At 41.2% G+C, this 121,896-nt stretch overlaps 3 protein-coding genes, 1 long non-coding RNA gene and 1 other non-coding gene across 8 annotated transcripts; 1 reads left to right on the plus strand and 4 right to left on the minus strand.

Annotated features, from left to right (window-relative positions):
• Positions 1-14,044: 14,044 nt before the first annotated feature.
• LOC112129027 (non-histone chromosomal protein HMG-17) lies at positions 14,045-14,317 on the minus strand. The gene is given in 1 exon segment (XM_054532978.1): positions 14,045-14,317. A coding segment is annotated over 1 exon segment (273 nt).
• Positions 14,318-47,567: 33,250 nt separating this feature from the next.
• LOC112129314 (U6 spliceosomal RNA) lies at positions 47,568-47,674 on the minus strand. The gene has a single exon (XR_002911716.2). It is a non-coding gene; the product is annotated as a U6 spliceosomal RNA (small nuclear RNA).
• Positions 47,675-53,914: 6,240 nt separating this feature from the next.
• On the minus strand, positions 53,915-71,355 carry GATM (glycine amidinotransferase). Of its 2 annotated transcripts, none has more exon segments than NM_001131196.2 (9): positions 53,915-55,013; positions 56,693-56,809; positions 57,594-57,657; positions 58,848-59,012; positions 59,173-59,310; positions 60,880-61,070; positions 62,173-62,368; positions 69,418-69,636; positions 71,197-71,355. In NM_001131196.2, coding segments are annotated over 9 exon segments (1,272 nt in total). In that variant the 5' UTR covers positions 71,266-71,355; the 3' UTR covers positions 53,915-54,900.
• An 818-nt stretch (positions 71,356-72,173) lies between these two features.
• Positions 72,174-93,025, minus strand: LOC112129049 (uncharacterized). The gene is made up of 3 exons (XR_002911458.3): positions 92,352-93,025; positions 89,707-89,867; positions 72,174-72,402 (listed from the first exon to the last, which is right to left on the minus strand). It is a non-coding gene; the product is annotated as an uncharacterized LOC112129049 (long non-coding RNA).
• On the plus strand, positions 93,025-121,560 carry AFG2B (AFG2 AAA ATPase homolog B). Of its 3 annotated transcripts, XM_054531408.2 has the most exons (9): positions 93,025-96,326; positions 98,196-98,381; positions 103,669-103,827; positions 107,853-108,062; positions 108,879-109,071; positions 110,852-110,982; positions 112,140-112,265; positions 114,612-114,771; positions 116,318-121,560. In XM_054531408.2, the coding sequence occupies exons 1-9, from the start codon at positions 95,136-95,138 to the stop codon at positions 116,374-116,376; spliced, it is 2,415 nt and encodes an 804-aa protein (XP_054387383.1). In that variant the 5' UTR covers positions 93,025-95,135; the 3' UTR covers positions 116,377-121,560. The 3 variants fall into 3 exon arrangements, with proteins under 3 accessions (XP_054387383.1, XP_002825454.3, XP_054387384.1); XM_002825408.5 differs by lacking the exon at positions 116,318-121,560 and having other exon boundaries at positions 114,612-114,982; XM_054531409.2 differs by lacking the exons at positions 112,140-112,265; positions 114,612-114,771; positions 116,318-121,560 and having other exon boundaries at positions 108,879-109,101; positions 110,852-110,938.
• Positions 121,561-121,896: the final 336 nt, after the last annotated feature.

Raw genomic sequence — 121,896 nt, forward strand, 5'->3', positions numbered from 1 at the left:
TTTTCTTTCTCTCTCTCTTTTTTTTTTTTTTTTTTGAGACAGGGTCTCGTTCTATTGCCCAGGCTGGAGTGCAGTTGCATGATCATAGTTCACTGCAGCCTCCAACTCCTTGATTCAAGTGATCCTCCCTCCTTAGTCTCCCGAGTAGCTGGGACTGCAGGCATGCATCACCACACTCAGCTAATTTTTTTATTTTTTGGTAGAGACGGGGGTCTCACTATGTAACCCAGGCTGGTCTCAAACTCCCGGGCTCAAGTGATCCTCCCTCAGCAGCCTCTCAAAGTGCTGGGATTACAGGCATGAACCACCAAGACTGGCACCAACACTCTTTGAATCTGTCACCTCAAAATCCTTGCTGTGTCCACCAACTCTAAAGTATTATCCTTATCCAATTCTGATCAAGCACTAGCATTGAAAGACCTGCCTTAAACCAGACTTCAAAACTTCATAAATATGTCAACTTTTCCCTGCCCCTTCTGAGAGGCTACTAAGACTCTGTCAAGTTAGTGTTTTTCCTTACTGCCATAGGAATAAAGTTGTCTTTGTTTAATCAATGGGCTGTTTTAGTGATATTTTGGTGGAGCCAAAATTATACCGTTCAAAAATTAGTAGAAAAAGACATAATGGGAGATAGAAGAAAAAAGAAAAGCAAGTTAAAAGATCAGAGATCTAACATCTGAATAATATAATAGAAATTTCAACAAGAGAAAGAAAAAATATTGGGAAGAAAAATACTAAAAGAAATAATTTGAGAAAATTTCCCAGAACTGAAGCCCATAAATTTCTAGAATACAGGGCATGATGAAATCAAAGGAGACCCACACCAAGGTTAAAATCATTGTACTATTTCAGAAATGTTGAGACATTATAGAAAGCTGAGGAAAAGTGCTTGGTTGCCTGCAGATTAATATTATTGCCACCAGATGGCAAGAATTCCTCAAAGGCTCTAAGTCTAAGATTTTTGTTTCATTTTCTTCTTCAGATCTTTCCAACGCATTAGAAAGAGAATTCTCTTTTGGCTTCTCTCCATCTAGTCTGGCTCCATCAGAGATTTGACTCTTTTCTTCCTAAATGGCTCTGCTAGAAGGTCACTGTATAATCAGCCTGGAGGAGTAAGTACATTCTCTTTGAGGAATTGACTCATGTGGCTTTGAGGTTAAAAGGAAGACTTTTAAGAGAATGGACTCTGGACTACAGTTGTCTATTGTGAACAGAAAGACTTCTGTCATGCAGGGATTCCACCAAGCATTCATTCATTCATTCATTCATTCATTCATTCTTCCAACAAGTTTTATTGATGCTGACTATATGCTGGGTACTGTGTTAGGCACTAGGAATAATACTTCAGTAAAAGAAAATCAGACATGGACTTTGTCTTCATGGAGGTTAAATTCTGAGGAGAGAAACATTCCATAAATGTATATACACACACGTATAAACAAATATATGTAACTATATACATACATATATATTTAAATAAATTGTGATGAGTGCTATGATGAGCTAGGTATGTGGAGAAAAACAGACCTATTAGGTCTCTGAGGAATCTGATGGATTCCTGTAAGAGTGGAAGTAAGCAGATCAGCTAGGAAGCCATTGCAGTTTTCTAAGAGGGAGATAAAGATGACTTGGATCAGGGTGATGCCAGAGGAAAGAGAAGTAGATGAATTCAAGAGAAATTGGAGGTAGAATTGACAGGATGTGGTCACTAGATCTGGGAAGTTAGAAAGTAGATGCATTAAAGATGACTCCCAAGTCTCTGGATGAAGCAAGTGGCTGGATGATGGGGTTGCCATTTTCTGAGATGGAGAAGGCTTGCGGGGGAAGAGGTTTTGGAGGAGGGGATGGTGGATAGAATCAAGAGTTCAGGGGCCTGGCGCTATGGCTCACACCTGTAATCCCAGCACTTTGGGAGGCTGAAGCGGGCAGATCACCTCAGGTCAGGAGTTCAAGACCCAGCCTGGCCAGCATGGTGAAACCCTGTCTCTACTAAATATACAAAAAAGTAGCCGGGCATGGTGGCACGCACCTGTAGCCCCAGCTACTCAGGAGGCTGAGGTAGGAGAATTGCTCAAACCCAGGAGGCAGAGGTTGCAGTGAGCTGAGGTCACACCACTATACTCCATCCTGGGTGATACAGTGAGACTCCGTCTCAAAAAAAGAAAAAAAAATGAGTTCAGGGTGGAATGTTAATTAAATTGGCCTTTCTCCCCAGGCATTTAGGTTATCGTTTGGATGCCACTGGTCCAGGCTAGAATGGGTTTTGCTCTGATCTACTGTGTAATAGAATGACTTGGCCTGGTTTATTTGGTTTAAATTGGCTCACAGTTGGCATTCATTAAGTTAAAAACTGTTGTTAACACAGTGCCTCTACAGAGAAATAGGAAAGTCAGCTTACATTTGTACTGTCTTTTCTGATGTGGACATTTGAGAGTTAAAGAGAACTGTCCAGGCTTATGCCTGTAATCTTACCACTTTGGGAGGCCGAGGTGGAGGGATTGCTTGAGGCCAGGAGTTTGAGACCAGCCTAAGCATCACAGGGAGACCCCATCTCTACAAAAAATTATAAAATTAGCCAGGCATGGTGGCACATACCTGTGGTCTCAGCTACTCAGGAGGCTGGGAGGTGGGAGGGTTGCTTGAGCCCTAGAGGTCCAGGCTGCAGTGAGCCATGTTTGCACCACTACACTCCAGCCTGGGCTACAGTGATGCACTGTCTCTAGAAAATAATAATAATAATAATAATGGGCTGAGCATCTTCTACATTTTTTGTTGCATTTGTTTGCACTCTATTCATAAGGGGCACACAGTCTCGAGGATAAGAAGCTTCTGGAAAATGCAAGCCCAGTTGTTTTGGTGGATGCTTCTGAATGATTACGCATAGTTAAGATCCTGAGTGTGATTGTGAGGTGGCAGAGAGGAAAACTTCTTCCATTGCAAACAGTATCTCTGAAGATAGAGAACATATTTGTCCTATTTTATCCCCAATATAGCGCTTAATAACATATTTACACAGTAAGTGCTGAATGAAGCTGCTCCACCTGGGTTGTTTCCAGTCTCCAGACCTATGTTGAACTCTCTGGAGGATTTGAAACCCCTCTTCCCAAAGAGCTGCTACATAATTAGCTGTGTGCTGGGACGAGGTGCCTCTCTGGACTCAACAGGGCTTAGGACGTCGTTTCCGGGGGTGCTAGGAAAAAGACACTTCTCCTTCCTTCTTCCTACATCCCCTTCTATGGAGGTCTTTTGCCACCATTAACACAGTGTTAAGTCAGAATTTAAAACCAACTTAGCCCTCAACATTGATGTTTTCATTTGTAACCTCAAGGTGGAACAGTTGGTTATGTACTGTGCCCATAATCAGCAGTTACCTCAGTCTTTTTCTTTGATTCATGCTTTGCCTTCTCTTTGTGCCCTACCCTTTTGTTTAGACTATATGCTATTTTGAGGGCAAGAATTGTATCTTTTTAAACTTTATATTTCCATACGATTTATTTTTGTCTCTTTTTTTGTAATAAAAAGTGTATATTTTCAGTAGTATATACATAAACACAGTGAAACGATTACTACAGTCAAGAAAATTAACATATCCATCTCCTCACATTACCTTTGTGTGTGTGTGTGTGTGTTTGCATGTGTGTATTGTGATAGCACTTGAAATCTTCTCTCCATCAATTTAGAACAGTTCTTTATAGCACTGGCAAGGGGAAGGAATGGTCTGGGAGAGCCTTAGCTCCCCCCCGCCACCAATTTTCATAAACCCCACAACCCCCCTCCAGAATCATAATTAATACATAAACAAAAGTTTATAATTATAGACAAAAGCATATTTTTGGTCGGGCGCAGTGGCTCACGCCTGTAATCTCAGCACTTTGGGAGGCAGAGGTGGGCGGATGACTTGAGGCCAGGAGTTTGAGACCAGCCTGGTCAACATGGCAAAACCCTGTCTCTACTAAAAATACAACAAACAAACAAACAAAAAACCCCACGGGTGTGGTGGCATGCATCTGTGGGCCCAGCTACTCTGGAGGCTGAGGCAGAAAAATCGCTTGAACCTGGGAGGGAGGAGGCTGCAGTGAGCTAAGAACGCACCACTGCACTCCAGCCTGGGCAACAGAGTGAGACTCTATCTCAAAAAAAAAAAAAAGCATATTTAGAACACACATTATTTACTACGCAGAAGTAGCCTTGAGACAAGTCCTCTAGCTTCCCCTTCCCTCCAGATTGCTACTCCAGTTTCCCTTGTGAAAAACCTGCCACTCCCACTGCTCAAGAAAGTGTTAACAAACTGTTGTTAAAGGACAGGAGCCAATGCCTGGCGAAGGCTGCAGCATTCCTCTGAAAGCTGGGGTAATGTTGTTTTTGTGCTGGTGGCCTGTCCTCTAGATTCGCAGAAGACTCACCCTTATATAACTTGGGGTTCTTGTTTTCCTGATCCAAAGCTCTTTATTCAATAAATTCTTTGGGATAATGATATGTCTGAAGCCCTCTGAAAAGTTCTCTTTGAACTTTTATCTGAAACGATAAGAAAAAAGTCAGGCTGCACCTGGAATTCAGATTTTGTTTCAAGTTCTTTCAAAGCAATGCAGATACGGAATATTTAAATAAACTACAATTCTGGAAAGCTTTTTAAGTGGAAAGTTTTGGTTCTTAGCTTTTGGAGGGGTAGTTTGGAAATATCATACCACATTTAAGCCTCAATCTAAATAATAAAATGTGTAAAATAGTTTTCCTATATACTATTTTCCCCGGTTCAAAAGATTTTGTCTTAGTCAAAGTTTTTTCATAAAAATTATAATTGTTTGATAGTATAGTCAGTTAAAAAACCAAAATATGAGGTTTAAACATTGAAAAGGAGGGGGTAAAATTGTCATTATTTGCAAATGACATTATCATTTATACCTGGGAAGCCTAAGGGCATCAACTTAAAAGTTATTAGAAATAGGCCGGGTGCAGTGGCTCACGCCTGCAATCACAGCCCTTTGGGAGGCCGAGGTGGGTGGATCACAAGGTCAGGAGATTGAGACCATCCTAGCTAACACGGTGAAACCCTGTCTCTACTAAAAATACAAAAAAAAAAAAAAAAAAAGAGCCGGGCGTGGTGGCAGGCACCTGTAATCCCAGCTACTCGAGAGGCTGATGCAGGAGAATCGCTAGAACCCAGGAGGCGGAGGTTACAGTGAGCCGAGATCACACCACTGCACTCCAGCCTGGGTGACAGAGCAAGACTCCAACTCTATTAAAAAAAAAAAAGGAAGTAATAGGAGCATTCACTAAGGCAATCATTGCAAACAATACATAAAAATTAATAGTATTCTTATATTCCAACCAAAACCAGGTCAAAAATATCACAAGTAAAATTTTTTTGATCACAAATCAAAGCAACAACAACAAACCCTAACAGGAAGTAAGCAGGACCTAGATGAATAAAAATATAAAACTTAATAGAGGACATAAAAGGATTGATCTCATGTCAAATTGTAATCCCCAGTGTTGGAGAAGGGACCTGGTGGGAGGTGACTGGATCATGGGGATGGGCATCACCCTTGCTCTTCTTGTGATAGTGAGTGAGTTCTCATGAGATCTGGTTATTTAAAAGTGTGTAGCACCAAAATCAATTGCAACAAAAGCCAAAATTGACAAACGAGGTCTAATTAAGCTAAAGCACTTCTGCACAGCAAAAGGAACTATCATCAGAGTGAACAGGCAACCTATAGAATGGGAGAAAATTTTTGCAATCTACTCATCTGACAAAGGTCTAATATCCAGAATCTGCACAAGAAAAAAACAACCCATCAAAAAGTAGGCAAAGGATATGAACAGACACTTCTCAAAAGAAGACATTTATGCAGCCAACAAATATATGAAAAAAAGCTCATCATCACTAGTCATTAGAGAACTACAAATCAAAATCACAATGAGATACCATCTCACACCAGTTAGAATGGTGATCACTAGAAAGTCAGGAAACAACAGATGCTGGAGAGGGATGTGGAGAAATGGAACACTTTTACAGTGTTGGTGGGAGTATAAATTAGTTCAACCATTGTGGAAGACAGTGTGGCGATTCCTCAAGGATCTAGAACCAGAAATACCATTTGACCCAGCAATCCCATTACTGGGTATATACCCAAAGGATTATAAATCATTCTACTATAAAGACACATGCACACATATGTTTACTGCAGCACTATTTACAATAGCAAAATCTTGGAACCAACCCAAATGCCCACCAATAATAGACTGCCTACAGAAAATATGGCACATATACACCATGGAATACTATGCAACCATAAAAAAGAATGCGTTTATGTCCTTTGCAGGGACATGGATGAAGCTGGAAGCCATCGTTCTCAGCAAATGAACACAGGAACAGAAAACAAAACACTGTATGTTCTCACTCATAAGTGAGAGCTGAAGAATGAGAACACGTGGACACAGGGAGGGGAACATCACACACCGCAGCCTGTTGGGGTGTGGGGGCAAGGGGAGGGAGAGCATTAAGACAAATACCTAATGCATATGGGGCTTAAAACCTAGATGACAAGTTGGTAGGTACAGCAAACCACCATGGCACAGGTATGCCTACGCAACATACCTGCACGTTCTGCACATGTATCCCAGAACTTAAAGTAAAATTTAAAAATAAAGAAGCAAAAAATAAAAGTGTGTAGCAGCTCTCCCTTTACTCTCTTCTTCATGCTCCAGCCATGTAAGATGTGCCTTGCTTCCCTTTCACCTTCTACCATGATTGTAAGTTTCCTGAGGCTTCCCCAGCTATGCTTCCTGTACAGCCTGCAGAACCAAGAGCTAATTAAACCTCTTTTCTTTATAAATAAAATAAAATAAAAGTTTTGATCAGAAAATTGCATTTTATATCCATTTTTTTTCCATATTAATCTATGGATTCAATGAAATCCCAACAAAAACTATAATTAAATTTTTTTTGTAACTTGACTTGATTTTTAGTCCAACTGGAAGAGTAGTTACATGAAATGGACTGCAAAAAAAGTTTAAATAGTGGTAAGGGATGACTTACCCTTAAATAGAGCCAGCCTCCAGCATGGCCCTAAATGATCTCTGCCTCCTGGTTTTTATACCCTGGAGTATCCCCTCCTATATTGTACCAGGGTAGGGTTGCCAGATAAAATATAAGATGCCCAGTTAAATTTAAATTTCAGTTAAACAATGTATAGTGTTTTGGTATAAGTATGTCCCAAATATGTTTATATGCATGAAATATACTTGTACTGAATAATTTACGGCTTATTTGAAAATCAAATTTAACTGGGAATACTCTGTTATTTGTTAAATCTGGCAACTCTATTAAACCAGGTTGGTCTGTGTGACCAATAGCATAAGATAGACTTAATGGAACATCACTTCTGGGGTTAGGTTAAAAAAGACTGTGGTTTTTGCCTTGGACATGTGCATTCTCTCTCTCTCTCTCTCCCAATCTCAGTGTCTCTCTTTGTCCTCTCACTCTGGAGGAAGCAAGCTGCCATGTTGTGAGCAGCCCTTATGGAGAGGTCTACAAGGCAAGGAATTGAAACCTCTGGCCAACATCAGATGAGGAACTGATGCTGGCCAACAGCAACAGGAATGAGTTAGGAGTGAATCTTTCAGCCCCAGTCAAGCCTTGAGATGCCTGCAGCCCCTACCAACACGTTAACTGCAACTCCATAAGAAACCCTGAATCAGGACCACCCAGCTAAGCTACTCCTAGATTCCTGGCCCTCAAAAATTGTGTGAGATAATAATGTTGCTTTAAGATGCTGAATTTGGGGGGTAATTTGTTATGCAGCAATAGATAACCAATGCACTGACCTAATTAGATACTTAATCACAAAGTTACAATGATTAAAACAGTTTGGTATATTATGCAGAAATCTATACTTCAAGGGAACAGTATTGAGAGTCTAAGAATGTATGTATGAGAGTTTTGTATATTACTCAGGCATCATTTTAAATCAATATGGAAAAGATTAGTAAATAAATGATATTCTGATAATCACCTAGCCATTTATTTTATTTTATTTTATTTTTTATTTTATTTTTAGACGGAGTCTCCGTCTGTCACCCAGGCTGGAGTTGCAATGGTGCATCTCGGCTCGCTGCAACCTCCACCTCTCAGGTTCAAGCGATTCTCCTGCCTCTGCTTCCAAAGTAGCTGGGATTACAGTTGTCTGCCACTATGCCTGGCTAATTTTGTATTTTTAGTAGAGACGGGGTTTCACCATGTTGGCCAGGCTGGTCTTGAACTCCTGACCTCAGGTAATCCGCCCGCCTTGGCCTCCCAAAGTGCTGGGATTACGGTTGTGAGCCACCGTGCCTGGCCCTAGCCATTTATTTTTAAAATAAATTTTATTGTGTATTTTGAGGTTTATAACAATATTATGGGATACACATGGATAGGAAAATGGTTACTATTGTGAAGCAGATTAACGTATCTATAATCTCACATAGTTACTTTTTTTGTGTGCGATAAGTGCAGCTAAAACCTGCTTATTTAACAAAAATTCCTAATAGAATACAATTTTATTTAGTCCTTATGCTGCACATTAGATCCCTAGACTTGTTCATCCTACACACCTGCTACTTTGTAACCTTTGACTTATGTGTTCCCATTTCTTCTCCTCCCCCACAACCCCTTGTAACCACTGTTTTACTCTCTATCTCTATATATTTGACTTTAAGAACAAAAGATTCTACATATAAATGAGATCAGGCAATATTTTTCTTTCTGTGTCTGGCTTATTTCACTTACATAATGTCCTCTAAAGTCCATCCATGTTGTGGCAAATGACAGGATCTCTTTCTTTTCAGTGGCTGAATAGTATTGCATTTTATATAGATACAGTTTCTTTTTCCATTTATCTCTTGATGACATTTAGATGTTTCCATATCTTGGCTATTGTGAATGAGCATGCGAGTGCAGATATCTTTATGAGATGGTGAATTCATCTTCTTTGGGAATGTAACCCAGAAGAGGGATTGCTAGGTCGTATGGTAGTTTTGTTTTTTGAGACAGGGTCTCACATTGGCTGCCCAGGCTGGAGTGCAGTGGTGCAATCTTGGCTCACTGCAGCCTCAACCTCTGGGGCTCAGGTGATTCTCCCACCTCAGCCTCCTGAGTAGCTGTGAGTACAGGCATGCACCACCATGCTTGGCTAATTTTTTGTATTTTTAGTAGAGACGGGGTTTTGCCATGTTGCCTAGGCTGGTCTCAAACTCCTGGACTCAAGCAATCAGCCAGCTTTAGCTTCCCAAGGTGCTGGGATTGCAGGCATGAGCCACCACGCCTGGCCTTATTTTTAATTTCTTTAGGAACCTCCATACTGTTTTTCATAATGGCTGTACCAATGTACATTTCTACCAACAGTGTACTAGGATTCCCTTTTCCTTACATCACTTAGCCATTTAGAACCTTGCCAAAAATAAAGAGAATCTTCTGTCTCTGGACTAGGCTTTCAAATGAAATGAAATGGAAATTTTAGAACACCAAAAGGCAAAAACCAGTTGAAAGACTTTTATTGTTCCTTTATTCCCTATGTAAGACAATGCTATGCAATATTTATATATTACCCACATTGCTTTTTTTTTAACCTGTCAAAGTTGAGAATATCTCAAGTATATGTGTAGTCCAGGCTCCCCGGGCTGATATGGCTTACATGGTCTTACAGCTGAATAGAGTTTGCATACAACCCATAGCCATACTTCCCTGGCAGTACCAAGTGATTGCTTCAAGGAAGGGGGAGATGGGTTCTGATCTCTCTTAACACTTCCACCAGGCAAATATTGTGTGCATTTGGTCATATTCCATCATAACTCTCTTAACCTCATGTAAGGCAATTTCAGTAGTGACATTCACACACAATTTTATTTCTTCAGTGAAACCACTAAGGAGCTAAGCATTAAGTCCGTCTCAGCTTTCTTTTCTTTTTTTTTTTTTTTTTTTTTTTTTTTGAGACAGAGTCTCACTCTGTCATCCAGGCTGGAGTGAAATGGCTTGATCTTGGCTTATTGCAACCTCCACCTCCCGGGTTCAAGGGATTCTCCTGCCTCAGCCTCTTGAGTAGCTGGGATTACAGGTGCGCACCACCACACCCAGCTATTTTTTGTATTTTTCCTAGAGGTGGGGTTTTGCCATGTTGACCAAGCTGGTCTCAAATTCGTGACCTCAAATGATCCGCCCACCTTGGCCTCCCAAAGTGCTGGGATTACAGGTGTGAGCCACTGCGCCTGGCCTCCATCTCAGTTTTCTAACAGAATCATTAAATAGCAAGTAAGCATTAACGAAGAAGAGTGTGACTTCTTACATGTGTTCTGCAAACATTGCACATACTCTTTCCATATTGTAATACAAACACACACGGAGTCTGGGAAGGATCACACAAATCCTATCAAAAATTTCTTAATAATCATTATTTGTTAGCTCCATTGTCCTACTAAAAGAAAATGAAAAGAAATCATTACATGTTAATAACAGAAATTTGCCTAGGGTTTCACATAACAATCTCCTAAAAAATTTAAAATATAGTTTTAAAAAATATATAGTAAAGAACAAAGAAGAACACAAAATGACCCATAATCTCACTACCCAGATAAGCTCATTGACATTAAAAAAAAAAAGTAATACATTAATGGAAATTCAAATATTCCAATAACTTTTTAGAAAAAAAGGACACTACATTTAATGCATTGGTGTACGATGTGACTCAATTTTAGAGAATGTGTGTGATGGTGGAAAATGCATCTTTAGAATTGATGAATTATGTTATTTCCTTCCAGACTTTTTTCTTTGTGTATTTTTAATATAGTTGATATATACATATGTAAAATGTATATACTGTTTTTGCCCTTTTTCACTTAATATTATATAAACATTACATTAGTGCTTTTTAAAATTAATGATTATCTTTTTACTGTAACTTATTTAATTAAATAAGATTTAAATATTACATTGTAATTAGCTTAGCCATTTTCCTTTAGTTGTTTCCAGTGTTTGCTCTTATAATTAATATTTTTTCCTAAGTCAAACTGCATCCACCTTTATTAAAGGTACTCTTCATAAACAATTATGATGTTCCAGGCAGGACATGGGCAGACAATTGTTAACAGTATACAACAACGTTCAAAATTCCTCCTTCAGTGGACCATCAAAATCAGAAAGCCACTATAAAAACCAATGAAATCTGACTAAAACACCAAAAGCAATGGCAACAAAAGCCAAAATAGACAAATGGGATCTAATTAAACTAAAGAGCTTCTGCACGGCAAAAGAAACTACCATCAGAGTGAACAGGCAACCTACAGAATGGGAGAAAATTTTTGCAATCTAGTCATCTGACAAAGGGCTAATATCCAGAATCTACAAAGAACTTAAACAAATTTACAAGAAAAATACAAACAACCCCATCAAAAAGTGGGCAAAGGGTATGAACAGACACTTCTCAAAAGAAGATATTTATGCAGCCAACACACACATGAAAAAATACTCATCATCACTGGTCATCAGAGAAATTCAAATCAAAACCAAAATGAGATACCATCTCACGCCAGTTAGAATGGCAATCACTAAAAAGTCAGGAAACAACAGATGCTGGAGAGGGACGTGGAGAAATAGGAACATTTTTACAGTGTTGGTCGGAGTGTAAATTAGTTCAACCATTGTGGAAGACAGTGTGGCGATTCCTCAAGGATCTAGAATTAGAAATACCATTTGACCCAGCCATCCCATTACTGGGTATATACCCAAAGGATTATAAATCATTCTACTATAAAGACACATGCACACATATGTTTACTACAGCATTATTCACCATAGCAAAGACTTGGAACCAACCCAAATGTCCATTAATGATAGACTGGATTAAGGAAATGTGGCACATATAAACCATGGAATACTATACAGCCATAAAAAAGGATGAGTTCATGTCCTTTGCAGGGACATGGATGAAGCTGGACACCATCATTCTCAGCAAACTATCACAAGGACAGAAAACCAAACACCGCATGTTCTCACTCATAGGTGGGAATTGAACAGTGAGAACACATGGACACAGGACAGAGAACATCACACACTGGGGCCTGTCGGGGGCTGGGGGGCTGAGGGAGGGATAGCATTAGGAGAAATACCTAATGTAAATGACGAGTTGATTGGTGCAGCAAACCAACATGGCACATGTATACCTATGTAACAAACTTGCATGTTGTGCACATGAACCCTAGAACTTAAAGTATACATATAAAAAAAAACCTATTGAAATCTTTATCTGATGTTCTGAATAGGGAAATTTGAAGTGATGGTTGACATTCCACATTTAGCATGTTATTGAACATATTTTTACAAGCGGACCCTGACTTTTAGGAAATGAAATTAAAATGGCAGAATTTATCTGAAGATTCACAATGTACAAATGGAACTGCCACTTTTTCAAGGGGTACCATCTCAGTGGCATCACTGGAAAGTCCAGATTGCCTGACACACTGGTAACCAACTATTGGAGGTCAGGTCCCAACAGGTGTCTGGGTTTAAAGGAGTTAAGTCAATGCTGAAGGCAGAAAGAGAGAAAAGGACATAAAAGTTAATTTTAGTTTTTCCACACCTACAGGGTGTTTGTGCTATGGTGGCTATGTGTGTCAACATCAATAAATCCCTTCTCCTAGGAGCTGAGAGGAAGTCTTTCAAAACTAGAAGGGAAAGGTGTTTTCCCAACGTCAATCAATCCAGATTTAGAGACATTCTATTAGTGACATATGCCCCTCCCACCCGCAAAAAAAAAAGCGTTTTGTGTACTAACAACATAACTTTAAAAAAAGTAAAATAGGATTCTGCATTTTTATAAAACAATAAAAAAATAGCATTGAAACTTCCTTTGCAAAAATTGTAACAGTGAGAGAAATCTCACCTGACTCATCTTGCTTCTAACCTCACATGCTAACTGCCTTTGCTCATTCCTGGGCATAGGCCAAGCTAACTATGGGAGGAATTTAGTTTACTGTTTTGTTTTGTTTTGTTGTTGTTGTTGTTTAGACAGAGTCTCATTCTGTCACCCAGTCTGGAGTGCAGTGGCGCCATCACAGCTCACTGCAGCCTCAAGTTCCTGGACTCAAGTGATCCGCCCACCTCAGTCTCCCAAGTAGCTGAGACTCAGGCATGTGCCAACACACCCAGCTAATTTTTAAATTTTTTGTGAGATGGGGTCTCACTATGTTGTCTAGGCTGGTCTTGAACTCCTGGGCTTAAGTGATCTACCCACCTTGATCTCCCAAAGTTCTGGGATTACAGACATGAACTACTCCACCCAGCCAGCCTATAGTTTAACTTTGAAGCAAGGATAATAATAGTCCCTCTCCAAACTGACCCCATCTGGGGAGTTAAACTGCCTTTGTAAGGCTAATGAAAGGCCACAAGGTTAAGATTATGGGAAGGACCTGAATTCTGCTAAAATGTGGGCATAGTTAAACAATAACCAGCTGTTGTTCCCTAGCTTGGTTTTTCTATAATTCTTTCCAGCTCAGAGGTGATGAAGCCAGAGATCACAAGATTTGTAACTTCCTCAGTTGCTCCTATAGATAATTTACTATTGTGGAACCTGAAATTGGTCTTTGAGATGTTTTTCAGACTTTTGCATTCTGGCAACTAACTGAGCCTACCTGGTCCCACGACTCATACCAAGGAACTAACTGAACCAGTCCTGTGACTCCCCACCCAGAGACTGACTCAACAAATAAAGACTGTTTTGGACACGCCTGTGATTACATCTTCAACTAATCAGCAGCACTCATTCCCTAGCCCCCTGCCTGCCAAATTATCCTTAAAAACCCTAGCTTCCAAGGTTTCAGGGAGATGGATTTGAGAAATGTCTCCTGTCCACCCACTCAGCTGCCTTGCAATAATTGAACTCTTTCTCTACTGCAACACTGCTGTTTCAGCGTATGGGCTTTTCTGTGCAGCAGGCAAGAATAATCCATTGGGATGTAACAGTATTTCAAACTGTACAGTCACCAGAAGTACAGATTCATCAAAAATCCATACACTTCACTTGGCATCTCCAGCACCTTCAGCTTTCTGTGCCTTTTCTGTTCTGGCATCTCCATTTTCTGCAGGGTTATTCACCTCTTTGTCAGAGTTGGCTCTTCCTTTTTCCCCTTTGGATATTTTCTCTCCCTTCTTTGTAGGGGCCTTTTTAGGCTTCAGCTATGGCTTTGGCAGAGCAGGCTTACCAGACAAACTTGTGGATCTTCCCTGTAGTTTGTCCTTTATCTTGGCCTTATCTTCTTTAGCATCCCCTTCAGCCTTTCTCTTGGGCATGGTGGCAATGGTGGCTGCACACAGGTGCTGGCGGCAGGGATGCAGCACACGGTGGCACACGGGCTTTGGTCAGCCTAGGGAGTCGTTCTCACCTCTTCTTCTTCACACTACTCCTATAATTAATGCTTTTTGCTTTTGAGATGGAGTCTCACTCTGTTGCCCAGGCTGGAGTGCAGTGGTGTGATCTCGGCTCACTGCAACCTCCGCCTCCTGGGTTTGAGCGATTCTCCTGCCTCAGCCTCCCCAGTAGCTGGGACTACAGGCATGCACCACCATGCTTAGCTAATTTGTATTTTTTTAGTAGAAATGGGGTTTTACCATGTTGGCCAGGCTGGTTTTGAACTTCTGACCTCACATAATCCGCCCACCTCAGCCTCCCAAAGTGTTGGGATTACAGGTGTAAACCACTGCGCCTGGCCTCATGGTCTTCTTAATTTCGACTAAACAATTATATTCACAAGACAATTGTAAGGGAGAAAAAATGCTTCCTTCTACCATTCCAGATTCTGTGACTGCCTGAGAATTAAATTGAGAGGCAGATTAACAGGAGAAAAACAGTTTTAATTACATACATATTCATGGGAGTTTCACATGAAACTCAAGGAAGCAGCCAGATGATTGAGACTTACATATTATCCTGAGCTACAGAAAGAAATAGGGGTTTAGAGACTTCTGTTGAGAGGGAGGCAAATCATGGGAAAGGGAGAGGAGGAAATGTGTGGTAAATAAAGTTTGCCTTATGCAGATAAGTCTGTCAGGTACAGAGAGTAGCTCTCTTCCTTGTATAGACATTTTTACTAATGAAAATTTCCTTTATAAATGTAAATTTCCTTTACAAAAGGGGAAATGTAGACTTTATTTTGGATAGTTGAAGCGGAGGTAAAGAGCTTTCCTGGAGTCGGCGGGTTCTCAGTTGCCTTTAGCTCAGAATAATCAATATGCCAAAATGGCATATTTGGGGCTGGCGTATTCTTAACTTCTTCACTACCATAGGCTTCACTTGGCATCAGGTTCTCTTAGAAGGATATAGAATAGGAACCACAGCTTGCCAGAAGGCAGTGTCAGCTGTGGCTCAGCCAAGACAGTAGTCCTAGCAGCTTTCCGTGTGGCTGTCCACATAGCCATCCAGCAGAGTTGTCAAGTACAATACAGATGTCCAGTTCAATTTGAATTTTAAATAAAATATATACACTATATATACATATATACACTATATAGTATATATATACACACTATATAGTGTGTGTGTATATATATATACTCTCTTTCTCTCTGTATCTCTCGCTCTCTCTCCCCCACCCCATATAACATATATATACACACTATATATATGTATATAATATTTATATACATGTAATCCCAGCTACTTGGGAGGGAGTATATAGTATATATATACACTCCCTATAGTATATATACTTCCTATATATATGCTCCCTATATATATAGAACTATAGGGGGTACATATACATACACACACACACATATACTATACGCTCCCTCTCAAGTAGCTGGGCTACAGGTATATGAATGCCATATACATATTTATTGTGTGTGTGTGTGTGTGTGTGTGTGTGTGTGTGTGTATGTTATATGGGGTGGGAGAGAGAGAGAGAAAGAGAGACAGGGTCTTGCTCAATTGCTCAGGGTGGAATGCAGTGACAGGATCATGCTCACTGCTGCCTCGAACTGCTGGGTTCAAGCAATTCTCCCACTTCAGCCTTCCAAGTAACTTGTAATACAGGTGTGCAACACCACACCCAGTTAATTTTTTAAAAATTTTTTGGAGATGGGATCTTGCTATGTTGGCTGGTCTTGAATTCCTGGCCTCAAACAATCTTCCCACCTTGGCCCCTCGAAGTATTGGGATTACAGGTTTGAGCCACAGCACTTAGCCAAATATTTTTTTCAGTGTAAGTATGTTCTGGATATTGCATGGGACCTGTGTTATTTATTTATTTATTGAGAGACAGTGACTATGTTGCCCAGGCTGGGGTGCAGTGGCTATTCACAGGTTTGAACGTAGCTCACTGCAACTCCAAACTCCTGGGCGCAAGTGATCCTTCTATCTCAGCCTCCAGACTAGCTGGAACTTGTGAAGGGAAATGAAATTTGGGGACCCCAAACTCATTTAGCCAAAGGGAAAAGTCAAGCTGGGAACTGGGTCACACAAACCTGCTTGCCCCTTTTTGTTCCTAAATAAGATGGCTACAAGATGAAAAGCCACACGCCTCCCCTACATTTTGTCCACAAGGAAATTTCTGCTGAGCTGTTAAAACTTCACCATGGCAATGCAAATTGATAGCTTATCTTTACAGGTGCAGTCACCCAGCCCGTCAGACATAAATGCATATCTGATTATTCCCCTACCTCATTTTGTCTGTGTTATCTTATGTAAAATGCAGATTCCCCACATTTTTCTTCTGCCCCTTTTGTTTATGTGAAAACTGTGTGCTTCTCAATATCCCGCCCTTTCCCCTTTAAATTTAGAGCCGTCAAAATCATCTTCAGAAAAAGGCATAGACCTGTCTCCCGGGCCCATCCTTAACTTTGGCAAATAAATCTCCTAAAATGATTGAGACTTGTCTTGTCATTTTCCTAGACTGATAGACTACAGGCACGCATCACCCCATCTGGCTGGACCTGTATCTTTATTCACTAAATCTGGCATTTCTAAACCAGAAGATACTTTCTTTGGCTTCCAAGTGACATCTCAGATGCAAGAAGACAAGATCCACATTGAATGGATGTGGGACTACCCATTTAAAAATCCAATGCCTCGGCCAGGCACGATGGCTCCCACCAGGCACGATGGCTCCCAGCACTTTCAGAGGCCGAGGAAGGTGGATCACCAGGTCAGGAGATAGAGACCATCCTGGCTAACATGGTGAAACCCCATCTCTACTAAAAATACAAAACATTAGCTGGGCGTGGTGGCAGGTGCCTGTAGTCCCAGCTACTCGGGAGGCTGAGGCAGGAGAATGGCGTAAGTAAACCCAGGAGGCAGAGCTTGCAGTAAGCCTAGATCACGCCACTGCACTCCAGCGTGGGCGACAGCGAGACTCAGTCTCAAAAAAAAAAAAAAAAAAAATTCTAATGCCTCACATTAGCTGCTATGTCTCTCTCTCTCTCTTTTTTTTTTTAAGACAGGGTCTAGCTCGGTCACCCAGGCTGGAGTGTAGCGGTGTGATCATGGCTCCCTGCAGCCTCAACCCCCCGGGCTCAAGTGATCCTCCCACCCCAGCCTCCCGAGTAGCTGAAACTACAGGCATACGCCACCATACCCAGCTAATTTTTGTATTTTATGTAGAGATGGGGCTTCACCATGTTGCTCAGGCTGGTCTCAAACACCTGGCCTCAAGCGATGCTCCCATCTCGGCCTCCCAAAGTGCTGGGATTACAGGGGTGAGCCACGATGCCCGGCCAGCAACTATGTCTTATAAGAACTTCACAGACAGTTTTAGAGTCCTTCCAAGGGACATATTTGTTACAAGAGACACTGTACTCAGGGAATCTCAAACTAAAACCTCTTAACATAAATTTATAGTTTAACTAGTTCAGATACAGTTTACGAATCAGGGTCATTTTACCATAAGTAGGTTATCAAGCAACAAATGTGGCATAGCTTCCTTTCTCCTTCTCCTTCTCCTACTACAACTGACCCTTGAACAACACAGGTTTGAACTGCATGGGTCCACTTATATATGAACTTTTTTCTGCCTCTGCCACCCCTGAGACAGCGAGACTAACCCCTTCTCTCCCTCTTCTTCCTCCGTCTACTGAACACGAAGATGATGAGGTGAAGACCTTTATAATGATCTACTTTCACTTAATAAAAATATATTTTCTCTTCCTTATGATTTTAATAATGTTTTTCTTTTTTCTAGCTTTCCTTATTGTATAAATATAGTATGTAATACATATAACATTTAAAATATAACATATAAAATACGTTAATCAACTGTGTATGTTATTGGTAAGGCTTCTCATCAAGTAGTTTAGTTCCTTGGAAGTAAAAAATTATACTTAGATTTTCAACTGTGTGGGGAGGTCAGCACCTCTAACCCCCAACTTGTTCAAAGGGCAACTGTATTACTATGACCTATTTTTTACCCATAGAACATGTCTGACACCAAATATGTTTTTTTTTCCCATGCCAACCATCAAATTCTCCTTCTCTCCAGAAACCAACTGGGTGTCCAATAATTCAATTCAATTCAATTCTGACACTACTTACCTGGTATTAGTATCAGATGGCACAGGTGAAAGGGCCCAGTCCCACAAGACTGCCCACAAGACTTCAGATGACAATCACAAGTCTGAGCCTCCCATACTTCTGCCTTAATGGCTATAAACTAGGGGTTTCCACAACCCTCTCCTCAGGTTCAATAATTTGCTAGAATGGCTTGTAGAACTCAGGAAATCATTATACCGACATTTATCAGTTTATTGATAAACGATATTATAAAGGCTACAGATGAACAGGCAGAGGACAAGGTGTGAAACAGGGGAGATGTGCAGAGCTCCAGTGCCCTCCCTGGGCACCCCACCCTCTCGGTGTAACTGTAGCAGATCCATTGTCCCATGTGCACAGCAAGTCAGTAGGCAGAGACACCAGGGTACAGCAGAGAAAGAGGTTTAATTGTAGGGTCTCCGAAATAGGAGATGGGAGGAAACCTCAACTCCACCTCCCCAAGCAATCTGGGGCTAGAGATTTTGTGGGCTTTTTTTTTTTTTTTTGCGATGGAGTTTTGCTTGTGTCGCCCAGGCTGGAGTGCAATGGCGCCATCTCGGCTCATTGCAACCTCTGCCTCCCAGGTTCAAGCGATTCTCCCGCCTCAACCTCCAGAGTAGCTGGGATGACAGACTCCTGCCACCATGCCCAGCTAATTTTTGTATTTTTAGTAGAGACAGGGGTTTCACCATGTTGGCCAGGCTGGTCTTGAACTCCTGACTTCAGGTGATCCACTCGCCTGGACCTCCCAAAGTTTACAGGCGTGAGCCACCGTGCCCGGCCTGCGGCTAGAGATTTTAAGGGTTTTGGAGTGGGCTGAAGTGTGAAGATCATTGATTGGTTGAAGAGTGCAGGGTAAAGTCATGGGACAGAAAGATGAAGAAGCTGTATTCTGATGCTGATTCCATTTCTCTGTGGGGGTCTTCATGCTGGTTGGTGTCAGCTGTTTCACTGGAGTTTTGGATCTGAAAACATCTTAAGCAACCTTCAAACAAAAGCCATATGATTCTAACGGCGGTGATCCTGTCTATAGGAATAATGGGGATGCAAATGGACAGTATCTAGTGCTATTGACTTTCAGCAACAAGGAAATGAGCCAAAGTGCAGCCTGATTAAGGCTTAATTATAACGAAATTTCTGCCCAGAACTCAGCGTGAAATCCTTGTCAACCCTGTGGGGATGGCTTCATCAGCTGCTCGATGTGTTTGCCAACTCAGAAGCTCTCTGAAGCCCTTTGTTTAGGGTTTTTATGGAGGTTCTATTACATAGGCGTGATTGCTTACATCATGGGCCATTGGTGATTTACTCAATCCAGCTTTTCTCTCCCTCCCTCGGGGGTGAGTAGGGCTGAAAGTTCCAGTCCTCTATAATCACATGTTTGGTTCCTCTGGCAACCAGTGCCCATCCTGAAGCTATCTATGGGCTTCCAGCCACCAGTCATCTAATTAACATAATTCATGTACACTCGAAAAGAGCTTGTTGAAAATAACAAAAGATGCTCCTGTCACCTCGATTGCTCAGAAAATTCAAAGAGTTTTTAGAAGCTCTGCGCCTGGAACCAGGGATAAAAACCAACGATTTTAACAAAAGATGCTCCTGTCACTCCTATCACTCGGGAAGTTACAAGAATTTTAGAATCTCTGTACCAGAAACTGGGGCTGAAGACCAAATATGTATTTCTTATTATATCACAGTATCACATCCTTATCAGGTTGCCAGTGGAAAAGATGTAGAAAGTTAACCAAAAGTCAAATTTTCATGTAGGAGAGAAAAGGTTTTGCTAACACTTCACCCACAAGCTTCTTTATCAACAAAGTAACTCATCATTGAAACCTGTATGGTCTATTTATATTTTCAGTATACATTAGTTGGCCAAAATTTAGGTATAAAAGTAGGGATAGCAACAAAAAAAAAAATCACTTCTTTTTTTGAGACGGAGTCTCGCTCTGTTGTCCAGGCTGGAGTGCAGTAGTGCAATCTCGACTCACTACAACCTCCACCTCCTGGGTTCAAGCAATTCTCCTGCCTCAGCCTCCCAAGTAGCTGAGATTACAGGCATGCACCACCACGCCCGGCTAAGTTTTGTATTTTTAGTAGAGACGGGGTTTCACCATGTTGGCCAGGCTGGTCTCGAACTCCTGACCTTGTGATCCACCTGCCTTGGCCTCCCAAAGTGCAAGGATTACAGGTGTGAGCCACCATGCCTGGCTGAGAAATCACTTCTGTATCAGAGCAGTTTAAATGGATGTGCCTGGCAACCTACTGTAAACCAAAAATAAAACTCTAAGCCCCCTCAACCATCTGAATGGACCCCTCTTCTTGGCCAGGGGCATTCCAAAGTTGACCTGAAAAACTATTCCGGCCATAATGGGAAGTGGGTGTTGGACATGCCTCATTCTAACCTCCTCCCTTTTGGAATTACTGATAGAATGGACTCTTTAAGTCTGATAAGAAACATTTACAATCTATTCTCTCTGAAGCCTGCTACCTGGAGGCTTCACCTACATGATAAAGCCTTGGTCTCCACAACCCCTTATCTTAACCCAGATATTTCTTTCTATTGATTCTAAGTCTTTAGACAATAACTAAACTCTTTCAGAGAAAGAAAAGAAAAAAGAAATAATTCAACAATATTACAAAGAAATGAAGGGCATGAATTCCCAATTTCAAGGGACCCATTGAGAACCCAGCATAACAGGCAAAACAAAGATACACACCAAAGCACATTATTATTAAATTTCAGAACATTGGAGACAGAAAGAACCTAACAGAGAGGAAAATAAAATCACTGGAAAGGATAAAGAATCGGAATGGTATCTGACTTCTCAACAGCATCTCTGGTAGTAGAGGTCAATAAAGAAATGTTTTTTAAAACAAAAATGTTTTTAAGTTCACATTTTATTTAGGTTGAAATAAGCTGTACAAAATTGGTATTTCTGACCAAAAATAACAGCCATATTTTCTATCATATTTATAGATAAACCACAAAACATTTATTGTGGTCAGTTTTTCAGGTTTTGAATTTAATCTAGATAAGGAAGTAGACATAGTTATGAAAAAAGAAGAGAACAGACACATCAGCTGTCTGTATCCAGGGCTTCTGATTCTGTCTTGACCATGAAACTAAAGTGTTCCACATACACCTGATGAAAAGCTTATGACACAGGAAGACATCAGCTCAACAAAGGAATACAAATAGCAACAAGCAGAAGAACAATGATGCCAGGCTCTTCCATTCAAACTTGTTCTTTTAGGATCACTTGATAAAGATCAGACCTACAATGCCACCCTTGTTGGGTGAGCTCAATGCTTCTCTCACTCTCTGGTAATTCCCATAACTGTGCATTAAAGGGTTTTTTTGTTTTTTTGTTTTTGTTTTTGTTTTGTTTTGTTTTGTTTTTGAGACTCTGACGCCAGGCTGGAGTGCAGTGGTGTGATCTCGGCTCACTGCAACCTCTGCCTCCTGGGTTCAAGCGATTCTCCTGCCTCAGCCTCCCTAGTAGTTGGGACTACAGGCATGTGCCACCACGCCCAGCTAATGTTTGTATTTTTAGCAGAGACGGGGTTTCACCATGTTGGCCAGGATGGTCTCAATCTCTTGACCTTGTGATCGGCCCGCCTCGGCCTCCCAAAGTGCTGGGATTACCGGCGTGAGCCACTGCGCCTGGCTGCGTTAAAGGTTTTTAACAGTATACTTAAAAGTCCTACTAGTGAAAGGTGAGTTGTAAGATTCACTGTGACATTTTATGAAATGTATTCTTTCCTCCTACACCTACCCAAAATTTTTTCCTTCAAAGTACTGATAACTAACTTAACTTCAAACTACTGGATCCACAGTGATACTAAATGCTGTGTCTGAAATGATTTTAAAACAATTCTCCCAGCCTGGGCAACAAGGCAAAAACCCATGTTTACAAAATATACAAAAATCAGCCAGGAATGGTAGCGCGTGCCTGCAGTCCCAGCTACTCAGGAGGCTGAGGTGGGAGGATCACTTGAGCCTGGGAGATTGAGGCTGCAGTGAGCCCTGACTGTGCCATTGCACTCCAGCCTCGGTGACAGAGCAAGATCCTGTCAAAAAATTAAAAAATAAAATAAATAAATAAATAACAATTCCAGAGTGCCAGCACCAGAGAGTATGCAGAAATGGAATTTGGCACTTGTACATCTTCCATTTTTTCCCATAGAAGAAAACTTACTTAAAACATCCTTTTAGGGTCGGGGGTGGTGGCTCACATCTACAATCCTAGCACTTTGGGAGGCTGAGGTGGGCGGATCACTTGAGGTCAAGAGTTCAGGACCAGCCTGTCCAACATAGTGAAACTGCATCTCTACTAAAACTACAAAAAACTAGCTGGGTGTGGTGGTGCGGGCCTGTAATCCCAGCTTCTGGGGACGCTGAGGCAGGAGAATCAGTTGAACCTGGGAGGCGGAGGCTGCAGTGAGCCGAGATTACGCCACTGCACTCCAGGCTGGCCAACAGAGACTCTGTCTCAAAACAAACAAACAAACAAAAAATAAAATAAAATAAGCATCCTTTGAGGTATTCTTACTGATTTCTGAATCACCTGTAGGAAGTTCTTACTTGCTGTGTAGTTTGATATGTGCACCTACAGTTAAATCCAGATCATGTTTTATATCAAAATTTATGTTAAGTAAAACCAAGTTATTTAACCTTTGGTCTGTCAAAGTTTTCCTCAGCTATAATTTGAGATGCTTTCATTTATTTTCATAGTGCTCATTCTCAATCTTCATTATAGGAAGAATACACAGGACTTTCAACAATGTGTACACATTAGGGAGTTTTACTGATGTCAGGCAGACAGAGGGCTTCAAAAATGCCAATGGAAGCTCTGCCTCTTTCTCTCTGTGTTTCCACTTGATTCTCCAACAATGAAATTGGCTGAGAGCATGTTCAGATTGGCTCAGTCACTTCATTTAAAGTCAGCTTAGTGTTTCTCCGATGTGTCGAATTTGAGCTGTCCCATGACAGAAAGTGCCAGAGATCAGCATTTGCGAGCTATGAGACCCTGTTCTGAGAATAAATCTTCAAGTTCCAGAGTAATGTGCTGTACCGTTGGAACACACAGAGATTCCTTATAGTAACTCTCAGAGATTAGTTGAGATTCTAGGTTACCTTGCTGAGCTCTGCAGAATTTCCCAGCGACTTTTATTTGAATATCAAGATTGGTTATCAAATTCATGCCTTCCTCAAATTCATGATAAGTTTTAATATTTTCCAATACTTCATTAGTGATACGATACCACCATGAAGCTGCTGGCTGCAAAGAAAACATCAGAGATTTTCCCCTAGAGATTTTTTTCCCAAAGCCTCTTGTAAGATAAGACATTTTTAAGAACAATTATAAAAATGAAATCAAGGCCGGGAGTGATGGCGCTCACCTGTAATCCTAGCACTTTGGGAGGCCACTGTAGGAGGATTACTTGAGTCCAGGGGTTTGAGAGCAGCTTGGCCAATCATAGTGAGACTCTGTCTCTATTAATTTAAAAAAAAAAAAAAAGGAAGAAATTAAAACACATTAATGCACTGCAGAATACAAATGCTCAGCCAGCTTTACGGTTAGGTCATCTGAGACTTGTGTCACCATTTATATATTTATATCTCTAAACACAAAACAAATGCTGGCAGGAGATCCAGTAAAATTTCAAAAGCATCATGTCTATCTGTCCATTGAGAATGAAAAATTGCCTTCAGTTCATTATTCCTTTCTTTGTTGTTCTGAGAAAGGACAGAAATTACATAGTCAAGTTCTAAAAGCAGTTGTGGTAAAGGATGAATAAAAGAACAAACTTCCTCAATCCTTCATAATACAACAGATATCCCCATAATAGGCACTGATTTTGCCAACCAGATATTTAATTTTTAATTTTTTAATTTTAATTTTTTATTTTTTGAGACAGAGTCTCGATCTATTGCCCAGGCTAGAGTGCAGTGGCACAATCTTGGCTTACGGCAACCTCTGCCTCCCGAGTCAAGTGGTTCTCCTGTCTCAGCCTCCCCAGTAGCTGGGATTACAGGCGATTGCCACCACACCCAGCTAATTTTTATATTTTCACGCCCAGTGGGGTTTCACCATGTTCACCAGGTTGGTCTTGAACTTCTGACCTTAAGTGATCCTCCCGCCTCGGTCCCCCAAAGTGTGGGATTACAAGCTTGAGCCACCATGCCTGGCCTGCCAACCACATATTTAAGACACAGGAAGAGCAGAATGTGTAGATAGTTTGGGGATATTTCAGTTAAAAATCTTGAAGCAGCAACCTCCATTTTTGAAGAAAATCTATTGGCCATAATGTACACCTGGCCACAATAGCACTCCACATTTAGCCCCACTTCTCGATTTTTGTAGTATGAGATCACACAACCAAAATGTCTGCATCAGCTTCACAAGGAAGACGCTCACATATTTCTCTGTCAGGTGAGAGACTCATCAATAAACCTCTCCGCCCCGGGCTGGTGTTCTTTCTCTGCTATGTCCACCACAGCATCAGTGATCACAGAAAAGAAGTATGATCCCTCACTTCCTGGGGCTTTCTTCCCAAAGGCAGCTCTCACAGATCTCTAGCAGCTGTTCCTGCTGTTTTCCAACAGAACAGCTGGAAAGACGCTGTTGCCTCAAAGGGGTTTCTCAGGACCTTGTCACCAGAATTTATCTGGTACCTTAGCGGTGCTTGAAAGATATCAGGAGTAAAGAGATCTTCCCAGATTTAATCAAACTCATGTGCATCCAGAGGTAGGTTTTGTTTTCTCAAAAGAATAAACATTTAAATAAAGATTTTTGGTATTATTTGTTTTTCTTCTCTTCAAGGGTTAAAAGTAAAATGTTTTCACCTTGTTCCTCACTTTCTTTTACTGCATTGAGCTTCTGAGTCTTGCTGTCATGTGTTTCTTTATGTTTTTGTTCCTGTTCAGAAGTTTTATCAATATTTTTTGTTTTAATTTTGTTTCAGTGTCCTGATTTCATCTTCACTTAATTCTTTTTGATTGACTACTACACTGGAGTGTTTGTTTATTCATCTGAACAAGATATTACAAGTTCCTTTAAATAGATGACATTTAAAAAGCATAAATTGGCTTCTCTGCCCACTCTCACCCTTCAACTGTCAGCGTATCCTCTTCCTGGATGCAGGACAAGAGTTCGGGTACGAGCTATAATACAGGTGGGCTGTCTGCTGGGGCGCACCCGGTCCAGCCTCCTCGGGCTGAGCCGGTATGCAAGCCAGACTTGGCTGGGGAGGACCAAGTGGGTGGGGTGCCTCCAGCAGCCGGTAGCGTGGCCAGCGGAGGTCTAGGCTGGGGAATGGTACGTAGCTGGCCAGAGATCCCGACTGGCAAAGTGACCAAGAAAAAAATATTGTGTCAATATCATCTGGAGGTAAGAAAATATTACACATTCACAGACGCATAAAAGTATATCCGGACCCAGATAGAAAGCTTACAGTTTTAATTTTAAAATTTTAGCCAATGTTATATTTCATCCAAGCAGAAATACAAAAATCACTGAAGCAATTCTCCTCCAATTGAGTACAAATTCTTAATAGATTTGATTCAAAAAATACAAAATAGACAAACAGGAGAAAAGGAACAAACTGCTGTTTTTCACCTTCAGAGACAAGATTTCTATAAACCATTTAATTAGTTAATAAAGACCACCAAAAAATAAAAATAAAAAACAAAAAGCATAACTTGTTTTTGAAAAAAGGCATAAATATTTTCAATTGAATTATTTGACTCCAACTTTCTTTTCTGAGATTTTTAGCCTTCTTTGTGTGCTCTTAGATTTTTAGTCAGTCCCTGTTCTAGTTATCTATTGCTGCAAAACAAACCACACTTCGATACCTAGCAACAAGAAAACAACAATTTTATTATCCTTATGGAATTCAGATAGGGCATGGTGTGGATGTTTTGTCTCTGCTCCATGATGTCCAGGGCCTCAGCTGGGACGACTCAAATGCTGAGGGGTGGCTTGAAAGGCTGGAAATGGAACCATCTGGAGGTTTCTTCACTCACAGATCTGGTGCCTGGGCTGGGATGACACGAAGGCTAGGCTTAGCTGTGGCTGCTAGCCACAGAACTTACATATGGCCTCTCTCTATGGCTTGAGCTTCCTGCAGAATGTTGGCCAAGCTCCAAGAGGGAGCTTCCCAAGAGAGAAGGTTCCCAGAGATCCAGGCAAAAGCTGCATGGCCTTTTATAGCCTAGTCTCAGAAGTCACAAAGCATCTCTTCTTCCACACTCTGTTGCAGGGATCAGCAAACTACGGCCCAATGCCAAATCCATCTGCGATGTCTTTTTTTAAAATAAAGTTTTGTCTGGGTATGATGGCTCACGCCTGTAATCCCAGCAATTTGGGAGGCCGAGGTGGGCAGATTACGAGGTTAGGAGTTCAAGACCAGCCTGGCCAACGTGGTGAAATCCTGCCTGTACTAAAAATACAAAAATTAGCTGGGCATGGTGGCATGTGCCTGTAATCCCAGCTACTCAGGAGGCTGAGGCAGGAGAATCACTTGAACCTGGGAGGCAGAGGTTGCAGTGAGCCGAGATCACACCACTGCACTTTAGCCTGGGCAACAGAGTGAGACTCCGTCTCAAAAACAAGAAATAACAATAAAATTAAAAAAAAAAGTTTTATGGGAACATAGTCATGTTTAATCATTTATGTACTTTCACACTACAATGGCAGAGTGAATTAGTTGCAATAGAGATCACCTAGTTTGCAGTCTCAAATGTTTGCTGTCTGGCTCTTTAAAGAAATAGTTTGCAGAGCCCTGCTCTATTGGTTAAAGCAATCACAAGCCTGCTCAGTGCCAAGGGGAAGGAATGGACCCCACCCTTGGTGGGAAAAGTGTCAAAAAAGGTGCAGTCATTAAAAAAAAAGAATCACCACACTTTCTGTTTTCCTGATATTTTTATTCTTGTTTGTTTTTTTAATTTTGTAAGCTACTTATAAGAGCTCTTCTAAATATTTGAATGTACGCTAAAGTCATTTCGGTTAAGAGAAAGTTAAAAAATGGAAGTCAATTATGTTATTTCAAGTTACAGTCTTTTGAAACTTCCCAACGTCAGCTCCTTTAGGTAAATATTTGGTTACTAATTCTTCCAAAGAAAGGTTAGAAAGGTTAACTTTTGTTCAGAGTTAAAGGACAAAGAAGACCTTTATTTTAGTTCCTTAAAAAAAAAAGAAAAGAAAGAAAAAAAGGGCTGGGCACGGTGGCTCACGCCTGTAATCCCAACACTTCGGGAGGCTGAGGTGGGCAGATCGCGAGGTCAGGAGTTTGAGACCAGCCTGACAGACATGGTGAAACCCCGTCTCTACTAAAAATAGAAAAATTAGCTGGTCAAGGTGGCACGCTCCTGTAATCCCAGCTACTCGGGAGGCTGAGGCAGAAGAATCACTTAAATCCAGGAGGCGGAGGTTGCAGTGAGCTGAGATCGAGCCACTGCACTCCAGCCTGGGTGACAGAGCGAGAATGTGTCTCAAAAAAAAAAAAAAAAAAAAAGGTAAATGGTAAACACTTGTTGAAACAGTTAAGCCTCTCACCTGGTCAACAAGTTTCAGGTTATATAAATCATTCCCTATTGATGAATATTTTTATTTAAACATGCTATATTGGTACTATTTTAATTAAATCCCCAGTTCCCTCATCTGCACAGTGAAGGAGTTGAGTAGGCAGTGGTTTTTAACCCTGGTTACATATTTAAATCATGGGAGCCGAGACCCCTATCCTATAATCAAATAGGACCTCTGGAGATGGGGCCACCACAGATTTTAAAACCTCCTCAAATGATTTTAATATACAGCCGGGGCAGAGAAATATGTGGCTAGGTGACTGTAGGCTCTTTCCAGAGGGTAAAATTCTGTGAATGTAAGGGGGATGTGAAAATCGGAAATTTTCCCATATTTGCTGCTTATACTACTAAGAAAATTATTTGGAATGACCGTTTGTATGTTTTAATACAGTAACCAGCATGACTTCAACATCTCATGGTCATTTGAACTACCTGAGTTAGCCAGAACCTAAGTCAAATGTTTCAATTTTCACATATCTTTTGACCTACTAATTATTTCTGTCATTCTATACTATACATTTACTCTGAAATAGACCTTGTATTTTATTTGTTTGTTAATGAACTGCTACTATGGCATCCTTTTCGGTATGACATTCACATGTGTCTGTAAATATGTATTAACATTGTGTTTCTCGAACAAGTGTGCCCTTACATTACTTGGGGAATCTTGTTAAAATTAAAATTTTTATTCAATAGATCTAGGGTGAGAATCTTGCCCAAGAATCTGCATTCTTTTTTTTCCCTTATCGTTACCTACAAAGTATCTGCATTTCTAGCAAGCTCCTAAATTATGTTTATGCTATCTGTCTACCATCCATGCACTACAGCTTGCGCAGCAAGGCATTAACAGATGCATCCAGACTGATGTAACTCAGAACTGCAAGTTAGCCTCAGCATTAATTGAGGAAAAGAATAGGGTCACAGGAAAAAGAAGGGGTGCTACAGTCATTAAAAATTTTTATGCTTTGCATAATGGCACCTGTTTTTTTATTTTTTAAAAGAAATAACCCATTGAGAAAACTATAGAACTTTGTCACTGGTTCTTTCCATAGGTTTCATCAATTATTTTCTTCGGCCGTGTGACACCTGTCGTCTACAGTATAGGGTCATGTACTGGATATTTCTAAAGGCAGATTTAGCAGCTGAGAGCCCATTTCATTAGTATGGTATAGTGGGAAAATGCACCGGACTGGATGTTAGAAGACCTGAGTTCTTGTCTTTACCACTTTTTGATTGTGTGACCTTGGGCAGGTCACTTAATCTCATTGAGCCTCAGTCTTGTCTTTAAAGCTAGGCTAATAATCGCTGTCTACCATACAGAGTATTAAGAAGAGCAAATAAGATAGCTGTGAAAGTTCTTTGTAAATTACAAAGTCACTTAGACGTGTAAGTTATTATCATTATTGTCCATGTGGCACTGACTGAAGGCCTACGTGTAAAAACACATTGGTTTTTGATGATGTTAACCCTCAACTTCCTTTATCAGTAGAAGGAGCATTAGTAAGAATTAGATGATGAATAAGCCACATGGAATCTTTCTCTGTCTGGGTTCAAAGAATGAAAGAATCAAAGAATGAAAAGATGGAGTCTTAAGAGTCAGAGAAAGGCAGGGCTTGGTGGCTTATGCCTGTAATCCCAGCACTTTGAAGAGGCTGAGGCAGGCAGATCATCTGAGGTCAGGAGTTCGAGACCAGCCTGGCCAACATGGTGAAACCCTGTCTCTACTAAAAATACAAAAAAATGAACAGACATGGTGGCATGAAACTGTAGTCCCAGCTACTCAGGAGGCTGAGGCATAAGCATCGCTTAAATCCAGGAGGTGGAAGTTGCAGTGAGCCGAGATTGCACCACTGCACTCCAGCCTGGGTGACAGAGCAAGACTGTCTCAAAAAAAAAAAAAAAAAAAAAAAAAAAAAAGAATCCTAGGGAGAAATGGTCAATTCAAATTCCCTTATTCATGTGTATTATATACTTGACCATTGTTTCCTTTCCAATTCCTTGTCTGGCATTGGAAAATACCAGTGATGTTGACGGGAAGGTCTATGCAACTGCTTGTGAATAAAAGCCAATTTTGAATTAAAAAAAACAGAAGAAAAAACCAGGTTTCTCTGATCCTTTCACATAACTCAGTGTAGAGGAGTAGTTAATACCATGTCTTTCCTTCACTCTGTAGAATGCTTGCTGTAGACTGGTAATTTACTATCATGGTTATTGAGCAAACAAAGAGGCTTGGCTTTCATTACAATAGAGGAAGAAAAATATTAGTGTAGAAAGAAACGTATTTGGCCAGGAGCAGTGACTTATGCCTGTAATTCTAGTACTTTGTGAGTCTGAGGTGGGAGGATCACTTAAGCCCAGGAGTTGGAAACAAACCTGGGCAACATGGTGAAACCCTGCCTCTACAAAATATACAAAAATTTAGCTGGGCATGGCGGTGCGCGCCTGTAGTTCCAGCTACTCAGGCGGCTAACGCGGGAGGATCACTTGAGCCTAGGAGGTTAAGGCTGCAGTGAGCTGTGATCGCGCCACTGTACTTCAGCCTGGGTGACAGAGTGAGACACTGTCTCAGAAAAACAAAAGGAAAGAAAAAAACTGATTTAGCTTTTGTGGTTGGATAAAAAGTCTACATGATGAGATAGCTAGTGAGTCCATAAATCACCTCAGGGTGGTAGTCTGCAAGTGGGAAATTGAGTTAACTTTCTTGTGGATATGGCAAATAGCTTTTTAAAATTTATTTATTTATTTTTTGAGACAGAGTCTCGCTCCGTCGCCCAGGCTGGAGTGCAGCGGCGCGATCTCAGCTCACTGCAAGCTCCGCCTCCCGGGTTCACGCCATTCTCCTGCCTCAGCCTCCCGAGTAGCTGGGACTACAGGCGCCCACCACCACGCCTGGCTAAATTTTTTTTTGTATTTTTAGTAGAGACGGGGTTTCACCGGGTTAGCCAGGATGGTCTCGATTTCCTGACCTCGTGATCCGCCCGCCTCGACCTCCCAAAGTGCTGGGTTTACAGGCGTGAGCCACCGCGCCCAACCGCTAATTTTTTTTATTAGTTAACCTCAGATATTTTCATAAACACGTTTCAGAGTCCCCCAGACTCTGTTCTGGATGAATATAGAAAGTTTTTTGATAAGTTTCTTGTAAGAAATTTCCACAATGGCAGAAATTCATCCCTACTGTTCAGTTCACCTGAGGCCAGTGATCCACTACCTGATTTTCCAAATTCAGGTTCCACACTAAAATAACTTGCTCCTTCTATCTCTGGGGTTGTTTCATGAGCAGAGCAGCCAATGTTCTTCAATCTGTGGTTGCCCACATCCTGACCCTGATACTCTTTTTTGTTAGCAGACAGAGATGCCTCTACTGACCTGTGCATACATTGCAGACTGATACTCTCTGAAATCAACCCTTGATGGCTGGTGACTTTGCTATCATTGCAGGAAGTGTGATGGGTGCTTTGTGTATTTTGTGATAAGAACGACTTGTTAAGCTTTGAGTGAAAGCCAGAGCCTCAGACACCGTTCCACTGAGAAAACTTTAGACTTCTAATATAACATATCAGGCATGTGATATGGTTATTTACCTGTCTTTTCCAGAGTATTGAATCTGGAACATGTATGTAGCAATTTCCTTACTAGTTTTAGTTTTAACAAGCACTTATTTTTTATTTTTTGTTTTTTGTTTTTTGTTTTAGAGGTAGGGTCTTACTTTGTTGCCCAGGCTGGAGTGCAGCATTGTAATCATGGCTCACTGCAGCCTCAAATTCCTGGGCTCAGGTGATCCTTCCACCTCAGCCTCCCAAGTAGCTAGGACTGCAGGCATATGTCACCACATCTGGCTTTTTCTCTTTTCTTTTCTTTTTTTGTAGAGACTTGATATGTTACCTAGGCTGGTCTCTAACTCCTGGCCTCAAGCAATCCTTCAGCTTCTGCTTCCCCAAGTATTGGGATTACAGGTGTGAGCCATTGTGCCCAGCCTTAATAAGCACTTTGACCCTTTGGAGAAGACCAAGGTAAAAGCATGAGAACCCCAGGAGAATTTCGTATTGAATTTCTAGAAATAAGTACCCTAATTATGGTGTAATTTTCATCTAATCTAATTTATCCCTGGGAATGTTGCCTGAGTACGACCAGCTATTCTTAAGGAAGCCTAACTTTCTAGTACAGTGTATTCCAGAAGCCACCGTCATAAGGATGTTAGAGAACCCCTTCAGTATCCTTGGCCTGCCATTCAGTCCTAATTTTAGGGGGAGGGGGAGGAGTGCTAGTCTGTCCGCAAGCTTGAGGTTGGCTCAGGGATCTCTTAAACCTTCAGAGTAGACCCAGAGGATTGGCCTTTGGTTAAAGGGTTCTCTTTGATCTTGTGTTAGCTATTAAAGAGAATTCCAGGGTGACAGCTCGGGTACTTTAGGTTACAAGAGCATTTTTTTCCTTTAAAGAATTCCAGAGCATTCAGTTTGGCTCAGAATATTTGGAGCTTAATTAAAGCAAAAGCAGACCTTTCCTGGGGTAGCCGTGGGCTAGAATAGTTTTACCCCATCTCCACCTCTGTCATCCTGCAGTCTCCTGAAGATTCACTGAAGTTCAATGTGGGTTACCCAAGGACTTATGTATGTTCCAAGGATGACGAAAGATGCAGAGCCAGCTGTAGCAGTGCTTATCTTTAATTCTACTAGTTAAATTTTACCCATGCAGTGGCTCATGCCTGTAATCCCAGCACTTTGGGAAGCCAAGGTGGGTGGATCACCTGAGGTCAGGAGTTCGAGACCAGTCTGGCTAACGTGGTGAAACCCCGTCTCTACTGAAAATGCAAAAAATTAGCCAGGCATGGTGGCACGTGCCTGTAATCCCAGCTATTGGGGAGGCTGAGGCAGGAGAATTGCTTGAACCTGGAAGGCAGAGGTTGCAGTGAACCCAGATCGCGCCATTGCACTCCAGCCTGGGTGACAAGAGTGAAACTCCATCTCAAAAAAAAAAAAAAAAAAAAAAAAAATTTTTACTCTACCCAAATGAACAGAATAAACAAGCATCACTATGCACCATTTGTGAGGTCAATATTCCCATTGCCTAAAATAAAACTTCACTCTTGCTTGATATGCTGACACTAGGAGGGATATGACAAGGCTCAGATATGCTGGTAGGGGATACTTCAAGAAAACATATTGAAATAATGTCTTTTAAATTTTATAAAATAAAATAAAGCTTGTCCATTTTTTTCTGTTCTTATATTTATTGAGCTCAATCCCAGTTTATTTTCAGAAGTCATCTCAGACATAGTAGTGGGTGCCAGAGCATTCCCACCAACCAGGAATTCTATGTATATATGGATGTATTTATCTCCTCCCTTACCCATTGTACCTTAGAACCAACCAAGAATTTCAGCATAATAAACCGATCCTTATCACACTGTCCTTGCAGATTGACTTCAGCCTTTAAACTGACTGCACTTTGAGATCTTACCTTATCAAAACAGATCTACCTAGAAGTGGAAGAGTCCAAATTCAGGATAAAAAGTCAGCCAGTGGTAAAGGAATATAGTAGCTTCCACATCCCACTTCACATTTGCATCCCATTATAATAAAATGGTTCTTTTTTGACACAGCCCCTCTGACATTTTGACATATTCATCTTTGGGTAGAGTCCTCTCTTTCTATTATTCCTAGAATAATCTTCATTTTTGTCAGATAATGGGCCCTGAATTTTACTACTTTTTTTTTTTTTTTGAGACAGAGTCTCACTCTGTCGCCCAGGCTGGAGTGCAGTGGTGCGACCTCAGCTCACTGCAAGCTCCGCCTTCTGGGTTCACGCCATTCTCCTGCCTCATCCTCCTGAGTAGCTGGGACTACAGGCGCCTGCAACCATGCCCAGCTAATTTTTTTGTAATTTTAGTAGAGACAGGGTTTCACCACATTAGCCAGGATGGTCTCGATCTCCTGACCTCGTGATCCACCCACCTCGGCCTCCCAAAGTGCTAGGATTACAGGCGTGAGCCACTGCGCTCAGCAATTCTACTACTTTTTCCCAACTTTTTCTGTATAGGGTATTGCAGGGTTTTCTAGCTGAGTTGTTTGTAAGCCCGTTGACTCTTAACAGTTTTCAGAAAATGTGCAATAAAAATAATTTCTAACACTAACAATAGCAAGGCACAGAACCTCTTGGAAGCTGCAACCAATGCAGCATCAACCCTGTCCTCCAGCAGCTGAGATACTGGGGACTGAATTTCTCTGAATAAGCTTGTCATCCATCAGCATGTGTCTCATTATAAGGATAAACATCTCTCTGGAGTAGAAGAATGGGCAGGAAATGAATAACAGTACTCTTCTATAAGTAGTCTACCTATAGAAGCGTACAAAGGTGCATCTATACCAGCCTGTGTTAAGAGTAAAATATGAACGAGAACAACATAATCCCCTCCAGTGTGGCATAGAAGCCACACAGGATTGTTTCGATGTGAAGACAGATCTCGGGGTTTCCTTCTGCCCGATATTTCTGAAGCCTGTGTTGTTAAAGTTAGCTTTCTTAGTCTCTTTTTCACTATTGCTATTGTCTCATTAAAGTAGCTTGTTTGTAAGAGTCTTGCAGAGTCCACAAATAAATATAGAAGTTATAGTAAAATCTAGAAAACTACCTGGTGTATTGTAATTTCTTAAGCTGTAAGTAATTATTAGTAATGAAGGATTTATGGGATTTGAGAAGATGGAATCTCACAAATGCCAAACCAACTGTTTGATTTCACAGACAAGATTGATGGCAACTGGGAAGTTAAATTTTAATTATAGTGAGTAATTTTATTCTTCCATATTTTAGCAAAGCTTCTATAAAAAGGCTTACTAATTTGAATTTTAATTCTTTTCCTTGTTTCGGCCCTGCTGAAGGTGATAATGAGCGCTAAAATTTTCACAAGTAAGTAGAGGGCAAAGAGAAAGAAAAAAGGAAATTGCCACAGCCCTGATAGCCAGCCCTTTAGAACTGATAATACATTCCTTTCCTAGTCAATCCATTCCTTCCCAGAGAATTGGGGATTCTATTGGCTCCAAAAGCATCACATGATAATTTTCAAATTTATAGGGTAAAAAAAGGTCACTTTCCCTAGACTGCCAATAAAGGACAGAGTCGCTGTTCTTATTTCTGATCATTTCCCATCCCTTAATCTGTGTTTTTCTTAAGTATTTTGCATACAATTAAGATAATATAGAGGCTTTTGGTGAGAAGAACAAAACTTCTCACTTATATTTTCTCTTTCTCAGGTAAGAACAGAAGTCATCACAACCTTTGTTCTCTGTAGATTCGCCAATCTGTACTCCACTGGGATCATGTTAGAAGACCTCGGTGAATACATGACCAAACTCCCTACTTCTCTTTTCTCCTTTTAAACCTCTGTAGGAATACAAACAATTTTAGAAAGGAGAATATTTAGTTATGGAAAAACTGAAGACCTTGGTGGGAAGTTTGTTTCTATAGAATGAAAAGCATGAATTCCAAATTTATAAAAATTAGTAGGAACCGGAGCTGGACACAGTGGCTCATGCCTGTAATCCCAGCACTTTGGGAAGCTGAGGTGGGTGGATCACCTGAGGTCGGGAGCTCCAGACCAGCCTGACCAATGTGGAGAAACCCCATCTCTACTAAAAATACAAAATTAGCTGGGCGTGGTGGCATATGCCTGTAATACCAGCTACTCGGGAGGCTGAGGCAGGAGAATGGCTTGAACCTAGGAGGCGGAGGTTGTGGTGAGCGAGATCACGCCCGTGCACTCCACCCTGGGCAACAAGAACAAAACTCTGTCTCAAAAAAAAAAAAAAAAAAAAAATTAGTAGGAACCAGGGAAATAGAAATAGGAACAGTGTGAATTCCCTATAAACTTCCTAATCAGATGAGTATAGGATTTGTAATGGAAAGGTGGAACAAAAGGATGTTTCTTAAGAATGCATGTTATTCTTCATTGAAAGTTTTTGTTTGTTTGTTTGTTTTTTGGTTTTTGGTTTTTGTTCTGAGACAGGGTCTCGCTCTGTTACCCAGGCTGGAGTGCAGTGGTGCAATCTCAGCTCACTGCAACTTCCACCTCAGCCTACCTAGTACCTGGGACCACAGGCATGTGCCACCAAGCCCAGCTAACACTTTTTTATTTTCGGTAGATACGGGGTTTCACCATGTTGGCCAGACTGGTCTCAAACTCCTGACCTCAGGTGACACGCCTGCCTCTGCCTCACGAAGTGCTGGGATTACAGGGGTGAGCCACTACACCCGGCCGATTGAAAGTTTTCTGTTATGGGCCCTTTAAGTTAAGGAAGATTGACAATCAGAAGACAAACAAGTAAGGAAGAAATATGAGTTAGATGTTTGGAAGGAATATAACAGGTTGGGACTTTTGCTATCTCATGATAGGTTTTGGCTTAGATTTGCAAAGCTAGCATTCCAAAAGTTGTTTCATTTCCACCTAGGTATTACTTAATCTACCACTAGATGCCATTCTCACAGATAATGGTTAACTGGGTCAAAGATTGGCATGCTTTTGATTTTCTTTTTCAAATAATATTCTGCTGAAGAAGCTAAACATAATAATTCCTAGAATTATCTCTAAATTGAATTATACACATTAGAAGTGGTTTCAAAGAATATATACTTAGTTATAATTAATTATATCCTATACTTATTCTCAAATACTATAATCATTGCTTATTCTAGTGTTATCCTGCTTACTTCATTTTATCTAAAAATTATTTTAGATGGAGTCTTGCTCTGTCTCCCAGGCTGGAGTGCAGTGGTGCAATCCCGGCTCACTGCAACCTCCACCTCCCAGGTTCAAGTGATTCTCTTACCTCAGGCTCCCGAGTAGCTGGGATTACAGGTGCACGCCACCATGCCCAGCTAATTTTTGTATTTTTAGTAAAGATGGGGTTTTGCCATATTGGCCAGACTGGTTTCAAACTCCTGACCTCAGGTGACTCACCCTCCTAGGCCTCCCAAAGTGCTGAGATTACAGGCGTGAGCCACTGTGCCCGGCCCATTTTATCCAAATCTTAAGGAGAGCAAAATTTTCAAATTTACCAAGGACTATTCATGAATTTGGTCTTCTAAGGGCCCAAGCCAGAGTTCTGGGATCTTCAGCAGCTTTGTCAGGTATCAAAACCTCTCATTTCTTTCATTGAGGCTTTAACAGTGCTAGGCTGGTATCTGCTAAGTTTGAATAAGCTTTAGGGAAACTTCTCGGTGCACCTGATTATGTCCCTGAGTCTCAGAGATTTTTTGCTTCCTGAGCTGAAGAAGAAATAGAGGAACACTCCTTGACTACCTTGATGGTTAATTTTATGTGTCAACTTGGCTAGGCTAAGGTGCGTGGTTGTTTGGTCAAACACCAGTCTAGATGTTGCTGTGAAGGTATTTTTTAAATAAATCAGTAGACTTTGAATGAAGCAGATCATCCTCCATAATGTGAGCAGATCTCATTCAATCCATTGAAGGCCTTAGGAGAAAAGACTGAGGTTTCCTGAAGAAGAAATTCTCTTAAGACTGCAACATAGAAACCCTGCCAGAGTTGCAGGGTATGGTGGCTGAGGCCTGTAATCCCAGCACTTTGGGAGGCCAAGGTGGGTGGATCACCTGAGGTCAGGAGTTTGAGACCAGCCTGGCCAACATGGTGAAACCCCATCTCTATTAAAAATAAAAAATTATCCAGGCATGGTGGCAGGTCCCTGTAATCCCAGCTGCTCGAGAGACCGAGGCAGGAGAATTGCTTGAATTAGGGTGGTGGAGGTTGCAGTGAGCCAAGATCATGCCACTGCACTCCAGCCTGGGTGACAGAGTGAGACTCTGTCTCCCCCACCCCCACCAAAAAAAAAAAAAAAGAAAGAAAAAAATGAAACCCTGCCAGAGTTCCTAGCCTTCCCGGTCTGCCCGGTCTGCCCTATAGACTTTGGACTCAAGCCTGCAGCCTCACCTCTTACCTGAATTTTCAGTCTGCTGACCTGCTCTGCAAATTTTAGACTTGCCAGCTCCCAGAATTACATGAGCCACTTCCTGAAAATCTCTCTCTCTCTCTCTCTCTCTATATATATATATATATACACACACACACATACATACAATGTGTGTAGATGTGGATAGATCTCCTGTTGGTTCTGTTATTCTGGAGAACTGTGACTAATACAACTTTTCTAATAAGAAAGTTATTCCTCTATCTTTACTTTCCGCATTTTTTCTATTTGGAACTAGCATTTGTAATTTGCATCAAACGCTTGTATTTATTTACAAGCATTCCTTCATGAGCTCATGAAGCTCTGATATATTTCTATTGTGCTGCTTCTTATTTTTATTGGAGAACCTTATCATCTATTTATCTTCTTAAAAAGAGAACATTTCAAAATTACATTCAATAGAAAGTAATGTTATAGCAGAAATACAAAGTGAAATCTGCATACTTTGTTAAAAAATTTTTTCAGATGGAACTCTTAAAAACATTTTAAGTCCTTGAGTATATCTATTGGATAACATTCATTTCCTTTTTTTTTTTTTGAATATAGTTAACTATACTTAGTGGATTATGGGTGGAGAAGAAGGATATTTGAATATTTAAGACACAAAAGACAAGATTGATACCAAGACTGACAACACAGAACAAATGCCAATTTATAGGAGAGAAGGTAGAGATGTTAATAGTGATAAATTAAGAATCCCTTGGAACTTTTTCATAATAGGCTGGTAGTATATAGAACACATGACTACCTTAAGTTCCCTTCTCCTAATCTGTCTTGTTGCCTGTAGCTTCAAAAGTGTCCCACCAGGAGAGTGACTTTTCCAAGGCTGTCATGGGTATCTTTCTCACTGGGGCTTGTGCCTCCTAATGCTTGTGTGGCAGGTAGGTGCCTCTTTGAGTCTTGGTGACAGAAACACATAGAAATATGATTTAGTCCTTTAAGGAATGAAAAGGAACCCATCCAGTTTTCAAGGGGGAAAAAAGTTCAAAACAATCAGAAACCTTTTTTTTTTTTTTTTTTTTGTACCCAAAGCAAAGCTTACTCAGGCTTTTCGGAGCAGGAAAAAAAAGAAAGAAAAGAAAAATAGACAACATGCTTCTTATCTTCGAAGAAATTACAGATGGGTAGATGGGTTAATTTTTAAAAGGAGAAGACACATGCTACTATTTAAAGAAGCCCCAGAAAGACTTAAACTTGAAATCCGTGCTGTGGAAGCAGCTTTCCTCATTACCCTCATTCTTAGGCATCTTCTATGTCCCCAGAGGAACTGAAGTCAACTCTGTTTTTTTATTCAGTACAGTGTCCAGCAGCAACTATGACAACTATGTGTGCTGCAAAGAATTTTTCCAGAGGTGGGTGTCTCCAGGGCCACAGAGTTCCCTCTCAGCACTTTATAGGGGAAGTTATTCTCTACTCTACACTTGAAAGTAGAGAAGAAAAGAAACACATGTGAAAGTATTTGGAAGTGCATAAGTGGTGTGTGTAAAGGGGAACATCATGTTCAGCCTTGTGTTTTTCCTTCCTTCTTCCTACTGGAACCCGTTTGAGTCTTTGTTACCCAGTTAGTAGAAGCTGTAGATCTGAGTAGAAGTTTTCTTGTTTGTCGAAAGAGCATTACCACTAGTGGTTGAAAGGGTGGCATTTCCAGAGAGAAAGAGGGGGCAGCAGCCCTTTTGCAACTTTTAAACAGCGATGAGAATTCTGGCCCTTTGTCTTTAAGCATTATATTAAACAGACTTTGACGTTTTTCTTTGAGCATTTTACTCAACATTACTAACCCCTTTTCCTTCTCTGGTCCCTGGGAAAACATGGACTACCATGCAAAAGCTTCTACCAAATGCTGTGGCATCTTCAATCACAGTTCCTGCCCACCACAAGCAGGCCAAGTCCCTGAGCCACACACCTGAATTGATAAATCTTCTATAGAAGCATAGATTGGGCATCCTTTGCTTGTCTCCAGCTTCTCTGCATTGCAGCATTTTGCTACATACCATGAGAATGACTCAACCTCTTGCACCCTCAAGTACCTGGCTTTGAGCAGTTACCTTTCCTAAGTGAAAAGTGAGCATCTGAAAAGAGATCACTTGCTTTAGAAATATATTAAAGATGCCTGTCGTGGGGTGGGGGGAGGGGGGAGGGATAGCATTAGGAGATATACCTAATGTAAATGACGAGTTAATGGGTGCAGCACACCAACATGGCACATGTATACATACGTAACAAACCTGCACATTGTGCAGATGTGCCCTAGAACTTAAAGTATATTGAAAAAAAAAGAAATATATTAAAGATGGGTTTCCCTGTAAAGAATGACTCCAAAACATGAGAGATGGTCTATCTGAATAAATCCTTAAGTGAAATAAAGACCACGATAGATATTACTGATGCTGGTATACTTTGGACAAATGAATCCAGGGAACAGAAGAAACTACATGGACCCGGGTGCAGTGGCTCACACCTGTAATCCCAGCACTTTGGGAGACTGAAGCAGGCGGATCAGGAGTTCGAGGCCAGGAGTTCGAGATCAGCCTGGCCAACATGGTGAAACCTCGTCTCCACTAAAAATGCAAAAAATGAGTCGGGTGTGGTGGCGTGTGCGTGTAGTCCTGGCTGCTCAGGAGGCTGAGGCACAAGAATCGCTTGAACCCAGGAGGTGGAGGCTGCAGTGAGCCAAAATCATGCCACTGCACTCTAGCCTAGGGTGACAGAGTGAGACTCTATGTCAACAAACAAACAAACAAAACAAAAGAAGAACTACAAGGAGACTGGGAGTCTTTATTAGGAGAAAGAAAATTTAGTTTACCTGTAACTGGAAATGGAGCTTAGAATTGTATTTATGGGCTAGGAGAGTGACATGTACCCAGGTATGGGAGAAACTTCAAAGCCTTGCTGACCTTTGGCCATACATACAAGCAGGTGTTCTCTCTTAAAAGAGCCCCTTTCAAATCCTAGGCACATTTTAGTCACACAACAGCAAACTCAAAATTAATTTGCCTCAGTTCTAGTGGTGGTCAGATCCGGTGGTCAGGTGGTGGGTGAAGATTGCAATTTTAAATAAAATGGTTAGGGAAGGACTCACATTTAAGCAAAGACCTGAAGGAGGCAGGGGAACAACTCATGGAGATAGCTGGGGACAAGGCTTCCAGAAGAAAAGCAAGAGCAAAGGTCTGACAGTGAAAGTCTGTCTAGGGTGTTCTGGGGCCAGTGAGGAGGCCTGTGAGGCTGGAGTGAAGTGAAGAAGGGAGGTGGAGGAGCTGGAGCTGGGGTGGCAGTGGGACCCAGGTTGTGTGGAACTTCTGTAAGCGCACAGGCTTCCCCTGAGTGAGTTGGGAGGGAGAGGAGTGACATGACCTGACTTTTGTTTTAACGGGATCATTCTAGCTGCTGATGAGAACAGACTAAAAGGGAACAAGGGTAGAAGCAAGGAGATCGGGACGAGGTGTTTTCAGTAAGCCAGGGGAGAGATGGCAGTAGCTGGCACCAGGACGGGAGCAACCGAGGTGGCAAGAAGTGGTAGGATTCTGAATATATTTCAAAGGTAGATGGATCTGCTGGTGGATTAGATATGAAGGATGAGAGAAAGAGAGGAGTCACAGATGAGTCCAGGGTTGTCAGCCTAAGCCATTGGAGGGATGGAATTACTTTAACTAAACAGAGGAAGACTCAGGGAGAGGCAGGTGTTGGGAGAAGCATCAGAAGTTCAGTTTGGGATGTGCCTAGCAGAGACATTGAATAGGCAGTTGAATACATGAGTGTAGACAAGTCAGGACTGGAGTTATAAATTTGGGAGTCATATACATGGAAATGAAAGCCACAAGACTGAATGAGATTCCCAAGAAAGAAAATATAGACAGAATCTAAGGGAAAGAGCCAAAGACTGAGCCCTGGAGCAGTCCAATGGTTAAAGTCAGTAGGAACCAGCCAAGGAGATGGAGAAATAGCAGCCATTGAGGAAAGAGGAAAGCCAGGTGCGAGGGGTGTTATGAAAACCAGAGGATGGTCGGGCACAGTGGCTCTCGCCTGTAATCCCAGCACTTTGGGAGGCTGAGGCGGGCGGATCACCTGAGGTCAGGAGTTTGAGACCAGCCTGACCAACATGGAGAAACCCCGTCTCTACCAAAGATGCAAAATTAACCAGGCGTGGTGGTGCATGTCTGTAATCCCAGCTACTCAGGAGGCTGAGGCAGGAGAATCACTTGAACCCGGGAGGCAGAGGTTGCAGTGAGCCGAGATCACACCATTCCACTCCAGCCTGGGTGACAAGAGTAAAACTCCGTCACAAAAGAGAGGGAGAGGGAGAGAGAGAGAGAGAGAGAGGGAGGGAGGGAGGGAGAGAGAGAGAGAGAGAAAGAAAGAGAGAGAAAAGAAAAGAAAAGGAAAAGAAAAGAACCAGAGGAAGAAAATGTTTTATGGGGGAAAAAGGGGATCCACTGTTGAACAGTGCTGATGACTCAAGTAAGAATGAGGGATATTTGCCTGGGATTTTTCAATGTAGGGAACATTAGTAATTGTAACAAGGGCAGTTTATGTAGAGAGCTGGGTGTAGAAGCCTGAATGAGTAGGCTCAGGAGGGAATGGGATTAGAGGAACTACAGACAGGGAGGATAGATGACTATTTTGAAGAGTTCTTCTGCAGAGAGTGCAAGAATAGAGCAGTAGCTAGAAGTGATAGTGAGGTGAAGAGAGGGTTTTTTTCTTTCTTTTTAAAGTGGGTGAAATAATACTGCATTTGCACACTAATGGAAATGTCTAATAGAGAGAAAAAATGTTGATGGATCAGAGAAGCAGAGAATAGCTGGAGAAATTCTTTTCTCAGCACGTCTCATAGAACTGAAGACATTCTAACCTATGCCAAAGTTTGTTCCTATCCTATGCACAATGAAATGTCAGCAATTCTGGTCAAGGAAATAGTTTCTGCAGGGGCAGAAGTGGAAAGAGTTTCCGAGGTCCTTTGGAAAGCCACATCCCTGTATCTTGGAGCCTGAGGGCAGGGTGTGTGTGTGGACAAAAGTGCTAACCCAAGGGTCTCATCTTTGACTCGAAGATAAATTCTTCTGGGCATTCGCATGAATCCCACCCAAGCAACCTTTCTGTATAATATAGCTTATACTAAGACCTCGCTAAAACAGATTTTACCATTTGTGATTATTGGTAGAGACAAAAATCAAAGTTTCCCCTTTTACCTCAGTGACAATTGTTGCCATAGAAAATTAAGGCTGTTTACAAAATTACGTGGGAAATTTTACTTCGTTTTGTAAAAGGCTTCAGACATTATCTTCAGTGTGATTGCAAATAATAAATTCCAATTTAAGGAGATACCTGTGGTAAGCCTGTGCTTTCTTATACCATATCAAAATTTTTTTTCTCCATTTCACTGAGGTTCTGTAGTAGGCAATGCTGTCTTAGCCTGTTTTGAATTATTATAGCATAGTACTAGAAAATAATAAAACTGCCTTTTCTATAAAAATATCCTATCAGTCTGATTTTTAAATAACAGAAAAATTTCTCTCCCTAGGTATGGTTTGGAGAAATTTTAAATGGTTGATACCTTCCTAAGCACTCCTTAAAAAAAGAAAACCAATTCAATCAGGACTTTTCAATATTTTCCACTGAATTACCGCTAATAGCAGAGGACAGCAAACACATACTCTGGAGAGTATGCGGTGTGGCCAAAGTGGCCAAGGAAATTACAAAATTTCTTTGAAGTCTCCTTTTTAAATATTAAAATTCATAAGAATTTTTCATTTTATACCATAATGTGTAAAATACACATTAAAATATGTTTTAAATTATCATTCAGAGGGAAAAGTGTTCTACTTGTCTCACTGGTTCAATGAAAAAGCTGCTTTTCATCGATTCTGTCCATGTCAGAAAACTGGGCTGAACTGAAAGCAGCTAACACCAGATTCATCATTTAGGCAATCTGTCTTCTCTGTCTTGGAGAAGTTTTGAACTCAGTGACTCTAGAACCCAGACCTACAAAAACATATTGATAAAATTGCAACAGTTTTTCACTGCTTTATGTGCTATGAAAGGGTAAAACTAGGAAATATTCTTAGAACGCTGCTAGAGAGAAAGTTATGTTGCAATATTTTCAGGTGCCTGTGATAGAAAATTTCAATAGTTGCATCATCCTACTTACAAGCAAAATAACCTACCTCATATGATGGGGTCTCCAGTCTGGTTACCCTCTCACTGTTTCAGGAACATTCATAGGAGCTGGAATGTGGTATCATTTTTGTCAGCACTTCTTTTAAAATGGTCTGAGACTACCTACTAAATCAGAACCTCTGGGTGCAGGGCACTAGAATCTGCATTTTAGCAGGCCTTCCAGGTGGTTCTGGTGCACATTACATGTTTAAACATTTTCTGGAAGAACATAAAATGAAAGAAATCAATTTCAGTGTAAAAAGAATCAGAAGAAACAGTAGAGAAGAAAATTGGGACAATCTTACAACTTTCTCCAGCAATGATTATCTGATCAGGCAGAGAGTAAGTTCTTGCTGAGGGTTGCAGTGGACAAGTTAATTTCCTCCCCAGCATCCATTTCCCCCTTCTCCCTCCCAAAAGAATGTAATTTTCTTCATCCCTCTTTCCTGCATCAACTTGTCCCAAGTGAATGCCACCCTCCCAGTTCCAAAGGTAGTTCGGATAAATCCCATCCTAAATGCCAATGACTGGTCAGGAATGGGCAGATGACCCAAGTGGCCAACAAAAGAATGATAGGAGTCCTGCTAAGGAGATTCTAGGGAAAGTTTCTGCTTCTATGAAAGAGCTACACAGAAAAAAGTAACACTAGGATATGATCCCAGGAACTGTTGCCTTCATCTTGCTGTCAGCCTAAGGATAAGCCAACAATGAGGGAGGCTTTCCATCCAGAAAGATGGAAAAAAACTTGGTCATAAGGTAGTTGAATTTCCTTACCGCTAAACTTCCTATTGTGTGCAGTAAGTTTTCTTGTTTAACCTACTTTAAGTAAAGCTTCCATTACGTGCAACCAAAAGGAACCCAAATCATGCGGGGGTTATTCAGGGTTGTTTTAAAAATGAAAATTTGAATATGGCATGGCAAAGTGGGTGTGACCACAGGAGGAAATGAGGACGAGGCTTGAATGGAAGTTTATTGTACTCACAGGCCCAGAGAGGGGTCACCACATACCACACAGGTCCACAAGGGAATCGTCAAGCTTTGGTCATGTGGCGGAAGACAGGAGCTGGGGGAAGCTTAGACATGAGTCTTTGTTGGGGTTTCCTTGGGAAAGGCAAGGCAGAGCAGAGTAAGCAGCTTGGGATTGACTAGGTTGAATAATTCTGACCAGCTCTGGGCTATAGGAGTGGTCTGCAGTTGCCTGGTTTAGAGCAGGGGAAATATTGGTTTGGTGTCTGAGAGATCGATAAGGAGATGGCAGGGCTATAGACTTGGGATTGGTTGGTTTGTATATGAAAAATGTGCTCCTAGCCAAGCCCTTTGCTATCTCTAAGAATTAGCAAGCCTTGGAAGGGGCAGTCTTTCTCTGGCCAGCAAGATGTCAAACCATCAGGAAATACAGAAAATAAAAAACAATTAATACAATTGGATATCTTCAAAACAAATAATGGCAGTTAAAAGCATTAGATTCCACAGTGTTAGTAAGGATTCTTCAACTGTATAAAGAGTCCATTTAAATCAAAGGAGTAGAGTTCTAGGGAGACATGATTGTCTGAGAAGCACATTTATCAGAGCTAGCCAAGCAAAAAGGGGAGATGAGAGATGAAGACAGGGAAGATCAGAGGCATTTCTGGCAAAGGGAAAATGTGTAAAATCCCTGGGGCAGAAGAGAGCATGGCTCTGGGATAGCCAGAGTGGAGGGAAGCCAGGGAAAGTGGCAATGAGACAGGCTGGAGGTGGGCGGGTGCAAGGCCATGTGGGGCTGTGTAGTCCATTGTAAGGATTTGGGACTTTGTTTTAGAGAAAAATGAGAATTCCACTGAGAGACTTTGCGGAGATGGGGAGAAGAGGGGACCGGATTTCCATACTGAGAGGTCAGTCTGGCTGCTGAGGCTTGAGGAGGCTGTGGCAATGGTTCAGGTGAGAGATATTGGTAGCTTGGACTAGAATGGAGGCAGCGAGGATGAAAAAAATAAGTAGGTTGTTGATTAATTTGTTCTAAGCTGAAGGTGTACATTTGGCAGATTTCCTATAGATCACAATGAAATCATAGGTAGTAAAGTGAGGGAAGGATCTAGTGAAGAATGAGAAAGAAATAGGGCCTTGAAAAGAGCCCTAAGGAAGCTGAAGACTTTCAAGTCCTTTAGACTCCAGGGCTTGGTAAACTTATCCTGTAAAGGATCAGATAGTAAATATTTTAGGCTTTGTAGCCAAGAATCAGAATCAACATATTATGTGGGTACTTATATAACAGAGAGGAAAAAGAAGCCATAAAGTTTTTATCGACAAAATTCAAAATATAATAAAAATTGAGGACAACCTTTTTATAATATAGTTCTACCAACGAGAAAAATGAAATTTTCTTTTGGGGGAATGATAGTTTTGCTTAATTGGCGTTCAGTGTTAGTGTTCCCTATTATCAAAATAAATTGCAAATGTTCATCTATTAATGTGATGAGGTTTTACATCTTTATATATTTCAAATGTCTTTTCACACAGACACGTAATGCCAAATGTTGATATCAATTCAGGAACATATAATTTTTTTTTTTTTTTTGAGATGGAGTCTCACTCTGTCTCCCAGAGTGCAGTGGTGTCATCTTGGCTCACTGCAAGCTCTGCCTCCTGGGTTCATGCCATTCTCCCGCCTCAGCCTCCCGAGTAGCTGGGACCACAGGCGACCGCCACCACGCTCGGCTAATTTTTTTGTATTTTTAGTGGAGACGGAGTTTCACCATGTTAGCCAGGATGGTCTTGATCTCCTGACCTTGTGATCCACCCGCCTTGGTCTTCCAAAGTGCTGGGATTACAGGCGTGAGCCACCACTCCCGGCCCAGGAACATATAATTTAAACTGAACATATTCATTGCTTGGAAAGGTATTTATAGAATTGTATTAGATTCTTCTTCTGACAGTTGGTTTTTAGCATGTCATTGCCAATAAATCACTTTCTTTCTTTTTTTTTTTGAGCCAGAGTCTCGCTCTGTCGCCCAGGCTGGAGTGCTGCGGCGCGATCTCGGCTCACGACAACCTCTGCCTCCCTCCCAAGTTCTAGCGATTCTCCTGCCTCAGCCTCCTGAGTACCTGGGACTACAGACATGCGCCACCACACCCGGCTAATTTTTGTATTTTTTAGTAGAGATGGGGTTTCACCATATTGGCCAGGATGGTCTCAAACTCCTGACCTCATGATCTGCCCGCCTCGGCCTCCCAAACTGTTGGGATTAGAGGTGTGAGCCACCACGCCTGGCCTACACTTTCTTTTTCTAATTTTAAAACAATTTTTAAAATTGTTTTTAAAAAAATTAAATTAAAAATGTGGAAGGCTTCAGGAATTTGCGTGTCATCCTTGCACAGGAGCCATGCTAATCTTCTCTGTATCGTTCCAATTTTAATACATGTGCCGCCAAAGCAAGCACCGATAAATCACTTTCCTAAACCACACAGTTAAATGTACTTTGAAATTACCTTTGTTCTTGCATTGAGTTCAGAAAAACTCTGCTGGAATGGTCATTTGAGTTCAGAAAATATATCTTTTGCAAATGGAGACTGGAGATCTTGCTTTTTGTTTTCAGTTTTGACAGCATGGGAAGTAGGTAAAGTAATTTCATATTACTTGTGATTGAGACATGAGCCATCTAAATGACTTTACCATAAGTTTTGAATATAAGCACTGTTTTGCCTCATAATTTTAGGTTGAATTTATTAAGAAACATCAAGTCTGTAGCAAAAGCAAATTCTAAAGTAATTAACAGTGGTTGCGGGCAGTTCTTCTATTTGAAAAAAACTTCAATCCTAGCCCCAAGCTCAAAAGATTGCAATAAAATCTTACCATTGCTGAACCATTGACTGCTGTAGGGGGGTGCGGCAAGTCAGGATATTCACACAATTCTTCAGTTCCCACTAAAGACTCAGTATTGATTCCCTGAACAATCCACAACTGAGCAGAATCAGTAACCCATGTTGATTCACCAAGATCAAAGGAAAACCACTCCACATCATTTGTGTTAATTGATTATTGTCGCTCCCATTGTCCTCAACTCGGAGAGCAACGCTGCATGCCAAAGGCTAACACTAATTTTAAGCAGTTTGTTTCTTCCGGACACATTTCTTCAGCAACCAAACATGATTTAATTAACTAGCCATTAGTAAATGGCTTTCCTTGATTAGCTAACAAATGAGCCAGTTGGGATTCTTACCTACAAAAAGGTTGAAGACTTTTTTTTTCATTTTTTTATTTTTGTGAAGACATTTTGCTGTAATGAGATATTTCATTTTAAATTTTCTATTTTTTTCTGACTGTTGCTTTCCTGTAAGTTGGAAATCTTGTGATGAGTACTTCTGGTAATGTCAACATGTATTCTTTCAGCACAGCTATAACGTCATTGCACAATGTTTTGCCGTCTAATTTAATCAGAATAATCCACACTCCACTGTGCCTTAGAAGTATGACAGTAACATTTACTTTTCTGTTTTGACATGATGGGTATAGACTGGTAATAAAAAAATAAAATATCATAGGTACAGTGACATATGAGACACTTGAAACCCTGTCAAGTGATAACTGTGTCACTGTGATTTGTGGCGTGCCAAGCCACATTGTGAAGCAGTGGTAGCACCCTACAGTGTCTCTATCACAACTACTCAATCTGCCATTGGAGCACAAAAGTAGCCATGGACAATATGCAAATGAATACATGTGGCTGTTTTCCAAAAAAACATTATTTATGAACACTGAAATTTGAAATTCATGTCATTTTCATGCATCATGAAATATTATTTTTCTTTTCATTTGTTTCAACTATTAGAATACGTAAAAAAAAAAAAAAATTTTTAGCTTGAAGGACCTGTTGAAAACAGATGGCAGTCCAGATTTGACTGCGGGCCATAATTTGGTGAATGGAAGACTGTTTCAAGATAAAGCCTAGAAAACAGCCACTGGGCCAGGCATGGTGGCTCACGCCTGTAATCCCAGCACTTTGGGAGGCTGAGGCAGGCGGATCACCTGAGGTCAGGAGTTTGAGACCAGCCTGGCCAACATGGTGAAACTCCAACTCTACTAAAAATGCAAAAAATTAGCCGGGCGTGATGGCATGTGCCTGTAATCCCAGCTACTCAGGAGGCTGAGGCAGCAGAATAAGCTTGAGCCCAGGGGGAGGAGATGGCAGTGAGCTGGGATCAAGCCACTGCACTCCAGCCTGGGCTATAAGAGTGAGACTCTGTCTCAAAAAAAAAAAAGCAGCCACTGCAACTCTCAGTTATTTGTTGAACTCAGAGGAAGCAGTTGGACAATGTGAGAAAAACTGCAGATGTAAGTGGATCGAGTAGTGAATTGAAGGTGAGAGAACAAATATGGAAAGTATAAGCCATCTTTTTGCGAAATATGGCTCTAAAAAGGAGGAAAGAAATGATGAAGACTTAAGAGAAGACTTTCGGTTAAAATAAGTGCGACTTGATCATGAGCACTTAATCTCCATTTCTTCTTTTTTAATAAGGAAAATAATACCTATCTTGATGTTTCTTAGAACAGTCAAATGAGATAAAGAATGTTTTAAAGGCAACAGCATGATGCCTAGCATATAGTAGGTTCTCAAGAGTTAATTAATAAATATTCATATGTACTTATTATTTGCTTTGTGAAAAACAACAGTTTATTACTTCCCATGTAGCTTTATTATTTAGTTCTTGAACTATTTCTTCTTTAATCAAGGTTGTATTCCCTCACTGAGGTGCTTTGAAAGTTGTTAAATAAATCAGAAGTTAACTGATCGATCAAGATACTACACTGCAATTTTAAAAATCTGGATTCTGTAACTTCCTCAACTTTCCTCCTGCTAGACTGAATTGTAATCTTTTTAGTCTGTCTTCACATGGGAGCCACTTCATCCTTTCGATCATTTTCATTGCCTTTAAAAAATCATGCTAAAATTATACAAATAATTATACAAATGAATCACACAAATCATACACTGATTTGGCATATTAGTGGGCTTATATTTATTCTTATTACTTTTTTAATATAACTTTTTTTCTGTAAGGCGTACAGAGTTACCACATGACCCAGAAATTCCACTCCTAGGTATATATCCCAAGAGAAGTGAAAACATATGCCCACGCAGAAACTTGTATGTAAGTGTTCACAGCAGTCTTATCATAATAGCCCCAAAGTGGAAATAACCTAAATATTCAGCAACTGATGAATAGATAAATCAAATGTGTATATCCATACAGTGGGATTTCATTTGGCCATAAGAATACATGAGGTACTGATACAAGCTACAGAATGAAGGAAACTTGAAAATATTTTGCTGAGCGATAGAAGCTCATCACAAAAGACCACTTATTGAATGATTCCATTTACATGAAATGTCCAGAATAGACAAAATGATAGGGACAGAAAGTAGGTTATTGGTTGCTTAGGACTTGGGGGTACAGGGGAGAAATGGAGTGACTACTATACTAATAGGTATGGGGCTTCACTGTGGGCTGATGCTTTATAGTCTGTGTCTGATAATCTGGTATCTGGAGTCCCAGTCGATGTGTCTTTTGAATGTTGTTTTGCTAGAGGGATATTTTCTCCTCCTGCATCTGTCTGTATTTGACTGTGTGGAGGACTCTGTATTTGAGATTTTATTGTCAGAAATAAATTTGAAGCCTAGATGGATGTTACATTTTTTCAGGTTTCATCTTTTTTTTTTTTTTTTTTTTTTTTGAGCAGGAATGAAAGTTTATTAAAAAGCTTTAGAGCAGGAATGAAAAGAAAGTAAAGTACACTTGTAAGAGGGCCAAGCGGACATCTTGGAGGTCAAGTGCAATCAGCCATCATCCAATCCTAGGCTAGAGGTTTTCTGGGCTACCTGAAAAATTTGAATGGCAGCTGGGTAGCGGACCACAAGGGCCGGTTTACTTCCACTTCACCTCTAGTTCCTGGGTACAGTCAGTGCCGTGTCAAGCCACATTGGAACCTGAGGCAAAAGAAACATCAGTAATACTGATCTTGTCTTCATTTAACATTTTGATATTTTGTCATGGATTTTTTCATTAATTTTGATTCTTAAAAAATACTGCATTAATACTTATCTGGATTACTGAGGTTTTTTTGGTCCCCCTAAATTTTGTGGACATGGTTAGTACTTCACCGACCTCACACTACTTCCACCCTTGGTATCTGCCTTGGAATTTGTACACCCTGGGCAGTTTGAAGAGAGTAGTTGTAGGTCCCTCCAACTTCCTTTAAAATCCCATAAAGGTCTCCTCCTTTATGATACCATTTATAATTAACCATAAGACTTCCACAGGATTAGGGGCCAAAACATCACATTCAGTAGGCTTATCAGATTACTTTTCATCCTCAAAGTAATGGGTTAATAGAAAATTGGAAGGAATAAAACCACGTGCTCATGCCTGTAAATCCCAGCACTTTGGGAGGCTGGGGTGGGTAGATCACATGAGGTAAAATTAATATTTTAGAAGCTAATAAAACTTATAATGTTGATATTAACAATCAAATATATTGGGATATTGAACTAAATTCCCTTCAGCATATTATCCCTATGGAGCAGGATTGGCCTGAAGCATATTTTGACTTCACCAACAATAATTATAGTTTGTAATCACTCAACAGATACATACTACAAAGTACACACTGCTACAGATCAGGTAGGCAAATGAATTGTTGTAAAGTTAGTTCAAATATATGAGAAAGCTTATGCTAGAATTTTTGGTTGGTTCAGCTATCTGTATAAGTCCAAACCAACTGGTTATTAAAAATGTGTGGAATCTGTATGTACATTTTGATTATCTATTTGATTATATGATATTGCAAGGCAAGAGGTAGCTCTCAAACTAGGAGTGATCATTTTGTCATGATAAGGCCTTGATCACAGATCAGGGATGTAGACCGCACTGTGGATTGTTTTGAGCATGACTATTTTCTGAGGGGGAAAGCTCCCTCCCACACACACAGAGCAGTGGTGGTGCTGGAGTTACAAGAAAGATGATAATTGCTGTAGCAAATTCTGAAAAACGAGAAAGATTAGGATCAAAGGACGGTTGCGTGGATTAGACTTGGTGAGAAGGTTCACCTCTTTTTCTGTAGCAGCGAGAGAAGACCCTTTATACATGGTTGAGAAGCAAATGCATGCAATGAGATGAAGGCCTGATTTTTTTCTCTGGAAGCTTAGGTAGTATAGTAGTCCCTTCGTCCAAAGTTTCACTTTCAGCAGTTTCAGTTACCAGTGGTCAACCACGGTCCAAAAATATTAAATAGAAAAATGCGGAAATAAATAATTCGTAAGCTTTAAATTGCACGCCGTTCTGAGCTGTGTGATGAAATCTTGCACTGGCCCACTCCACTCCCTCCACCTGGGACGTGAATCCTCCCCTGTCCAGCGTATCACACTGTATATATCACCCACCCTTCAGTCATTTAGTAGCCACCTCGTTATCAGACCACAGTCCTTGTATTCAAGTAACCTTATTTTACTTAATAATGACTCAAGTGCAAGTCTTAATGCTGGCAATTCGGACATACCAAAGTAAAGCCTAAGTGGCTTTCTTTAAGGGAAAGATGGAAGTTCTCAACAAGAAAAGAAAAAGTTGTATGTTGAGGTTGCTGAGATCCATGGTAAGAACGAGCCTCCTATCTGTGAAGTTGTGATAAAGGAAAAAGAAATGCATGCTAGTTTTGCTGTCGCACTACACATGGCAAAAGTTATGGTCACAGAGCGTTGATAAGTGCTTAGCTAAGGTGGAAAAGGCATTACATTTTTGTTTGCAAGACATGAAGAGAAAACATGTTCCCAACTGACAGCCATGTGTTGCACCAGATTAACTTAATTAAACTTTATCATAGGTCTGCATGTATAAGAAAAGGCATAGTATATATAGGGTTTGGTACTACCCATAGTTTCATGCATTCACCAGGGGTCTTGGAACATACTCCCTGAGGATAAGGGAGAACTACTTACTGTAAAGGAAAGGAGAAAGAAACTTAACCAGAATATGCAATGTGTATAAATCTATAGGGGATTGTAAACTGAAGGAACTAATGCCTGATGGTCTCTCTTTCCTTTGTGAAAAATGAAACAATATGATCAGCTAAGAAAATGTAGTGAAGGTTTGAAATAGCTACTGAGGAGGACGCAGAGAACTGTGTAGTAGAATTGTCGGGTAGTATTTAGGCCTGCAAATATATACCCTAATGTGCACCAATCCACACAACTGGATAGATTTCTCAAGCAGAATTCAGTCCATGTGTAGGACTAACAGGTGTTTCTGTAATAGATGTAAAATGAATACCAGGATGCAAAGGAGTTCAAGGTGTTACTAAGGGTACAGTTGAAACCTGTGATTCATTTCAAAGTACACATTCTATGCAGATTTTTCAAGAAAAAAACATGCAGCAACTTAAGAACAGAGACTCTTCCCTTCCGGGGCCTAGGATTACTCCTTATACTCAGAAGATATTCAGATATTTTTGAATGAGTGAATTAATTAATTAACAAACAAAAATCTGACTTTGCTAAACATTTCTGAATGTAAGTATTAGGTTTACTTTTGTGATGAAATATGTTGATTATTTTAGAGAATTAGAATTCTGTACCAAGAGCCACATTCCTATAATTTACTTATACTAAAATGACTAGACCAATGCCAAATTCAATCTGGAACACAAAAGTTTATTAGAATAAAAATACACATACAGTATCAACACTAAAATTATTTCACATCGCATTTAGGTTTTACCTCCATTAGTTTTTTTTAATGCTTATAAAGTCTATGCTCTAAATAATTTGCACATTTGTAAACAAATCTTAGATGACCAAAGATGCAGTGTATCTATCAGATACTGAATATCAAAACTTAAGGATGGGAACTGATAGCGAAATCCAATTACACTAAACATTCCTGTAAATTTTTGGAAAGAGAGGAAAAGATTAAAATAATTCACTTGAAATGAAGTAAGATGTATATGAAAAGGTTTTTAGTAGCATATATCACAATGTTGAGATGAGAATATTAAAAACATTCATGGAAAATTCACTTTGATGTTTTGCATAGTCTAGGTTATTTTTTAAAAAACAAAAAATTAAAAATTACCCAAATTCCTTATTAGAAAAAGAGACAATTACCTGGTTCTACTTAGGATCTGTGTATGTTTAAGTCTTTCTCTTCTTTAGAAAAAAAGAGATTATCTGATTCTATTTAGGATCTGTGTACATTCTAAGTCTTTCTCTCATTTAGAGAAAAACATTCTCAAGTCTATAGAAGAGGAAAAAAAATTAAGATTAGGACCAACATTTCAAGCTGCCTTTTGGAAAGAAAATTAAAAACAGAGGTAGATGGTTAATTATTAGTGGCCAAGTTACTCAGGTGACTAATTTTTTCTTGGTACACATTCACCAAAATTTTATACTTGAAGCCAAATAGTAAATAACTTTAGGAGTAGAAAGTAATACCTAGCAGAAGTTATTTTCTTTATGTCAAAGAAAAGTAATAGAAGCAAACCAGGCTTATGACCCCTGTTAAGGATATGATTGTTTAAAGCACTACAGTTCATGCACTTTTTAAAGCAGGAGAATGAACCTTGCCCCTAAGCTTCTTAGGTGTATCTGAGGCCAGCCACAAGCTCCATCAGGCCTGTTCAGTCCAAGTAGGACTGTAGGGTGCCTCGGCGCCGGACATCGCAGGTCCAGCAGTGGAAGCCTCCTCCCAGGGAATTGGCATTACGAATGTTAACTTTAATGGTAGTGATACCTGTATTGAAAGAGAGATTAGCTCAGTTAGATGGACTAACATGAAGATTCTCACAGAGAAAGTAGGCCTACAGACTTGGAGGAGTCCTGTGGTTCTAATCCTTAAGGATACCCAACCAGAATAGTCTTTTCTCTTCCAATTTTATTTTCACCAACTATATTTCATCTGCTAATATAAAATCTTCCCCAAAAAGTCAACAGAGAACTCTGAAGTTTTGTTCTATTGACTATTCACAAGTCAATAGACTGAGCAGATGTACCTACCAAATGTTCAAAATGGTCAAGTACTAACATCTCAAGGCCTTTTAGAATTCTACATTAACTACTTTGTCAGACTGTTTCTAATTTTACCATGTTAATTTAGTAGGCAAAGCAAAATTTAGCTGACCTAAAAAGTTGACTTTACATATTCACATATAAGGAGAGTTTATCTGATACGGATTAACTTCACCAGGCCACCATAAGGAAACAATGGAACAGAGCTGGTGTTTTAATATCTGGATTTGTATGGTTATACAGGTACCAAAGCAAATCCAACAATCAGTTTAATCTGGTACCATCTGTAATGACAAGGCTATGATGTGCATGGCCTATTTAACCAATGGTATTTAGGAAGAATCTGTTGTGTTAGATATAGTGGGGTTTTAAAAAGCAAATCTATTCTTCTTCCTCAAGGAGCTAATTATTTTGAGAGGAGGATAGGCTACAAAGTCACTAAAGGGTCCATTGGTATAGCCAGGGAGAGGAAGGTGGCATGAGCCATTCAGAAAGACTTCCCTAGTCGCGCATGGTGGCTCACACCCATAATCCCAATGCTAAGGGTGGCATAGGTGGGCAGATCACTTGAGGTCAGGAGTTCGAGACCAGCCTGGCCAAGCCCTTCTCTACTAAAAATACAAAATTAGCCAGGCATGGTGGTGCATGCCTGTAATCCCAGCTACTCAGGAGGCTGTGGCAGGAGAATCGCTTGAATCCAGGAAGTGTAGGCTGCAGTAAGGCGAGGTCACGCCACTGCACTACAGCCTGGGCGACACAGGTCTGTCTCAAAATACACACACACACCCCTTTATAATAGCTCATATGAAAATCCTTTCCTTCAACATTTTTCTCAATAATACTAGAATCATTGGTCTAAATTTTGAATATCAGGATAAGTAAACTCCTACTTAAGTAAAACCTGGTCCGGCTCTTCAGTTCAAAACTGAATGATTTACTGACACACTTTCTTGCATTTCACTACTTTGTTAACTATGCTTATCACACATAAAAGTCACTTCTGCATCCATACCCTTTTGAGTCGTTCGAAATATGTGATGACAGGACACTTTTAAAGGACCCACAATGATTTCTTATTTGAAGAAGGGCTGACCAAGCTATCTGCTCATCTGCAAAGGGGTGGTTTTCTGCACATGGGCACCAAAAGGTTGGCTAAGTCATATAAGATTTATAAACTTATCGCTAAGGGGATGTCTCAGGAGCTCAGGATGCATCTCCAACTTTTTGGGGCTAAGTGTGTTGAAAATAAAAATACTGACTTTCTGTGAAATAATAACTTGTTGCCTCTAAAAGGAATCAAAATTGAATTAGACAAACCATTTATCAAACCTAGCATGTCATTTCTTTAGTTCTTCTCATTTAACATTTTCATGTATGACAACATGTTTCATTTGTTGTACATACCCAGCTTTTCAAACATCTTTTGAATTGGAACTTCATTGGCATCCACCATAACACGTTTTTCATCTAGCATTAAGACATTCATGGAAAGCCATTTGGATGACATCCAGAGTGGATGATCTAAAAACAGCAACAACTGTTAAACCATGTCTGCTATCATTTTTGTTTAAAGCAAGGATTTACAAGTGAAGAATATTAAAGTGACAGCTCAATTCTTTCAGTAGTTCACTTTCTATGTGAACACATTTATTTTAATCTTAAAACAATTTATCTATAAATGGTATGGATCAATCTGTACTGATTATACATTTGAATTTCACCCTGTTTCCTTTTAAAAGTTGTATCTTGGCTGGGCATGGTATAATCCTAGCACTTTGGGAGGCTGAGGCAGAAGGATTCCTTGAGCCTAGGAGTTTGAGACTATTGCCCAGAGATGGTGTCTCACTGGGGAACACAGCAAGACACCATCTCTACAAACAAACAAAAACAACTTGTTGGGCATAGTGGCCTGCACTTGTAGTCCCAGCTACTTAGGAAGCTGGAGTGGAAAGATCACTTGAGCCCAGGAGTCGTGAGGCTGCAGTGAGCTGTGACTGCACAACTGCACTCAAGCCTGGGCGACAGAGCAAGACATTGTCTCAAAAAAAAAAAAAAAAAGTCATATCTTGCTTTATGTGATGTTGTTTTATTCTGTCTTCTCCTTACTTCATTTTCTGTGGAAGAAAAAGTTGCAAACACAAGTCCCAGCCTTGTTCTGATGCTCATAGTCCCAAGCACCACTTCACACCTTACTGAGGAAACACATTCTCTAAGCTGCTAACATTTGGGCTGCTCTCTATAGGAGAAAGATCCTTGGTCACTAAAGTAATTATTTTAGTTTATCAGTGTATGAAAGTAAACATACCATCTGGGATGATTGGTGTTGGCGGAGTAATGATAGTCCATCCTGCTTTCTTGAAAAGATCAATCTGTAAGACCAAAAAAAACCCCAAAACCGTTAAATCTACATATACTATTATTATTCTTAGTCTCTAATAGCCCTTATCAGTAATAATTCTTTTTGAGAAGCTGTCTTCTCAGCTTCCAAAATAAAGAAATTAAAATTTCTAAACATTTGGGTGATTTTGTCTGAATCCTAATTAAAAATGTACATAAAATCCCCAGATTAAAGTTAAAAAGTAACAGAAATGTTACAGCTTTTAAAGATAGTCTTATACTTTTCTCAGGTTTCAGAGACTTAAAAAACCAAAGATACTTTCCTTAAGAAATTCTCATTTTAATAATTGAAAAATTTCCTATTTAGTTACAAGAAAACAAAAATGTGACTATGTCAAACCCGCAGTCCTTCTACTTCTTGCCCATCATTTTGTATCTGGGACCATGGTATAAAGACAGTAGTTAGCTATGCATTCTCAAACAACCATATTGTCCTTAGCGACCTTTTACAACTTAGCCGTCCCTGTGTTCACATACCCACTTACTATACGAATAAATGATAATAAAATGAAATGAATAAGTAGTCATGGTCATCGGGTCTAAAAATAAAAAACAGAAACGAACAGTGACACAGTATAACAGTGGTTTTTAAAAGTTGTACTGCAGCCTTGCAAGTAACAGAAAATCGCTCATCACCTAACTGGAAGTAGGGGGCTGTGGACAGAAAGTAGGAGGCTGCAGGTGAAGGGGATAGACCAGCTGCAGTGCAGTGGCTCCGCTTCTCCCTACAGAGCAGGGTTGGCCAAAGGGAGCCTAACCCACTGTAGAGGGAAGACATCCATTGCCTAGTGGTATTGCCCTGGCCATGCAAGGATGATCTTGTCCAAAATTCGCTGCTGTGGAACCACTGCGGCAAGTTATGAGATAATACCACCGTTTGATAAAAATACACACATATGCACAAACTTGAGGCTTTGACAACAGCAAGCGGCGAAAGTCTGATGATCCCATACTAATTATTGTGTCAACTACGTATATTTCTGCATGGTGGACATCTTGTAATAAAGCATAACGAATCCAATGTTTGATCATAATAATGTTGAGTATTGCTGAATCTGTCATTTAGAACCATTAGGAACCATGGAAGTGCTTAAAATAAAAGTGGCAATTATTTTAGTTACTAGATTCTGTTGCTTTTCCAGAGTCCCAAGAAATCTCTTACCTGGTGACATGGTCGGTCAGGGTTGGAAAGCACAATACCAGGTCCAATGATGTTGAAGGTAGCATCAATATGCATGGGATTGGGATCTTTAAAGGAGATGATATGAACTCTGTAGTCTGGAGCAAGATGCCTACGCATCCATTCAATGCCTAAGTAGTTTGTAACCTGAAAACAAAAGAAAGACATACAATCGATAAATATTTGGTTCTATGTCTAGAAAACTAAAAATATTCAAGGTGAAAAAAATTTAGGATGAAAATATTTTAACTTGGAAGTAAAGAATACAATAATATAGTGTGAAATTTCAGAGGCAGCCTGCATTTACCTGGCTTCTCTGTGCAAAAATATCTCTTCCAGCTCGAATGAAGTCAGCAGCATCAAAGCATGGCTCAAACTCAGTTGTCACAAATTTTCCCTGAGCAGCCAATTTGTGTCTGTCTTCTATAGAGTGGATGGGATAATCCTAATTGGAACAAGAATGAACATACACAATGCATTGGATCATGAGAAAATTATTTATAAGACATACAGTACTAAGAAAATTAGTTTAACATCATTTCCCAAAATATTACTACTCAGTTCTAGACTAAAACATGCCTGGAAAAGAAGCGGGTCCATGATAAATAAACCAAAACAACAATAAACAAGAAACTAGCATTATAGTAATTTCCTGATACAACAGTCCTCCTTTACCCATGATGTCACTCTCCATGGTTTCAGTTACCTGCAGTCAACTGTCATCCCAAAACATTAAGATATTTTGAGAGAAACAGAGAGACCACATTCACCTAACTTTTAGTAAAGTATATTTATATAATCATTCCATGTTATTATTCATTATTGTTGTTAGTCTCTTACTGTGCCTAATTTGTAAATTAAACTTTATCATAGGTATGTATATATGTATAGGAAAAAACAAAATATATACAGTTCAGTATCAGCATCCACTGAGAGTCTGGAACATATCCCCTGAGGATGAAGGGGCACTATGTACTTAGAAAAAAATGGTACACACCAGGTGAGATGGCTCATGCCTGTAATCCCAGCACTTTGGGAGGCCGAGGTAGGCGGATCACCTGAGGTCAGGAGTTCGAGACCAGCCTGGCCAACATGGTGAAACCCCGTTTCTACTAAAAATACAAAAATTAGTCAGGCATGGTGGCATGCAGCTGTAATCCCAGCTACCCAGGAGGCTGAGGCAGGAGAATTGCTGGAACCCAGGAGGCAGAGGCTGCAGTGAGCCAAGATCACGCCACTGCACTCCAGTCTGGGTGACAGAGCAAGACTCCATCTCAAAAAAAAAAAAAAAAAAAAAAAAGTGATACAGAGGCAGTAACTGATTCTGAGAATATTCCATGAACCGTACGGAAAGTAAACAGGATGAAGTCATTCTGTTCTTTTAGAAAAGGAATTTGGTCCCGAGCCTACCTCATACCATAAAATGAGATGCCATGTTTCCCCTGCCAAATTTGATTGGGAGTGGCAAAACTAATTCATTATGTATTTCTCTCTTTAAACCCAGAAGCTATTTTGATTTTTAAATTTTTTTCTATAAAAGATCAAATGGTAACTGATTTAATAAGAGACATACATTTCATTTTACTGTGAATTTGAACTGTAGACCAGGTTCTTTTTCTAGAAGAAGGAAGTGAACTTCAGTCTAGTGACTTTTCTGGTTCCACTAATGAACAGTGGTATACCTGTAGGCAAGTTTTTCCCCCTCTAATGGAATGACACTACAGTATGATTAGGGTTGTTGTGAAAAACAAACAGGATTGAGGATGTAAATAAAGGGTTTAACCCAGGACCCAGAACAACGTAAGCACCAAAAAGTGTTAGCCATTATTATTATTATCATAGGATCATTTACTCTTATCATATTCATCATAAAATAATCACTTTTTAAAAATAAGATGATGTTTTCGGTTTCTAAAATGCATAGTATATACAAGGTATCAGAGAATCTCTATCTTACTCTTTGTGGATCATTTAGAAAAGTTAGTAATAAGCTAGCCTATAATTAGGGACTCACCTGGTTATAAAGCTCATCAGCCATTGTGGGCTTAGGAGCTGTTGTCCACTTGGCACCACGGTGGAAGTAGTCTTTGATAATTGACCTGTACGCTCGGTACTCAAAGAAGCGTGAACGCCATGCCATGGGAGCCTCGATAATCTCATTGCCCACAACTATCAGGATGTCTCGAGGCATTGCACTGTATAAACCTGTCAGACCAAAAAATTCCATGACAACTTCAGTAGTGTTAATTTCCAAGACAAAAAAGGTCTACATAGGGCCAGGCGCAGTGGCTCATGCCTGTAATCCCACCACTTTGGGAGGCCAAGACGGGCGGATCACTTGATCCTGACCGGGCTGGTCAGGAGTTCAAGAGCAGCCTGGCCAACATGGTCAAGCCCCGTCTCTACCAAAAGAATACAAAAACAATTAGCCAGGCACGGTGGCATGTGCCTGTAATCCTAGCTACTCGGGAGACTGAGGCAGGAGAATCACTTGAACCAGGAGGCAAAGGCTGCAGTGAGCGGAGATCGTGCCACTGCACTCCAGCCTGGGTGACAGAGTGAGACTCTGTCTCAAACAAACAAACAAAAGTGTCTATATAATATTACCTCTTTTTTTGGTTAAAAAAATTACTAAAAATACATGTGTCTATATATATATATATATATATATACATATATGAAAATGGCAAAAAATTTGAATAACACATACTAGATTGTTAACATGAATTCTGTGTGGTGGTGGGGAAGCCCAGAAAAAAAAGAAAAGAAAAAAAGTGAAGGAATAAAGTCCTTGTACAAAGAGATCTTGAACCACCAAGCTTTCACCATTTGTAAGCTCCTGTCTTGCTATACAGAAACAGAGCTCTTAAAGGACTATCAGTATCACAAGATAAAAATTGAGCCAAGGATCAATCTAAAACTAGAAATTAGAACAGTGACCTAAGGCACAAGAACAGTCATGCAGCAATGTCAGTTAAAAATAAAATGGAAATGTTTCTATTCTCTTTTTAATTTCTGTTCTTGAGGAAAATTAAATGAATCCACTGTTCTTATGTAAGGAAATGACTATAAAGTTTAGGAAAACTTGTTATTTCAAGGAGATTCCACTAGATGGAATGGAGTTTAGAATGTATACATCTTAATTGTATCAACATGGACCAAACCATTCCTAAATAAATCTTTAAAGTTTTCAAGAACTAGCAAAGCAAAGGACTCTCCAAAAAAAATTTTGGAGCTTTCCCCTTACACATTAAGAAAGAAATTGAAAATTCAGACACTGGCAGTTTAGTTATCTGACATCACTTACCCGTAGACTCAAAATCAGGAGTTTTATACTTCAATGACCAGTCAATGGGGTCAGGCCTCCTTACTGTCACTCCTTCCATTTTTAAAATATTGCACATTTCTTCAATTTCAGCAACAGCCTTTTTCAAATGATCTTTGGGAAAATAATGCCCTCCATGCTTCTGGTAAAATGGCCAGTACTTTTCATTTGTGTTGGCCTGGAAGTAGAAGCAAATAAAATACTTACAGGAGAAAAATACAGCTCATGATAGGTTCATAGGCAGTAAACAGCTCTTTGTATAAGGTATTGGAATTGAGACTCCAACCACTCCATGTTCAGTGCTGATCCCTAGCATTGAGCACATAAGCTCTCTGGGCAGACACTCAGTATCTGTTGAATGAAGAACTCTAAAACATCTTGATATTTTGAGGTCTTTTGCTCCTTCTGCCTGAGATCTCATGGCCAACCAGTAACAGCATGTTTACCTTCAGACAGACTTGGAATCCTCTTAGCCAGTTTTTTTGCCACGCTTTGCAGACAAAACAGGACATAGCACTTCTATTAGAGAGCCTCAATAAAATGAAACAAGAGAACACACAAACTAGCATAAGAGAATAAAAGCACTTATACTAAGCCAAAACCATGGGCTATCCATGCATCTCAGAATTCTGTCTGGAAAATAGCACCTCAAGATATTCTGTGATGGGAAAAAAAAAGATATTTTGCCCCGTTAAGATCAGGAACATACTTTCAAATATGCTTTATTTCTCTTAAAATCCCATTATTGGCCAGGCATGGTTACTCAGCCTGTAATCCCAGCACTTTAGGAGGCAGATAGCTTGAGGTCAGGAGTTCAAGACCAGCCTGGCCAACACGGTGAAACCCCATTTCTACTAAAAATTCAAAAATTAGCTAGGCATAGTGGCACGTGCCTGTAGTCACAGCTACTTCAGAGGCCAAGGCAGGAGAATTGCTTGAACCCAGGAGGCAAAGGTTGCAGTGAGATGAGATCGCACCACTGCACTCTAGCCTGGGTGACAAAGTGAGACTCTGTCTCAAAAAAAAAAAAAAAAAAAAGAAAGAAAAAGGAAAAAAAAAACCATTATTGATTTTCCCATTCAACAGAATTAACACTTGCCAAAATTGTGTGACAGTGCAAATCTGCCTTTCGTAATTCCCTGTCAATATGCCTCACACCAACCACACCTCTTTTTCTAATCCATTCAGCTCTCCCATCTCTTCGAGTCTTTTTGTCATACAAGAAAGTGATATGATAAGCAAATTCACAAGTTTTTAATAACCGAAAAAAAATTTAGAAAGTTTCCAGGGCTATGTGTATTTTAAAAGACAACCAAAGAGAAAACATTTGAGTGCTTTAAAATGGCTCAATCAGTTTGCTAAAAATTATTGTTGAATAGGGTAGGTGCAACAGCTGTTAAATATTGTTTTGTTTGTTTTTGCTTTCGAGATGGAGTCTCACTCTGTTGCCCAGGCAGGAGTGCAATGGTGCCATCTCAGCTCACTGCAACCTCCGCTTCCCACCAGGTTCAAATGATTCTCCTGCCTCAACTTCCTGAGTAGCTGGGATTATGGGCACCTGCCACCATGCCCGGCTAATTTTTTGTATTTTTAGTAGAGATAGGGTTTCACCATGTTGGCCAGGCTGGTCTCGATCTCCTGACCTCGTGATCCACCTGCGTCGGCCTCCCAAAGGGCTGGGATTACAGGTGTGAGCCACTGTGCCCGGCCAAAATATTGGTTTTCAAAAATGTAAAAATCTAGACAGATTCTGCATTCAGATTGTTTTCCAAATGTCTAAGTTCTTAGTCAATTGCTCAATCATAAATATATTGAGAAATGTACGTGATGCATCTTCCCATTTTTCAAGCTAAATGAAGCAGAACGCCAATCAGAGAATCCAGACTCTAAGAAAAAGCCTTGAACCTTCATCAAAAGATCAGCAAAGCAACGTACATTGATATATTTTAAGTTTAAAAATGTTTTAAATGTTTTAAATTTTTGTTTAAAAATGTTTAAAGCAGGTATTTTAAAAATGTTTTATATAATTAATGAACTGACAAACTACTAGTCCTGATCATGTCAGATATGAGGGTCTCCACCATAAATCAGATAATTTCAGATAGCAATAAGTGCTAGAAAGAAGTTGTAAAACTTGGTAATGGGCTCAAGTGTGTCAGAGTGTGTCTACTTTAGCTGGATATTCTCATTTGGTTTCCCAGCAATCCTATCAAAGAAACAGGGCAAGTTCTCATATGCTTATTTCACATGTAAGGAAAGAGGCTCTGGCAGGTCACATGCTTGCTAACTATCTGGACAAGCAGGACTAGAACTCAAGTTCTCTGACTGTTACTCAAAGAGTGTCCCTAATACATAATGGGACTTGGCCATGTTATAATGGTTTGAACACTTCTAACTAGATGTGCAAAAACTTTTAAGACTGGAATTGCTTAACAAGTTCAAATTGTCCCAATGGCTTTTACTCATCAAGACTGATCAAATGTCTAGATGTTTAGCTCTTTAATGTCGAAGACAATACCTTTTCTAGATTTTGTGTCTCCACTTCCATTTTTATCTCAGTCTGATAAATATTAAATATACGAAAGTGGACCCATCTCGTTAGTTCAATATCCAGGTTCACATCAGTTACACTGGAACCCAGCTTGGTGAATAAGGAATAAGCCAAGAAACAGGTCTTTAGAAAAACTGAATGATGCCAGTGAAAGTCTTAAATAGAGGCTGGTAAACAAAGGTCCATAGGCAAATTTGGCCTGCTGCTTGTTTTTGTAAATAAAGTTTTACAGGAACGCAGGCACACTCATTTGTTTACGTATTGTCTATGGCTGCTTTTGCACTACAATGGCACAGCTGAGAGTTGAGTAGTTGCAGCAGAGACTGATGGTCTGCAAAGCCTAAATTACTCATTATCTGGTAGAAAGATAAAGTTTGCTGACGCCTGGGGTCTGAATCATTAATTAGCTCTTTTACTACAGCAGGCTGAATTTCTGGCCTATGAAAAATGTTATCATCATTAAACATTTTTAAAGACCAAGCTACCCTTTCAAAAAACAAAATAAAAGCGCTCCACTGTTTTCTACTCCTAGGAATTTCTGCAACAGCAACCAGAAAGAGGATAATAATGACTCTTTATATTCCTCTCAGATACATGCTGGTACTACTCATCCATTCACCACTTCCTCCTTCTCATGCCAGGCACATCTCCTACAATCCACTAGGGACAAGAAGCCTTTGAAAATTTAACACTGGGTTACAGCAGATGCAGAGTTATGCTGTCTTGCCAGACTCATTCCAAAGTATCCTCCGTGACTATTTGTGCAGGGTGAAGCTTGCCTTGATAAATTAAACTTTCCTGGGAGAAAAACGTTATTTGAACAAATGTGATTTTTTCTTGTAGAGTTTATAATCTGGCAAAGGTTGGGCAAAGTACAAATGATCAGGACACAATACATTTTACAAGAGATAGCTAGAAACTGTTTACACTTCCTTTATAACCCTGCTAAATGGGCCAGCAATCATTTACCAAGTTGTTTGCAAGATAATGAACACTATATTAGATGCTTAGCATATGTTTTTAATAATCTGTTGCAAAGGTATGTCTGCATTCCTTGAACCTTTATACTCTTTCAAAGCCTAAAACCCTTTACAACGGTTTGCCAAGTGAATTTTTAAATACTGTCTTTGGAAGGCTAAGAAATGACAACAGAAATGTATTTATCCAGCTGTAAGCTTATATTACACTAATCTTGATTAATCTTGTATTTTATAAAAGGTCCTTTATCAAGGGCTTTATTTTTAAAAAGACAAAAGCAAAACAAAAAACTTATTTGAGGCTGGGCACGGTGGCTCACCCCTGCAATCCCAGCACTTTGGGAGGCCAAGGCGGGCAGATCACGAGGTCAGGAGATCGAGACCATCCTGGCTAACACGGTGAAACCCCATCTCTACTAAAAATACAAAAAAAATTAGCCAGGCCTGGTGGGGGGCACCTGTAGTTCCAGCTACTTGGGTGTCTGAGGTGGGAGAATGGCATGAACCCAGGAGGCAGAGCTTGCAGTGAGCCGAGATCACGCCACTGCACTCCAGCCTGGGCGAAACAGCGAGATTCCATCTTAAAAAAATATATATCTAAATATATATATTTGATAGCAAATATTTACTATATTTTGCAGAACAAAAAGTCACAGAGCTTTAAAAAGTTATGCTTCCTAACAATTATGTTCCACATTCCTTTCCTTAAAATTTCTCTAGTACTTATATCTTCCAACATCTTCTGCTCTGATTGACTATGGACAGTTTACTACATTCTTTTTTCTTTTTTCTTTTATTGTTCCCAAACTGATTAATATATGGTGTCATTCTTCTCTACTACGAGGCATGGCCTTGCTTGCTAGGATCCATGCATGTCTTAGATTTACTTTCTTCTCCCTCAAAACCAGGCTTAGCACATGGCATGAAACAGAAATAACCATTATTTCCTGTCTAGAATCAAAGAGAGAAAGAGAAAGAAGAATAAACAAACAAAAAGAACCAGACAAATGAATGAAATCAATACTGCTAATGTTACTGATATCTACAACTATTACACCCACAAAGTACCTTTGGAATGTAATTGGCAAACTGGATCCATACAACTATAAGTTGTTGTTTTGTCCTTTAAAATACTTAACATGTAACTTTTTACCTTTAGATTAATCCTTAATCCTGTTAGGTAGATAGCAAACTAGCAAAACTCTTAATATCTTCATTTTACTGTGGCCCAGAAATTTGTGGAATCTTGTACAAGGTCAAATAGCTAATTAACCAAGACTAGCTATCAAGTTTTTATCAAACACCTAATTAATCCCAGGCTCCTGACTTCAGCATGGTACTTTTTCCACAAGCCCATGAAATGACAAAGTCTAAAGTCATAAATCAAGTGACAAAGAACTCAAAATTACGTCTGAGAATTCTGATTCTGTAAAATCGCATGATATGAAAGTCTATCATTTTAAAGACAAGTAGAAGGATAAATTATTGCTTGGATTTAAATTTTAATTTCACCCAATTAAAATGGTTAGGGGATGGGACTTTTCAAGAAAAGACTTAAAAAGACTACTATGCCTTTTAAAAACATGTGGATGGCGTATAAATTAATCTTCTCATCAAATTCCAAATATCAGAACCAAAGATAGTTTCAGAACAATTAGAAGTTATTAGTTTTTCTATTTCCCTGTCTTCCCAGTCTAACTCAGGAGTCATTTTCTTCAAGAGGACTTCTTAACTGGCCAGCACTTGGTCATTCCTCTTTCCTTAGCTTTCCTGGCACTTCAACTGCCTTGTCAGTCGACTGGAATAAGATACTTGGTCTTCGTTTCCATGTGAACATCATATCTCTTCAAATAGAAAGGAAGATCTTTTACATTAATACCTCTAGAGCCCTGGTACACAGTAGGCAATATTTCTGAAGACCACGACAATGCTGTTACAGAACTTCTTTCCTCAATCCACTTTACAAATAAAAGTGTAAATATTCAGGAAAAATTTAAGGACATTAAAGATACATTTGTAACCCATTATTAATAGGAGTCTAGGCTGTGTCTACAATGTGGAAGGTGGTCCCTTAGATATGGGACCCTTATGCAGTATAGAACCTGAACACCAGCCCATAAAGGCCCTGGATATAAGAACGTTACAGATAAAAACCACTAGGAGTTTTTGTTTGTTTGTTTGTTTTTGAGATGGAGTCTTGCTCTGTTGCTCAGGCTGGAGTGTAATGGCGCCATCTCGGCTCACTGCAACCTCTGCCTCCTGGGTTCATGCCATTGTCCTGCCTCAGCCTCCCAAGTAGCTGGGACTACAGGCACCCGCCACCACGCCTGGCTAATTTTTGTATTTTTAGTGGAGACAGGGTTTCACCATGTTAGCCAGGATGGTCTCGATCTCCTGACCTCGTGATCCACCCACCTCAGCCTCCCAAAGTGTTGGGATTACAGGTGTGAGCCACCGCGCTTGGCCACCACTAGGAGTTTTTAAAAAGGGAGATATTACCTGTTGCCAGGGAAATCCTGGAAGACTTTGTGAAAGGTGTCATTGAAGCTAGGTTGTGGTAGGTTTAAACTACAGACTAAAGGGCACAGGAAGATGGGTGGAAGAGACTTAGGTAGGGGCAAAGATGCAGGGCTTGTGAAGAAACAGTGAGTAGTCTAGCTTAGCTGCCTTATATGGTTGTCTTATAAAGTCTGCTGAAAACCAGGGTGGACTATTAGAGGAGAGAAGGACTTGACCAGAAATGGACACCTGCTAATCTGCTGTACTAACAGATGAGTCGATAACTGGAATGGGGAATCCTGGAAATGCAGACAAGAGCCAGATTGTGAAGGATCTTGAATACCATGAGGACTTTATCCTAAACAATGCGGGGGGTGGTGGGGTAGGGGGGGTCGCCTAGCAAAGTAGAGGAGGAAAAGAAGCAGGATGAGTAACATGATCACATCTGAGTTTTCAAAAATCACTTGGATTGCAGCTGCCAGGTGGTTTGGTGAGAAGAGTGAGTAGGAGTGACCAGTTAGGAGTTAACTGCAATAGTCCAGGCAGCAGATGAGCTCCCTACCTTTAGGGAGAGGCAAAGCAGAGGGATGAGGCAAGATTCATTTTGACAAAAGCCTTGTTACACCTTGGAGAATGGATGCAAAGGACGTGACATAAGGAGAAATCAAAGATGATTCTTTTGTGTAAGCTTGATTAAATAGGAATGCCAATAATTAAAAGGCAGGAATGAGGAGGGATCCACTTTAGCAGGTGGCTGGCAACTGAACTCCACATGTACCAAGTTTGAAGTCCTGTGGCAATATCCCGTAAGGAGTTTAACTCGTTGATCTGGAAGGAGTTCAATACAGAGATCTGGACCAGAGAGGAGGTGGGAGCGGTAGCTGTGAGAATGGCTAACAGAAGGGGGCTGAAAGTAATATTTCTGTTCAACCTTGGCATTACAGGCTGTGACGGAAGATGATCTGAGGACAGTGAAAGAACTATTATTCCCAGAAAAGCTCTCTCAGAATCCAAGGGAAGAGCTTCAGGAAGGAAGCAATTATCATTGGTGTAAATAGTGTCAAATACCACAGAGGTGTCAAGTAAGATAATCACTGGATTGAGAGGTCTGGGAGTAAGCTGAAGGGAAAGCAGTCAGAGGGTAGCAGCAGCAGGTGAGGAGGGAACGCACTTTCAGACATGTGAATAGCTTTCCTTTACCTTCACCTCGATGGTGAACGGTGGAACACAGGCGTTTTCTGCTCTGCCCACTATCACTTCCTCTAAGGGGTCCCATTCGTTGTAAGAAGAGACAGGGCAGTCCTTGGGCAGAGGCTCAGTGGCCTTGTCGTCAGCTGCAGAGGAGTTCCGGGAGGAAGCCGTAGCTGCCTGGGTGCTCTGGAAAGTTCGCTGCACCCATCCTGTCAAGGTTCGTCCAAGCTTCCAAGAACAAAGAAAAGATTATTGTATTGCATTGCTCTATCAGTACTTGCAGAGAGGAGGAAGTGGAGATGGGGTAAAAATCCAGCATAACATTGCCACTTAAACCCCTTTAGAAGAGCGTAAACCAAGATGTTAATAGTGTGTAGGTGGGTAGTGGGATTACAGATAATTTTTTTAACCCTCTTGTTTATCTACAAATTGTCTTCTTATCTATTAATTGTTGTAACTCTTTAAAACTCCTCAGAAGACCATGTCCCCAGCGACCATACACCCCCATCTTTATCTCAGAATGCAATTCCTGCACTCAAGCTTTACGCAACTCTTTCGCAGATGGGTCAATCCTCCTCTCAGAAAACCATAGACAGCTGCTCTAAAACTTCCCGCCAGTCTCAGCTGGGGACGGAACCTCCTTTTCCCTTAAGTATCAAAGGTTACCAATATTAGGCTTTTTATTTATTTTTTTACAAACGAAAAGTTGGGAACATTTGTAAAGGACCTTATCTTTAAGAATAACCAGCTTCAAATCAAATTTTTTTCATCTTTGACATACACTTCGCATTCTTTGGCACTTCAATTCTGAGAGTGAGCAACTGCCATCTGCTCCATTTTACAGATGGTCCACAGTACCCTAGCCAAGATCAGGATTAGCTCAGGCGTAAATTCAAACTAAGAAGGAGATCTAAAAACTTCAAAAGCCTTTTAAAAATGCATGGCCTATAAAATCTAGAGCAGGGAGGGTCCCTCAACCCCTGAGCAAACCTCAATCCCCCAAATCTCTATCCTGCTCTGTTAAAAGCCTTAGGAAGTGGGCAGGAGGGGAACTCGGGTGGAGGCAGAAGAAAGACGGAGAGTGACAGCTGTTCAGGAACCAGTTGCTGAGAGGAAGCCAGAATGTCGGAGCGATTCCAGTACTAGGAGCATGGGAGGGTCTCCTGCCAGGGCAGCCGAGGACGGGGAGCTTAGAAACTCTGCTTACAGGCTGCACTCGCCCCGACTCCTCTCCAGACGTGGGATCCCATGTTATACTTGGAGCGAATCTGGTCGCTCGCTCCCCGTCCCCGATTCCCACTTTGCTTGTCTCTTCTCCCCATCCATCTACCCCACAGGCATTTTCCAGAAATCTCCCCAACTCGACGCCCACTCAGGCTACTGAACCCCAATAACGCCACCCTTTTACTAAGAGGAGCCTCCGTCGTCCCAACCCCTTGCTCCGAGCGGGAAGCTTGGTGCAGCGCACCAAGCTCCGGTAGAGGGGGGCGGCGCCCTCTGCGCCGTGGGCCAGCAGGCCGCAGACGCGCAGCAGCAAGTGGATCCCCAAGGGGTGGGGCCGAAACGCAAGTTCCCCCTGACTGGGGCACGCCGCCCAGATCCTGGAGCCTGCAAAGGCTCTTGAAGCTGAGCTTCCCCGGGATACCAGAAGGGACACTCTCGTGCAATTCCGGCTGGGGAAAGCGAGGGAAGGCGGCGGCTCCGGGCAGGGAGCGAGCGAGTGCTCCACGCCGCCCGCAGGACGGAGTGAGTCACGCGGCCGCCAGACGAGGCCGGTGGCGCACGCACCCGAGACCCGATGTAGTGCACCGCCTCGGCGCCGCGGCTCCCGCCGCGCAGACACCGCACCCGCAGCATCGCCCTGGCCCGGCTGGTCCACGCGCGGAATCTTCCTGGCCCTGGGCCGCGTCGGTCCAAGCCTCCCCGAGAGCGCGTCCGGAGCGGAGTGGGCGGGCGCGTAGGGCCCGAGGCCTTTTGTAGCCGCGCTCCGCCCCGGCCGCCCCCCGCGGCCCCATTGGCTGCCGGGAACAGGTGGTGGGGCCGGCGTAGCGCCCCAAATTAGGAACTGCTGGGAAGCGCCGCGGCAGCTGGCTCGAGCATCCGACGCTTGCCCTTTTTTAGCCAGCGGGGTCACTGACGGCTTCTGTTGCACGCCCGGACCCGGACCCCGACCCGAGCGCCGCAAGAAAGTCCGCTGGAGTCTCGCGTAACTGGGCAGGACGCGACTTCTGACGAAGTGACAATGGTCTATGCATATATTAAGTGAATATTTGAGAATTTAAATATGCAAAGCGTGAGTACAGTGTTACCCTTAAATTCACATATGCGCACTGAACCAGTCACCTCATTTTTCGGTAAACGAAACCACCTAAAATTAGGTGGTTTCTTAGTGCAACATCGGGTTTGAGACTGCAGAAAACTAAGTCTGGAAATTGGGCCATTTGTTCCCCGGGGAGGCAGTGCTTTCCTTCCAGTACCCCGTCGGTCGTTATTTGGAACACCTGGCATTTCACATGGTCTTTGGCCATGTGCCCCTGGCTTGAGAAACTCCGTCATGAAAATCGACAAGTGTGGGTCAGAAATAAGGGAGGACGACAGTTTCGTTCCTTCCATTTCATGTTTTAAAATTTTTGTTTCAACTTGATCAGGATTCTTATTTAGAAAAGTATTTTCCCTCACAGTGCAGTCTTAATTGCTGTGGATTTGTGCAAAGCTAGAGAACTCAGGTTAACATTTATGCTCCTAGCAGGAGAGGCGGCAAGAGATTTGAGTATTTCATTTTTGTACTTATAGAATTATAACTATTCATTTGTGATGAGCTGTCTTTTTAATTTTGGTATCTCAAGCTTGTTTTCCAGAGTTCATGGATGGAAAGCACCAGACGAGCAGATGGCATGGTGGAAAGAGCCTCCGAGAGGGAATTGGGATAACTGAGTTCCAGTCTTGAATCACTTATAGACTACTATATGTCTTCCTGAATTGCAGTCTTCTTATCTGCAAAGTGAGAACAATAGAATTTACTGTCCCTAGCACATGGGGGGGTTGCTGAGAGGCCAAAATGAGAGATTGTACATGCAGAACTCGATGCGTGGCATTAGAGCTGTATGAGGCCGGGTGCAGTGGCTCACGCTTGTAATCCCAGCAATTGGGAAGGCTGAGGCTGGCGGATTGCCTGAGGTCAGGAGTTTGAGACTATCCTGGTCAACATGATGAAACCCTGTCTACTAAAAATACAAAAACTAGGTCAGGCGCGGTGGCTCATGCTTGTAATCCCAGCACTTTGGGAGGCCGAGGCGGGCGGATCACGAGGTCAGGAAATCAAGACCATCCTGGCTAACACGGTGAAACCCCGTCTCTACTAAAAATACAAAAAAAAAATTAGCCGGGCGTGGTGGCGGGCGCCTGTAGTCCCAGCTACTCGGGAGGCTGAGGCAGGAGAATGGCGTGAACCCGGGAGGCGGAGCTTGCAGTGAGCCGAGATGGCGCCACTGCACTCCAGCCTGGGCGACAGAGCTAGACTCCGTCTCAAAAAAAAAAAAAAAAAAAAAAAGCCGGGCATGGTGGTGGGTGCCTGTAATCCCGGCTACTGAGCTGAGATCGAGCCACTACACTCCAGCCTGGGCGACAGAGCAAGACTCCATCTGGGGGGGTGGAAAAGCTATATGAGGTAATGTGTTACTACTCTAGCAATAAGGAGGCCGCCAAATGCCATAATATGGTGAAAGGAGTAAGTCTAGGTTCATAACTTAATTCTGCCACTTAATTTGCTGTGTGACCTGGAACCAAATCCCTTTATCTTTCTAATCAAGACTTCATACTTCTAGTGAGGTTTTGGGAAATCTCTAACATTTCTCAAAATTTAAAAAGTACTTTCTCCCAACAATAAAATGCAGCCACCTCTGAGGTCTGATTCTCTTAGTGTACTGAGGGCAGCCAGAGATGTGCTTCTCCTGAAAAGAATTGAAGAATACAGTAAGTACACATAACAAGGCCTTGAGATTACTATACCATTTCTGTTTGAGATTGGAGGACATCCTCTTGCCACCCATTAAAAGCACTATTTTAATTTTGCAGATGTAAGAATTGGGAGTGTCTGGTAATAATGAAGTTTACGATGTTGTTAAGTTTTACATAATGAAAAACTCATAGTCAAAGAGCATACCCTTATCTCCTGGGATCCAGCAGAAAGTGTGTGAATAGCACCACCCAAACCAGTCCTACTGTTATAAAAGCAAATCAAAGCACTCACTCCTCCTTTTTGCCATGCCTCTGATTTACTTTCATTCTTTGTCCTTTTTCCCCTCTCCCCTTTTATACCACACTTTTATTCATTTACTACAATTATATTTTTTCATTCTCTTTTATGTTCTGTTTTTGAAAAAATTCTGTAACAATTTCTAGAGTGACCTCATCAATTTAAAGTACAAGCTTTACATACTAGATTGTTTGTCTAATACTGGGCCAACTCTGCAAAGTATCTATATAGTGATAGTTGGCAACTCCGTGGTCTTTAGTTGCTGCCTTATTCAGAAGAAATGGAATAGACTGTGAAGTCTTGTCTTGCCTTCCCCTATTGGCAGTAGATACCATTGATAACTTTGAACCAATAATTTTAGGATCTTGGTGGTCTCATACCTAGTCGTTATGCATATTCAAGTCTAATAGTAGTTCATCTTTGTAGCTTAACTTAAAGGCATGATTTAGGATAGTGTGTGTATAAAGGGGTCTAAAAGGACAGGGAATAGAAAACATACCAGAAGCATGGCAAAAATTCAGCTTTTCAATTCTCCCTCATCACTGTTGCTTTGGGGATATGCCCAACTCTCCCTAGTTCCAACCAACAAAGCACAGAGTTTTTGAAATGTGTCTTGAGATTAAAATAAAACAAAAAAGTGAGTAAAGTCATTGGATTAACAAAATAAACAACAAAAGAGCCCGTTGTAAGAATTCATTATTTCTATATCATGGTTGACTTCAGAATCTGTACATAGGAAGTAAACAAGTACAGAGGAAGGTGTTCCTAGAACTTAAGAATACAGATACTCTGTGAAATTGGTTAAGCACACACATATACACACAGATACACTGGATGAGATTAACTATCTACAGAAGTCACCTATTCTAAGAGACATTTGTACCTACAGTTTAGGGGAAGGATATCTCTCAAAGTAAATTAGAAACAATAATGTATTACTCAAGTTCAAACAAGGTGACTAAAGTATATTCTCATGACTGGAATGTAAATAAAGCTGCAATTTTTTTAGAAAATATTATTTGGGCTGCATCAATAAAATATATTTGGAAGGATACACAGATACTGATAACCTAAGTTGTCCCTGGGGAGGGGACCTGGATGGCTAGGAAACAGAAATGAGAGAGATTTTCCACTGTAAGCCTTATTGTACCTTTGAACTTTGAACATGTGAGTGAATTACCTAATAAACAAAAAACATATTTAAAAGACTGCATTTGCAGAGGTGTGATTATCAACATGGAGTTTTTAAAAAGGAAGCCTGAGTGGCCAACCTATCAGAGTCTGTTCATCCAGATCTACCTAAGGATGGAATCAGAATATTCTGGCCTCTGGAAAGGTTAAACCTATTGAGGACAAGAATAATTCTGTGGGTTTTTATGAAATATCCCTCAGAACTATTCACCTCCTCTAACTTGTGAGCTCACCAAGCTCATCCCTGGGAACCTTGGCATGGGGGAGTTACCCTGCCGGCTGAGCACAAGTGATCTGATAGCTAGAAAGATGAAGATCTCATTGTAAAGTATTAAATCAGTATTCTGCTGGGTGTGGTGGTTCACACCTGTAATCTCAGCACTCTGGGAGGCTGAGGTGGGTGGATCACGTGAGGTCAGAAGTTTGAGACCAGCCTGGCAAACATGGCAAAACCCCATCCTACTAAAAATACAAAAATTAGCCAGGTGTGTTGGTGCACACCTCTAATCCCAGCTACTCAGGAGGTTGAGGCAGGAGAATTGCTTGAACCCATCTGAGACCAGCCTGGCAAATATGGCAAAACCCCGTCTCTACTAAAAATACAAAAATTAGCCAGGCGTGTTGGTGCACACCTGTAATCCCAGCTACTCCGGAGGCTGAGGCAGGAGAATTGCTTGAACCCAGGAGGTGGAGGTTGCCCTGAGCCGAGATCATACCACTGCACTCCAGCCTGGGCAACAGGAGAGAAACTCTGTCTCAAAAGTATTAGTAGTAATAATAATAATAAACATTCTAGCTTATCCCTCAGAGTGTGGTGAGTTCTAGCTCAGTTCTTGCTTCCTAATTATGTTTCCCTTCTTAATGTTCTCTTTTTCTTGCCTACCTAGTCGATTCCAGGTAAACTGATGGAATTTACTTTCTAAATCTGAAATGCTGTGGGACTGGCCTGATCCCACAATAGCCTGTGTTCCCTGGAATTGCCTGCTTATATATCTGTCTCTCACTGGGCTGTTGGCTCCTTAAGGACAGGGAGTCTGTTTTACCCACCAATATATCCCTAGCACAGTGCCTGACACAGCCAGAGTCCTTAATCAATTGTTCAATGCCACTCTGATGGCCCAGGCTAGAATAACCAGAGCTCCCTCTTTGGTACTTTGCAGTCTTTGATTTCAAATGAGTTACAAAATCTTGTAAAGGCAGCCTCTGCACTGTCCCTTACGAATCATTTTAGGATTTTTACTAGTTTTGAACAGCTGTGTTATTACTGCTCAACATCTCCCAATGAGGTAGATTCTTTCATTGGAAGACAACTGCAAAACACTAGCTTCAGCTAAATTAAACGCCAGCTTTCTCCAAGTATTTAAAATAATCTCAGCTTAGGTTAGCACTGAAACTGATACAGCTTTAAGAAAACTGAAGAAGAAACATTTGAAGTCTGCTTCAAGGGATCTTCTTTTTTTTTTAACTTTAGTCTTCAAATACCCTTCTGGAATTTAAAAACAGTAAACACCATTCTCTTTCTTAAGGTTCTGACTAAACTTAAAGGCAAAGGCCAACCCATTTGCCAAATTGCTTCATTTTTTTTTTTAATTTAATGTAGTCTTACTCTGTTGCCCAGGCTGGAGTGCAGTGGCATGATCTCAGCTCACTGCAACCTCCGCCTCCCGGGTTAAAGCGATTTCCGGCTAATTTTTGTATTTTTAGTAGAGATGGGGTTTCACCATATTGGCCAGGCTGGTCTCGAACTCCTGACCTCACGATCTGCCCGCCTCAGCCTCCCAAAGTGCTGGGATTACAGGCATGAGCCACCACGCCCGGCCAGCTTCAATTAATTTTAAAATCGTTTCTACTCTAATAATAATAACTACTATTTACTCAGCACTTACTATGTGCCAGATAAGAGCTTCACGTTATTTCATTTAGTCATCTATGAGGTATTCTTATAATATTTTTGTTTCAAAGATGAAGAAACTGAGCCCTACAGGATTAAACAAATTGTCCTAAGTGAAACAGTGGCCAAGTGGCTAATAGAGCCAAAATTCAAATCCAGGCCTCTAACACTCAAAAGCCTGAGCCCTTAACTTCTAGGACACTTGATTTTCTCACAGATTCTCAGGAGAATAGCTACTGCATGATACAGGGTACATACATGTAGTCCAACTACTTTCAGTGTTCAACACTCCTGTAAGCTGCATATTGTGTCGCATGCTGCCATCTTGATATTTCAAGATATCTCTGAGTGTTTTTTCTGGGAGTTATTTATCAGATAACTGTCCTTCTTAGGATAATGCTATACCCATAAAGACTGCATGGTAATGAGTCTTTGACAAACTGAACTTATGTGGGTCAGCTAGAGCTGAATGCTAAAGAGACAGAAAGTCCAGAACTAGTATAAGGCCTCTAAACAAGCTCAGGTATAGCTTAGATCTCTGTTGGGAACTCTACAGAGGCAAGAGAAGGTATTTTAGCATAGGGGTAGCTGTTGCTCCCTGCACTGTAGTCAAAGAAGGGACAGCAGGAAGGGGAAAGTGCTTTAGAAGGGTCTGTCCCATTGGGATGGTTCTGGAAATACAATGTATGTTCATCCTGACTTAATTACAACCCTCGGACTTTTAGCGGTAGCTAAAATAGCTCCACTCACGCCACTGAGAAAGTTGTGCCTTACATTTCCCCCTAAATTGACACTTCTCCACCCCTCCTTTGTTTTTTGAGACAGAGTCTTCCTCAGTCATCCTGGTTGGAGTGCAGTGGTGCGATGGTAGCTCACTGCAGCCTCGACCTCCCAGGCTCAAGCAATCCTCCCACCTCAAGCTCCCAAGTACCAGGGACTACAGATATGCATCACTGCCTGGCTAATGTTTACATTTTTTTGTAGAGATGGGGTCATACTATGTTGCCTAGGCTGGTCTCAAACTCCTGGGTTCACATGATCCTCCTGCCTCAGCCTCCCAAAGAAATGAGATTACAGGTGTGAGCCGACCTTTCCCTTTCTTAACCCAACAGCCTCTAGCACTGGTTGTGCTAGTCAGATAGTGCATATCTAGACAGTGCCCAAAAGTGAGGAAGTCATATTGGCTAATTCCAGAAATGATGCAGAAGTTAGTGAATCTCTATCATTATGTTACATGATATTGGTGCCACGAAGATGCCACTGTCCATAAACAATCCCTGGTATTGCGGGAAATATTTTTGGGGCACCTTAGTGGTAAGAAGGCAGCTGTCACTGGACCTTCTCCCTCTTCTCATTCTTGTAGCCTAAATTCCTTTCCCAGTACTTTTTCAAACATCTTCTCCAAGCTGATTCTCTATTTACACTTTTTGTCTAAAGCCTCAAAAAAATGCTATAAGAAACAGATTGAATGACCAACAACAATTAAAGAATGGTTAAGGAAATTATTACACATTCAGCATTTGGCAAAATGCTTTGGTCTTAAATGAATAAATACATTTTTCTTAATATTTCTTAAGTGAATGAATAAATTTAGGATTTATAATAAATTTCATCATAAGATGAACATGCACCACTAAATAATGTTTAAAGAGAGTTTTTCTTTTAATAAGCTAGGACGTGGAGGATGTGTCATTTTAAAATATGTCAGGTTGACATATTATTTTGAGTTGAAAACAGAGAAAATTTAGTCTTAGAAAAAGAAAGCTGACCTGTCTCTCTGTATATAGTAAGCAATAAAGATTTCTCTGGGAGGAGTACCCTCTCCATACTAGGGAGAGAAAACAGCTCTTATCACCAGAGACTTGGAATTGCAGTTGACAATGGACCTAAACAAACACACTTAATGAAGTAACTCTTATCTTTCACCAGTTTTATACCTCACCATATATCTCCTAGTGACTCCTCTAGAAAATTCACTGTCCCTAGCCAGATTGTCTTTGTCCTGTCATTTCTACTCAAATTTATTGCTCCTTATCTAAAAAAGTATAAAAGCATCTTGCTTTGACTACTTCTTCACACTTCACTCTCCTGTGGAGATCCTTATGTACATGTAAAACTAATAAAATTTGTACGCTTTTCTCTTGTTAATCTGCCTGGTCTCAATTTGGCCTCTACATCCAGCTAAAACGCCCACTAAGAGCTAAAAGTGGGGTTGGAGGTGATCTCTGGCTTCCTCACAATATTAACTGAAAAATAACCGAATATGAAATTGTACATACAGTATTCTCTCAACCATGTTGAACATATGTATGCACATAAAATTCTGGAAAGAAATTTACCAAAATTTAAATAGTGACAATCTTTGCATGGAGATGTAATGGGTAACCTTTATATTCTTCTTTCTGCTTTTCTGCAATTTGTATACCTTTCTATACGAGACTTTGCTACATTTATAATCAGAAAAAAACTCTAATCGCTATTTTTTTTAAGAAGCAAAAGGCCCTGTGTCTGCTTAGAAACAACTCTTGTTGTCACAGATATTTTCCCTTGCAGCTCTGCCCTAAGAAAACTGTAGATACTGCTCTGGGAGAAAACCTCCCACAGCCACCTGGCTCCTCTCATGTCCATACACGCTGTGATCTGGCAGGACAGGGAGATTAGCGTGGGAAGACACTTCTGCCTATCTCTCTGTTGTGCACTTTGCCCAGTTCTCAGTCTCTGCTTGCTATTTCACTCCTGTCTGTCTCGCTTGTTGCTGGTAGGGAATTTTCCAGAATTATCATTCCCAGCAAAAGGCACTTCTCTAGCTGGGCCCTGGGAATTGGAGAAGTAACATTCGCCAGTTTTCTGCATCCCTCTCGAATATTCTTACTTGTCTTGGGCAACATCCCAGGAGGAAGCACTCATCTCCTCCACTTATGGTCATTTAAGTGACAAAACGTCCTCCATAGTCACGTTCTCCCTGCTAAAGAAAGGTCTGTTCAAATAGAATTATTCAGAATTTGCAAGCTTAGAATCGAAGTAGGGTCCAATACTGAACTTTTGCTTAGGAACTCTAAATTACTGTTTACCATGCTATTCAGAATTTAAAAGCAAAACCGAATACCAAGACCATATAAGACTATATATTGCAAAGGCTAAACTAGAAATATTCAGCTATAAGATGGAAATGGAATGACCTGTGAGGCGTGAGGTTTTTATGAAGGCTTGATTTAGTAATGACAGACTATGTCAGCCAACACACTGCCTTTTCTGGAAAGTTATGTTGTTCATGTGACAGCAATTAAATCATTTCAGGGGACAGATTTCAGACATTCCCAAGAGAATGCATCTGCAATTTGAGATACTTGTGCTTTTCTGGCACAATTCTGTAGCAACCAAATTTCTGACTCTGCAGCCAGTTTAGCACTGGGAAAATCCAGTAATTCCCAGATATTTACAAGCAGCCAATGAAGATAAATGTTTACTAGCATAGGACTAATCCCTCACTGACTCTGATTAGATCAAACAGTACTATTTCATGGTATTCCTGTTTTTTTTTTATGTCCAAAGCTTCTGTAACATCTCCAGGAAGAATGAAGCAACTTCTTCCAGTGTACCACAGCACACCTTGTTAATACTTTTTCAAGAGCACTTATACATGGCTGTAACAGCTTGTTTACGTATCTCTTTCGCCAGACCTCTGGAGAGCAAGGGCTACAGCTCCTGTACTTAGCACAGTGATTATCACTTAATAAATGTTTGTGGAATCAATTGCCTAGTCAAAGTTTTATTTTTTCCCTTGGAATTTGTACCTCACTTTAAAACAATATTTACAATTTTGAGAGAAGCATATTTACAGAATTTTAAAACTAAGAGGGACCTTATTTTGTAGGTGGGATAACCATGGCCCAAGGCTAAATGATTCATCCAAATTCACCACACTCTGCTGAGATAAATTCTCAGTGCAATTCTTTTTTCAAGAGTTCAGTGAACTTTTGGAAAACAGACTTTGATTTTATACTCTGGGAATTCAAATCTGAAAACCTTAAACTTCCAAGTCTAGCAAAATGGTGCTACAGGTCTCAAGAAGGGCTTTAAGTGTGATTATATTAATTTTTTAAAAATTAAAGACAGAATCTTGCTATGTTGCCCAGGCTGGTCTTGAACTCCTGGGCTCAAGTGCTCCTCCTGCCTCAGTCAGCCCCCCAGAGTGCTGAGATTACAGGCGTGAGGTACTATACCAGACTGATTAAGTGTGGATATCGTAAGTAGGTATTCTGCACAAGTCGGCCTTCTAAACTTGTGGAAGTCTATCTGTACTTTAATATGTTAAAATAATTTTCATGAGTTTGTGGGAAATTTTGTTTTCTATCTGTTTTTGGATTTACAGAAAAGTTACAAAGATAGTACAGAGTTCCTGTATACCCATCGCCCTGTTTTGGTTTACCCTGTTATTGTCTTCCACAGCTATGATACATTTGCTAAAACTAAGCTACCAACACTGTAAATCATTATTAACTAAACTCCAGACTTTACTTCGATCTTACCAGTTTTTCCACTAACATTCTTTTTCTGTTCCAATATCCAATCTAGGATACCACACTATATTTCCTTGTAATGTCTTCTGTGATTGCCTCTGCTCTGTGACAGTATCTTAGTCTTTCTTTGGTTTTTCAGGACTTTGTCAGTTTTGAGGAAAACTAATCAGGTATTTTGTAGTCTATGCTTTGAACTGGGTTTATGTATTTCTCATGATTGGACTGGCATTATGGAGTTCTGGAAAGAATACTACTGAGATGAAGTGCCCTTTTCATCATATCGTATCAGGTAGTATGTAATGTTCTCATATCACTGATGGTATTAACCCTGTCATTTGCTTAAGGTAGTGTCTGCTGGGTTTTTCCTCTGTAAAGTTGGTTGGTGTTTTTTCCTTTTCATACTTTATTCTTTGGAATTGAGTCTCCAAGACCAACTCCCCTGGAAAGGAAGAGGGGTTTACATACATATATTGCTTGGAAGTCTTCTGCAAGGAAGATTTATCTCTTTTCCTCTCCTTATGGAAAATTTAGTTTGATAAGTAATAATTTTCTTAGTTGGGGGAAGTTAAAGTTATAATTGTGTAAGACAGTATGTTTGGCAGATATAAAATAGTTGGAATATGAGTTTAAAAGATAAAGCCCTCCTTACGGGATATCATCATGGCCAAGACATTTCATATCAATAAACTTTCCAGATAACTGAAGCTTTTTCCTTTAACACTAAAAGTTTTTAAATATATAAACCTCTCCCATTTGTATGGCTGCCTAAGATGAAATAAATACTTTTTATCTTCTTGAACAGAATATCCTGAACACAATTTAACCTTTCTACAAAAATTGTTCATTATACTGAAATTCACAGCAGTGATGATGGTTGAACTTGATGACCTCTAAGGTTTCTTCCAATCCAAGTTTCTATGGTTTGATAACTATCAAACAAAATTAATGAAGCTATGCGCCCAAATAATCAAAGACTTCTTGTTTTTGTGGGGTTTTTTGTTTTGTTTTGTTTTTTAGACAAGGTCTTGCTCGTCACCCAGGCTGGAGTGCAGTGGCACAATCTGGGCTCACTGCAAGCTCCACCTCCCAGGTTGAAGTGATCCTCCCACCTCAGCCACCTGAATAGCTGGGACAATAGGTGCATGCCACCATGCCCGGGTAATTTGTGTATTTTTTGCAGAGATGGGTTTTTGCCATGTTGCTCAGGCTGACTTCTTGTTTTTAACTTAAAGTTTGTATCTTGGGGTAGGGGTACAGAAAGTCTCAGCCTCACTTCTAGACTAGAAAGAAGCAATAGGTATTCTTACAAAGGCATCCAGGGATGCACATAGGAATCACTTGGGGAGCTTGTTAAAAGGCAAATTCTGATTCAGGCCTAAGATTTTGCATTCCTTTTTTTCTTTTTTCTTTTTCTTTCTTTTTTTTTTTTTTTTTTTTTTTTTTGAGACAGAGTCTCACACTGTTGCCCAGGATGGAGGGCAGTGGTGTGATCTCAGCTCACTGCAACCTCCACCTCCCGGGTTCAAGCAATTCTTGTGCCCCTGCCTCCCAAATAGCTGGGACTACAGGCACACACCCATCTAATTTTTGTGTTTTTAGTGGAGACAGGGTTTTGCCATGTTGGCCAGGCTGGTCTCAAACTCCTGGGCTCAAGCAATCTGCCTGCCACAGCCTCCCAAAGTGCTGGGATTACAGGCATGAGCCACTGTGCCCAGCCAAGATTCTGCATTTCTAACAACCTCCCATGTGATACCCATGCTGCCAGTCCATAGGTCACACGCTGAGCAAGGACTCAGGGAATCCCACGCACCAAATATTGTGGTCTGGCTGTTGACAGGGTAGGTGAGTTCCTAAGGCAGTTGGAGCTTTTCTCTCATGCTGCAAAATATTTTAGACATGGATTGTTTTTTAAGTACAGCCGAATATTACAAAAAGAAGGAGCTAGGTGACAAAAATTAAAAACACATTCCTCTAATAGAAACCAAAGAAAGGAATGAAAATTATTTTCCTTAAATGACCTTTGATGCTATGGTTCCTTTGATTCAAGGAGGTATCCAGATCACATCAAAATGACAATAAGCTAGTATTATCATCAGTTGTGTGGAGAGAAGGTCTACTTCTAGAACTTGAGGCTTCTTACCCCAAAATTGCACTTGAGGATTTTAGGACAGCATCAATGCACATTTTATAACATTGTTTCTGCTACTATTTTCTCACAAGCAGAAGTCTGTCCTTTAGGATTTAAGCCATAGTAGCCAACCCCTTAGCTCTTTCAAATTAAGCTGATATGACACACAGAATCTAATTATTTAAATATAAAATGAAGTATATGATTCCTGAGTGAAATATAGTGCCTTTATTAGGGCAACTAATAAAGGTCTTTCAACTATGAGAAGTCTTTCACATCACTGTATGGATGACCACACAGCCTGTCTGAGACAGTTCCAGTCAGAAGTGCAGTGCTCAGGGAAGTGCACCATGCATGCAGATGTGGAGATCGGAATTGACCTGGAAATCACTGCTTGACCATTAACTACTTGGATAACCTTGAGCAAGTCACTTAATCTCTCCACGCCTACTTGTACAAACTAGTTAACCTCAAGGTTTTGTTGAAGTCCTAGTTTCTTACCATTCTATTCTAATACCTTAGAAAGGTATTTTGTATACATTTCAAAACAACGCTTGGCTGGGAGCAGTGGCTCACGCCTGTAATCCCAGCACTTTGGGAGGCCAAGGCAGGTGGATCATCTGAGGTCAGAAGTTTGAGACCAGCCTGGCCAACACGGTGAAACCCCATCTCTACTAAAAATACAAAAAAAAAAAAAAAAAGCTGGGCATGGTGGCACATGCCTGTAATCCCAGCTACTCTAGAGGCTAAGGCAGGAGAATTACCTGAACCCGGGAGGCGGAGGTTGCATTGAGCCAAGATCGTGCCATTGCACTCCAACCTGGGTGACGAAGCGAGACTCTATCTCAAAAAACAACAACAACAACAAAAACAATGCTCATCTCTTTTTATAATGCCATGAAGAGAGCTGATTTTGCCAACTTTGTGCCTAACGGTTGAGCAAGTAGCAGCTTGAATGTTATCTTACACCAAGTAATCAGCAGAGGAAAAATAGCTGAGATTTTGACTTCATTTCTTGAATAGATTTGTGTTTATAAGCTAGCCAGTGGTTTAGTTAACACTGTGCAGAATTATTGCCCCAGACAATTACTAAAGATCAAAGTTTGTAGCATGAATTATACCACTTGGTAAGATTCTGCATTTCTCATAACTGAGTAACAAATTTATATTAGAGTTGGTGTTAGTAAAAAGTGATTCTGGCTTCATTGATTGAATTGTAGAAGGTAAAGAGAAAAACTGCCAATTGCTGCCTAAAAAATTTTCAAGTTCTTCTGCTAAAGAAAAAAAAAGCACAAAAAATAAAAGGATACAAAAGATTTTAGGTTGGCAAATGTGTACCTCAGACAGTGGCAGGCCCTATGGCAGAGTAAAACACAGTATAGCATCATAATAAAGAGTGTGGGCTCTGGAACCAAACTACCCAGCTTTAAAGCCTGACCCTACAATTTAAGCTGTATGACCTTGTGTAAGTGACTTAACCCTTCTGTACCTCAGCTCTCTCAAATATAATAAGGATAATAATAGCATGTAACTCATAGTTATGATTAAATGAATTAATACATGTAAAGCACTTAAAATAACCACTTACATGTTAGCTACTGTTGTTATTAGGAACTGAAATGGGCAGAAGGGGAACTAGTCAGGACAGGAAGGCAAACTTGGTGACAGAAAGGAAGAAAAAGATGCTGAGAGCAAGCTTAGAAATGAGGAAGAAAGTACTTTCCATATCTGGTTCCTACAGTGAGCATTCTCTGTACGTGACTACAACACTCTTGTAGAAAACTTTCTGCATGTGTATGCACGCGCACGTGTGTGCGTGTGTGTAGTGTTTCAAAATGATTTCATACATATCATCTCATTTGATTACCAGCAGTCTACAGAGATAAAGTCTCTATGTAACCTAGAAAATTACTTCTGGCTCTCACAGAACGTGGGGTAGGTAAACACAGGATGAATCCTGAGAGCACCAAAGCACAGCACAGAAGAGCACCCACTACAAGCCATTCATTCCTAGATGGATTCTGAGAAATAGGATGCTGGGTTTTTTATGTATCACCAGGGATGTAATGTGGGGCCACATCTTTGTTTCCCAAGATGATCTCACCATACATTTCCCAAAAGCATTATATTTGATCATCTTCATATCTTCACATTCACCAAATGTACTTCATGTTCCTTTGCAGTAAGCATATTTTGTATGCCTGCCTAGCCTTTACTATGTATCAGATCCACTTCAAAGTAGCCATTCTGTTGAGCCCTGGAAGATACTTGTATTGCTGTTTTCTTGTTTTTCAAATACAATTTGAAAATTTCAAATACAATTAGGGGATCAGTAGAGAACGGCTATATGGTGATGACACAGAACAATCTCTAGCCAAGTAATGGGAAATATGTCTCAGAGAGGTCACTGGCTTATTACTATTAATTAAAATAATAATTAACATTGACCACTTAATATGTGCCTGGCAGTAGCCAAGTGCATGACATGAATTTAGTTATCATGATATTGTGGTATACCCAGAGTATAGCAAATGGTAGGAGCTCAAGAGATATTTGTTGGATAAATGAACCTATGAGGTAGGTATTAGTTTTATCTCCATTTTACAAATGATTAAAATCAGGTGTAAAATTTTAAAGCCTTGTCTAAGGTCACATAACTATTAATTGGTAGGTGTGGTTTGCAAAGCCAGATTTGGTTATAGCGTAGCATAGTGTAGTGGTTCAGAGTGGAAACTTTGGAGCCAGCCAGGCCACTTAGTTTTGAATCCTAGCTCTGCCACTTACTAGCTGTGTGAGTAAGTGGGAAAGCTACTTAACATTTTGTGCCTCAGTTCTCTCAACTATACATTTAAAAAAAAATAGTTCCAACCTCCCAAGGCTATTGGGAGGATTAAATGAGATCATACTGTAAACACTTACAACTGTACCTGGTAGTCTATCTGTGTAGCTATTACTGTTTAGTGGAGCCTTACATTACATGCCAATAGAGCTTTTATCCTTCAAAAGAAATTTCTATAAATTATCTCATAACATCCTGATAGGTGATAATAATTACAATGAACATCATACAGGTTGAGTATCCCTTATCTGAAGTGCTTGGGACCAGAAGTGTTTTGGACTTTAGATTTTTTTGAATTTTGGAATATTTGCATTATACTTACTGATTCAACATCTGAATTCAGAAATCCAAAATCTGAAATGCTGTAATGAGCATTTCCTTTGAGCATCATGTCAGCACTCAAAAAGTTTTTGATGCTGAGCATTCTGAATTTTGGATTTCTGGATTAGGAATGCTCAACCTGTAGTATGTCACTTAATCTCACAATAATCTATTTCAAAGATTTTAAGAATCAGGCTCAGAAAGGTTAAATAAATTGCTCAAGACCATACAGCAAGCCAGTAGCAATGCTAGCCCCTGCTGGAAGAAGGTAGAATGAAAGATCAAAGATGACTAACACATAGCGTCAACTCTTACAATCAGGAGGGAGTACAGCAGAGGTCCCCAACCCTTGGGCCACAGACCGCTGCCAGTCCACAGCCTGTTAGGAACCAAGCCACACAGCAGGAGGCGAGTGGGACTGAGCGAGCATTACCACCTGAGCTCCACCTCCTGTCAGATCAGCAGCATTAGATCATCACAGGAGTGCAAACCTTACTGTATACTGTGAACTGGCATGCAGAGGATCTAGGTTGTGCGTTCCTTGTGATCTGAGGTGGAACAGTTTCATCCCGAAATCATCCCGCTGCCACACCCCATCTGTGCAAAAATTGTCTTCCACGAAATCGGTCTCTGGTGCCAAAAAGGTTGGGGACTGCTGAAGTAGAGGAAAGACAGATAGGAAAACAACTAACTCAAGGCAGAATTAAGCCAAGTGCTAAAAAGGTGGGAAGGTTACATGTTGAGGAAAACCAGAGGAAGAATTGTTGAATTCTATCTGGGCGTCGTGTGTTTGCCAAAACTTCATTCCAAAGGCACTGGCAGGTCAGGCACTATTTCATGGTTCTGAAACATACTGAGTTCACTCAAAGTCAGAAAAGTTTGCAGGTCTATAAAGAAGTGGGACAAAGAAAATTCTGAAAAATGCCTAGGCATTCATGGCTACTCCCACACATTTTAGGGTGTGGGAGGGAAACAGTGACCTTCATTTCAATGGACAAATGAAACATTCAGTACCAAAGATGGGGTGAATAATGTAATTATTCTAAACAAAGTTCCCTATCTGCTCAGTTTGAGAGGATTCAGAACACGTATCTTCATCCTTTTGTCTTCAGTTTTGCTATTTTGGAACCCAGCGGATCATTTCTTTTGGAGTCCGCCCTCCCATTCCAAGGCTAAAAGGTCATGAGATCTCTCTCTCCCCTGTCTCTCAGGGCTTGCATTGTTTTGGCAAGATCTTGTCCATCAGTGAGAAATAATGGTGCAGCAAACAGATATTTCTGTCTCCTCTGTCTGATTTTAGTGCCTTAGAAAGAAGAAATCAAGACTTCATCCCATTTTTTGGATGGGGTGTAGCAAAGCACTAGAGGAAACTTTGATGAAATGGATACCTGTGAATTAATATGAATAAGCCATGTGCAGACAATCTCTATCCTATCTTTAGGCTGGTCTTGTTTCTGGCTCAGTCCCCAAGACCAGGTCATATTTAATATTAGGTCAACTACTAGACAAGTCTGAGTGTTCTAAAGATCTAAGAGTTATTATAGCAGACTAAAATTCTCAACTCTAATATACCTTAGGTATAAAACCCAAACCAATTTTTTTTTAGATTTTTCAAGCTCATTCTCCTAGATTCAAATAAAAACTACGTGGATTTCTAGTATTTCAGGAAACAGATCGATTTAACTATTAAACACCTAGCATTTTGCTCAATGCTGGGATGGGGAGCAAAAATTATAAAAGATTAGAAAAAAGAGGTACAAATTCCCAAATCACTTAAAGATCTCACTGGAAAAATAATAGAAAGTCACTTTAAACAATTGTCTAGCAATACAAACAGAATGCAACTAGATGCATAAATGTATGGACAGTGCTACAGGACCTCAGATTAAGACAAGAGCAATTTGAACCAAAGATGTGAAATAAATCATCCTGGAGGGAAGTTAAATTTGCATTAAGGCTTTATAAATGAATGACCTGGAGTAAAGCGTTTACTTGTAGGAGAGAATACCATTAACTCTGCCCTGTCCACCATTGTACTATAGTGCTCTGGATGTCATTCCCTCCCATTTACCGCACATTTCCTGGTATAGAATGAATTAAAAAAATGGCATTCAAGGCTTTCCATGACTAAGTCCCATTTTACCAATCCAGCCTTGCTGCTACTCATTCATTCATTCAACATATCTTGATTTTACACTTAAATCCTTTAGGTACTGTGGTAAGTACAGAGCACCTGGAGAAGAGCAAGACTCATTTTCTGTCCTTAAAGGGTTTAGAAAGACAAGGATACCACAGCTAAAACACAATATGATAACTGCTCTAAGAGGTACGCACAGGGTATCAAGGAAACTCAGAGCAGGAATACTTATCTTGGAGGAGGGAAAGCAGTCGAGGAAAGTTGATAAACTTGCCTTGAAGTTGCTATGAATAAACCATTTCTGGACAGTATCTTGTTCCTGGAGCCTGGTCTTCTCTCTGGCTCAGTCCCCAAGATCTGATCTTACACAATACTGAGTCAATGCTTAGACAAGTTTGAAAGCTCTATAATTCATTTAGATAAACTAAATTCTCAGATTTAATATAACTCAGATATAGTCCTCAAACCAGTCAAAGTATAAGAGATTTTTCTTGGCTGGTTTAATATAGTTACAATTTAGGGAGAGACTGGAGGGATGGAGTTTAATTAGGACATTTTCGCAATGATCCAATAAAAGTAATAAAAATTCCTTTTGATGGTAGAAATAGAAAAGAGTAGATGAATGTTTAGATAAGCTGGCAGCACACAGTTTCCAAAGGTATGGTATAGTCAATCTTAAGATACAGTATTTGGGCTGGGCACAGTGGCTCACGCCTGTAATCCCAATACTTTGGGAGGCTGAGGTGGGTGGATCATGAGGTCAGGAGATCGAGAACATCCTGGCCAACATGGAGAAACCCCGTCTCTACTAAAAACACAAAAATTAGCCGGGCATGGCAGCATTGTGCCTGTAATCCCAGCCACTCAGGAGGCTGAAGCAGGAGAATCACTTGAACCCAGGAGGCAGAGGTTGTAGTGAGCCGAGATCACGCCACTGCACTCCAGCCTGGGCAACAGGGTGAGACTCCATCTCAAAAAAAAAAAAAAGCCAAAAGTATGGTAAAGATAATACTGACCTTCTGTTAGTTTCTTAAACACAAAAAGCATATTCCAATCTCAGGGCATTGGCACAGGCTTTTCCCTCTTCCCTTTCCTCTTCCAATTTTTCTGCTTGGTTTTTACTTAACCTTCACGTCTCAACTGGAATGTCACTTCCTCAGAGACCTTCTCTCCTTTCCTGTTGTGAAATAAGAAATATATATATGGTCTCTGCCTCTAGTCTCTGGCCTAGAGCTCCCAACACCCTTGTAATTTCCTGAGTTACAGGGGTGCTAGGAGAATCTTTGGTTCTAATGTTTGGTCTTTGCTCTCGTTCCTGACATGGAGCTCTTAAATCCCGTGGACTTTCCTGAGTGATAGGAGCAGGCCTTTGTTCTACCAAGGCAATTCTTGCCCGGCTCCTAGATGAGGGCTGGTCACCGGAAAGCCCAACCATGATCATAAACTTGGAGCTTTCAGCCCCTACCTCCATTCTCCAGAGAGGGACAGAGGCTGGAAATTGAGTTAATAATTGAGAATGCCTACGTGATGAAGGCCCCATAAAAATCCCTTAACTATGGGGTTCAGAGAGCTTCCAGGCTGGCAAACACACATCCATGTGCCTGGAATGTGGTACATACCAACTCCATGGGGACAGAAGCTCCTGTACTCAGGACCCTTCCAGATCTCACCCTTTGTATCCCCTGGCTGTTCATCTGTATCCTTATTACATCCTTTATTAATAAGCCAGTAAATGTAAGTAATGTGTTTTCCTGAGTTCCAAGAGCCATCCTAGTAAATTAATAGAACCTAAGAAGCGGGTCATGGGAAGCCCAATTTACAGCCCATCCCTGGTCAGAAGCACAAGTCACAATCTGGAACTTGTGATTGGCATCTGAAGGCGGGGGCAGTCTTGAGGGACTGGGCCCTGAACCTGTGGAGTCTGATGCTATCTCCAGGTAGATAGTCTCAGCATTGAATTGAATTAGAGGACACCCAGGTGGTATCTGTGGGAGAATTTGCTTGATATGTGGGGAACCCCCCCAAACAACACCTGGTGTCAGAAGTGCTGTGTTCAGTGGCTGAGTGGTGTATGAGAGTAGGAAAAACAATTTGTTTTGTTTTTCCTATCCTTAATACCTGTTTAAAGTAGCCCTTTTCTGTTTACTTCTTTCAAAGCAATTTTCATCACCTTTAATTATCAGATTTATTCACTTGTTTACTTCTTCAATGTTTGACTTCCCAGTAGACTATAAGCTTCATGAAGGCAAGGATTACAGTGTTTTTATTGTTGTTGTTTGCCACCAAATACTCAGCCTCTGGTATAGTAACTAGCAAGAAGTAGATGTTCAACAAATATTTGTTTTAATAAATATATAATTATTATGTTTGTAAGCTGAAAAGTGTGAACCAACATCATAGGGAAAAATTACCTTAACATTAACTTCTAAAAAATGATGAATCAAGCAATTTCCTGAAAATGTGCAAGAACGGACTTTCAGAATGATGTTCTATGAACTATATTCTGCAGGTCATTTGAAATCCAGCAAATATTTTCATCCTCCTTCTTCTGATTCTATAACTTATTCTATATTTAGAATTACTCTAAAGACTAATTCTAACCTGGATACAAGATAAAAAGTACAGATGGAAGATTCTAAAGAACAATTTTAACAATGTCCCATTTAGGGGGATTTTCATTACATACTTTAAGAACACAGGTTTGGCATATTAGGTATCCGTGGAAATAAGTCACTTACTACATCTACATGAGCATGTTGAGATGAAAGTGTTTGCAAATCATGCTTTTTCAAGGGTGGCTAAGCAAATCTCTATTCATCTATTACAACTCATAGTCATTGCTAATGTTCAAATATATTAGGGTTGAACATAACACAGAAATGGAAATGCAGGAAAGGTTAACATTATTTAATTTACAGATGACTCATGCTACTGGTTTAACCATTTTCTTTAGATTTTTTTCATATACAGGAATATATTTATATATATATATATATATATATATAAAAAATATGCTGAAGGGACAAAAATATTGCATGATCGTTATCCTAAAGAAGAAACAGATTCCAATTATCTCTTTTGAATTATAGACTTACAATTAATTAAGAATTTTTATAGTTAATTAAAAATTAGACAGATTGTAACCTTGAATGTAAGAAAGGACATAAAGAGAAACTATTTGTTACATGTACCTCTTCCGGAAAATCTCACAAAAGATTTTGTTTGGCAAAGCTATTTGAAACAATTTAAAGCTAGAAATGTTTCTAGGCTATAGCAAGATGAATTCCATCGGTTTGGATTTTGACCTACCACTAAATTTTGGATTTAGGAACGGTCTCGTTTTTGTACTTAACACAAAAATTAAATTTTAACTTAGAAATTGAGTTTTACATGGCTTGAGGCTTGTGAAAAATTATGTGAAAATAAGTCAGTTACTGCTATGATCTCAGTGTTTGTGTCCTCCACAAAATTCATTTGTTGAAATTTTAACCCTTGAGATGATGGTAGTAGGAGTCAGGGCCTTTTGGGAGGTGATTAGGTCATGAGAGTGGAGCCCTCATGAATGGGATCAGTGTGCTTATAAAAGAAACATGAGGGAGCTAGCTAGTCCCTTCCACCATGTGCGGGTACAATGAGCTGTCTCTAGACAGGGAGCCCTTACCAGTCATGGAATCTGCCAGTGCCTTGTCTTTGACTTCCCAGCCTCCAGAACTGTAAAAAATAAATTGCTGTCATTTATAAGCTACCTGGTTCGTAGTATTTTGTTACAGCAGCCTGAACAGACTAAGCCAGTTAATATATAGAGACAACAGATGGCTTCATACACCTAGGTGTGAATCCTGGGAAAATTGAGCGGAAACCACAGTTGAGAACACCAATGTCCTAACAATCCTGTAGCCTTCAGGCTTAGTTGGTTCTGGACTCCCTCTAGTGGTTCAATTCTAGTGCTTTAATTGATGTTCTTCAATTCATAGAATTAACAAATTTCTGGTCAGATTAAAAACAACTAAGCAAAAGAGCCACACAACTCCCATTAGAATGGTTTACCACAAGGAGGCCAGGTGCAGTGGCTCATGCCTGTAATCTCAGCACTTTGGGAAGCTGAGGCAGGTGGATCACTTGAGGCCTGGAGTTTGAGACCAGCCTGGCCAACAGGGTAAAACCCTATCTCTACTAAAAATCCAAAAGTTAGCCGGGCGTGGTGGTAGGCACCTGTAATCCCAGCTACTTGGGAGCCTGAGGCAGGAGAATTGCTTGAACCTGGGAAACAGATGTTGCAGTGAGCTGAGATCCTGCCATTGCACTCAAGACTGGGTGACAGAGCAAGACTGTCTAAAAAATAAATAAAATTTTAAAAATAAAAAGAATGGTTTATCACAAGGAAATTAAGTCATTGAATGGCATGATAAATATGGATGTTCAGATGGCTGAAATCATAGTGTTGCAAATGGTTAGACCTAAAGGGACAGAATGGATTTTACTGGATGATTGGGAAAGACATTTATAGTTTTGCTCAGAGTGAGTGGATAAGAGCTGAAGGCCCAGTAACAGAATTCCTTGTTGCTTTTGTTTGCAGCCTATGGTAAAGACTGGATCTTTTAGGGAAAGAGTGAAGTGAAATAATATTTCCTGTGCATATGGATTCTATAAGATCAGAGGGTTCTTGTTTGACCTTGTATAAAATCAACCTCTTAGACCAACCAAAAGCAACATGTAGTTTCCTTCTCATCATATTCCTAATAGCATAGTTTGTGCCTCTGTTTTAAACCAATTCAGAAAACTTTGAGGCTGATTTAACTTTATTGGCTCCCTATTTTGGCTTTGGTTATTCCACTCCATTAAACCTTTACTTCTTGGCCATTTCTGCACTGTAAATATAAGTAAATCTACTAACTCTTTTACATGAGATCCCTTTACATATTTAAGACAGTTATCATGTCCTCAGTAAGTCTTCTTTCCCTCTCCAAGATCCTTAAAGCTTCTTGGAACTGAATAGAAGGAACTCGATGAGGTAGAGGCTTCTGATAAAATAACTTGATAGGCATGTAATTCACACCTTTAGGGGTCGGTAAAAACGATGGCTTTTTTTTAAATTTCAGAAAATGCAAAGCTGTTATTTAAAAGTCCCAAAACCAAAAAGAACTGAAGCCAATGGGATTAAGAGGAAAAAAGAAAACAGGAAGTAATGGGTGACTTACCCATTTCAAGACCTCCTCCTGCTATTTTCTGATCCCTAAATTGTTCCAGAATCGATTTAAGCAGAAAAGTACAGCTGAGACCAGATAAGTTACTGTCAAGTCAAGAAGTCTGTCATGTCTGCCATGAAGTTTGGATAGAATGAGATCAGGAACTGGCATGGGTCTTAAGATCCCAGATCTGACAGTACTTCCCGTTGATAAGATATTACTACACAGTCTGTAATTGATTATTTGCATAGATAGAAAAAAAAAACAACTTCCCAGCAACTTAAGCACTCTAAAATATCAGTTTTGTCAACTCACAAATTTGGGTTGCAGTGAAAGTGGGGAAAATAGAGGTAGGAAGATGTAAGTCAAATAAAAACAAGGTATATCTACTTGTCTTTGAATATCTGTAGTTCTTTTTTAACGGCAATTAAGAGAGATAGAAAATGTATTCCAGCTGATAAAAAGGAATTCCCTGTGCGAAAGGGAAAGGCAGAAAGCAGCTGGAAAAAAAATAGCAGGCAGTTGTCTTAATAATGTAGATAGGTATCGCCTCTAATACAGGACTTAGTACTGTTGTGCCCCAATTAGACAGTAAGCATTGATCGCATGAACTTTAGTGATTAATTTGTTGCCAAAGAATCTTCAAAAGAATATCAGAAATCAGAACAAATGTACTGTTGGTGTACTACAAATCCATCAGGTAGCCTAGTTTTCCTTCTTTCCTCTCTACAAGGGATTTTAAGTGCCACAGTGTGCTTCCCTCCCACTATGCTGGTGCTTTCCCATAGGAAGGGTTGTGCCTGGACCTCCCAGATTGGAACCCCGATTATCGAAGGTCCCAAGGCTGTATTCTCAGCTACGCCAAGTCACCTCAGACATTTGCACCAGAGCACCCAAAATTCTGTGTCCATGGGGATAGTTGGAGTTTCTTCACAAAATAGCGAAGTCTCTACGTTGCTATTCCAACGGCGGCAGTACTGATGCTCCAGTTCGAAGGCCAGGAAAACAGAATGTAACGCCGGTGACTTCCAAGATATATGCAACCACCAAAGTACATGCTTAATGACCTAGTGAAGTGAGCTTAAGCCGCCTCCCAGACATCTGTAACGAAGACCATCTCGGCAAAGCTCTGGGGTAGGCAACCCGATTTCACGAAAGCGGACACCAACGCTCTACCCAGAAGCCCGAGCGTCGTCTAACGTTTCCATTGGCCCTTTCGGCCTTCACTCAGCGGCTAGCACCGCAGTCTTCCCTAGCGCATGCGCGCAATCTGCTTCCGGCCTGCGAGCTCAGTGTTCCGCTCTTTGTGGGCCGGGTGGGTTTCCTACACTGGTTTCGTCTGCCTGGTTCATCTGTGTGCAATGGCTCCGGACTCGGATCCTTTCCCTGAAGGGCCGCTCTTAAAGCTGCTACCCTTAGACGCTAGAGACCGGGGCACCCAGCGCTGCCGCCTGGGCCCGGCCGCCCTCCACGCCCTGGGCGCGCGCTTGGGCTCGGCAGTGAAGATCTCGCTACCCGACGGGGGCTCCTGCCTCTGCACTGCCTGGCCTCGGCGGGACGGAGCTGACGGCTTTGTGCAGCTGGACCCGCTGTGCGCGAGCCCCGGGGCGGCGGTCGGGGCGTCGAGATCCCAGAGGAGTCTCGGCCTGAATCGCCTCCTCCTAGTGCCCTGTCAGCCCCTGCGGCGCGTCGCCGTGTGGCCGGTGTTGCGAGAGCAGGCAGGCGCGCCCGGTGCTCGGAATACAGCCCCGGTGCTGGAGGCGGCGCAGGAGCTGCTGAGAAACCGACCGATCTCCCTGGGCCACGTGGTGGTCGCTCCGCCGGGCGCTCCTGGCCCAGTGGCTGCCTTGCATATCGTCGGCGGGACGCCCAGTCCCGATCCCGCTGGGCTGGTCACCCCTCGTACTCGCGTCAGCCTTGGCGGGGAGCCTCCGTCGGAAGCCCAGCCGCAGCCCGAGGTTCCCCTGGGAGGTCTTTCGGAGGCGGCCGACTCGCTGCGGGAGCTCCTCCGCCTCCCGCTCCGCTACCCCCGCGCCCTGGCCGCGCTGGGCTTAGCGGTGCCTCGCGGGGTGCTCCTGGCGGGGCCCCCCGGAGTGGGCAAGACCCAGCTGGTGCGGGCCGTGGCGCGCGAGGCGGGCGCGGAGCTGCTGGCAGTCAGCGCCCCGGCGCTGCAAGGTTCCCGGCCTGGGGAGACCGAGGAGAACGTGCGGCAGGTCTTCCAGCGCGCCCAGGAGCTGGCCAGCCGCGGACCCAGCCTCCTCTTCCTGGACGAGGTGGACTCCTTGTGTCCCCGGCGGGGCGGTCGAGCACCCGAGAGCCGCGTAGTGGCCCAGGTGTTGACGCTGCTGGACGGCGCCAGTGGGGACCGCGAGGTCGTGGTTGTGGGAGCCACTAACCGGCCGGACGCTCTAGACCCAGCGCTGCGTAGACCCGGGAGATTTGACCGAGAGGTGAATGGGCTTGGCGGGTTTGCCCACTGTCGGTGGAACCTCGGTCGCTTCTGGCACCAGTTGGCTGCCCCGGAGGCGTTTGCCTCTTAGGTTTGAGCATCGGTGAGGCTGGAGTGGGGCTCTTTGCAATGCAGAGAACACGTTCTCTGCCCATATATCATCTGTGAGTCAGGACCTGTATTTCCCCAGAGTCAAATTGTCAGGACCTGTGAGTCAGGATCTGAGAGTCAGGACCTGTGTTTCCCCAGAGTCTAATTGTTTTGGGAAGCGAGGTGTCCATTACAGATTAATTTTGTTGTGCAGGTCCTATAATCAGTAATGTTAATTCTTAAGAGAATTTTGGTCACCTACGAGCGTGTTAAACTCATTTTTTGGAATGAGAATTTAAAGAAGAAGGATAGCCTCAAGAAGTAAGTGTGTTGAAATAAAGAGGGAGAAGGCGGGGAAGAACTAAATGGAAGCAGGCATTAACTCTTCTGGATTTATTCATTCCTTGTCCTAACACCAGCATCCTATTCCACAATTGAGGAGGTACCCACAGCTGCTCCCTGAGTTGTCAGGGAGGTTGAATATTCGGAGCTGTCCTATTTTATAAGCTTTGGTCCTAAATTGACTTGAATTCTAAAGAATAGTTTGAAATTTAGTGACTGATATTTCTATTTTGTGATAGGATTCAAAAGAGAAATGATAATTACACACTTTTAGCTTAGTTAGTTCAGGACTTGAGTGGATTTTTTCCTTGCACTATCTAGTACCTGTGTCCTTAAGGGCAGGGACCTAGCTATCTATACCTGGCTTCTAGAACTTTATGTGTTCTTAAAAATAACAAAAACTTGTTAAATGACATAGAATTTTCATTGTGCAACTTTCTAGCCAGTGTTACTCCTCTGGAATATTAGGATTTTCATATATTCAGAATCTAAAGTATACGTAAAGTGCACGGTACTAGTTCCAAAACGGTTCACTAAATTGTCGTACATGTTTGTCAGGATAAAAAACATATTATTATTTTGGCCGGGCGCGGTGGCTCACGCCTGCAATCTCAGTACTTCGGGAGGCTGAGGTGGGTGGATCATCTGAGGTCAGGAGTTTGAGACCAGCCTGGCCAAGATGGTGAAACCCCGTCTCTACTAAAAATACAAAAATAAGCCGGGCATGGTGGCACATGCCTGTAGTTCTAGCTACTCTGGAGGCTGAGGCACCAGAATCACTTGAACCAGGAGGTGGAGGTTGCAGTGAGCTGAGATGGTGCCCGCTGCACTCCAGACTGGGCAGCAGAGTGAAACTGTGTCTCAAAAAAAAAAAAAAAAAAATATATATATATATATATGTGTGTATATATATATATGTGTGTGTGTATATATATGTGTGTGTATATATATATGTGTGTATATATATGTATACACACACACATATATAAAATGTTTTTTGGAAATCTTTTTCAATTGATCTATTTTTATTGATACACAATTGTGCATGTTTTGAGGTACATGTGATATTTTGGTACATGCATACAATTTGTAATTATCAAATCAGGGTGTTTAGGATATCCATCACCTCCAACATTTATCATTTCTTATCTGAGTGTTGGGAATATTTCAGATTCTCTCTAGTAGCTATTTTGAAATATACAAGAAATTATTGTTAACTGTAGTCACCCTACTACGCTATCAAACATTACACATATTCCTTCTATCTAACTGTATGTTTGTACCCATGAGCCAACCTCTCTTCATCCCCTCACCCCCAACCCTTCCCAGTGTCTGGTTGCTATCATTCTGCTGTCTACCTCCATCCATGAGATCAACTTTAAAAATAATATATTTTAAACTATAAACTTTTTTTTTTTTTTTTTTGCTTTGCATATAGGTGCTCATTGGGACTCCCACACTTAAACAAAGAAAGGAAATTCTGCAAGCAATTACCTCAAAGATGCCCGTCTCCAGTCATGTTGATTTGGGCCTTCTTGCAGAAATGACAGTTGGCTATGTTGGTGCCGACCTGACAGCACTCTGTAGGGAGGCTGCCATGCATGCCCTCCTTCACAGTGAGAAGGTAAGAAGTGTTAATTTATGAACATCTATGTTAATCTATTATTGTAACAGATTAATTTGGGGGTTAAAAAAAGTGGTGAGTACATTTCCTTAGAACATTTGATAGCTTCCACAGCTGTTGCTTTTACATTTTACATCTGAACTCTGTATAAATAGTATATGATTGAGGGTAGGGATAAAGGGCTGAGTCCTCTGGGTCTACTGAGTGAATTTGTTCCCTATTGATAGTAACTCCCTAGTGCTGAAGCCCAGAACAGCCAAGAAATAGTGTGGCCCCAGAAGAATCAAAGAGTTTTTTTAATTTGAATTTTTTTATTTTAAGGCAATTTCAGACTTAGAAGTTACAAAAATAGTACAAAGAGTTTCCATATACCCTTCTCCCAGATTCTCCAAATGTAACATTTGCCACATTTGCTTTATCATTCTCTCTTCATGTGTATTTCCTTATATATATACATATATATAATGAAATATTTGAGCATATACTACATCCATGATGCCCCTTTACCCTTGAAAACGTGAGTGTATATTTCTGAAAAACAAGGACTTTAACCACAGTACGATGATCAAGCTGAGAAAATTAACACAGACGCAATACTTGTACTTAACCTAAATAGGCCTCAATCTAGAATCATACTTCAGGCTTTCTTCTGTGAAACCATAACTTTTTAAGAGTCAGTTATTCTGTAGAATATTCGTCAGTTTGGGTTTGACTAATGTTTCTTCATGATTCGATTCAGGTTTTGCATTTTGGGCAGGAATATGATAGAAATGATCTTGTGTCTTTCTCATTGCCTCTGTTAGGGAGCACATGATATGTTTCTGTTCTATCACTGGTGAAGTTAACTTTGATTTCTTGGTTAAGGTGGTGTCTGTGAGATTTCTCCATTGTCAAGATACCGTTTTTCCCTTTGTTATTAATAAGTATCTAGTGGGAGAAATAAGCTTTTCTAACTTAGGAGAAGATTGGGCACTTGGAATTGTATTTAAGTTTGTCCTTGACCTGCAGCTCTGTAATTCATGACTATTTCCTAACAATATTTAAGATGTTAGATTAAATATAATACCTTTTCAACATTGTTGGTTGGAAAATCCAGTATTTTGTATATAATAAATAGTCCTGAATCCTTAAACTCATTCAGGAAAAAACTGATTTCAGCAGGCTAAGGATTCTGAAACAGAGTTTTCTTTTCTTTTTTTTTTTTTTTTGAGTATTTATTGATCATTCTTGGGTGTTTCTCGGAGAGGGGGATATGGCAGGGTCATAGGATAATAGTGGAGAGAAGGTCAGCAGATAAACACATGAACAAATGTCTCTGGTTTTCCTAGGCAGAGGTCCTTGTGGCCTTCTGCAGTGTTTGTGTCCCTGGGTACTTGAGATTAGGGAGTGGTGATGACTCTTAAAGAGCATGCTGCCTTCAAGCATCTGTTCAACAAAGCACATCTTGCACCGCCCTTGATCCATTTAACCCTGAGTTGACAAGCACATGTGAAACAGAGTTTTCAATCTCATTTGTAACATCAAAATTGTCTTTTCATCTTAAACTGCAAAAGAATGATTTATTATCCTAAATTTTGAAAAACCTTTTTACCTAAATAATTTATACCTTGCCTCACTTCCTTTCCTTTATTTCAACAGTTACACCGAAGGTGGGGAGGAGTTATGTGATCTTCTAGTGATCTTTTAAGTCTTCATCTTGTAGGTTTAGACCAAAACTACTTGAAGTTTTAAAGTTCTGTGTGTAAAGGTGTGAGAATACATGTCTTTTGAGGGAGACAATAAGTAAGCAGGAGATGGGGAGGGAGATTTACATTTAGGATTTCCTCTGCTTTGAAGTTCCAGGTTTGACCATAAGCACCTCTGACTTAGGTGGACCAGTCAGCTGCTGTCGTCCCAGGGTGGAACCCACTGCTACTTCAGGAGGGGCCTGCTCAGGTGTAGTTACCACAGGTGATGGCTGAGTTCAGAAACAACCCAGGGGAAGTGGAAGGAAGAAAGGCAAAAAGCGTGAAGGGACAGAGACAACTGGGAAGGTACGGGCTCCATCTTTTATTCTTTCCCCCACTAGCTGAGGGGCTGCTGCTACCTCTACCTGTGCCAGGGCAGATAAGGGATACCTTACACTGTGTTAAACTTTTTGTGAAGTATTCCTATTAAAGGATTAGAACTGTAGTTTAACACTCAGACATACACAGAGGGGAAAGAATGTATAAGCCCAAAGAATCAAGTAAAATAATGTGTACACACATGATCTTGAACTATAAATGAGATTTTCAAATATTAGTTGGTGTTAACTAAAGATTAGTTAATATTTGGACATCAGACACCTAACATACTATCAGCCAGTTAAAAAGGCTATTTTTTTTAAGTATATAATAGGGTTATTCATGAGAAATGAAGATAGAAAATTATAAAGAACTGCCTACCTGAAATCTCACTTTCCAGAGATGACAATTGTTAACACTTTTGGGAGAATACTTTACAGAATAGCTGTATACATACAGATTCACTTAACATCAGTTTACAAATAAGAAAAGACAGTTTGTTTTTGAAAACGGGAATTTGTGGACAACTAGATGTTTAGAATTGGATATAAGAGGGCAAATACTTTAATAAATACAGTACAGATATTTTTAATAAAATTTTCAGGACTTTTTAACTAACAAAAAAAAATGTGTTTCACTAGAATGATCAAGGAGAATGTAAAGAGTCTCCAAAATATAACCTGAGAGTGAAGACGACTTTTCTAGGCATAACATAAACCTCAATAGCCAAAAAAGAGATTATTTGCTGAGTTGACCATTTGGGGGTGGCAAAACAATACTATAAAGTAGCCAGACTAGGAAAAATACTTTTAGTCCAATTTCCTTGATAGGGAAAGAACTTTTACAAATCAATAAGAAGAGACCAACAGTCCAAGAGAAAATGGGTAATGGGGTATGAACAGGTAGTTGACAATAAAAGGAATGACAATAAACATGAAAGATCTTCAACCTTGATTTCTTCTAAAATTATTGTCTTTATTTTGAAATAATTTAAAACTTATAGGAAAGTTGCAAGATAGTTACAAAGAACTTCCACTAAACCCTTTATCCAAATTCACCAATTTTTAACTTTTTGCCAAATAAACTTTATCATTCTCTTTTGCTCTCCTTGTTGCTCCCTCTCCTCTTCTCTTTCTCTCTCTCTCTCTCTCATCTCCATATATATGTATCTATATGCACATAGTATTTATTTATTTTGGACTATTTGAGAGAATGGGTTGCATGTATCATGGCACTTTATCCCTTAACATTTTAATGTCTGTTTCCTAAGAACAGCAATGTTCCCATATGTCACCACAGTATGGTCATGTATAGTGTTTGTGTCCTTAGAGCCTCACATGTAGAGGCACAGAGTGTACCTTGGTTCCTCATTGGTGACGCTAACTTTTATCAACTAGTTCAGGCAGTGTGCAATTTCTCCACTCTACACTCACATGTAGAGGCATAGAGTGTACGTTGGTTCCTCATTGGTGATGCTAACTTTTATCAACTAGTTCAGGCAGTGCGCAATTTCTCCACTGTAGAACTGCTATTTTTCCCTTTGCCACTAATGAGAAATCTGTGGGGAGACACTTTGAGATATCCTGCTCCTCATCAAACTTTCAGGCTGGGCACAGTGGCTTACACCTGTAGTCCCAGCTGCTCAGGAGGCTGAGATAGGATGATCACTTGAGCCCAGGTGTTCGAGGCTTAATGAGCTGTTGCCTCAATGCCACTGCACTCCAGCCTGGGCAGCAGAGCAAGACCCTGTCTCATAAGTGAATAAACTTTTACTCCCCTCATCATAGCATCCAGTTCTTGCTCATAACAGCCTTTACTATCATGATTGCAAGACAGGCGATTTTTTTAATTCCAATATTCCCTCCACCTCATTTTGAATTGAAGAAATTTAGTTAACACAGTAATGAATGAGTACCGGTTCTTCCTGTCATATTGGCAGACATTTAAGAGTTTGGTAATGGGCCAGGCACGGTGGCTCACACCTATAATCCCAGCACTTTGGGAGGCCGAGATGGGTGGGTCAGTTGAGGTCAGGAGTTCAAGACCAGCCTGGCCAACATGGAGAAACCCCGTCTCTGCTAAAAATACAAAAATTAGCCAGGTGTGGTGGCGCATGCCTGTAAATCCCAGCTACTCGGTAGGCTGAGGCACGAGAATCACTTGAACCCAGGAGGCGGAGGCTGCAAGGAGCCAAGATCACAGCACTGCACTCCAACCTGGGTGACAGAGCGAGACTCCACCAAAAAAAAAAAAAAAAAAAAAAGAGTTTGGTAATGTCCAGTATTGGAGAGGTGTGGAGAGAACACAGCTTCATATTTTCGGAGGAGAATAAATTGATGCAGCTTCCTTAGAGGACAATTTGGTAATAGCTGTCAAAATTGTATATGTGTGTACTTGTAAACCCAGTAATTCTACTTTGAGGAAATTATTACATAAATACTTGAACATGAGTTTGAACATGGTGGCTCATGCCTGTAATCCCAGCACTTTGGGAGGCTGAGGTGGGAGGATCGCTCGAGCCCATGAGTTCCAGACCAGCCTGAGCAACATAGGGAGACCCCATCTCTGCAAAAAAAAAAAAAATTATTTTTAATTAGCCAGGCTGGTGGCACACACTTGTAGTTCTAGCTACTCCGGAGGGTGAGGTGCAAGGATTACTTGAGCCTGGGAGACTGCAGTGAGCTATGATAACATCACTGCATTCCAGCCGGGGTAACAGAGTGAGACCCTGTCTCAAAATAAACAAATACTTGAACATGAGCACAAAGACTTTTTCAGTTGCAGCTTTGTTTTTAATATCTAAAGACTGGGGATGACCTAATGTTTGTCAGAAAGGTGTAGTTGGGGTAAATTCAGTTGTGTATTATGGAATTGTCAAAAAGAATGACATAGAACTGTATTAGTTGACATGAAAAGATCTCTAAGATAGGTGAAAGAAGAAAAGTACAGGCTGATATAATATGGTTCCATTTGTGTGTCTGTTTAAAAGGATATATGTATGCTTACTATCATAACATACTGGAAAAATACACAAACTCTTGACATCTTTCGGGGAAGAATTACTGGCGGGAATTGGCAGGGAGACATTTAATTCTTTTTACTATGTATATAAATTGTTTTTATAATGATAACAAAATAACTTTGCAAATCCAAAAGAAGATTTTAAAAAAACGAATTGTGCTATAAAAAAAGACCAACCTAATTTTTGGTTTGATTTTGCTTTTTTGGGTGTATTTCTTCAGAACCAGGACAATCCTGTGATTGATGAAACAGACTTCCTTGAAGCTTTTAAAAATATTCAGCCCTCATCATTTCGAAGCGTCATTGGATTGATGGATATCAAGCCTGTTGACTGGGAGCAGATTGGTGGCCTTGAAGATGTAAAACTGAAGTTAAAACAGGTAAGACAGATAATCTACTTAATCCAGTAGGATATTACAGATTAACATTGCATGCATTTATGATGACAACATACTGCGCTGAAACTGCTCTTGCTCCTATCACTGATGTGATCCTAACATCTAAATCCAATGATTGCTTTTCAGTCCTTATTTAATTGGACTTCTATGGATGTCTAAACTGGTTTTTATAATTTCCCACCTCGACCCTCTCTTTGTTTTTGCTTTAAAGAGTTTATAACCTAAGGCTGGGTGTGGTGGCTTATGTCTGTAATCCCAGCACTTTGGGAGGCCAAGGGAGGAGGATTGCTTGAGTTCAGGAGTTCAAAACCAGCCTGGGCAACATAGCAAGCCCTTGTCTCTATTTAAAAAAAAAAATAAGTTTATAACCTAAGGCTGGGCGCAGTGGCTCATACCTATAATCTCAGCATTTTAGGAGGTTGAGGTGGGTGGATCACCTGAGGTCAGGAGTTCAAGACCAGCCTGGCCAACATGGTGAAACCCCATCTCTACTAAAAATACAAAAATTAGTTGGGCATGCTGGCAGGTGCCCATAATCCCAGCTACTCGGAAGGCTGAGGCAGGAGAATCACTTGAACCCGGGAGGCAGAGGTTGCAGTGAGCCAAGATCCCACCACTGCACTTCAGCCTGGGCGACAGAGAAAGACCATGTCTGGGGGGAAAAAAGTGTATAACCTATAGTCTTAGCACTTTAGAAGGCAGAGACAGGAGGATCTCTTGAGGCCAAGAGTTCAAGACCAGACTGGGCAACAAAGTAAGACTCTCCATCTCTATAAAAAAAATTTTTTTTGAGACATGGTTGCTCTGTCACCCAGGCTGGAGTATTGTGTCACAAACACAGCTCACTGCACCCTTGAACTCCTGGGCTCAAGCAGTCCTTCTGCCTCAGTGCCCCGCCAAGTAGCTGGGACTACAGGTGCATACCACCACGCCTGGCTAATTTTTAAATTTTTTGTAGAGATAGAATCCCACTGTGCTACTCAAGCTGGCCTTGAACTCCTGGGCTTAAACAGTCCTCCAACTCGGCCTCCTAAAATGGTGGGATTATAGTCATGAGCCACCATGCCTGGCCTACAAAAAAATTTTTTTAATTAGCCAGGTGTGGTAGCACGTGCTTATGGTTCTAGCTACTCAGGAGGATCACTTGAGGCTTGACCCCAGGAGATCGAGTCCACAGTGAGCTATGATTGCACCACTGCACTGCAGCTTGGGCAACAGAGCGAGATCCTGTGTCTTTAAAAAAAATTTAAAAACAATTTTGACTGGGCATGGTGGCTTACACCTGTAATCCCAGCACTTTGGGAGGCCGAGGCAGGCAGATCACCTGAGGTCAGGAATTAGAAACCAGCCTGGCTGACATGGAGAAACCCCATTTCTACTAAAAATGCAAAAAATTAGCCAGGCGTGGTGGTGCGTGCCTGTAATCCCAGCTACTCAGGAGGCTGAGGCAGGAGAATCGCTTGAACCTGGGAGGTGGAGGTTGCAGTGAGCCAAGACCACGCCATTGTACTCCAGCTTGGGCAACAAAAGTGAAACTCCATCTCAAAAAAACCAATTTATAGGCCGGGCGTGGTGGCTCACACCGGTAATCCCAGCACTTTGGGAGGCTGAGGCAGGAGGATCACGAGGTCAGGAGTTCAAGACCAGCCTGGCCAACATGGTGAAACCCTGTCTGTACTAAAAATACAAAAATCAGCCAGGTGTGGTGGCGCAAGCCTGTAATCCCAACTACTCGGAAGGCTGAGGCAGGAGAATCGCTTCAACCTAAGAGGCTGAGGTTGCAGTGAGCTGAGATTGCACCACTGCACTCTAGCCTGGGACAGAGTGAGACTCCGTCTCAAAAAAAAAAGAAAATTATAATCTAAAATGGGGGTCAACAGATTTTCTGTAGAGAGCGCCACATAGTAAATGTTTTAAGCTTTGTGATCCACAGTCTCTGTCATAACCACTCACCTCTGCCATTGTAGCACCAAAGCAGCTGTAGACCATATGTAAATTAGTAATTGTATTCTGATAAAATTATGGACACTGAAATTATGTAATTTTCACATGTCAGAAAATATTCTTTTGATTTTTTTTCAAGCATTTACAAATGTAAAAACTATTCTTAGTTTGGGCTGTACCAAATAAAGGTGGAAGGCCTTAGTTTGCCTGGATCTCTGATCTAAAAGACATTAAATGGACGCAGTACAGGGACTGGTAAAAGCACAAAATTGAAATGAACAACATGGCTACCTGATAGTGGATTTCACAGTGGAAGCTGTGGGACGCAACTCTTCAGATCCTCTCACCTGCGTTACAGTTTCAGAAATTGATTTTGCCAATTCGCCTACATGTGATCCTGCCCTAATGAACTAGGTTTCTCTAACCACACACATAACAGACTGATATATAAGTAATAATTATAATTTATTCATCTTAACCAGGAGGTCCATCTCCAGTGAACCCTAGAATTTTTGAGTCCAGGGATAAGAGCATTTATAATATGCGCCAATATTTTTTATGCATTGTCTCATTTCATCTTCACAAGATGCATGAGAGAAATTAGCCACACCTTCCTGTTGGAAGCACTATGTTTCCTTAGCTTTGAGACATTTAGCTTTTCTGCCTTTCTGGCCACCCCTCTCCCCTCCCTTAAATGTTAGTGCTCAAGAGGCTCCCAGAGTCTTCCTCCTCTTGTTGGAGCTGTGGGTGATTTTATGATGATCTTGATGTCCACAGCATCCCTGAAAACTGTTGACTCAGAAATCTGTATATCTAGAGTAGACATTTCTTCTGATCATCAGAACTATTTCACTGCCTGCCTACTCAATAACCCCAGGGATGTCAAACTCAGCATGTACAAAGTTCAGCTAGTCAGCTCTGCCCCCACACTTGGATTCCCTACCTCAGTTAATACAGCCAGCCACCCCATCCCCTAAGTCAGAAATCTGTCTTCTAAAGGCATGGCGTCAGAACTTTGTCCCTATGTAAAGTACGATTCTGTTTTATGTTTCAAATATCCACCCTTCCACACCATCTTCACTGCTTGTGACACTCCAGCCTTATTATTTTTGTAGGCTGAATCATTGCAAGAAACTTCTAGCTGGTCTCCCTGCCTCTAGTTTAATTTCCTTCCAGTCCATTCTCCATGCTGCTCCTCAGTGCAGACTAAAGCTTTCAAGGCCTGTTGTGATCTGACTCCTACCTCCACTTCAACACCGTTGCTCCTTGCTGGTGCTCTTGAATTACATTGCCTGGGGTCAGTATTGGTTCTGCCACCTCATTAGCAGTAAGACCTAGGCAAATTACTTAACTTTTTTTAAGCCCGAGTTTTTGCATCTGTAAAATAATGATTAAAGTGGTTAAAAACCATTTACCTTAAAGGTAATGAGGACTCATTCATTATTCAGTTTACTGTTACTGAGTGCCTCCTTTGGGTAGGTGTCATTCTAGCTGCTGGGGATTTTGATCTTTGCTTATGTTCTAGCAGAGCAGAATGACAAACCCAACATGGAAAAATAATAATAATGAATACGTGCTTTAAAAGTAAAGGATGGGCAGTAGCATAGAGAGTGAGTAGGAGGAGGGGGTTCCGCTTTAACCAGGTGGTTAGGAAAGACCTCTCCAAGGAATTGACACCTGCGCTGAGACCTGAGTGATGAGGGATAGCCACACAAAGATCTCGGGGAACATTCAGGCAGAGAGAAAAGCAAGGAAAGGCTCTAAGATGGGAACAAACTAAGTGTTTAGGAGACAGTCAGATTATATAAGGCCTTGTCAGCTGTGGTGAGTAAGGGGTTTGGATTTGGATTTTATTCTAGTTCTGATAGTAAATCATTGAAGGATTTTAAACAGGAAGTGATGTCACCTGACTCAAATTATAAGATCTCTGCAGTGTGGAGAATGGACTGTTTCCAGCTCATAACAGGAGCCTGAGAATTGTTAAATGAAGAAATGAATTTACTGGATGATTTGACATTTTATTATTATACTAAAACAACTCTTCTCTTTTTGTGTGCTTTCAGAGCATTGAGTGGCCTCTGAAATTCCCTTGGGAATTTGTTAGAATGGGCCTGACACAACCAAAGGGAGTTCTCCTCTATGGGCCCCCTGGATGTGCTAAAACCACTCTGGTGAGGGCCCTGGCCACAAGCTGTCACTGCTCTTTCGTTTCAGTGAGTGGAGCTGATCTGTTTTCACCGTTTGTTGGAGATTCAGAAAAAGTCTTGTCTCAGGTTTGTTTATTTCCACATATGTTTAAATTTACTTTTGAATTTTTATTTCATTTCTTATGGACAAACCTTTTTAAAAATATTACTAGTGTTTTTTCCAGTTAAAAAATTTATACATGTTTATTGAAAAATTTAGAAAATATAAGAAAGTGTAAATATGAAATCCTTCATAATCCTCCTACCTACTGTTAACATTTTGGCGAATTTCCTTTGTCTTTTTTTCTGTTTTAAATAAAATCAAGGGTAGGTTTTATATATCTATAGCTTTATCCTGCTTTTTTAAACTTAATATTACTACTTTTGAAATTTATAGTATTCTTTGAAAATACAGTTTTTAACTCTTACATAATACTCCATTGTTTCTTGTTTTATTTACTCATTCCCCAATTCCTAGACATTCAGAATCTTTTTTATATCTATTTTAAAAATTATAAATAGTGGCCAGGCATGGTGGCTTATGCATGTAATCCCAGCACTTTGGGAGGCCAAGGCGGGTGAATAACTTTCGGCCAGGAGTTCAAGACCAGCCTGGCCAACATGGCAAAACCCCATCTCTACTAAAAATACAAAAAAATTAAGTGGACGTGGTGGCACACCCTATAATCTCAGCTACTCGGGAGACTGAGGCACAAGAATTGCTTGAGCCTGGGAGGCAGAGGTTGCAGTGAGCTGAAATCGCATCACTACACTCCAAACTGAGCAACAGAGCAAGACTGTCTCAGAAAAAAAAAAACAAAAAAACCCAGAATTATAAATAGTAATGTCACATGACTAATGTATAACATATAGCTTTTTAAAATATTTTTTCCCTAACAAAAGATATTTCAACAAGCAAGAGCAAGCACTCCAGCAATTGTGTTTTTGGATGAAATTGATTCAATCTTGGGAGCTCGCTCAGCCAGCAAGACCGGATGTGATGTTCAAGAACGAGTTCTTTCTGTTCTCCTGAATGAATTAGATGGTGTTGGACTTAAGACAATAGAGAGAAGAGGAAGTAAATCAAGTCAACAGGGTAAATACAAGGAGCTGAAAAAATGAAGAGGTATTTATTAGCCAGAATGCACCTAAAATCCAGGCCAACATTAAATATAATGCATATATGCTGTAGCTTTGCCTATGCTGAATTCATCTCATAGAAGGATTTATATAATTTCAGTTTGACTTTGTTAGGACTTTTAGAGCTAATAAAAATTGTGATTTGGCTAGGAAAGGTGAGGTACATTTTATAATAAATTATCTTAAATATAAGAATGTGAATTTTATTTTTCCTAAGAATGAGAAATATAATTTTACTTATTGCTAATAGAGAAGGCAGTTTATTCTTGTTTGCATGTCCTAAAAACCAGTATTCATTTCTTTCTAAAAATGTTGGCCGGGCGCGGTGGCTCACGCCTGTAATCCCAGCACTTTGGGAGGCCGAGGTGGGTGGATCACGAGGTCAGGAGAGTAAGACCACGGTGAAACCCCATCTCTACTAAAAATACAAAAAAAATTAGCCGGGTGTGGTGGCGCGCCTGTAGTCCCAGCTACTCGGGAGGCTGAGGCAGGAGAATGGTGTGAACCTGGGAGGCAGAACTTGCAGTGAGCCAAGATTGCACCACTGCACTCCAGCCAGGGCGACAGAGCAAGACTCCGTCTTGAAAAAACGTTTGTGTAGGCTGGGCACAGTGGCGGCACACGCCTGTAATCCCAGCATTTTGGGAGGCCAAAGCAGAAGGGTTGCTTGAGGCCAGGAGTTTGAGACTAGCCTGGCCAACATAGCAAGGCCCCATATCTGAATGAATAAATGAATGAATGAATGAAAAACAAAGGAGATTATTATTTCCAATAGTCTTAGTAATGGAACATTTCCAGTTTTCTTGAGGAATGAGTTTCTTTGGTTTTAATGAATTAAAATGGGCTTTGGAAGTCCCCTCCCTCTTTCTGAGTCTCTTCTCAAGATAGTGTTTGGTATCCTTAAATTGTCCCTGATACTTTTTCTTTTCTTTTATTCCTCTCTTGTTCTCATTCTTTTCCTATTTTAAAAATCGTCGTATGGAATTGTAGCATACACTCCTTAAGAATATGTCACACTAGAATTAGGAGGTATCCACGAGGTTATCTAATCAAATCATTTCAAAATGCAGGAATTCCTTCTATAGCATCTGACAGGTATTCACCCAGCATCTGCTAAAATACTTGCAAATATAGGGAACTTCGTACTTTGAGGGATTATGTCACTGGAGAGCTGCCTGATTATTCAACAAATGATTTTGAATGCTTAGTATATGTAAAGCCTTTCTCTGTCTGCTTTTAGACATTTCTTTATCCAGGATTTGCGTACCTGCAACTTAGATTGTCATTTCAAAGAAAAATAAAAGGTCGAGTAAATCTTCCTCTTTAGGGATATGAGAGTCAAGACTTTCTGTAGCCATATATCTCCACCTGTTGGTCATATGTATCTGTGTTTTCAAGTAGCCTGTTTAAGGTGTAAGCCTTCATTAGAGGCTCAGGTGCACTCAAGTCACGAGATGAGTGTTCTCCCCTTTGGGATGAGGCTTTTCATAGGTTCTCATATGGAGAATGTCTCTTAGCTACTCCATTAGCCATGCACACAAAGTAGCTCTTTGATTAATGATTTGTTTCTGGGATATCTTGATATCAAGAAGCTGGTCTGGAAAGCAGATGTAAACATTCTGGTCCCAAGAAAAGGATATCCTTATTTGAATTTAAATAGACCTTCTGATTTATAATTTTTAGAAAACTTATTAACAACTGATTGACATTACTTTGTGTTGTGTGTTTGCCCTCAGAGTTTCAAGAAGTTTTTAACCGAAGTGTCATGATTGTTGCAGCAACAAATAGACCTGATGTGTTAGATACTGCTTTGTTACGACCTGGAAGATTAGATAAGATCATCTATATCCCACCTCCAGATCACAAGGTAGTCATTTACACATTTACTCTGTGTGAGCTCAGCAGAATCGAATTCCAATTTGGATATAGGTGTCCATGGTGTTCTACTTACCCTGGGTTCCACCTTCTTCCTTGCCTGGTGGCCTTTCATGATATCATAATTTTGATCTGCCTTTGTTGGATACTCTGATCCTGTTCACAGAGAAACATAAGCCTAAATATACGGTTGTTATTTTTTGTGTTGTGACAGACTCTAAATACTGAGTCTACTCAGCATTATTTTGCAACTAGAGTGGAGGAATCCTAAAGTGTTAAAAGGGCTTTGAAGATTGAGTCAGCATCCTTATCGTACAGTGCAGAAATCTGAAATTACAGAGATTATGCAATGTATCGTGGTCAACCAGAAAATGTGTTGTCCTTAAAGTACAGTGCAGAAATCTGAGATTACAGAGATTATGCAGTGTATCATGGTCAACCAGTACAGTTTTTGTCGTTAACATCCAGAGCCACTGACAGGGAGGGTGAAAGGCATGGAGTGAATTTTTTTGTTCCTTGGGCTTTTATCAAGTTTTGAAGGGATAGAAAAATAAAATTTAATATCTATTATACCTTTAAGTTGTATCTGATAATTCATGTATTTGCTTCTTAAGCCATGTCTAATAGTATTATTTGTACCCAAAAGAGAGATTCAGCCAGGCATGGTGGCTCACATCTGTAATCCCAGCACTTTGGGAGGCCAGGGCGGGTAGATTACCAGAGGTCAGGAGTTCGAGACTAGCCTGGCCAACATGGTGAAACCACGTCTCTACTAAAAATACAAAAAATTAGCCAGGCATGGTGGCAGGCGCCTGTAATCCCAGCTACTCGGGAGGCTGAGACAGGAGAATCACTTCAACTCAGGAGGCGGAGGTTGTAGTGAGCCAAGATCGTGCCCCTGTACTCCAGCCTGGGTGACAGAGCAAGACTCCATCTCAAAAAAAAAAAAAAAGAGAGATTCATAAGTTTTTTATGATGTCATTATTTTTACCATTGTCATATGAGCCATTGATGACTTAGTCTTTCTAACCCCTATATATATTTTCTCGATAATGTGAAAGAAAACTCAAGCTAAAAATATTTTAATAAATCATTGTGTCAAACATAAATGTTACAAGATTTAAAATACTGTTTTTTATTTTGTTCCAGGGCAGGCTTTCTATTTTAAAAGTCTGTACAAAAACCATGCCAATAGGGCCTGATGTCTCCTTAGAAAACCTAGCAGCAGAAACCTGTTTTTTTTCTGGAGCTGATCTTAGAAACCTCTGCACAGAAGTAAGTTAATTAGTGAAGAAATTTGTGGTTCAAAACATTTCTTCATCTTTTCAAATCTTCATTCACTCAGCAGTATTTACTAAAAGCCTGTGTGGTACCATGTGATGTGAAACAGACAGATGTGGCCCCATCCATCACACAGCTTATTGTAAATGTGGGGTGGTGAGGAGGGTGGTGCAGAGAGGCAAATCTTAATACTGAGTTGGCAATTGAAAATATGTAGTGAGTTGGGGAAGTAGAGAGTACTGTGGGAGCACCTAGGAAAGACACCAGCCCAGATTTGGCACATCAGAGAAGGCTTTTTGAGAAAGGAGATGTATAAACTGAAATTGGAAGGACAAATCGGGAGTTAGCCAGCTAAGAAGGGAAGGGGGAATGTTTGAGGTGGAGAGAATAAAATGTGCAAAGGACTGAAGATAAGAGATGGTGTGACATTATTGAATCTTAGAGTGGAGAATGGCAAGAAATAAAGCGAAAGAAGTGGGCTAGGCGTGGTGGCTCGCGCCTGTGATCCCAAGACTTTGGGAGGCCAAGGCGAGAGGATTGCTTGAGCCCAGGAGTTTAAGATCAGCTTGGGTAATACAGTGAGACCCCATCTCTAGAAAAAAAAATTAAAAAATTAGTCGAGTGTGGTGTTACACACCTGTAGTCCCAGCTACTTTGGAGGGGGAGATGGGAGGATTGCTTGAGCCTGGGAAGCAAAGGTTGCAGTAAGATGAGATCGTGCCACTGCACTCCAGCCTGGGTGACAGAGTGAGACTCTGTCTCTCAGGAAAAAAAAAAAAGCTGAAGGAGTAGACAATGGCCAGGACAGATGGGTCCTTGTAAACCACTCTAAGATACCCTTTTTCATAAACTTTTACTAAATATAACATTCAGAAAAATGCACAGATCATAAGGGTACAGTTCATTGAATTAAAGTGATCACATTTTTATAATCACTACTTATGTCAAGAAATAGAACATTATCAACACCCCAGGATCTTCCTTTGGGCCCTTTCCCAACCTCTGTCACCTGCCTTCTTCCAAAAGAGAACTACTGGCTGGGCTTAGTGACTCATGCCTGTAATCCCAGCACTTTGTTGGGGCCAAGGCAGGAGGATCATCTGAGCCCAGGAGTTGAGACCAGCCTGGGCAACATGAGGAGACCCTGTCCCCACAAAAACTTTTAAAAAATTGTCCCGGCTACTCAGGAGGCTGAGGTGGGAGGATCACTTGAGCCTGGAGGTCAAGGCTGTAGTGAGCCATGATTGTGTCACTGTACTTCTGCCTGGGTGACAGAGCAAGACTCCGTCCCCCCCCCAAAAAAAAAAAAAAAACACGAAAGGGAACCACTCTCCTGACTAACAATGGGGGATTAGTTTTGTCTGCTTTTGAACTTTATATGAATGGAAGCATGTGGCATATGTTATTTTCTGTCTGGTTCTTTAACCCAAAAAGAAATTCATCCATAGTTTTGTGTGTAGCATAGATTATAATATTCTAATATGTGAATATTCTACATTTGTTTATCCATTCTTTTATTTTGGAATATCTGGGTTTCTACTTTTTTGCTATTATAAGTTATGCTGCTGTGAACAGCCTTGTACATGTCTCTTAGTTCCCGTGTCTATGTATGTCTATTTGTAAACATAGTTAGCTACAAGGAGAATTGCTGGGTCATAGGGTATGTGTTTGATCTATTCCTTTATAATCACTGCTGGCTGAAGACTCTTCCCTACTTAACGATCAGGGAGATATTCTCTCATCTTTAAAAATACATATGGGTTCATAAAATATATATTAATCTACAGTTTGCCTTTTCTTTCTTCCCATTTAAGGCTTTCTTTTTTCCCATTAATGTAAAAGAGGTTATGGTCTACAAAGTGGATTTTTAATCACCTTATTGAACTTTTTAGCATAATGTTTTTAATGACATGAAAATTAGAATCCTATGAAGTGAGGCTGAGATTTTCCATTCAGAGTTTAAAGTATTACCATATATTGTTAAAGAAAAGAGGCCAGGCGCTGTGGCTCACGCCTGTAATCCCAGCACTTTGGGAGGCTGAAGCAGGTGGATCATGAGGTCAGGAGTTCAAGACGAGCCTGGCCAACATGGTGAAACCCCATCTCTACTAAAAATACAAAAATTATTTGGGCGTGGTGGCAGATGCCTGTAATCCCAGCTACTTGGGAGGCTGAGGCAGGAGAATCGCCTGAAACCGGAAGGCGGAGGTTGCAGTGAGTCCAGATTGTGCCACTGCACTCCAGCCTGGGCAATAAGAGCGAAACTCCATCTCAAAAAAAAAAAAAAAAAAAAAAGCAAAAAAAAAAAGAAATTGTTTTCTGTTGCTTGTCTCTTAATAGGCTGCTTTGCTGGCTCTGCAAGAAGATGGACTAGATGCAACTACAGTGAAACAAAAGCACTTTCTAAAATCACTTAAGACTGTAAAACCGTCATTAAGTCGCAAGGACTTGGCTTTATATGAAAACTTATTTAAGAAAGAAGGATTTTCTAACTTGGAAGGTATTTAAAAATCACCTTAAACTCTTGTTTAGTTGTTCACATTAATTGAAATGTGAACTTGCCTGTCGTTTGCAACTTCACACTTTTAGAATTTGTATTTATATTTCCTGTAAGTAAATTAAAAAAAAAAAAAAAACCTTGTGCCTGATAAGCTAAGGCTCATTTATTTTTAAAAGGCATATTAAATAAAATACTTTAATTTAGGAAGAAAGTGTGTGTGTGTTGATTTTGTTGTAAGGGGTGGTTGGTTTTTGGGTGATTGCTTTTTTATTAAACCCTGAAATAATTTCATACTTACAGAAAAGTTGCAAAAATAGTACAAAGAATTTTTATGTGCTCAAACCCAGATTCACTAATCTTTAACATTTTGCCACATTTGCTTTCTCTGTCTTCCCCACCCCTTGTACATATACACACATTTTTTTTTTGAGTGGGTTGAGAATAGATTATATACATAATGTCCCTTTCCCCCCTTAATACTTGAGTGTGTATTTGTTACAAATAAGGTTATTATATGACCAAATTCAGGAAATTTAATACTGACACAGTATTTTAATCTGTCATCCAGTGAATTTCATGTATTGTCACAATAATGTCCTATATGGTAATTTTCCCCATTACAGGATCCAGTCTAGGATCACACATTTCATTTAGTCACCATGTCTCTTTAGCCTCTTAACTTGAAACAGTTTCTCAATCTTTCTTGACCCTGACATTTTTGAAGAGTATAGACCAATTATTTTATTGAGCAGTTCATTCCTGGACTTGTAGTTGATGTTTTATCATGGTAGATTCAGGTTATGTATTACCAATGGAGCACTACATAGGGGCATTGTATTCTCAGAGTATCACAGCTGAAGGCACATGACATCTGTACATTCTTGATGATGTTAATTTTGATCATTTGTTTGCAGTATTGTCTGGTTTCTCCACTATATTGCTATTTTTCCTTTTGTAGTTGTAAGTTAAAAGTTTTTAAAGAGACAGGTTGCATGTACATTTTTATTTTCATTTATTACAAAATAATTTAGAATACTAGAAAATACAGAAACATAAAAAAATCCTTTAGTGTTTAACCTTCCAGTCTTTCATGCATGAATAGATAATTTTTAAAACCAGAAAGGAATGGTACTGCATAACTCTTGTTCTTCTCACCTAACAATATCTGGTAAACATCTTACTAGGCCATTCTCCACCCACAAGGTGCTAAGCTGGGTGCTGGAACATCCAGTGAACAAGGCAGGCATCAGACAAATTGTCAGTGAATTAATTACAATGGTTAAGAAGTGCTTCAAAAGAAGTAGAGGGTACGATGAGAGACTACTGCATGAAATGTATGAAGTCATAAAATGTTAAGCAGTTATTGGTAAGTTTCTTATTTCTGAGTGCAGCCAGGACTATTGGGAATCATTAAAGAAAAAACCTGATTTGTAGGTATAAAATATTCAATTAAAATTATTCTAACAGTCCCTCTCCCCCTCCTCCTCCCCCTCCCTCTCTTCGGTCTCCCTCTCCTTCTTTCTTTGGTCTCCCTCTGTTGCCGAAGCTGGACTGTACTGCGGTGATCTCGGCTGGCTGCAACCTCCCTGCCTCGGGCTCCTGTGATTCTCCTGCCTTGGCCTGCGGAGTGCCTGGGATTGCAGGCGCGCGCCGCCACGCCTGACTGGTTTTTGTATTTTTGGTGGAGACGGGGTTTCGCTGTGTTGACCAGGCTGGTCTCCAGCTCCTGGCCTCGAGTGATCTGCCCGCCTCGGCCTCCCGAGGTGCTGGGATTGCAGATGGAGTCTCGCTCACTCAGTGCTCAATGTTGCTCAGGCTGGAGTGCAGTGGTGTGATCTCGGCTCGCTACAACCTCCACCTCCCAGCCACCTGCCTTGGCCCCCCAAAGTGCTAAGTTTACAGCCTCTGTCCGGCCACCACCCCGTCTAGGAAGTGAGGAGCTCTGCCTGGCCGCCCATCGTCTGGGATGTGAGGAGCCCCTCTGCCCGGCCGCCCCGTCTGGGAAGTGAGGAGCGCCTCTGCCCGGCCGCCATCCCGTATAGGAAGTGAGGAGCGCCTCTGCCCGGCTGCCCCTTCTGGGAAGTGAGCAGCGCCTCTGCCCAGCCGCCCCGTCTGGGAGGTGAGGAGCGCCTCTGCCCGGCCGCCACCCTGTCTGGGAGGTGAGGAGCGCCTCTGCCCGGCCGCCACCCTGTCTGGGAGGAAGTGAGGAGCGCCTCTGCCCGGCCGCCACCCCCTCTGGGAGGAAGTGAGGGGCGCCTCTGCCCGGCCGCCCCGTCTGGGAAGTGAGGAGCACCTCTGCCTGGCCGCCACCCCGTCTGGAAGGAAATGAGGAGCGCCTCTACCTGGCTGCCCTGTCTGGGAGGTGAGGAGCGCCTCTGCCCGGCCGCCACCCTTTCTGGGAGGAAGTGAGGAGCGCTTCTGCCTGGCCTCCCCGTCTGGGAAGGAGCACCTCTGCCCGGCCGCCACCCCGTCTGGGAGGAAGTGAGGAGCGCCTCTGCCCGGCCGCCCCGTCTGGGAAGTAAGGAGCACCTCTGCCCGGCCGCCCCGTCTGGGAGGTGAGGAGCGCCTCTGCCCAGCCGCCACCCCGTCTGGGAGGAAGTGAGGAGCACCTCTGCCCGGCCGCCACCCCGTCTGGAAGGAAATGAGGAGCGCCTCTACCTGGCTGCCCTGTCTGGGAGGTGAGGAGCGCCTCTGCCCGGCCTCCCCGTCTGGGAAGTAAGGAGCACCTCTGCCCGGCCGCCCCGTCTGGGAGGTGAGGAGTGCCTCTGCCCAGCCGCCACCCCATCTGGGAGGAAGTGAGGAGCGCCTCTGCCCGGCCGCCACCCTTTCTGGGAGGAAGTGAGGAGCGCCTCTGCCCGGCCGCCCCGTCTGGGAAGTGAGGAGCGCCTCTGCCCAGCCGCCCCATCTGGGAGGTGAGGAGCGCCTCTGCCCGGCCGCCCCGTCTGGGAGGTGAGGAGCGCCTCTGCCCGGCCGCCCATCGTCTGGGAAGTGAGGAGCACCTCTGCCCGGCCGCCCCGTCTAGGAAGTGAGGAGCGCCTCGCCCGGCCGCCCCGTCTGGGAGGTGAGGAGCGCCTCTGCCTGGCCGCCACCCTTTCTGGGAGGAAGTGAGGAGCGCCTCTGCCCGGCCGCCCCATCTGGGAGGTGAGGAGCGCCTCTGCCCAGCCGCCCATCGTCTGGGAAGTGAGGAGCACCTCTGCCCGGCCACCCCGTCTAGGAAGTGAGGAGCGCCTCGCCCGGCCGCCCCGTCTGGGAGGTGAGGAGCGCCTCTGCCCGGCCGCCACCCTTTCTGGGAGGAAGTGAGGAGCGCCTCTGCCCAGCCGCCCCGTCTGGGAAGTGAGGAGTGCCTCTGCCCGGCCGCCCCGTCTGGGAGGTGAGGAGCGCCTCTGCCCGGCCGCCCCGTCTGGGAGGTGTACCCAACAGCTCCGAAGAGACAGCGACCATCGAGAACGGGCCATGATGACGATGGCAGTTTTGTTGAAAAGAAAAGGGGGAAATGTGGGGAAAAGAAAAAGAGATCAGATTGTTACTATGTCTGTGTAGAAAGAAGTAGGCATAGGAGACTCCATTTTGTTCTGTACTAGGATAAATTCTTCTGCCTTGGGATGCTGTTGATCCATGGTCTTGCCCCCAGCCCCGTGCTCTCTGAAACATATGCTGTGTCAACTCAGGGTTAAATGGATTAAGGGCGGTGCAAGATGTGCTTTGTTAAACAGCTGCTTGAAGGCAGCATGCTCTTTAAGAGTCATCACCACTCCCTAATCTCAAGTACCCAGGGACACAAACACTGCAGAAGGCCGCAGGGACCTCTGCCTAGGAAAATCAGAGACCTTTGTTCATGTGTTTATCTGCTGACCTTCTCTCCATTATTATCCTATGACCCTGCCATATTCCCCTCTCCGAGAAACACCCAAGAATGATGAATAAATACTTAATTAAAAAAAAAAAAAAGCAAAAAAAAAAATTATTCTAACACACTGACCTTTGCTTTTGAGTAATATGAAAATACCTAGAAAACTTACTGGAATTCTTACTATACATTTTCTTTGTTGGTTATTGATCTTATTGAACAAGGCAGCCATCCTGCACCTGACAAACCCTGGCCTGAACCCCTTAACTCAGACATCTAGCTGTGGGCCCCTGTTCTTTTCCAGAAAGTTTCTAGTAGTCTGGTAATTTAGCAACCATGCTTGTTCAAGGCTGAGCTGATTTTAAGATGTCTTTTTAAATTGTAATTAAAGACAGCCCTCCTCATCTGTGGGTTCCACATGGGCAGATTCAGCCAACCGTGTGGGTTGAAAATACTTGAAAAAACAAACAAAAATGACACAACAATAAAAAGTAGGCCAGGCGTGATGGCTCACACCTATAATCCCAGCACTTTGGAAGGCCGAGGCGGGCAGATCACCTGAGGTCAGGAGTTCAAGACCAACCTGGTCACCATGGTGAAAACCCATCTCTACTAAAAATACAAAAAATTAGCTGGGGCATGGTGGTGTGGGTCTGTAATCCCAGCTACTCTGGGGCTCAGGTGGGAGAATTGCTTGAACCCAGGAGGCAGAGGTTGCAGTGAGCCAAAATCACACCACTGCACTCTGGCCTGGGCGACCAAGCAAGACTGTTTCAAATAAATAAATACAAATTTTTAAAAATCACAAATAAAATACAGTAGTGTAACAATTACTTGCATAGCATTTATATTATATTAGGTATTATAAGTAATTTAGAGATGTTTTTTAAAGTATAACCAGGAGGATGTGTGTAGGCAACCTGCATATACTATACCATTTTATACCAGGGACTTGAGTATTTGTGGATTTTGGTGTCTGAGAGGGGTCCTGGAACCGATTCCCTGCAGATATAGAGGGATGACTCTGTAACTTCTCAACAGAACATTGGAAGCTTCCTGAGCATAAAGACTATGTGTCTCTTCTCACTGAAATGCTCAATAGATGACAAAATGAGATCAAGAATTTCTTTGATCCTGTTCGAATCTGATTTTAGAATGGCTCTGGGCAACTTCCAAAAGCTGTATTCTTGATCTGCGAGAAAATTAAAACACCAGCTTCTGAACACCTTCTTTCTGGTATACTGGGAAGTGTGAACAGTTTTCCCTATAAACTGAACTCAAACTGCTTTCTGGGCCACATTATTGCTTAAGGCTGACTAACCTTAAACATAGAACATCCCTGAAACCTCCAAAATTCAGCGAATCCAGTGTTATAAGCCTGGTCATAAGGCTTATGAGCTGAAGGATGAGGTGTCGGGATTAACACATCCATCATCAGGAACAGGGAGAAAGAATTTCAACAAAAAATATTTAATAATGAAATCTCTATTTTTCTCAGAAAAGCCTGAGCTGGGCTGATTAAAATCTAAATTCCTGGCCGGGCATGGTGGCTCACGCCTGTAATCCCAGCACTTTGGGAGTCCGAGGCCGGCGGATCACCTCACCTGACTCAGGCTGGTCAGGAGTTTGAGACCACCCTGGCCAACATGGTGAAACCCCGTCTCTACTTAAAAAAAAAATAGCTGGGCGTAATGGCTCACGCCTGTAATCCTAGCTACTCGGGAGGCTGAGGCAAGAGGATTGCTTGAACCCGAGAGGCAGAGGTTTCAGTAAGCCAAGATCACACCACTGTACTCTAGCCTGGGTGACAGATCGAGACTCCATCCTAAAGAAAAAAAAAAAAAAAAATCTAAATTCCTGGGGTAGGAACCAAGCAGCCATGTCTCCATGACCCTGCAAGCCTGAGTGGCAGTAGCTAGAGGTGGGTGGGGAAGACCTCCCAAGGGATTATGGGCTCCGGGGCAGCCACAGAGGGTGATGCTGGTGAGTGTCCTGAATGGGCTGCTTTGGGGGCTGCCAGGGTCTGAAGGGCTGGGAGCTGTGCCTGTTTCTCATCCTGGGCACCCAGGCAGTACTGGCCTGGCGGTGCCTTCTGGGCGCCCTGGCCAGTACACGGCTTGGGGGCAGGGAGGACCCTAATTTCATGTCTATCCTCCGGTTTCTGGTGGTAAGGCTATGAATTCCATTACATTTTGGAGTGGGAAGTGTTCTTATTGCTAAAGAACTGAATGACAAACTTCTTTTCTGGGGTCTTGCCTTCACAACCTCAGGCAAAAGGGCAAGAAATCTGAAGGTTCTTAAGTCACATACAGTTGACCCTTGAACAACACAAGTTTAAACTCCTTGGGTCCACTTATAATTAATTATTTTTTAGATGGAGTCTCACTCTGTCGCCCAGGCTGGAGTGCAGTGGCACCATCTCGACTCACTGCAACCTCTGCCTCCCGGGTTCAAACGATTCTCCTGCCTCAGCCTCCTGAGTAGCTGGGATTACAGGCACCTGCCACCACACCCGGCTAATTTTTGTATTTTTAGTAGAGACGGGGTTTCACCATGTTGTCCAGGCTGGTCTCGAACTCCTGACCTCAGGTGATCAGCCTCTTGGCCTCCCAAAGTGCTGGGATTTGCTTGGGTCCACTTATATGTGAATTTTCTTCCACCTCTGCCACACTGAAGCAGCAAACCAACCCCTCCTCTTCTTCCTCCTTCTCAGCCTACTCAATTTGAAGAGATGGAGACCTTTCTGATGAACCACTTCTGCTTAATGAATAGAAATACATTTTCTCAGCCAGGCCCGGTGGCTCATGCCTGTAATCCCAGCTACTCGGGAAGCTGAGGCAGGAGAATCACTTGAACTTAGGAGGTGGAGGTTGTAGTGAACTGACATCGTCCCACTGCACTCCAGCCCAGGCGACAGAGCAAGACTCCGTCTCAAAAAAAAAGAATGATATTTTCTTTTTATGATTTTCTTCATAACATTTTTATTTTCTCTTGCTTGCTTTATTGTAAGAAATTTATCTATATAAAAAGCAAAATATGTGTTAGTCAACTGTTTATCAGTAAGGCTTCTGGTCAACATTGGATTATTAGTAGTTAAATATTGGGGGAGTCAAAAGTTATATGCAGATTTCTGACTATGTGGAGAGCAGGGGTGTGTAAGTCCCCCTAATCCCCAAGTTGTTCAAGGGTCAACTGTACTTGTTTTGGTGACAGTTTTTTGTTGTTGTTTTTTTTAAGAAACAGGGTTTTGGGCCGGGCGCAGTGGCTCATGTCTATAA

This window comes from Pongo abelii, chromosome 16, assembly GCF_028885655.2.
Source record: "Pongo abelii isolate AG06213 chromosome 16, NHGRI_mPonAbe1-v2.0_pri, whole genome shotgun sequence".
Classification (NCBI taxonomy): Eukaryota; Metazoa; Chordata; class Mammalia; order Primates; family Hominidae; genus Pongo; species Pongo abelii.

Bases quoted from the DNA above. Each gene is read 5' to 3' on its own strand.
- GATM (XM_024232110.2), bottom strand. The intron at 59,013-59,172 runs GTAAATGCAGGC...TTTTGTTTTCAG, and splicing joins TTTTTGCACAGAGAAGCCAG to GTTACAAACTACTTAGGCAT. The intron at 57,658-58,847 runs GTAAGAGATTTC...TTGGTCTTACAG, and splicing joins CTGACCGACCATGTCACCAG to ATTGATCTTTTCAAGAAAGC.
- AFG2B (XM_054531408.2), top strand. From the start codon at position 95,136: ATGCGCGCAATCTGCTTCCGGCCTGCGAGCTCAGTGTTCCGCTCTTTG. The intron at 108,063-108,878 runs GTTTGTTTATTT...CCCTAACAAAAG, and splicing joins CAGAAAAAGTCTTGTCTCAG to ATATTTCAACAAGCAAGAGC. The intron at 112,266-114,611 runs GTAAGTTAATTA...GTCTCTTAATAG, and splicing joins TTAGAAACCTCTGCACAGAA to GCTGCTTTGCTGGCTCTGCA.